This window comes from Perca fluviatilis, chromosome 8 (assembly GCF_010015445.1).
Source record: "Perca fluviatilis chromosome 8, GENO_Pfluv_1.0, whole genome shotgun sequence".
Taxonomy (NCBI): domain Eukaryota; kingdom Metazoa; phylum Chordata; class Actinopteri; order Perciformes; family Percidae; genus Perca; species Perca fluviatilis.
The window spans coordinates 6951198-7095376 of record NC_053119.1 but is presented as its reverse complement, the minus strand read 5'-3'; the positions used below and the strand labels follow the sequence as shown (position 1 = coordinate 7095376).

Genomic DNA, 144179 nt, shown 5'->3' with positions numbered 1-144179 from the left:
AACATCGTTCCACCTGCACATTTAAACCATAACGCAAAGCTACAAAGTCGGTTGAAGTTTCCTTTTAAAAATTGGCAGAGAAGCCAGTAACTTGTGAACAGTCAGATATAGTATTCATTCAAAACACCATTAAAATTAGCTTGATTACATTGTTAAAAAAGGATAAATTGAATGAGTGTAAAATACTAAAAAGTCATTGGGCCAGGTATGCACACACATGTAAACCTAAATGAAAACTTTAATATTTGCCGTTAAAGTTCAGGCTATTATTTTCACTGCTTTTGGTACATATACTTTATTTATCCCGAAGGAAATTAAGGTGTTCAATAGCTTATACACAACATACATACACATAGTCACACAGACCTATGACATCCACACACCTACTACAAAAATACAAAAAGGAAGAGAACAATAGTGTGCCTTTACAGTAAAGTTTGGTTGTAGCATGTTTAAAGGTGCAATGGTATCATAGTGCAAGATAGTGTCAGTGCAAATTATATATCTATTAAGTACAACAGGCAACACAATATATAACAAAATATAATAATTACCAACTATACATAGTAAAGACTTGAAGAAAAGTTTAAGTTAAAGTATTGTGGCATTTTGTAAAAAGAGAACAGTAGATTCAGGTTGGCCATGTCGCATGTGTTGTCTCTGTGCTGAACAATTAGTGGAACAACTCATCCAGCTGGTTTTGGTCTCCACCCCCCTCACCTGTTCCAGTCAGGGGACTCTGGCTTCCCGCTCCACAGTCTGTATCACAGCAGGAACAGGTTTGATCGCTGCCACTAGCCTCCGTCCATCTGTCAATCAAAAGCTCTGCCTCTAGCAGTTGATATAATCTTTACATCAGGAGACGTTTATCCCTCAGTTAGTGTTACTGATTGATGTTCCCTAAACTTTCTGGTTTCTAAGATGACAGGAATTTTGTTTTCCATCCGTCACAGATTTCATATCAATAAATGGTTCTGCATTCACCATGAATGATCTAAAATTGACTTGGAATATAAAACTGTCCCAAAATCAAGGTAAAAATTTTGCTTTCACTTTGCAATTAGTATTTCAGCATTAAAACACAACACGCCGACATTGTTGGCATTTGTAGTGTATGCAGCAGAAAGGACGATGGGAGTTGTAGTGTCTCACCCATTGGTGAATGAACAGGCCTTGTTGGTGGCATCAACAGCTGCAGTAGCCACTGTGGCTTTCACAGTGCAGGTGATGTAGATCTGAAGAGACAGAAAGAGAGTTAATTCAAGTTTGTCATCCTAGAAACCCAACAGCTGTCTGGAAACCTGTTAGAAATACTTCCAATCAAGCAGAAGATAGTCAGGAAGAGTTGTGTGATGTGTGTGTGTGTGTGTGTGTTTGAGGCTCACAATGCCGCTTTCTTCCTGGTGGAACCTGAATGCCTCCACTTCAAACTGCAGTTTGTCGTCCCGAGACCAAGGCAGGAACTGAGAGCTGGAGCCCGTCAGCTGACTGTCAAACAGGCACCTGAATGCAACACAGAGGACAGGCAGACAAGACGACTAATGCAACATAGAGACAGAGAAGAAAGATTTAAAGTAAGTTTTTCTGAGTGGAGGTGCATTATAAAAAAACAATACCAGAACAGTAAACCGACCCGCTGTTTCCCAGGAAGGAGCATCGAGGGACCCTGTCGACGGATGGAAACCCGGTGGCCACGCAGCGGTCCACCGCCACTCTGAGAGGGACGTGATGAAACCGTTTGACTGAAACTTCAAACTTCATCATGTCTCCCAGCAGGAACTCAGCAGATGGACGAGGTGACTGCCAATCATCTGAGAGACAAAAAAGAAAAACAGTGTTCAGGGCTAAGGAGATGGACCTCAAAATTGTACTTTGATAGTTAAACTACCAAAGTACAATTTCTTTCTTTCCACTTGTACTTTACAAGTCACTAAAATTTAGAAGAGATATATAGATAGATAGATAGATAGATAGATAGATAGATAGATAGATAGATAGATAGATAGATAGATAGATAGATAGATAGATATGCTAAAAGTTTGGACACACCTTCTCATTCAATGCGTTTCCTTTTTTATTTTCATGACTATTTACATTGTAGATTCTCACTGAAGGCATCACAACTATGAATGAACACATATGGAATTATGTACTTAACAAAAAAGTGTGAAAGAACTGAAAACATGTCTTATATTTTAGATTCTTCAAAGTAGCCACCCTTTGCTTTTTTATTAATGAGGGAAAAACTTCCACTAATTAACCCTGACAAAGCACACCTGTGAAGGTAAAACCATTTCAGGTGACTACCTCATGAAGCTCATTGAGAGAACACCAAGGGTTTGCAGAGTTATCAAAAAAAGCAAAGGGTGGCTACTTTGAGGAATCTAAAATATAAGACATGTTTTCAGTTATTTCACACTTTTTTGTTAAGTACATAATTCCGTATGTGTTCATTCATAGTTTTGATGCCTTCAGTGAGAATCTACAATGGAAATAGTCATGAAAATAAAGAAACATATTGAATGAGAAGGTGTGTCCAAACTTTTGGCCTGTACTGTATATACACACACTTTTCAAATTAGGATTTTACAAACACAATGTGATAATCTATAACAATGGATCATATTTTATAAATTAAAACCACCAAAAGTATTCTAAGCAGTCAAAATTAGCACTCTGTTACCCAACACCATGAAAGTATTGCTTAAATAATACGATTGGCAGTAGTCACTCTGCATTATGAGTGCTTTTGTACGTTTTGTTGCTACTTCTGTACTTGTACTTCAAGTAAACTTTGAAGCAGAGCTTATATTTTATACTGAGGTATTGTCATGAGTGTGATGGAGAAGTCGAGACTTTCCTCTGGATCTGTGGGGAATCTCACGGGACTACAGGTCGGATTCAGTAGCCCGGTGCTCACATCATACTTCCTAAAAACGATGAAAAAGAAAATCTAAAAACCCTCTTCTGTTTTCTAAAAGCCATGAGCGCTATAACTAAGTACATGTGTTCAACTAATGTACAATAAAAAAAATAAAATAAATAAATACAAAAGCAGTATAATTTGGAAATGCTCAAGTCAAATAGTTGGGTACTTCAGAGGCAAATTGTTTTACTCCACTATACATTTGACATCTGTTACTCGCAGTTACTTACAAAATATCAATCAACTAATATCAGGATACATATTCTGAAGTGTTACTCTCTGCATTAGTACTACTTTAATTTGTTGGTTCTTTAAATCGAATTTGATATGAACACGTGTACGTTCACTCAAGTAACATTTTGAATGCAGGACTTTTACCCAACAGCATGTCTACACTATGGTGTTGCTACTTTTACTCAGTAGAATATCCAAGTACTTATTCCTCCTTTGCTTAGCTGAATATGCTAGAGTTAACCCTTGTGTTGTCTTCCCATTAGCCAATGTCAAAAGTGACCTGGGGTCTCATTTATAAACACGGCATACGCACAAAACAGGGCTGAAAATGTGAGTACGCCACTTCCTATGCAAAGGTTGTGATTTATAAAAAAAAAAAAAAAACACAGGAGAATGTGCGGTCCTCCACGCAAACTCTGACCCATGCGTACGCACATTGGAGACAAAAATAGGAATTTGCGACGCAAATGGTGAGGTGGTGAACTGAAGTCAGACTGCAGAAAGTAAATGGGAATAACGATTACTCGTAATATAAAACCTGCATGAAGAAAAGTGGGTTTGCCTATTACACTACACAATGATATCTCGGGGTGGGGGATACCACTAGTTGATGCTGTGTTGGTAAGGTATTAACAATGACTATATATTGTAAACATAAATACTGCGGTGACCCCTGTGCATAATGCTGCATGATGGCACTGCTGGCCCTGCAGGAGGACTACGCTAAGAGAAGAATCAGGAGAAAAAATTAAAATAAAAAAGGGACTTCAGGGACCATGATGATTGACCAACAATAATAATAATACAGCAGATTTAGATTCCCTTAAGATGAGCTCTTGGATCTATGTACTGAATTGGGTCCAGTAGAGGGCAATGTGCCGCAACCGTGCCATCCCTGTCCAAATACAGGTCCTCGCCACTCTGGGGGAAACCGGTTGTTTCCAGAGGGAAATGTCAGACAGCTAAGTGTTTTTTTTTATATTATATATAATCTTCAACTTTATCACTAAGGCTTGTTTGGATATAGTATATAGTTCTGTTAAATCTTATTATATATGTCTGGTATATCGAAGCTGTCATGCCTGCTCCTGTGTCGAGTTATTGTGTTACGTTTTGTTCTCACTGTTGTAGGTTCTTTCCATGTCTGGTTTTATTTTGAAGGTTTCTGTTAGTGTTCTTGTTCCCTTCCTGTTTGTCTTTTTCCCTCCATTGTGATTACATGTCCCCGCCCTAATGTGCTGCACCTGTGTCTCATTGTCTCACCTGTTTTGTGTATTTAAGGTCAGTCTTTCCCTTACCCCAGTGCGAGATCGTCTGCTTCCTTTGTGTTCAGCCTGCGTTGTTCCTAGTGTCCTGTTTTGTAGTTTGTTGTTTCCCTGGATTTTGACAACTGCCTGTTTTTCGGATTACCCTGTTTGCCTGCCGATTTTGACACCTTTGCTTGTGAGTTTATTGAGTCTCCAATAAACTTTTTTTTGGCATTTTACGTACCTGAGTTGTCCATACATCTGTGTGCGTGATAGTACGATCTCGCCACAATATGGACACCGCCGACTCAAACAAGGTACAGAACGCGCTGCGATCTCAAGGACAGCGGCTTCACCAGTTTGAGGAAATGCTGTCCACCATTCAACAGGAGTTGAGTGGTATGGCGGAGCGTCAGCTGGGATTACAGAAAGCTGTTGGCGATCAAGTTTCTCTTCTGACTACGCAGTTCCAAGCCATCCAGTCTGCTTCTACGTCATCTGCTTCTCAAGGCTCCATGGGTCCGGCTTCTACCCCTGGGCCCACGGTGGTTGCTGGTTCTGCTGCTTCATCGGTTCAGCCGCCTGCCAGTTACTCTGATTTGCCTCATCTGTCCCGGCCGGAATGGTTCTCCGGTGAGTCCGGTGACTGTCGAGCCTTTTTAACGCAGTGTGGATTGCATTATGAGCTCCAGTCGGTCCATTATCCCACAGACAGAGCTAAAATAGCGTACCTGATTTCTCATCTGACTGGTCGGGCAGAGGCATGGGCTACGGCAGAGTGGAATAGGGATTCACACCTGTGCAACTCTTTTGCTGACTTTACCCAGGCATTTACACAGATCTTCCAGCATGTCACTCCGGGCAGAGAAGCGGCCCGGGTGCTGGTGAATCTCCGTCAAGGCAGGCGGAGGGTGGCGGACTACGCCATTGAATTCCGCACGGTGGCAGCTGAGAGTGGATGGAATCAGACTGCTCTTTTGGATGCCTTCCTGTGTGGCCTGTCTAGTGCTTTAAAGGATCACCTGGCGGCTTTGGATCTGCCAGAGGACCTCGACGCTCTCATTGCTCTGGCCATCAAAATTGACAAACGGTTGATGGAGCGTGAGAGAGAGAAGGGCGCCTTCAAGAGTTCATCGAGGGATTTTCCCGGTGGGGGGCTTCCGGGCAAGACAGGATCTCCTTCACCACCCCTCGACCCGGTGGCTTCTCTCCCACAGCCAACTGGGAGGGAGGAGCCCATGCAGCTGGGTAGAGCTCGTCTCACTCCTGAGGAGAGACAGAGGAGACTCGAGGGTGGAGCCTGCATCTATTGTGGGCAGCTGGGTCATTTCATCGGGCGGTGTCCAGTAAAAGGAGAGGCTCACCAGGGCGGGAGAGGATCCTGGTGAGCCATACTGTTGTTACTAACATTCCCTCTCGTCCATTGTTTTCTGTGACTGTTTCCTCCACGGAGAAGTCCAGGTCTCTGGAGGTTATGGTGGATTCCGGGGCAGATGCCAGTCTCATGGACATTTCCCTGGTGAAGGAGTTGAGACTGGTTTCGATTCCCCTACCCACACCATTGAAGGCTACAGCGCTGGACGGCCGGTTACTCTGGCAGGTAACTCATCGCACACCTCCTGTGGCTCTGGTTTTTCCTGACCTGCATTCGGAGACTCTTTCATTTTTGTTGGTTGATTCCTCTCTGTCCCCAGTTATTCTCGGGTTTCCCTGGCTCCGTGAACACAACCCTCACATCGACTGGACTTCGGGGGTTGTTACTGGGTGGGGGACGGAGTGTTCCAGTAGGTGTTTCCAGTCCAGACCAGCAGGTGCGTCGGTGGGGGTCGTTTCTGTGCCTACTCTGGCCAGGGTGGCTATGGACCCGGTACCCTCTCCGGCCGGCCCCGGGGAGGTGATTCCTGTTGTTCCCTCGGTGACCGCGGAGGTTGCTGCGGAGGGGGATTTTCCTGACCTATCCTCTGCTCCTTCCTGTTACATGGTTTTGAGGGAGGTATTCAATAAGTCTCGGGCTTCTGCCTTACCGCCACACAGACCATATGACTGTCCCATTGACTTGCTTCCTGGGTCCGTACCGCCGAAAGGACGTCTGTACTCCTTGTCTTCACCTGAGACACGGGCCATGAAGGATTATATCGACTCGGCTCTGGAGGCCGGTATCATTAGGCCCTCGTCTTCACCAGCCGGCGCTGGATTCTTCTTCGTGGGAAAGAAGGACGGGTCACTGCGCCCCTGCATTGACTATCGTGGACTCAATGACATTACAGTGAAGAACAGGTACCCCCTCCCATTGATTTCTTCTGCTTTTGAACTTTTGCAAGGTGCTGCTATCTTTACCAAGCTTGATTTGAGGAATGCTTATCACTTGGTTAGGATTAGGGAGGGGGACGAGTGGAAGACTGCCTTTAACACTCCTAGTGGACATTATGAATATTTAGTTATGCCTTTTGGTTTGACTAATGCTCCTGCTGTTTTTCAGGCTTTTGTTAACGACGTCCTCAGAGATATGCTGAATGTTTCTGTGTTTGTGTATCTGGATGACATTCTGATTTTCTCCCGTAACCCTGATGACCATGTCCAACATGTCCGTGCTGTTCTGCAGAGACTGCTTACCCATGACCTGTTTGTTAAGGCGGAGAAGTGTGAGTTCCATGTTTCCAGGGTGTCCTTTCTGGGATACGTTGTGGAAGAGGGGGTGATGCGCATGGATCCCGAGAAGGTCAAGGCAGTTAAGGAGTGGCCGGTCCCCGCTACTCGCAAGGAGGTTCAACGGTTTTTGGGGTTTGCTAATTTCTATCGGAAATTTGTGAGAAACTTCAGTTCTGTTGCTGCACCATTGCATAAACTGACCTCTTCCAAGACCAGTTTCGAGTGGACTCCTCGAGCCGACTCTGCCTTCCAGTCCCTGAAAGAACGTTTCGTGACGGCTCCTGTTCTGACCATGCCTGATCCCTGCCGACAGTTTGTGGTGGAGGTGGATGCTTCCAATGTTGGGCTGGGGGCGGTTCTCTCCCAACGCCTTCCCTCGGATGGTAAGCTACATCCCTGTGCTTTCCTGTCCCATAAACTGTCTCCTGCAGAGAGGAACTACGATGTTGGCAACCGGGAGTTGCTGGCTGTGAAAGTGGCGTTGGAGGAGTGGCGACATTGGTTGGAGGGGCGGAGCTCCCTTTCTTAGTCTGGACCGACCACAAGAACCTGGAGTATCTGCGGTCGCACAAACGGCTGAACTCCGGCAAGCCAGGTGGGCGTTGTTCTTCGCTAGATTCAACTTTACACTGTCTTATCGTCCTGGTTCCAAGAACGCCAAGCCTGATGCCTTGTCTCGTCTGTTTTACCCTGATTCCTTCCCCAAGTCGGAGGAGACCATTCTTCCTGCATCCTGCGTTATTGGTGCTGTTTCATGGGAGGTAGAAGAGAGAGTAAAGGGTGCTACTGTTAACTTACCTGTCCCGGTCGGCTGCCCACCGAACCGCTTGTTTGTCCCTCCTGAGCTCAGGTCTACAGTGGTCCATTGGGCCCACTCCAGTATGTTGTCGTGTCATCCTGGAGTGAAGAGAACAGTTCATGTGGTGCGTCAACGGTTCTGGTGGCCCGGGGTTGTGGATACTGTGAAGGAGTACGTGGCAGCTTGTCCAGTGTGTGCCCAGAACAAGTCTTCTCATCGACCCCCTGCTGGATTGCTCCATCCGCTTCCTGTTTCCTCTCGACCGTGGTCTCACTTATCGCTGGACTTCGTCACAGGTTTGCCTCTCTCTGAGGGTAACACCACTATCCTCACCATTGTAGATAGGTTCTCCAAGACGGTTCATTTTGTTCCGTTGCCCAAGTTACCTTCTGCCAAAGAGTTGGCAGAGATTATGCTGTCCAATGTGTTCAGGCTTCATGGACTTCCCAAGGACGTGGTGTCAGATCGGGGACCCCAGTTCATCTCACGATTCTGGAAGGCGTTCTGCAGTCTCATTGGGGCCACCGTGAGTCTGTCATCTGGCTATCATCCACAGTCCAACGGACAGACTGAACGGCTGAACCAGGAGTTGGAGGTGGGTCTTCGCTGCCTGTCCTCCAGGGATCCTGCTAGCTGGAGCAAGCAACTGATTTGGGTGGAATATGCCCACAACACCCTGCCCTGCTCCTCTACCGGTCTTACTCCGTTCCAGTGTGTCTACGGATACCAACCCCCCATCTTTGATGCGCTCGAACGTGAGGTGGGGGTTCCGGCAGCCCAAGCCTTGGTTCGCCGTTGTCGGAGGACGTGGACCAGGGCGCGTCAAGTTTTGCTTCATAAGTCTTCAGAGTACAAGAAAGCTGCGGATCGTCGGAGATCCAAGGCTCCTACCTACACTCAAGGACAGAAAGTTTGGCTTAGTACCCGGGACCTTCCCCTCCGCATCGAGAGCCGTAAGTTGGCACCCCGTTTTGTTGGTCCATTTCCTGTGAGGAAAGTCATTAATCCTGTTTCTGTGAGACTGACGCTTCCTAGGTCCATGAGAGTGCATCCTACCTTCCACGTGAGCAGAGTTAAGCCGGTTCTGGCGAGTCCGCTGGTTCCTGAGGCTCCGGCTCCTCCTCCTCCTCGCATCATCGATGGGGGTCCCGTGTATACGGTTAAGAACCTTCTGGCTGTCAGGAAGCGCGGCAGGGGTCGTCCGTACCTTGTGGACTGGGAAGGTTATGGACCGGAGGAGAGATCATGGGTGTCGTCCAGCAACATCTTGGATCCTGACCTCATTCGTGACTTTCATCGCCTCCATCCTGAGGGTCCTGGGCCGTCGGGTGTCGGCCCTTGAGGGAGGGGTACTGTCATGCCTGCTCCTGTGTCGAGTTATTGTGTTACGTTTTGTTCTCACTGTTGTAGGTTCTTTCCATGTCTGGTTTTATTTTGAAGGTTTCTGTTAGTGTTCTTGTTCCCTTCCTGTTTGTCTTTTTCCCTCCATTGTGATTACATGTCCCCGCCCTAATGTGCTGCACCTGTGTCTCATTGTCTCACCTGTTTTGTGTATTTAAGGTCAGTCTTTCCCCTTACCCCGTCGCGAGATCGTCTGCTTCCTTTGTGTTCAGCCTTCAAGCGTGTTCCTAGTGTCCTGTTTTGTAGTTTGTTGTTTCCCTGGATTTTGACAACTGCCTGTTTTTCGGATTACCCTGTTTGCCTGCCGATTTTGACACCTTTGCTTGTGAGTTTATTGAGTCTCCAATAAACTTTTTTTTGGCATTTTACGTACCTGAGTTGTGCATCTGTGTGTCCATACATCTGTGTGCGTGATAGAAGCGGTCACCGAGTGCCGTAATGCATGCCGTTTTGGACGTATTCTTAAAATATGTAGTCTATAGATCAGGGTTCCATACACTGTGCAAGAACAGGCCGAAATTATAATTCAATTTGCAGCAATCCCTGAACGTCTGAGAAGTTTTTAGCTTTTTCTCCGCCTGTCATCATGATTTGGTGTAACAACTGCCAGGGTCATTCATATACTGATCAGCATTCACGAGGTGCTTTGCATTGACTATTTTTGGTTAAAAATGGGCGTGTACAGGGCGGGATAAGAGGCTGATCCACGTATGCATCCAAGTACGCACGCTTGTAGGTAATCTGTGATTTATAAAAGGAAACCTTGCTTACAGTTGTGCGTACACACTGTTTTATAAATCTGACTTATTTTTGGCGTACGCCATTTTGGGCTTTTGGGCGTACGTACACTTATAGTAAGGATCCGACGCACAGTTTTATAAATGAGACCCCTGGTCTGTTGTGCCTGTTTTGAGCATAAATCCTCACCCAATTCTCTGTTCGGTCTTCTTAGCCAACTTCATTCCAACTTCTCACTGCTGATTTATTTTATTACTCATTTCTGGAATTAAGAAATTATGAATTATTTTAGTTAATAGTTAAGATCAGAGGAACGTATGGTGATGCATAATTACAGCATGTTTTATGTATGGAACTATTCATGTTATTTTTGGGCAATTTAGTTGAAAGAAACCCATATCTCTTTTTTCAAACTTTGAAAACGGGTCAAATTTGACCCGAGGACAACACAAGGGTTAAGACAAAAAGCTGCCACACAATACATAGAAAATGATACATACATGGTCATACAAGACATAACCTACATACAATGCAGTGTGCAACACAAGTACAAAACATCCAAGTACTTCTTCCAGGATTGCCAAAATGACAGAAATGAAAGAAAAAAATAAAATAGGGGAGGAGCAGTTGTTTGAAATCTGACCTCTGGTATTGACACTGGATGCTGACTTGGACGTCTCTTGTTCGGATGATTTGACTTCTCCCCCCCCAGAGGACTGGCAGTGTAGAGCAGTGTGAAGGCGTAGGTAAACAAGTCCTCGGACATCTGGAACACCGTTTACTGCAGCGTCAAGCCTGAACGCACACATGCTATGAGTCTGTACTTTTGACATTAACACTAATCACTCAACTAATTGTCACCAACTCATCTCTAAAACTTTTTAGCCTCTTTCAGCTCCTCGTTTTGTTTTTACAGCACATTTACTGTCAGGCTTGCTTTGATAAACCTGCTGAACACTACCTCTCAGCAGCAGGTACACAGACACAATTAAGAGACTAGCTGGTGAACATGGTTGAGCATTAAGCAGCTAAAGAGACAGATTATTTCTCTCTGGAGTTGGTGGAGACCAAAAGCAGAGCTAAAGAGAGATTAATGTTGGACTTACATTCATCAAGGGGACAAACACAAATCCTGATTCTTAATTCAACCAAATCTTACTGAACATTTTACTCTCATCTGGATGTTGGCAAATCATGTTTTTGTCGGATGCACAAACATGAAACCGACCTTCTGGTTTTAACTAAGAAATTATTAGTTCACATTAAACCCTCACCAACAGCTCGCTGCCACATCCGTGCAGCTCAGACTCAAAGACCAGGACCTGATCGTCTTCCCCTGTGGCAGGACATACTCCCAGCGTGACGTCTGCAGACCGCATGCAAGTCGCCTTTCTTTCTTCAAAAAGTTAGGAAAAGCCTCCCAAAGTGTAGAAAGAAAAAAAATACAAATACTACAGATACTTATTTTCCAGTTTAGTTTAACTGTTGCACAAATTTATGCTTTATCATCAGGTACTGAACATTTCAACAACATACACAATAAAACATGACATGCTTTATATTAACAGTTTGCGATCAGTAAATAATTACAATATTTAGTTATGGTATAATATTGTTAACAGTGCCTCTGCTCTTAGAAGACATTTCAACAGATTGGTTGAGGAACATTGTTGAGTCAGTTGTTTGAAAAAAAAAAAACAATATCACTGGTGAAGGCCACATGGCAAGAGAGATTTTTCTGCCTGTAACTAAAAAGGAGAGCAGCAGTGCACCCTGGGGATTTGTTTAAACCTAGCACTTCAACACTCACATTGTCTTTGAGAAACATTTCAGCATCAAACATTCATGTCATGCACAACGGGAAAGGGCACTGCAAAGTGCCACTTACTGTATTTCAGAGGGAATGTTGTCCTTTTTACTCCACTACAATTATCTGAGAGCAGTAACTACTTTACAAATTAAAACTTTTGCATACAAAGAGCTTTTAACCATTGGGTTGTTGCTTTTTTCAATGCTTTTGATGCTTTTTTAAACCCTTTTTTTCCATTAATGGTTAATAAACAGTGTATTGGACATTATACTTCATTCGAGTTAAATAAAGCCAAAATTATGAATTATTTTGCCTGATAGTTAAGATCAGAGGATGTTGAGTGGATCACAGACGTGTATTTTAAAGTTTAGTTAGGATACTGTTTAAGCAATTTAAGAAAATTATTTTTAAAACGCTATAAAATTGAATGAAACACCCAAAACTCAATTACAATAATAATTTTACCTGCAAAGATCATTGTATGGGATCCATACAAAAATACATCCATGCGTCATTGTTACTTTTGGGCAATTTGGTTTAAAGAAACACATTTCTGATATTAAAAAAACAGGTCAATTTGAACCGAGGACAACACAAGGGTTAATATGGGAATGTTTTGTCATGAATAAACTACCCTACAGTACATACAAGTAAAGCTGAAACAATCGTTGATTAATTGATTTAGACAGAACATTTCACAAGAGGCCATTTTTCTGCATTGAGGACTTTTAACACCTGATTGTACATGATTGTTCAGTTCAGGACTTTTACTTACAGTGAGTGTAGTATAAGTACTTTTACCTAAATTATGCTAATTTTCAAGTTCATAATTGTACTTAGGAGGTTGTACCATAATAGGTTTACATGGTTTAAAATAAATAAAATATACATCTCATTGCTGCAGCTCCTCTTTTCACCCTGTGTGTTGAGCTCTCTCTTTTAGCTACAGAGTGAGACCTCTCACTTCTGTTCCATCTTTGTTGGGAGTCGCACATATGTAGTAGCTAGGTAAGGACTACTAGCCAGTCAGAAGCAGAGTATGAGGGCGTGCCATGCTAGCAGCTAGGCGAGCATTATAACATGTGTTACAAAGTGACCCACGTTTGTCTCTGAAGTAAAGGCTGGACTACAGTAGAGCTGTTTGGAGCAGTTAGAGAACAGTGTTTTCTGTTGGAGATGGTAAGTCCCTTTGGGGTGGACTTTGGGCTTTTTCACTTTGTAAACCTATAAACGTGCACAAAAAGATATATAACACAATAAATGAAAGGGAAAAAGGCAAAAAGCATAATATGAGCACTTTAAGTAAAGGATCTGAATACTTCCTCCAACACTGCAACTCTTAATGTATCAATGAGCATGCTGGTTCAGTGTAGAAACATTGTTGAGTGTCAGTAATTTGTGCAGCAATCCCTGTCCCAGGAACAGAAACTAAATCATGTTTAGTGTTGATCTGATCAAAGGTAAAGGATAACTATCGCTTTTTTTCTACCTGGACCCCTACCTTCCTGTGTCTAAGTGACTGAATCTTTGACATTGGTCCAGTATTAAGCAAGATCGCTGCAGTCGGCAGCGGTGAAAACAAGCTGCAATGTAAGTTAATAGGGCAGTTGTTCAGCTTCTATTTACCTTCACAGACGTGCTTGTTTTGCTGCTGACAGGCTCAGATTAATATTCTAAGTGTCTGACAACATTATGGAAAGGATCCCTTCAGAGATAGACCTTTAAAACCTCTTTGAGACCTTTCTGCTTAACCAGAAACAGCTCTGAGGTCGCTAGCGCTAAACCCACCAGACTCCATTTAAAAAAAATACTTTTAGCGTGTATAGGGCAAACATATTTTTTTACATGCAAATCAGTAAACAGTGTTTATTTCAACCAAAACTAGAGTTGTGATGGTCGGAAAAGTGAAAAGACGACCCAAAACGGCTTTTCATAGTATTTCGTTTCTGTCGGCTTTAAATTAAGTGTATTTTATAATGCTAAAATGTGTGTGTTTATTTACATGGAGTCTGGTGGGTTTAGTGAACACATTTTCAGGGATGTTTTTATGGTTAAAAAATAAAAAAATAAATAAAAAGGATCTTACTCTTTAACAGAAAGGTCGACCTTCTTAGAAATTCTTTCCATAATGTTGTCGAAACTTACAATAATATTTCGAGCCGGTTAGCGGCAAAACAAGCACTTTTGTGAAGGTAAATACAAGCTGGACAATTGTCTTACATTGTAGCTTGTTTCACCGCTGCCGACTGCAGTGATCTCGCTTAATACTGGACCAATGTCAAAGATTGTTGTTCCCATCAGTCACTTAGACACAAAAACACAGGAAAATAGGTTTTAAAAAAAACAAACAGTAGTTACCCTTTAAATCAACTCATATTAATAAAACAATTCAGCTTCTTCATCAGGTATTAAAGTGATCAGTGTTGATGTGGTGTCAGGTCTACCTGCAGGTTCCTGGACTTTAGGCTGGTCCTGGTTCGGTCTCTAGTCTCCAAAACCGTAGGCTGCAGGCTGAAAGTTCCAGTTGATTCTGATCAAGAACTTCATGCTGAAGAGTTCACTCTGTGTCCCTCTCTGAAAAGTCACCCGTGTAGCTTTGTAGAGCTGAAATTTGGCTCTGCCCATTGTCTGATCAACATATTGGCTCTCCAGCTGGGCCTCGTTCACCTGCACCAACATGCTGAGACTCACCTGAGCTTCATTCAAAACACACAAAACTTTATTTTAATATCAGTTTCCAAAGAGGCCAAAATTATAAAGTACTTTTTTTTGTAGGTTACAAAGAAGAAAAAGAGCAGATAGAAACAAAAACAAATAAAAGTACAAAACTAACTGCTTACAACAATGAGCCTTGTCAGTATTATTAGTGAACCAGTCTCAGTGACAGAATGAAAAGGAGGAATCTTACATCAGTATTGGATATGAGTATCACTTTTTAATCAGCTTAACAAAATCCACAGAGTAGGATACAAGCACAACAGATCTGCAGTGAGAGTGACGAGGCTAATTGTGCGTTCTTTTTGTCTTGTAATCGCGACTAGTAGCTCGAGTGTGATGTCACATCCGTGTCGAAAAACGAATAACCGCGGGTAGGCTACTGCTCTGGCCAATTTCAGCTGCACAAGCTACAAAATAACTAATTAGGTGGTATTTAACTCCTAATAAGACTGTTTGACTTTTTGCAACTTGCAACTTGCGACTCGTAGATTGACTTCGGTGGACAAAAAGAATGCACCATAAGCGTTGTTGTATGCAAGTATAATGGCAATACAGTTGAATAGAATTTGAAGGAACCAAAAAAACCCCGGAAAAAACAACAACAATGTAAATGATATTTGCATTTATTTTAACCTTGTCTCGCATTGCCAGACCTTCCTCCACAGAGCTGCGGAGGAGGGACTGGCTAGTCCACACAGCATTCCTGGATGGGAGAAAAACTGGGCCCCGTTTTGTAAATTGAACACAATATAACCCTGCTGATGTTGCAGCACAAGTTCACCACTGATTTTTGGAGTTTGAAGCCCATTTCCAGTCATTTCATGGCATCTTTAACACATCAGCTTCCTTGTCAGTGCTGCTTACAACCGTCATGAAATGCCTCCAGACACGAGGGAGGCAGATCAAAGCGGGGGCACCGATGCAACATCCGGACTTATCATAGATCAGCTCGGCTCAGTGCGGATCAGCACCCTGAGATCCAGAAACAGACATGGAGGAAGCATTCAGATCCTTTACTGAAGTAAAAGCTCTAATACCACCCTGAAAATAACCCACTACAAGCAAAAGTCCATCATTCAAAACCTCACTCAAGTAAAAGGAAAAGTTTTATCCGCAAAATGTACTTGTGCTTTCCCCCTGACCAGCGTGAATACATTTTAGAAGAAAAAAAGGTCTATATAAAGAGGAACAATACAGCAGATGTCAGCGATAGATTTATTAAACAACAGCACCTTGTTCCTAGAAAACATTTAAATGCTAATGGGAAAAGGCGACAAAACGTTGGAAAAAGACAGTAGAAAGAAGGAAGTAAGACAAGAATAGGTCAAATAGTTTTAAAAAAATCGAAAAAATAACAGTAGAAAGAAGGAAGGCAACACTAGGGCGACAAAAGTGACAAAAAAATTCAAATAAGCGACAAACTTCGAAAAAAGTGACAAAAACTTTGAGGAAAGGCAGAAAAAAGACTTTGAAAAAAGAGACAAAAACTTTGAAGAAAAAGACAGTAGAAAAAAGTAAGGAAGAAAGGCAAAAATAGGTCAAAAACAGTGACAAAAACTTGGAAAAAAAATGACAAACTTGGAGAAAAAAAAAGACAGTAGAAGTAACTACAGCCTTGTAACTGAAAAACAGCTGTCATCTGAAAACTAAAGCTGAGTTTATTTCCTCTCCCTTCATGGAGAGCAGCTCGGGGTTAACACACACATCAGTGGCGTCTCATTAGCTCCGATTTTGCCTTAATAAAGTTGTATTCTGCTCAGCTGTTGTCAAACATCCATACAGATGTTAAATGGATAATGAAGTTGTTTGTGTTGTAACTCTAAAAACTCTAAACTCTCTTTAAAATTGACAGATTGTGCACTGGTTTCAAGTTACTGTAACTGATGTTTTATCAAATGTAACTAAATATATACACTTACACAGCTTTCAACCACATCTCACAGTCTTCCTCAGTCTTCCTGTCACAGTCTCAAAGGTGGTCTCTGGTGTCGGATGTGAACTCCCTCTTTGATGTTTCTCCGGTCTCACTGAAATATAATTTACATATATGGCTATATAACATATTTTTTTATGAACTGTGTGTGTGTGTGTGTGTGTGTCACAGACTAATTAAGGTCCTGATGGAGTTCATCTTGTTAAAATTGTTTATGAATCATTAGAGGCTGAAAAACGTGCTCTCCCTCTGTGTCCTCCATATAAATAATTAGTCCAGGCAAGGACACACACACACACACACTCACACACACACATGCACGCACGCACACACACGCACGCACGCACATACTCAAACACACACTCACACACACACACGCACGCACGCACGTACGCACGCATGCACACACACACACACACACACACACACACACACACATACTCAAACACACACACACACACACACATGCACGCACACACGCACACATGCACACACGCACGCACATACTCACACACACACTCACACACACACTCACGCATGCCTTGGATTTCCTGCTGATGGAGGTCCTGAGAGAGAAATAAGACGAGGATCAGGGGGAGAGAGGACGTGCAGACAAAACTTTTAAGTTACAAGTATGATATTTATGTAAATGTATACAGTATATAGCCAACATATATTCTAATGGACTAGTTTTTCTATCCAATGTATGTCCACAGACATAAATATATAGGTTTATATTTGTCACATATATATTTTTCTATAATATTTTGCAAACAGAAAATTGCATATGATTTAATATTACCTGGGCTACAATAGTCTTCATACACTAGTAATTAATGTTTTTCATAGGCTACATATGTTATATTATGTTTTTATAGAAATATGAAATTGTATATATTAAACTATATATATATACAGTATATTTACAGTATATATATATGTTCATATATATGAAAATTAATGAAAAGTCCCATTTCATTTTGTACTGTGGGTTACATAATATGATGTGAAAATATCTAAAAAGTTTTTTTAAATATTCTGTCGGGAAATTAAAAAAACCCAAATAAAATCTTCTTAGAATTCTTAGTTCAGTATGTGAACCTGATCCTAAAACGACTCAACAAAACCGTGAAATATTCTCGTGTACAAATGAAAAATAAATGTTGATGTGTTTAAGTTTAAAAAAAATAAAACTTTGTCTTCGAAGCCTGGACAAGAAGGTGGGATAAGCCTTTAAACATTTTGTCATTATTGTGATGTCTCCTGCACGTTTTAGATTTATGAAATTAGTTTTCTTTTTTTTGGCACTTAATGTAACATAATTTAAATATATATAGGAGAGAGGAAAAACCAGATAGATAGATAGATAGAGAGAGAGAGAGAGAGAGAGAGAGACAGAGAGAGAATGTGTGTGTGTGTGTGTGTGTGTGTGTGTGTATGTGTGTGTGTGTGTGTGTGTGTTAGCATTAGCGTTAGCTCTGGTTGTCTGTCTCCATTCTTTCATGCAGCAGCCTCCTTGGGGCTGTTAGCTGCTCACCTTCACTGATATTAATGAGCTCTCTCTCTGCTCATTTCCTTTATTTATTAACGCTAACAACCAGAGGAAAGTGTGTGTGTGTGTGTGTATGTGTGTGCGTGAGTGTGTGTGTGAGTGAGTGTGTGTGTGTTGTGTGTGTGTGTGTGTGTGTGTGTGTGAGTGTGTGTGAGGAATTCAGTTGTGTGTGTGAGTGTGTGTGTGTTGTGTGTGTGTGTGTGTGAGTGTGTGTGAGGAATTCAGTTGTTCAAGTTTAATGTCGTGTTATTTTTTCGCAGACGTGGCTGTTTTTTTTTCTTTCTTTTCTGGAAAACGAAGCAGTTTGTTAATGATGATGATGGCAGCAGGTTTTTGGGACGACCTTGATGAAGAAGAGTTTTTACATGACAACACTCTGCTGTGATGGTTCTGTTGTTTTTCTTTGTTTTTCAGGAATGCCACGTACAGTATAACACATATTATTGAATAATGTGTAGTCATTTCTGTACTTTGTACTGTGTGTAGGGGTTTGTGTGTGTGCAGGTTCGTGTGCAACGGGAGACAGTTTGGGGACGCTGTACGGACAGGTGAGGTCAGAGGTCGTCAGAAGACAAGCGAGCGCCGTTGTGGAATCTGCTGAGCGGCTCACTTCCGCTTTGACCTCTGACCTCCACCATCCATCCCATAATAACATTCCTGCTCCGTCCCCCTCTGCATTCTGACTCAAACACTGAATCACAAATACACTAGTCTCACTTTGCCAACCTTTCCTCCACAGCGCTGCGAAGGAAGGTCTGGCTAGCCCACACAGCATTCCTGAATGGGAGAAAAACGGTTTATTGACATTTCTTTAAACCAATCACAATGGTCTTGGGTGGCGCTAAGCGCCGGATGGAGCCACAGTGCAGCTGCAAAATAGCCTCGGGAAGGAACTTGTTTTGGTGTACGTTCAAAAGTTGTTTTAGGTCGGTTTCACACATACCTTATTTGGTCCGGACTTACCTTATTACAGGTGTGAAAACTCCCCCGGACCACGTTCAGGATCAAAAGACCAAATTTTGGTCCGATAAAAAGAGGTGGTCTCGGTCCGGACCAAACTGAACCATGGTCCGGTTTGTTTATAATGTGAAAGCATTTTTTGGATGGTTCAGACTTTTGGACCAAATAGAAGGAAAAGCTCGGTGCTTAGTGAGAGAGAGAGAGAGAGTGACAGTGAACACGCTCAGAGCAGACAGCTGTCGGCTATCAGAGCAGAGAATACATCAGCAGTTTATTAGTTAAGTGGTAGTAAATGTACAGGGTAGGTTTCTGTTTGTCTCTGAATAAATGCTCCAGAAAGAAAGTTCCCGTGTCTCGTTCTCAACATCACAACCTAACAAAAAGAGCCGCAGTCAGTGGGGGAGAGCAGCAGTCAGTAGGAGAGAGCAGCAGTCAGTAGGAGAGAGCAGCAGTCAGTAGGGGAGAGCAGCAGTCAGTAGGAGAGAGCAGCAGTCAGTAGGAGAGAGCAGCAGTCAGTAGGAGAGAGCAGCAGTCAGTAGGAGAGCAGCAGTCAGTAGGGGAGAGCAGCAGTCAGTAAGGGAGAGCAGCAGTCAGTAGGGGAGAGCAGCAGTCAGTAGGAGAGAGCAGCAGTCAGTGGGGAGAGCAGCAGTCAGTAGGAGAGAGCAGCAGTCAGAAGTAGGAGAGCAGCAGTCAGTAGGGGAGAGCAGCAGTCAGTAGGAGAGAGCAGCAGTCAGTGAGGAGAGAGCAGCAGTAGACAGTGGTAGGAGAGGAGAGCAGCAGTCAGTAGGAGAGAGCAGCAGTCAGTAGGAGAGAGCAGCAGTCAGTAGGAGAGCAGCAGTCAGTAGGGGAGAGCAGCAGTCAGTAGGAGAGAGAGCAGCAGTCAGTAGGGGGAGAGCAGCAGTCAGTGGAGAGACAGCAGTAGGGAGACAGCAGTAGTAGGAGAGGGGCAGTCAGTAGGGAGAGCAGCAGTCAGTAGGGAGGCAGCAGTCAGTAGGGGAGGGGGGGGAAGCACTCAGTAGGAGAGAGCCAGTAGGTAGGGAGAGCAGCAGTCAGTAGGAGAGCGCAGTAGTAGGGGAAGGCTAGTAGGAGAGCAGGAGGGTTAGGCGGGGTGGTGGGCTGTGGGAGAGCAGCAGTAGTAGGAGAGCAGCAGTCAGTGGGAGCAGCAGTTAGTAGGAGAGCAGCAGTCAGTAGGAGGCGCGTTAGGAGAGACCAGTCAGTAGGACACAGTAGTAGGGGAGGCAGCAGCAGTGGACGTGGGGAGAGCGCGTCGTGGGGAGAGCAGGTAGTAGGGGACCAGTAGTAAGCAGGGTTGGGGAGCAGCGTAGTGGGAGAGCGCGTAGTAGGAGGAGGCAGAGTGGAAGACGCGTAGTAGGGGAGAAGGATAGTAGGAGAGCAGCAGTAGTGAAGGCAGGTGGGAGACGGAAGAGGCAGTAGGGGAGAGCAGTAGTAGGAGAGAGAACAGTCAGTAGGAGAGAGCAGCAGTAGTAGGAGAGCCTAGTAGGATAGAGCGAGTAGGGGGGCTAGGAGGCAGCGAGTAGGGAAGGAGTAGAAGCAGCAGTCAGTAGGGGAGAGCAGGAGTAGGAGAGCAGCAGTCAGTGGGGGAGGCAGCAGTCAGTAGGAGACGGGTAGGAGAGAGCAGTCAGGGGAGAGGAGAGTAGGGGAATAGTAGGAGAGAGTAGTAGGGGAGGAGCAGTCAGTGGAGAGCGTGGGACAGCATCAGTAGGGGAGAGCAGAGTGGAGCACGGGAAGTGGGGGAGGCAGCAGTCAGTAGGAGAGGCAGCAGTCAGTAGGGGAGAGCACAGTCAGTAGGGGAGAGCAGCAGTCAGTGGGAGAGCAGCAGTCAGTGGGGGAGAGCAGCGTCGTAGGGGAGGCAGCAGTCAGTAGGAGAGAACAGCAGTCAGTAGGAGAGAGCAGCAGTCAGTGAGGCACAGTAGTAACACAGAGACAGAACAAGACACGGCACAGAGGACACACAGACAGAAACACAGACACAGACAGAACACAGACACAGACAGACACACAGACAGACACACAGACAGAAACACAGACACAGACAGAAACACAGACAGACACACAGACAGAAACACAGACACAGACAGAAACACAGACAGAAACACAGACAGAAACACAGACACACAGACAGAAACACAGACAGAAACACAGACAGACACACAGACAGATACACAGACACACACAGACAGAAACACAGACAGATACACAGACACAGACAGACACACAGACAGATACACAGACATACAGACAGAAACACAGACACAGACACACAGATAGATAGACAGACACACACAGATACACAGACACAACAAAAGAAACAGACCGACACCACACAGACAGATGTTTCTGTGTCTGAAAGCTTTCTAACATTAGATCCTCAGCGCTGCAGAGGGTGGACAAAGAGGAGCAGAACACAGACATGGCCGACATGACTGCGATAAACTGGAGAGCAGCTCAGGACGAGCAGATGGTAGGAAACAGGACGTCCAGGAGGAGCAGAAGAAGAAGAAGAGCAGGATGTTTAGCCACAGCTCTCTACTCTCCAACATCGACTCCCTCTGAGGAGTCAAAACATGTTTCAACTCAACTTTATTATTTATGTATAGAGATGAGATGCTGAGAGAAAGAACATGAGCCAACCTAGAGATTGGCATGGTTTTATTTCAGTTAGCTTAATAGCTGGTTTGATTTGCATTGAGAGATGATTTTATGGAAAGTACCCCATGCCAATCTCTAGGTATGGTTAAGGGTATGTGATGATGTGGGGGGGCTATTTTAATTCCAAAGGCCAAGGGAACTTTATCAGGATGCATAGTATCCTGGATCCATGATATAACTGGCCTTTAAAAATAAAAATCTGCCTGCCTCTATGGGAATTTAACATAGGGGTGTGTATACTTATGCCCCCTGTATTTTAAGGAAGAACATTTATTTATTTACGATACATTATTTATTCACAAAGACAGTTGGTGTCCTTAAAGGTTGGATTTTTCCTCATTGTTTTAATTAAGGCATTAAGATCAATTTCCAAAAGATGATTTTTTTTAATCCTCTCTTTAGTCAACTTTAGCATGGGTTCCTAAACGTACAAGCACCACTGTATGAATGCACACTCGACTCTTGCGATAGCGGCGCAGTCTTTTTCAGTTTCATGGCAACTTTATTACAGTTGTATAACTGCTATAAATCATCTGGTGCTTTGTGTGGGCTTAATTGACTCATGAGAGGCTAAGCTTTCAAACGTTGTGTCGCATGACCGTATATTTTGAAGGTTTAATGTTTAAAAGTTATTACAAAGTTTATGAGTGGAGGTTGCAGCGCTGCCTCCGTGAGGAAGTGTGCCGCCCCGGTACACTGTAACCAAATGTAATTAGGGTTAATTATGATTATTGGTATATTATATATTAATGCTTTAATATGCAGATTCTTTTGCAATTAATCAATTAGTCTGTAAAATGTCAGAATCAAAGTTAAAAATTACATATTATACATTATTTCCATAAGTCCAAGCCGACCAGACAAGATATTCAGTTTGCTTTTGTAAAATATGAAAAAACAAAACTCACATTTGAGAAGCTGGAACTGGCGAATTTTGAACAGTTTTGCTTTCAAAAAATGACTTAAATGATGATGAAAGTCATTGCCGATTCAATTTGCTGTCTAATTAATTGATTACCGATGAATCATTTCAGCCCAAAACCACGTTTAGTTCCCTTTAGCCCTCCTGTTGTCCTCGGGTCAAATTTGACCCATTTTCAAAAAGTTTCTATGTCAGAAATGTAGGTTTTTTTCAACCAATTTTTCTAAAAGAAATAACATGGATGGTTCCATACAACGCTCTTCACAAGTCAAATAAATGATCAGTTCACTACTTTCATTGAATTCTGGTTTTTTATTAAAGTTTATAGCATTTGAAGAAAATAAAATGACAAAAACGTGGAAAAAAATGATCAAAAACATTGAAAAAAAGTGACAAAAACGTTGAATTTGAAATTCTGACCCAGAAAAACGAAACGTTGTCGTTGTCATGGTCGACGTGGAAGACAACACAAGGGTTAAGAGAGTTCAGGGGTTTGGTCCAACGGTATTGGTCACCTTTGTAACAGAAACTTGCAGGTGTGTTTCTGTTCGCTGATCACAGGGAGACACTTGAATTTCTTCAGGCGAATCTTTAAACTTTAAACATTTTTCATCCTGCAGGCTGAGCTGTCCTCTTTCTCCCTCTGAGTCTCTGAATGAAATGATAGGAGGAGGAACATCAATTATATAATAAAACACGTTGTAATTGAGGGCGTAGCTCATTATGTCACATTAGTCTGATATAAATAGTGAGCTATTAGCACTAATTTATAAGAAATCTGCCTCTTATTAAAGAGCTTGAACCCTCATTATCTGCCGGGGCTCCTCGGTCCCAAACTGCTGAGAAACAATCTGAAATTCATATTGAGACACCTGTCTGTTGGAACGCCTCACTTCACCTGCTAACTGGTATCTAAATGGAGAGCATTTATACAGCGCTTAACTGTAATTCACCCATTCACACAAACACACACACACACACACACACACACACACACAGACACAGACACACACACCTTTGACCATCAGGAATAACTGGTGTAGTGTCTTGCTCAAGGATACGCCAGAAATTTGAAAGACAAAACCCTGCTGGAACAAAAAAGTTTTTACGCTTCTCTGAGGTGGAATATTTGGTTTATCAAAGCAAAATGTAAAAAAAAAAGGTTTGGTGGAAACTTTGTAAATAAATCATGATGCTTGTGGCTTATGAGAGACAAAAACTTTGGATCTGTGTGCCTCTCTCACTGGCACAGACAGGAGAGACAAGACACAAGCCTTTTCTCCTGTGCCCCCCCACCCCCCCACAGGAGGGACACATTTGGGAAAGGCCCACAGACACAGAACAAGTGGGGCAGGGAAAACAGAGGGAGAAAAAAAAAAAGGAAGAGCCAAAGCTGCAGATCCATGACACTAATGATCAAATCCGACGCAAGTCTCCCATGTCTCACAGCAAACCTCACAGAACAAAGGAACCGCTTTCAGATAAGAAAAAGAAAATGTTCTCGGAAGAGGCCGAAAATCATTTTGTGAGAAACTTTTTACATTAAAGGTGCTGTAGGTAGGATTGTGAAGGTCCAGGATCCCTTTCCGCTAAAGCCCAAAACTCCTAAGCCCCTCCCCCAACAAGGGAGAATGAATGTGTGTGCATGAGCAGTGATTAACACGCAGTTAGACACCCACGCCCCCCTGGCCCTGATTGGTGCATCTGAACAGGGAGCTGTGGGTTTTTGCAAATTGCACTCCAGGCTGTAGGTGGAGCCAGATTTTTTTTTTTTATGACATGACCTGCTTCATGTAGTTCTACTGGAACATAGGGTCAGTTTCAGCAAGTCTTACCTACCGCACCTTTCAAAAAAACACTTTCATGAGTTCTTCTACCAATGTTTTAAAGGGAAATACACCCTTTCCATTCTTTCTACAAGAGAGACAACACAAGAAAAAAGGATAAATTAATTTAAAAAGTGTAAATCCACGTTAAGGCAGCGGAGAATATTTAGAGAGGTAGGGAGATTCTCTGCAGATTTAATGTCAGACAGTTTCTCTGTTGTTGTTGTTGTTGTTGTTGATGAGGTTTCATGTTGTCTGACAGCAGACAGCTGTTCATCTCTGACATCCACACTCCAGTTTTTCATTTCTCCAGAGCTCGTTTCCCCCCCCCCCCCGTGGTCGTCTCTGAGCAGGACGTCTCATCCGTCACCGGCTCGCGCCTGCGTCAGAACAATAATATCCCTGCCAGGCGTGACGGACAGCCGAGGCGAGGCGCTGACAGCGGCGTGGCGCCGGACACAGATTGAAGGTGGATAGGCGGAGACGAACGTTGACATTTTCCATCAGAAGTCTTTTCCCGATGCCCGGAGACGCCGCGTCCTCCACCTGCAATAAAACACCTCGGCCCTCCGAACAGCTCTTCAAGGCCTCGGCTTTGATTGCAGGACGGCGTCGCTCGTTTTAAAACTCACCAGAAACACTTCAGCTCCGTCCACACTAAGATTGATGGGCTCAGTTTCTATTCCACTTTAAAAATGTACTGTCTCCGGATCGGAGAGTGACAGCCGAGGGGAGCAAACTTAGAAAACATGTTTTTCTGTTTTCTTAACTCCTAAAAGGGTTAGGGTTAACTCCTAGAGCAATCCAGTAAGGCAAAGAGAGGGTTGCAACCTACAGAACATATCGTCACCTTCCTAAAATAATAATAATAATTGAAAGTCATTTTTTAACAAAAATGATTTCTTTGCCTGAATCATCTCCTCATGGTGCAGGCCACCTCTGGTAAAATTGCCTACATCCTCAGTTGAACAGGTCATGTGATTCTACACCTTTAGTAAAATTGCCTATGTCAAGCATGTGACTTAGGCCGTTTTATTTTTTGTGTTTTCTGAAAAACCTGAAAAAATGACATAGGCAATTATTTTAGGAAGATGACGATATGGAGATTGGTTCTAAAAGAAGATATCTACAATTTAGGAAATGACAGCTCGACTGTGTCTTTGTTTTTTTTACATTGCGGGTAAATATTAATAATTACCTCCAGTTTAACCTCCTCTGTGGGAGGAAAAACTGATCCAAGATCGAGATGGTCAACGCTACGAATAAGTCTTTTGAATAAACTGCAAACGTATTGTCTCATTGGCGACTGTTATAACAACCTGAGAGCTGTTTCCCTTCTTCAATAACTCTCTACTGAATAAAATACAGTTTTAGGAACAAAATACCACATCAGCACAGACAAAATATAAATTAGGGTTCATTTTGGAAGAGCCCTGTCTCCTAAAAGCGTAGGGTGGATGTCGGGGTGGGTGGATGGAGAAAACAAATATGACTTTCACCCAGGAGACCTGGGGAGGTTTGTGTCCCGTGTGAAACCAAAAGTCATAGTTGAGGTTGTTGATGTAACATATTAAACCAACGTAACACATGTAACTTAAAATACGTAGCAAAATTACTTACTCAAACCTACTTATTTTAACCCAAACCATCATCTTTTTCTAAATCTTCAATTCCAACACATTCTCACTCCCATCGGGTAAAATTTGGACGCATGGTCAGGTGCCTTTGGCGTTGTTATTGGCACTAAAAGTCTCCTTTAGCGTCTTATCTAAACGCGCTTGGTTGGGAATATTGGCGTCACTTTTGGTGCAGTAAGGTTAAGGAAAAGATCGTGGGTGGGCTTATTGCATCTGACGCTGACAGACACTGCCCAAGCGGGTTACACTTTACTTGAAGGTACATAAGAGTGACATGACACTGTCATGAACGTGTCATAAACATTATAAACAAGTCATAAACGTTTATGACATAACGCTTCTTTTAGTAAGTGTCATTCTGTTTTGTCATGACAAGTTATGGTTATGGTTATGGTTAGGGTTCATGTGTCATGTCACTCTTATGTAGATACCTTCAAGTAAAGTGTTACCCCCAAGCGTTTGGAGTGAAAGCGGGTTGTCACTTCACATCATTAACCATCATGTGTTTCATTTCCCAACGTGCGCCCGTCACTGGAAAATACGTTTCCCTTCGAAAACGTTATTGAGAATGAAATTTTGTTGTATGTGAACGTAATTTTTTAGGAGACACGGTTGTTTGAAAAAACATATCTCAATTTTTATTAATTTTCCCAAATCTTTATTTTTTTTATTGTGCACTCAAACTCACTCACATCTTAATCAAAATGCTGTTTTTGTTTTTTATTTTTATTTTAAGAACGGCTTTCTATCTATTTTTGCAAATTGTAACTGACAGCCTGATAGCATTGTTAGTGTTAGACGGTGACAAGGTGAAGTAAATCGATTGAATCAGGAATTTCTTATCTGTGGGTGAACTTTATGAATATTACAAGCCATTACTGAGATGCTTAATATTCAGATCAGCTTCCTGTCCTTCATTAGAGTGACCACCCTGATGAAGGGCAGGTAGTCGAAAAACATTTTGAAAGCACGGTGTGATGGAGCGATGTCAGCGCTTAAATTTGGAAGTGTATTGAAGATCACACTGATCTTCACCCCGCTGAGTGTGTGTCCTCAAAGTCAGAAGTCAGACAGACAATGATCGGATGTCTCACCTCTGCTGAAGTAATGAGCTCATTCCAGTTGACAGACCGACCTGCAAACTTTCAGCAGAATTTCATTTCATAATAAATATCGATTCATCCGCTGAGAAATCTCAAACTCCTTCAGTCAGCTCAAAGTTCACCCGGAATTTTCCGAAACGTTGAGACGCTCGATGACACAACGAACTGCAGTTTTAAAAAAACATCTCCTGAGATTTCTTGATACTCTGATCAGAAGATGTGGAACATTTTAATCAAAAAAATCCACAGCAGCCAGCCAGGGATTCTGAAAGAAATTGTTTTAAACTAAGTCTAAGATGGCCTAAATCTATTGTGATCTAAACCCAACGACTCTGGTCTAAAGCCAGTCTAACATGGTTTGAATTTAGTCTGATCTGGTCCAAACCCAGTCTGAGGGCGTTTTCCCACCTGCCCCGTTAAGTTTGGTTTAATCGCACTAGAGTTCGTTTCCGCAGAGAGAGAATGCTGCAGTTGCACTCAGGTATGCACCAAAACCGGACCAAACAAGCGTACAGAGCCCTGCTTGATGAGGAGGTCTTGGTACGTTTTCAGTCCAACTCTGAAACGCTTCGTTTGTGCTGAAACGTGATCCGACCTCAAACTGCACCAACTATGTATACGCCGCAAGTCTACACTAAACGGCTCCTGGAGTCAGGTGTGCTTTGCAATCTGCAGCAAACTGTAGCAGCTTGCAGTGTTTCTCTGACAGAAATAGACTGGTCAGGTCAAGCGCGCTGTCTGTCACTTGTATCTCTGTGGTCAAACCAGCCGCTAAAGTTGGAGACAGACGCCGGCACGGCAGAGCGAAGTCTCGGTGACCAGAGCAGACGTAGCAATGTCGCTCGCGAAACAACGTCGGATTCTTTAAATGAAATGAGCCGGTTTGACCGTGGAGATATGCAAGAAATATGCACTAGTTCAGAACACAGGAACTTTCTTCCTGTATTTACTTTCTTGCTCCCGCCCCCAGACACATCCGACCAATAAGAGGAGTGAACGTTCTTGCGTGATTTGTAATGGCGCATTTTGGTTTCTCTTGGATTTTTCCAGGTGTGAAAAGAAACCAAACCAATGGGAAATCGCTCCGAGTTTACACACTCATCAACTGATTCGGACCAAAGCGAACAAACTGTAGGTGTGAAAACGCCCTAACCTGGCCTAAACACAGTCCAGTCTGGCCTAAATGCAGTCTTACCTGGCGCAAACGGAGTCTTTTCTGATCTCAACGAGTCTAATCTGGCCTAAACCCACTATTTTGTGATCTAAACAGTGTACTCTGGTCTGAGTTGAACTTGATTTTGGTTTGATTTTACTCTAACCTGGTCCAAACACAGTCACACAGTCAAGCCTGGCTTTAACCCAGTCTGACTGGGTCTTAACCCAGTCTAACCCAGTGTAAATTGAGTTTTATCTGGTCTAATACAAGGCTTATCTGACCTAAAACAAGAAACATGATTGAAACCCAGTCTACTCTGGGCTAAAGCCAGCTAAATAGTCTCAGACACAGTCTAGTTGGGTCAAACCCAATCTGGTATCAAACGTCCCATTTAAGTCTCAGCCATCAAGTGAATAAGTCTCGCTGATGAACTGATAAACAGATTTTCCATCACACCGGGTGGACAGACCTCCAATATTTGAATATTTACTTGTACTGAACTTCTAGTGATGTTACAGTATGATCAGTTTTTAAAGGGAAGCAATATGTTTTAAGACTCCTTCGCTCCGATGTTTAACACTCTGCTGTTGAACACCTTATGCTGGTTATTACACTGGGGCGCGTTTTACTGCCTGCTGGGACAAACGGCCGCTGCAGGACGGACTCATAAATTGCTTGTATTAATGCCCTCCTCCATAAAAGTGATGTGTTTCCTGCTGCTGACTGGATGACGAGGATCGTAAATATCAGCAGACGCTGTTCAGGCTGATGGCTTTATCCAGGTCGAGGACAACGCCCGCACATACACAGAGCTGCAGTCGGGATATTAGATTCGCCGACATTTTAAACAACTTTTTTGTGTAATTTGGTGCTTGCACTGAAACTTAAGGTAAAGATAAATAATAGTGTTGTGTTTCCATTGTGTCTTTTGTCTTCAATCTCTTTGGTTTTTCAGCCATATGGAAAACTTTTATAATATATATAAAATATTCTTGGGGCGGCCTCTAGTTCACCCAGTAAGAGCGTTCACCCCATGTTGGCTGAGTCCTGCAGCGGTGCAGGGTTTGAATCCGACCTGCTGCCCTTTGCTGCTTGTCATCCCCCATCTCTCTCCCCTTTTCAAGTCTATCCACTTACAAATAAAGGGAAAAGCCCCAAAACATATTTCCAAATATTTTTTTTTTGTCACACACCCATAGTTCTTTCTGGAACATTTAGGAACTACATTTATTGATTGTGGTTAATACACAATATCACCTTTATTAATCTTAAAGCTCAAAGACTGGTATACGTTCAGTTTGTTGCTAGTTCAAGCTGTCACATTCACTTCAGTAGAAAACCATTACAGATGTCCCGTTACCTTCCTCTTGTGAAATATAAAGTCTACTTGTGTTTTTTTGGGGGGGTTTTGGAACACGACAGGACGTCACACAAACTGGCCGTTTGATTGTCATCAACATCAAGTTGACTAGAAACTCTGTGGCAGATAACGTTTCTGCTCTTTCTGGAGTGCTTTAATGGTCTGGCCCACTTGAGATCAAATAAGGGGTATGTGGCCCATGAACTAAAATGAGTTTGACACCCCTGCACTATAAACTTTAAAGTGCCCATGTTATGCTCATTTTCAGCTTCATAATTGTATTTAGAGGTTGTACCAGAATAGGTTTACATGGTTTAATTTTCAAAAAACACCATATTTTTGTTGTACTGCACATTGCTGCAGCTCCTCTTTTCACCCTGTGTGTTGAGCTCTCTGTTTTAGCTACAGAGTGAGGCATCTCACTTCTGTTCCATCTTTGTTGGGATTCACACATGCTCAGTAGCTAGGTAAGGACTACTAGCCAGTCAGAAGCAGAGTATGGGGGAGTGCCACGCTAGCAGCTAGGTGAGCATTATAACGTGTGTTACAAAGTGACCTCGTTTGTCTCTGAAGTAAAGGCTGGACTACAACAGAGCTGTTTGGAGCAGTTGGTGAACAGTGTTTTCTGTTGGAGATGGTAAGTCCCTTTGGGGGGGACTTTGGGCTTTTTTACTTTGTAAACCTATAACGTGCACAAAAAAGATATATAACACAATAAAGACAAAAAGACTAATATGAGCACTTTAACATCACACTTTGCATCGTTACATCGTTCATATAGCTGGAAGTCATTTTTCTGTTAAGTGTTTTGTATGAGATTCTTATCCTTCATGGGTAACACACAGCCTTAATTTCTCTCTAAAGGCAGAAAACAACAATAAACTAAAGACTTTCTCTGGATTCTGATAGTTGGTTAAATGTGATGTTTAGCTCTGGTTATAACAGGTCATAATTCAATAAATAATAATGATCTTTTTTTCCGTCATTAAGTGACAACCAGCTCTGTGTTTCTCTCTCTGCAGCGGTCCCGCCATTATCTCGTCCTCCTCGCTGCTGTGTCATCGTCCTCAGGTCTTGACTTTGCCCGAGGGCGACTCGGCGTCCGTCTGTCCGTGCTGACGTCTCCCACTGTGGCGGCGGCAGGTGGCGCTTCCTGCCGTCTGACGCCATGATGACGGCTGACGACCTGTCAGCAGGACGTCCGTGATTGGCTGAGACGTAGGAGCGTGCAGCTCCTGCTGGCGACATTAACCTCTGAGTCAGCGACGAGTGACGGACACAGGATGTGATCTCATGTTGGTGCTGAATGTTTTTTGTAAATGCCTCCTGTTGATCAAAGATCACCTGACTGGTGTCAGCTGAGGACGCCGTCAGCACATCACCGTCCCGTTACTTCATCCCGCCGCCATTACACGCTCCGTCTGTTTCCCATCATCCCCTGTGTCTCATCTGTGTTTTATGTGGCATTAACAGGCATACACACTGACACAGACATGACAAACACATCATCTCTCTGACACTGTCCCCCTAGGGCGCCAGAGGCCTGTACTACAAAGCAAAAACAAACCGGTGTTAAAGCCCCGCCTACTGACCAATCAATACTCGATTGATAATGGCGTCACTGTTCGGAGAGAGACACGCGGAGAGAGAGAGAGAGAGAGAGAGAGAGAGAGAGAAGAGAGAGAGTTTTGAATGATGTTTTTAGATTTTTTATTTCCTCTCACGATCCCTTCCCACTGCCAGGGTTGTAACTGATAATATAAGCTAAAGCAATGACAGTTTATGGAAAGCGAAAGTGTAATTATGGTCAGATCTTGGGCCTGACTGATGAGGAAGTGATATTGATAAGCGTTGTGATTTACGCATTTACAGCTCCTGCTCTTTTTGCCATCTTTCCTTCCTGCTTTTTGCCTGTAAAACCGTGTCTGTGTTCTTTATATTGATGTAGAATTATAGTTTGCTCTTCTTATGTAAAACATGCGGCTCTGGTAGATGTTTGCGATTGGTCGTGCTGTGCAAACACCGCCTCTTTTATGTGAACGCACGCATCGCTGGGTTGGGAAACCCTGAGTTGATTGAACTAGTTGATAACCACCGTCGTGACACAGCTTATGCGGGACAGCGGTTGTTAGGGTTAGTGAAGCCGGGGAACTGAAAGAAATCCAGGGCATGTTGATCTCGATTCGTAGTACAGGCCTCTGGTTTCCCTAACGAGCGAACGAACATGAGCCACCTCCGCAAACCACATGCTTCATTAACTGTCTTCCGGCAGAGCATGAATCAAACAGCGCTCCCTTTTTTTTTTTAAATGCACAAATTGATTAGCACATAAAAATAATCTCCTGAAAACTCTGAAAACTTTTCTATTTAACTATTTTTATGATGTTACAGCTGTCGAAGAAGAAGGGTGTTATGCTGCAGCTACACTAAATAAACTGCCCTGAATCTTTTCTCAAAATCCCCAAATCGTTGAGGTTTTTATAAAGCCTCTGAACACCTACACAGATGATTTCAGTTGATCTGGCTGATTAAACCTCTGGTCAGGTTGGAGGTGGGCCGGAGCTATGATGGGAATTTATTCGGTTACAAATAATGATAAAGCAGTCATTTGTCCTGCCCTAACAGGTGCAGCAAAGCTAACAGGAGACTCAGGAAGATGTCAATAAATCAGTCTAGACACAGCCACACAGTCCTGGGAAGAGGTCACAATCAGCCAGATTAACTGAAAACACCTGTGTGGGTGTTCAGGGCCTCTAAAATAACTTCAACTTGGCCCTCAGTCTCTGGACCGGCAAATCAATGGAGCAAAAGTCCTATAAGGCTCCCGGGGATATATCGCCAAGTAGGTTTCAAGATTAGTAATGCTGTTTACGCCAAATTCCTACCCTATGATGTGCAACTGAATAGATAATAACATCAGACAATGTTTGCCTCTTTTAAGGTGGCAGAAGTGAAAATGAGTCGTCCTCAACATTTGTCTCCTGGTTTCAGAGCGATGAAGACATTTGGAGAACAATTAGACACAAAACAGGATGTCGCCTCTGTTGCCTTCTTTTCCTTGGCAACTATTATGGTTTTTCCAAATGATGTGCCGATTTTTTGGCATTCTTTGATCAAATGGAAGGAAAAATAGTGCATGGGATCACCGTCAAGCGAAAACCATGTATGTCCAAAACCGAAAAAAAATTATCTAGCTATTTACCTTTGACAAAGTCAGACGAAATCTCCTTGTCACTGTTTAAATATTTGTACAACACAAAGAAAGACGTAAAGGGTGACCAATAGCACTGATTTATGAAAAAAATGATTCTTTTTTGGAGTTTTTCCCTTTATTTTGAAAGTGGAGAGACATGGGGGATGACACACAGCAAAGGGGAGCAGGTCGGATTTGAACTCTGCGCCGCTGCAGGGGCGAGCGCTCTTACTGGGTGAGCTAGAGGTCGCCCCATATTACAGAATTTTTGAGTTTTCAGCTCGACAGCGACAATCATGCCCCCAGATTCCCTCCCCCCCCCCCAGATTTGGGCTAAGCCCCAAAGGTTTACAACTACTGGCTCTGCCCCTGCTGCTAAAATCTTAAAATGACCTGCTGCTGCTGCTGATTGACTGAGTGGTCTGAACTTTACTGGTTTGATATCAGAGGAAGCCACAGCTGACGAGAGGAAACACTGGGTGCAGATCAATAATTCAGAGGCTTGTTGGAGTTTGTACAGGCTGTTAGCAGAGTTGACTCAGGCACATCGGCAGATTACAGAGGAAGAGCCTTTTTGCATCAAACAGGAGCCGCTGTGTCATCGGAATGTGATAAATGATGAATGCCATGAGTGAAGAGATGAAAACTGTGAGCCAGATTAAGAACATTTACAGTAATAATGAATGTAATTGGCCCGAGGGCGCAGAGGGCCTCTGGGCTTCACCGGCAAAATGTCACTGAGAGAAACAAAACAACTACAAAGACACACAAAATGCCTGCAAAGATGTCACGGTGTCCTTCTCCCTGTCCTTAAATTGCATCCCCGGCTCCTTCACTTGCTTCCCTTCCTCGCGTCTTAGTGCGTCCCACCGAGGAAGCATGGGAGGGACGCGAGGAAATCACGCGAGGAGAGAAGCGTCATGTGAATTTGTCAGCTGCATTGGCGGAGTTAGCAACTCCTTCAGCTGCAAGGCTTCCGGGAAGGCTGCTCTCATGTGTCCTCGGTCCTAGCTCCTCAGAGATCCCTCCTCGATGCTCGCTCCTCGCTCATCGGGCCAGGATAAAGAGACCGCCTTCACAAAGGAGGGACAGAATGACTTCCGGTTCATCCTAGGAGCGAGGAGCGAGGAGCTATCAAATATTTAGCAAAAAAAACTGCAATATCTGTTCTCGTGACAAATGCAATATCCCCCGCAGTTGTCACAGACCCATTAAACTTAGGATAATGTTTCTAACCTGTATATATTTATTACTTTTACTCCTCCTGGTTTACAGTAATACTCATACTCCAGTTACAGGATTCATAATGTATTATATTTTTTGCACTCTATTGTATAGTGTCTAACTTTTTTGTCTTATTTTATTTTAATTTACTTACCTTGTATAATCTTTTTCTATCTTAGTCGATGTGCTTTTCTTTGCCCTTAACTCTTTTTACTCGACTCAAAGAGCCTGCACAAGAATTCCTGTGTGCCCGGGCTGTTTTGGTGTGTGCACAAATGGCAAATCAAAAATCTTGAATCTTGAACCTTGAAATAAGGAGAGTGCCTATAGTCTGCGCTGTTGTGCTAGGCAGTTTTCTGTTTTCTCTTATGTTTCCCCTCCCTCTTGAACGTCCGTACCAACCCGTTCTCACTCCGAACTCGGAAAAACGGACACTTGGGCAGTGGCTGTCAGCGTCAGATACGACGCAAAAAGCACCCTTCGCTTGAAGATGACGTAGCATTAGGAGCAACAACAGTAGCGATTAGTATGAAAGCCCGAATAGGCGCATAGGGAGGTTGGTTGGGGGGGTGGATGGGTCAAACAACACAGGACTTTCACCTAGGAGACCGGGGGTTCCTGTCCCACTTGTCACGTTTCCTAAACCCAACTGTCCCGTTCTTCTTTTCCTGAACCCCACTGTCCCATTCTTGTCCCGCATGTCATGGAAACGTACCTTTTTATAAGCCCACCCACAACCTTTTTCTTAACCTAACTGCGTCAAAAGTGACGCCAATAGTCCCGACCAAGCGGGTTTAGATAAAGCGCGTTTAAAGGAGACTTTTAGCGTCAATAACAACGCCAAAGGCACCTGACCAAGCGTCCGTGTTGTCCGTACTTGTTTGTCTGTTTGTGGGCGGCACCTTTGTCCTGGGCTTCTGGCAGAGTGACACACCTGACGATCATTGCCAATCAACACACCTGACAGTCTTTTCCAATCAACACACCTGACAGTCTTTTCCAATCAACACACCTGACGGTCTTTTCCAATCAACACACCTGACAGTCTTTTCCAATCAACACACCTGACAGTCTTTTCCAATCAACACACCTGACGGTCTTTTCCAATCAACACACCTGACAGTCTTTTCCAATCAACACACCTGACAGTCTTTTCCAATCAACACACCTGACGGTCTTTTCCAATCAACACACCTGACAGTCTTTTCCAATCAACACACCTGACAGTCTTTTCCAATCAACACACCTGACAGTCTTTTCCAATCAACACACCTGACGGTTCTTTTCCAATCAACACACCTGACAGTCTTTTCCAATCAACACACCTGACGGTATTTTCCAATCAACACACCTGACGGTCTTTTCCAATCAACACACCTGACGGTATTTTCCAATCAACACACCTGACGGTCTTTTCCAATCAACACACCTGACAGTCTTTTCCAATCAGCACACCTGACGGTCTTTTCCAATCAACACACCTGACAGTCTTTTCCAATCAACACACCTGACGGTCTTTTCCAATCAACACACCTGCTAAAAGACCCCTTAGCTGCATCTCATGTCGCTTATTTGACAGCTCCTCGACTCCTCGGTCCTCTGCTGAACCGGAAGTCGTTCTATCCCTCCTCCGTGAAGGCCGTCTCAAAGCTCTCATTTCTGCACCGAGGACAGAGGAGCGAGCATCGAGGAGGGATCATCGAGGAGCGATAGGCGAGGATACACGAGAGCAGCCTTCCCGGAAGCCGTGCAGCTGAAGGAGTTGCTACCTCCGCTCCAAACAGCTGACGTATTCATGTGACGCTTCAGAGGAAAGGACGTCTCATCCCCCAACAACACATTTTGCTCGCTGCCTCTCTCCTCGCATAATTTCCTCGCGTCTCTCCCGTGCCTCCTCTGTGGGAGGGACTAAGATGCGAGGAAGGGAGGCAAGGGGAGGACTCGAGGAGGCAATTTAAGCAACATAGTTCATGGTCTTTGCTTCAAATAAAAGCCTGTTTGTCTTTTCTGTGTCGTAGAATTTCAACCACACCATCGGTAACCTGGATCTCAACACCAGTTCGCCTGCCTGCCCCTCCCTCCATCCTGTTAGTCCTGAACCTTCAGTTCTGGACTAAACTTCACCTCTGTAAAATTAAATAAAAACATTTACCTTTAATCATCCGTCTGTTGTGAGCAGTATCCGCCTTTGACTCCAACTACAAAACGTAACAAAAAGACCACAAAGAGACACAAAATGGGCCGCAAAGAGATAAAAAAGAGCCGTTTGAGGCTCTATAATGTTGTTACAATACATCCACAGAAAAGCAGTTCAGCTCAGCGTGACATGAAACAAAGTTGAGACTCAAACTGCTGATACTGACAGGCAGAACAGGACCTGAACACATTGAACCTCCTCTTCTCTCCATCAGGCCGTAATCTTCTTGATAAAGTTGTTTTTTTTCTCTCTCAGTGGATTTCCCTTATCTCCTGATGCAGCTGATGTTGCTCTGATAGGCCTCGTCATTATTCTCAGCATCGCCCTGCCTGCAAAGCGTCACCGGGGCAACAGTGACCTTGCCAACAGGACTCCTGTACGAAGCACTAATGAGAGTTTGGGAGGAAGAGAAAAGGCTGCAGAGACGAACTGATTCACTGAAACCCTTCACTGATACAGTTTATAGCCACCGAGAGTTACAATGACGCAAGTACATGCCCTGAGTCTGCCTGATTAAAACTCAAAATCAAATAGTAAAACAAGTCGATTTCAACCGTCGAACATTTATTATCTTCTCATTTGCAAAATTCCACACATTTTCACTCCCAGCGCGTACTATAGGTTTAGGAAAAGATCGTGGGTGAGGTTACAAAATGTACGTTTCAGTGCGACGCGGCACAATAACGGGACACGAACCCCAGTCTCATGGGTGAAAGTCCTGCGTTGTTTGTTTTCGGTATTTCATACTACACACTACCATAGTTGCTCTTAAAGCGCCCATATTATGCTCATTTTCAGGTTCATAACTGTATTTTAAGGTTGTACCAGAATAGGTTTACATGGTTTAATTTTCAAAAAACACCATATTGTTGTTGTACTGCACAGCTCTCTCTCACTGCTGCAGATCCTCTTTTCACCTGGTTTCTGTTTTAGCTACAGAGTGAGACCTCTTTTCATCTTCTTCTTCTGCACTATCTTTGATTGCACTCGCACATGCTCAGTAGCTCAGATGTAGAGCATGTCAGCTAGCTAACTCTAGAGACAGTAAAAGAAAGCTGTTTCTCCAACTTTGGTCAGTTACAAGGCAGGATTAGCTGGGAGACTTCTAAATGAGGGCGCACATGTAAGTAGTTCTTTTGTAGATTATGGTGAACTTGTGTGTGTTGTAGCAGTGCTTTGCTATTGAGAACGACGTAGCATGCTAGCGTTAGCGTTAGCCTGCTAACGCTACAAGCTAACGGTTGTGGTTAGCCAGCTCATTTCGGACTGTGACGTCACAGTCCGAGCCGATTTTGAACAGCTCACTAGGAGACTGAAGGCAGGACACATTCAGAAACCGTATCTCACTCAAAACAGCATGGATGGATTTTTTTCAAAGTTTGTATGCGTGTGGAAGCACGCATACAAGCATTTTTCATAATATGGGCACTTTAATATTACGTCATCTTACAGCGCCGTGGCTGTGCTGCTGTTATGCCCGGTGCGTTTCGTACGGACACTGCAGGGTGATTTTTGCGTCTCTATCTGATGCTGAGAGCCACTGACCAAGCGTCAGTATTGGACTGAGTCGGGAATGAGAACAGGTTGAAAATTCAGACACTTCTTGGGCTGTGAGAAAAAGCTCAGCTCTGTCTTTCTGTTAGGACGCAGACACACACTTAAAAATAAAATAAAGGACCGACACAGTGTCCTCTGCCAATACACCTAAAATGAAAACACTGTGGTTTAAAATGAGGCTTAATTCAGTGCAACATCACTTACCATCTTTAGATATTGATCACAGAGACTGGACTTGGAGAGGTGATTCCGGCCAAACTGAGCAGTTATTGACATTGTTGGGTTCATTTGTCTCCAGAGACAAACAATCCGATGTGTTTCGGTGTTTTCTCCATCTGTATTTTTACAGCCAATCGAAATCACAACCGTTAATCTGACAAACTGATACTGCTGATCGGCCCCTGACCACATTAACCTTTTGACCTTGCTGAGTCATATCTGAGTTGGAGCTGTTGATGTTTGCTGGGGCCAGAGAATATTTCAAACTCTTAGTCAAGACAAAATTAAATTGACGAGGTCTTACAGAGGTCAAGTGCTGTAAATTAAGAATGGGCAGAGAGAGGGGGATGGGGGAGATATTGATCAATGGGTGGACAGAGGAAGCAGAGTCACTGTGTTTTTCTGTGAGCTGGGGATGTTCACGGCTACAAAAACAGGAAATATTGGAGAATAACCAAGGCCACAAAAAGACTATAAGAATATTAAACAAAACCAGGACTAAAGCACCAAAACAGTGCCTGTACATACCTGTAGTAATTGACACTCATATAGACACATATCTATATATTTATATCTGATTTCATACTTTGCACTCTGTATATACTATAGCATATGCTATTAAAAGTCCCATGACATGGTGCTCTTTGGATGCTTTTATAAAGACCTTAGTGGTCCCCTAATACTGTATCTGAAGTCTCTTTTATATAGACCTTAGTGGTCCCCTAATACCGTATCTGAAGTCTCTTTTATATAGGCCTTAGTGGTCCCCTAATACTGTATCTGAAGTTTCTTTTATAAAGACCTTAGTGGTCCCCTAATACTGTATCTGAAGTTTCTTTTATAAAGACCTTAGAGGTCCCCTAATACTGTATCTAAAGTCGCCTTAGTGGTCCCCTAATACTGTATCTGAAGTCTCTTTCCCGAAATTCAGCCTTGGTGCAGAATTACAGCCACTAGAGCCAGTCCCACAATGAGCTTTCACTAGGGGAAAAAAAACTAGGGAAGAGGATTAGGGCCACATGTGAAATATGAGTTCTGAGATTAAAGTCAGAATTCTGAGAACAAAGTCAGAATTCAGATTTTTCTCAGAATTCAGACCAGAATTCAGACCAGAATTCAGACATAATTCTGACGGTGGCTAAAACACCAGAGAATATTGGAAGAACTCAGGGCTTAAAAATATAGAAAATTGGACAAAACAGGACTAAAACACCCGGAAATAGAGTACAAAATGGGCTAATAAAACAGAATATTGGACAAAGTCAACAGAATAAATCATGAAGCATTCTCAAACTGCTGTGCATCAGACTACTTCAGAGTTAAAACATGCATCATTTGCTGCCCTTTTTTAAATTGAAGCCTGGTGGCGGTATCAGTTTTGTAAAGGATAACCTCTGCATGTAGTCTCTTCATCTTGTACTCTATGTCACGCAGACAGAGAGGGTCAAAGGTCAAAGCAGCTGGAGTGCTTTTGAAAGGATTACATGTATGTATTCAGTACCAGGTTGTCACTTATGACCTCCAACAGATTTTTCCCTTTTTTTCCCCTCCCTGACCTGAATAACCGTGTCAGAGCTCTTCACCGCCGCCTCACCTTGACGACAGAAACCTTCCCCGACTGCTGCCGCCTGGAGAAAAGGCCGCCGCTCGCCCACAGAGAGCATTCAGCGCTGGTGGTAATTGGATCCTGGTCTTGCTCGGCCCTCCCATCGCTCCTCTCTGTTCTCTCTGCTGGAGGTGTCATCATCAGCGCTCTAATAAGGGGAAGGCCACGAGCGCCTTCAGCGAGTCATTATTCACAGTAATGACTTCTCACTCGGCTCCTCGGTTACAGGACAAGCTGTATGTGAACGCTGTGAGTCGCAGTTTCAAGACTCAGGTCAGCAGATGCTAACAGTGGTTGGATCTAACTAATTAAATATTCAAGGTACTTACTGTATATGTTGCTAGAGTATTTTCCCTTTCATGCATCTTAAAACTTTACTCCACTACATCTCAGAGGTAAATCTTGTACTTTTGCACCCCACTACATTTGTCTGACAGCTTTAGTGACTTTTCAGACAGTTTTTCCTCCCTTTCATGTCCAGTGAAAACCATGTATCTCCAGATGTGTTGATGTTGAATGTATGTGATAAACGGAAGGGTGAAGTGTGTCTTTATGTGTTGAGAAAATGTGTCTACTTCTTAAGCTGAATGAAGTCTTTAAAAAGCCTCTTGGATCAGCTGGAAAATGCATCGTCACTGGAAACAGGGCTGTTTTTCTGACACCGTGAAAAGTTTTAAAACGTTTTAGAGCTACGTGGTTCTCACAGGACAGCGACGCTACAAACATATGATGATCTCCTAGAATATGATGCATCGCTGTAGATTAAACTACCCAATAGTATATTAAGGAGTTGACAGGGAACATTTTACTGCACAATATCTAATATTGTCCACCTCTCTGCAGACTGTATTGCTAAAACCAAGAGAACAAATCCTCCATGGAATAAAAAAAAATTACGTTTCCACTGGATATGTCTTTTTTACATTTACATTAACCCTTGTGCTGTCCTCCCAGCTAAAAAAATAAATAATGTTTCAACATTTCTTTAAATTTTTTTCTAGGCTTCCGGCACTTTTTAGTCCTTTTTGTCGCTTTTTGTTTAATTGCAGTTGTTCTTTTTCTGATGATTTTGTCGCTTTTTTGATATTTCTGTTCCTTTTTTGTTGCTTTGTTTGTCTGATTGTCACTTTTTGTCACACCAAATTATACGTAAACACCAGTTTTACCACTTATTCTTGGAATTCGTGGTCAATAAACCTAATTTTTATGAAATCATACATCATTTTTTAGTTTAAAAAGCAGAAATATGCCATAATATTGAATAAAACTCCCAAAATGTAATGAAAGAAACTGAAACTGATTTTTAACTTTACTTGTGAAGAATGTTGTATGGAACCATCCATGTTATTTTTCGGCAATTTTGTTGAAAGAAACCTATATTTCTGATATAGAAATATTGAAAATGAGCCAAATTTGACCCGAGGCGAGGACAACAGGAGGGTTAACCCAGTACTGTGCTTAAGTAAAGTACTTAGATCTCAAAATTGTGCTTGGGTATTTGCATTTCTGTTACTTTTCACTTTACTACATTTATTACAGCTATATGGTTACTTTTCAAGTTAAGATGAAAAAAAAGTCAGTTTAAAAATGAAATCAAAATATGATCCATTGTTACAGACTTCAAAAAATTTAAAGTACTTGGCTGTAAATTAAACACTGTAACGAACTTAACTGCAAACAAAATATTGAACTTTTACTTGTCTGACAGCTGAAAAGCCTCTTGTATCGGCTGGAAAATGCATCGTCACAAAGCTGGAAACAGGGCTGTTTTTCTGACAGGGAACATTTTACTCAACAATGACTACTCTATTAAAGAGAAGCAGGAAAAGACAGAGAAACAGGCTGAAGGCTGAAGAGCTGGAACAGGAAGAAGAGAAGCGCTGAGGTGGAGCAGCTCTCACAGTCTGAAGACCACTTCCACCTCCTCCGCTTGAACGCTGCTCCACCCACCAAGGACTGCACAGAAGTCAGCGTCCGTCCACCGTCATATGAGGGGACTGTGGTGAGAGCTGTTAATCAGCTGGACGAGACACTCAGTAAACAGATGAAGAAGCTGCTCGCTGAGGTCGAGCTGAAGAGGGTCCAGCAGTCTGCATTGGATGTGACACTCGATCCTGATACAGCACATCCATTTCTCATCCTGTCTGATGATGGAAAAAATGTAAACATGGTGATGTAAAGAACAATCTCCCAGGCTATGCAGAGCGATTTTATCCTTGCTGTTGCATCTTAGCAAAGCAGAGTTTCTCTTCAGGAAGATTTTACTTTGAGGTTCAAGTTAAAGACTGACTGGGATTTAGGAGTGGCCAGAGAGTCGATCAACAGGAAGGGAGACATCACAGCAACTCCTCAAAATGGTTACTGGACAATATGTTCAAGGAATAAAAAGAAGTACATAGCTTTTGTTAACCCTCCAGTCTCTTTCTCTCTGAAGTCTCGTCCTGAGAAGGTGGGGGTGTTTGTGGATTATGAGGAGGGTCTGGTCTCCTTTTATGACTTTGATGCTGCAGCTCTTATCTACTCCTTTACTGGCTGCTCCTTCACTGAGAAACTCTACTCATTCTTCAGTCCTTTTGTTAATCATAGTGGAAAAAAAACTCTTCCTCTCTGATCATCTCTCCTGTAAATTGCACTGTGTAGAACAACCGTTTAATTTTCTACAGAAATATTCACTTTAATTTAATGCAGTAAGTGCATACAGGGGTATAGTTATGATTCATTCTTGATTAAACTTGTTTGAGTCATGATTCTTTAAATTGACTCATGAAGTCTCTAGTATCATTAACTCGGATCAGTTGAGTCCTACTACAACTCAATCTAAAATGATAACAGCGCCACACACAAACCTCTTGCAACATTAGCTACTAGTCCTAGCCATCTTAGCTGCCAAAAGCTTTATAACTTACAATTTCATAGGCAACGACAACGCCACAAGTCAACTCAAGTGACCGAGTGAGCAGAGAGACAGTCCGAGACACAACTTCCCGACCCGCAGACTCAGAGCCGGAAACATTGGAAGCTCGCAGACGATGGGACTAACTCATGAGTCCTCGATGACTCATGAGTTGTCGATGACTCGTGAGTTCTCGTTAAGCGGTGTAAAGTGTGACTGCATTTCCCTGTAGAGGATTCCAACACCTGGACGTAACCGTCTGACCGCAGCTGCCGTTGTCAGAAAAAAACACAGATGGTGCGTTCACTTGAAACTCGCCAGCCTTGTGGTGCATTCAAAGTTATTGTTAAATACCCTTTTCCCATCTGGTGCTTGTTGTTGTCGTTTACCAGCAATTTACTGGTGAAATAAGTCATTGTAAGTTATTGTTATTACATTATTAATAAATAATTTAATTGTGACCATATGCAATAAACAAGCCATTCTTTAATGCCGCCAACAGTCGTTTCATGCTCCTTTTTTATATTTTATATTACATACATTATAAATATATATATATATAATATATTTATAATGTATATATATATATATATATTCTATACGTTTTAAAAGTATCGTTTTAGCACCGGTATCTGAAAAACCCAAACGATACCCAATCTGTGTGAGTCGATAAGGGGGACCTTCCTCACATTAATACATGAAACAAACTTTTTTTGACTTTATTTAATTACATAATATCGCTGTGCCCTCTTCTTCTGCAGTGGTTTAATGGCACCAAGTGGAGAATTACATTCTCCAGCTGTAGCTCGATGAACCATCCCTTAATGTTCACGTGACAGTAGTGGATGAAAACGTGCGTTTTCGTTTTGATTTTCTGAAAATACGGTTATGATTTACACTACACTTGGATGGGAACCTGACTTTATTTAATGCTACTTTAATACCCTTAATGCTAAGCTCTGAAAAAAGTTTTGTCCTGTTTATAGAGGCGTTCAAAGGTCAGAAACCTGACGCCATCTGTGTCTTTATTGGTTATCTTCACCTCCTGTGTCTCCTCCTCCTCTGACATTTTAATAAACTTTCACCTCAGCTGCACAGCATTCAGGTTTCAGTATTTATGAAGCTAAACCTGAACCTGCAGGACAATAAACATTTCACAGGCTGACGATTCTTCCATTCATTTCATCCTTGGCAGCAATGGAAGCCGGTTTTCAAAACAGTTTACTTACTTACTTTGTTACTGAAAATGTTGATTTAGAAGGTAATAATTGTAACAATAAACCTACTTTTTCCAGATACTTGGACTTTAAAAATGAATATTTTTAATTAGAAAGTAAAGACTCATTCAGAGTCAGAAACAGGTTTATAGCACATTTCAAACTAAAGACCAGTTAATTAGGGACGGACCAACTCCACGTCCCCGATTGGGAAAAAGCTAATTTTTGGGTCACTGGTTATGACTAGAGTAGGTCTTCAGGAAATTAATGTAACTCTATGGAAAATAAACCGTGTGTGTGTGTGTGTGTGTGTGTGTGTGTGTGTGTGTGTGTGTGTGTGTGTGTTTGACAGTCCTGTGCATCAAGTTAAGCTCCTTTGCCTTCCTGAAATTTGTCTCTCTTTTTACTTTAATTAAAAGTCAGACTGATTGTTTGTTTGTCTCAGAGAGCTCCACTCCTTCTGCCAACATTTCATTTTTCACCAAACTGTTGGCCAGGAGGGGGAAGGAGGAGGAGGAGGAGGAGGAGGAGGAGGATGAATGTTTTGGCGCTGAGCATGAAGAATCCATTTACCTCGGCCTGCTGCTGCTGCTGCTGCAGCGGTGGTTGCGGTTGCGGCGGCGAGCGAGCGACAGCAGCGAAGGGAGATTAGGAGCTGATATCCTGCCTCCTCATCCGTCGCCTGATAACACACAGCAGGATAATGGCTCTGCTATTTCTGCTGCTGCTGCTGTGACCATGACGGTTGTTATCTGACTGCAAGAAGCTGCCGTTTAGAGCTCCAGGAGGCGACACGGCACACCAATCCATCAGTTTCAGCGATGGATTCATGCAGCTCCTGCTGGTTAACACCAGCGTCGGTGCAGCTGCAGTCAGACGGGCACATCTGTCCGTTTCCATCAAATTTGTTACATTGTGAAAACGGAGGAAACTACAGATACTGACGTCTTTTGCTTTAACATGTTAATATGTATTCCTTTGCTCTATTTGTAATTGTTTACATTTTGCAGGAACACTTGTACATGGACTTTGTATGTTGTTTTTGTATATATATTTTTTTTTTTTCACCTAGTTCTGTTTATTTTTGTTATTTAAACTTTTCTTTACAGGACTCATCAAAATAATATCTTATAATGTCTCTTTTATGTAGAGTAGTCTTTCTGGATTGAGAGACTCCTTCATGTACAGCAGCTTTATGTAACGGTGGTTCGTGTTGGTTATTAAAGACTGGAGCTATTTAAGTCTTGCGCAGCAGATGTGCACGGATCCTAATATCTGCTCGTTACAGTCACTTCACTCTATTTTTGAAACAAAACATTTTTCACTCTTTTAATATTTCGTCTGTAATCTGATTCAAACACTTTCAGACAATTTCTTCTTGATGATGATCCTTCCTCTTCTCTTTGTTCCTTATCCTCCTCCTCTTTGTATTTTCCAATCTGCCTTTTCATTTTTTGGTTTGACATAACTTTCTTTGATTTTTAATCAAAGTCCTGTTACCTTGATAACAAGCAAGTTTGTCACACAGAGGTTTTAGGTTCAATTCCTGTCTTGAAATTTAAAATATATTTTTTGTTTTTAAAGAAAAAAGACACATCAGCCTCCAACCATTAAAAAAAACATTTTTCGCTAGAATTTTTTTTTCTTTCGGCAAATTTTTAGTTACTTTGTTACAGATTTCCACCTCTACTGTATAATCCAACACATCTTCGCCCAAACGACATTATAAGTTGATTTCTATTCTCTCTGACTCCCAGAACACATACATCTACGCCGGTGGCTTAATTATGTGACCGTAATCATGTCTTTGGTGCACTTTTAACCATGTAGAAAAAAACCTTGTGAAACAGAACTATTTAAAGTGTAATTGTGTATATATTGTGCTCATTTTCAGGTTCATAATTGTATTTAGAGGTTGTACCAGAATAGGTTTACATGGTTTAATTTTCAAAAAACACCATATATTTGTTGTACTGCACATTGCTGCAGCTCCTCTTTTCACCCTGTGTGTTGAGCTCTCTGTTTTAGCTACAGAGTGAGACATCTCACTTCTGTTCCATCTTTGTTGGGAGTCGCAAATGCGTAGTAGCTAGGTAAGGACTACTAGCCAGTCAGAAGCAGAGTATGAGGGCGTGCCACGGTAGCAGCTAGGTGAGCATTATAACGTGTGTTACAAAGTGACCACGTCTGTCTCTGAAGTAAAGGCTGGACTACAATAGAGCTGTTTGGAGCCGTTAGAGAACAGTGTTTTCTGTTGGAGATGGTAAGTTCCTTTGGGGGGGACTTTGGGCTTTTTCAATTTTTAAACCTATAACGTCCACAAAAAAGATATATAACACAATAAAGGAAAGGGGAAAAGCCAAAAAGCATAATATGAGCACTTTAAGTTTAGGCAACAAAAATACTTAGTTAGGGTTAGTAAGACATCAGAGATTGGCTTAAAATTTGTCACGTAAAACTACTAAAATGAGGATGTAATGTGGCGTCAGTGTATCACAGACTAAGGTCTGAAAAACTGTTTCAATTTCAAAATGCCAGTTGACTTTTAGTTTTACACGGGAGACAAACTATGGTCTCCTGAGTGAAAGTCGTGTGTTTGTTTCACCCGTCCACCACCACACCAACCTAGCTCCACACATAGAATTTGACGCTCTCATACTTTGCCACCTCACTTCCTCATTTGCTCTCGCCGCTAAACAAGAAGCGTAATTGTGGGTCGTTATGAGCTGCTTGCATAATCAACCTATATGGTCGTTTTCTGGGTGAGGACGGGCTGGTGTAATCAGACTCAAGCTAACATATTCCTTACTTAAGACACATATAACCTTCCGCCGTAGGGTTTTATTTTCCACCTGTAGTGGCGGTTCCTCTGCAGGATGTTTGATGACGCTCGCCGGCACCTCGTTCGTCCAAGGATGAGCAGTAAACAAAAGAGCGATAAGAGCTCTTCTCCGATAAGACTTTGATTCATCCTGTTCTCTTATCACCTTCTTCTCATATTCACCTGCAGGCCTTATTTCCACCGGAACACCGAGCCTTCCTCCACCGCCATTTATCAGAGGGGTTTACATACAAGGCAGGCTGATATCTGGGCAAATTCAAGACCCAAAAACATATACTTTGAAATGACATCGCACCTGCTGCATGGAGGACGTAAACAAACAACAGACTGGTGAGGTAATGTCAAAATGTCTTTTAGGGCCTCCTACTTGATCAATCTAGATAATGAATCAAATCATAATCAAATCTCTGAGTGTGAAAGAAAGTAAAGTAAATACACAGATGTAAACACTTTTAGACATCTTTTTTTACATTGCTTTCTAAGCAATGATGACTCACAAGTCACAAATTGCAAGACTACAACTAGATTTGTTTTGAAAAATGTAACCAAGCTAGCTAGCTGGCGTTAGCTGGTAACTTGAGGGAAAGTTTGCAGGTTTTCTGTTCTGCCGTACATGCAGAGGAGTGGCGGCATTACCCGGAGGTCTGTGTTTATCTGAGTTTTGTGACCATCTTACACCAAGCGATTGAGATGACAGGACCGAGCCCGAACTCTAGCCAGACTCTCATGATTTCATTCTGATATTGGAAAAAAAAACATCTGCGACAATGGAATCGCTTCAAAAGTAATTTGGTGTTTGGTCGGCATTAGATGTTCCTCAACGAATGAAGTTAGGAAGATGATGATGATGATGATGATGATGATGATGATGAGAAAAAAAGACGGCGTTGAAGCACGCTTGTCGCTTGGGGCTGAAGCCAGTGTCTCGGTCCACATTCAGCAGCATGGAGCTGATCACAACAGTGGCCTGACTGTATTTGAACCTGCTCAGCAGAGACTCATCTCTTTAATTTAATCAGCTGCAGCTTCATATTTCTCCAGCAGAGAAACTGTAGCAGCGGCTCATTACACAAATTAATTCATGGGACGGTTACAAATTGGCTTAACTTTCTTATTTCTAAATGGAGTTACCCATCTTAAAAAAGCATCGGACCCAGCAGAGCTCCTGGAAATTAAAAACCTGACAGAGACACTGAAGTAAAACTGACTCTGCCCTTTAGAACGAGAGTTTGTAATCTAGAAATCTAGACACACCCTAGCGGCAGCAAATGTAATTTGCAGCTAGGGTCGTCTCCCAACTCTCCGTTGGCTTGCGAGCTGGAAAAACCAAACTCTGGCCGGGCCAATCACATTATTTATAGAGTCCGTGGGCGGGCTCATGGCTGCTGCTGCTGGTGAACAGCCGTCTTTGGAATCGGCTTTGGCCGCGACTCTGGAAGACTTGGAGTTAAGCTTTTCTTTGAGAAAAGAACAAAGAACGGCACTGAAGTCATTCTTAAAAAAGGAAGATGTGTTCGGAGTTTTGCCGACCGGATACGGCAAAAGTTTAATCTATCAACTAGCTCTGCTACCTTCTTCGTTGCTCTGGTTGGTTGTAGCGCTATCCTATTGCGTGCAGATGGAATCTGAAAGACAACCGTTTATCCCGCAACTCGGATTGAGCCCTGCCAATGGTGAGTTCCCAGACCCAACATCTGGATGTGGGTCTGGCTTGTCAGGCTAAGAGTTTGGTCATTTTGGAGACAACAGAGCATTTTTACTGAATGTAAAGATACAACAGTGAAAACAGGTCGTAGTTTGATTAGGTTTAGGCTCCAACGCTTATTAGTTAAGTTCAGAAAAAGATTGGGGTTTTGGGTTAAAGTCAGACGCTACTTCACTTCCGGTAACGCACGTGACACTGACGTGACATAGCTCCATTTCTTCCGTAAAGTAAAAAAAAAAAGCTAGAGAATTTTCAGGCCTTGAACCCCAGTCTCCTGGGTGACAGTCCTGTGTTTGTTTGACTTATCCACCACCCCAACCTACCTCTTTACAAGGTGCTCTTATACTTCGTCACATCAAAAACGTCAAAGAATGTTGACTAAAACGACATAAAAGTGACAAAAACGCCAAAAACATTGAAAAAAACGACTAAAGGCATTGAAAGCCTAGAAAACAGTGGAATAAAGCTTTGAAAAAAAGTGTCAAACAAGGCACTAACAATGTTTTAAAAAGCGACAAAAACGTAAAAAAAATTAAAAAAATGTTGAAAAAAGCATAGAAAAATGTGAAAAAAAGTGTTGATTTTCAGTTTTGACCCGGGAGGACAACACGAGGGTTAAACCACGGTGTTTCCGTGAGTCCAGACTGCTAAACAAAAACAAAATGGCCGTGGTGTGGTATTTCATGACAGTATGGTGTCATGTGGAGGTCGTCTCTGTGTGAATCTGATCCAGGGGAGCTGTCTGTGCTGAAACGTGCTCTGTTCGGAGGGAAGTGGATTAACTAAATAAAAGAAAAGTTTCCTCCAAACTTTCTCCCTGAACTCCGATTCCTGCTGTAATAAGATATCAGGATAAATGTCAGCGTGGATTAACTTGTTTCTGTTCTAAACAAAGCTACGTTTATTTTTTAGGGGTTTTTCCTTTATTTGACAGTGAGTAGACAGGAAAGGTGGGAGAGAGATGGGGGATGGCACCCAGCAAAGTGCTGTAGGTTGGACTCGAACCCCAGACCACGCAAAGGATTCAGCCTACATGGGGTGAATGCTCTTACTGGGTGAGCTAGAGGTCGCCACCTATTTTTACATTTTATCCTTTTTTTCTCTCCTATGTCGAGGTGTCTTCCGTCAGCCTCTGAGCAAGGCACTAACCATTGAACTGCCTCCAGCAGGTCAGCTCCAGCTGTGAAAGTATGGAAGCAAATTCAGCAATAACTTAACACTGTTGTCCTCGTTCAAAAAAGTTTCTATGTCGGAAGTTTTGATTTCTTGCAACCATGTCAAAAATATTACGTGGATGGTTCCATACAACGCTCTTCTTTAGTCAAGTAAAATAAATGATCAGTTCACTACTTTAATTGAAATTGGGTATTTTATTCAATTTTATAGCATTCGGAAAAAAAATTGAGAAAAGAACGTTGAAAAAACAACAAAAACACAGTTGAAAAAATGTGACAAAAACGCCGGGAATTGCGACAAAAGGGTCGAAAAATAGACGACCAAGAAGTTGCGTGGTCGACGGGAAGACCACACAAGGGTTAAAAAAATAATCAAATCTTTGTACCTTTATTTGCTGGATATTATTTAATTGTGTTGCTCCATTTAGTTTTTCCTGTGTAGAGCACTCATAACATTACAAAAACAGTAGAAAAAAGAAAACGCATTTATTAAAAGGTCCACACAAGTTTTGAACCCACTTCCATTTGTGCTACAAGCCTGTTTGTTATCAAGGTGAGCTAACACTCTTACAAGCAGAGCGACATCTGGTGTTCAGGTGAAAACATCATAAAAAGAGAATGTTATGGTGCTCGGATGGTCCAATCTCTAAAACTAGAACTATATTCTCTCATCAAATGAACCCTCAATAATTGGATAGAAATCTTTCTTGGTTGGACTCAAATGCAGAAAAAGGTTTTGTGAAAGAGAAAGCTACAAAAGGGATTGGAATTTAAAACTTCTGAGTTACAAAGCAGTTCATTAACCAGCTGCAACACATTGTCACTCCCATCGGGTAAAATATGGACGCTTGGTCAGGTGCCTTTGGCGTTGTTATCGACGCTAAAAGTAAACGTGCTTTATCTAAACGCCCCTGGTCGGGACTATTGGCGTCACTTTTGACGCAGTTAGGTTAAGAAAAAGGTCGTGGGTGGGCTTATAAAAAGGTATGTTTTTGTGACACGCAGGACATGAACAGGACAGTTGGGTTTAGGAAAAGAAGAATGGGATGGTTGGGTTTAGGAAAAGAAGAACGGGACAGTTGGGTTTAGGAAAAGAAGAACGGACAGTTGGGTTTAGGAAAAGAAGAACGGGACAGTTGGGTTTAGGAAAAGAAGAACGGGACAGTTGGGTTTAGGAAAAGAAGAACGGACAGTTGGGTTTAGGAAAAGAAGAACGGACAGTTGGGTTTAGGAAAAGAAGAACGGACAGTTGGGTTTAGGAAAAGAAGAACGGGACAGTTGGGTTTAGGTAAAGAAGAACGGACAGTTGGGTTTAGGAAAAGAAGAACGGACAGTTGGGTTTAGGAAAAGAAGAACGGGACAGTTGGGTTTAGGAAAAGAAGAACGGACAGTTGGGTTTAGGAAAAGAAGAACGGACAGTTGGGTTTAGGAAACGTGACACGTGGGACACGATCCCCGGTCTCCTGGGTGACAGTCCTGTGTTGTTTGACCCATCCACCCCCCCAACCAACCTCCCTATCGCGTTGTTTCTGACGCTGACAGCCACTGCCCAAACGTCCATATTTTACGAGTTTGGAGTGAGAACGGGTTGCCAGCCGAGCTACAAGAACTCTGACTCCAACATGAGATCTGATTCAAAGTGACAGGTTCGACTGGACTTGAGTTTGTCAGTTTGTGAACATCAGTTTGGTGTCAGTTTGAATCTCTGTTGTAGTTTGTTGAGTTTTTTTTCCTCTGCTGATTCATGAAGGTGAATTTCCTGCGGATCCCCCCCATCAGTCTGATCTTTCTCTGGTTGGTCAGGTTCATCAGCGCTGAAGATGGTCTAGTGGTTAAGGATGCCAACTGGAGACGTGGGATCGAACCCCCGACTGGGACACACTAAGGTAGGTAACCGAGTGTGATTTTGATGAGCGTGTGTGTGTGTGATGTTTAACCCTTGTTTGTCTTCCCATCAACTTTTTTTGTTTGTTTTTTTACTGTAATTACATTTGTGTTTTTTTCCAACATTTTTATTGCTTTTTCTGATGTTTAGTCACATTTTGCCGACGTGTCGCTTTTACAATGTTTTGGGCGCTCTTTTTGACGTTTTAGTGCTTCGTTTTCTTCCCGTGTTTTTGTCGCTTTCCAAACGTTTTGTCATTTATTTATTTATAACGTTTTCTGCGCTTATTTCGACGTCCCATATTGTCTGATATAAAAAAACTTTTTTTTGACCCGATGACTTGAGGGTTAAAAAAAATCCTAATTCGCTCGCTTGCGTTTGACTCGTGAATTTCCTTCGTGCATCAGTTTCATACCGTCAGGACAACGCTGAGCTACGATGGAACTTAAGGTTGAGAAAGTAAAAGCTACCTTAGCCAGCTAGCTATAACTTGACTGGCTTTTGTTTAGTTTTTATTTGTTTCTATTGCATTACAGAACAACCCTCAGCTCTGCTTTGGCCTCTGTGGCTGCCTAGCACACGCTAGCATGTTAGCAATTAGCTTCCCAACTAGCCCCACAAGGCTCCAGTACCACCTGTTTCACAAGATAGCATGAATACATTTTTGTGGTGTTGTCAAACCAGCAACTATTACGATAATTCATGGATTGTTTAAGGAAAAATATAAAATATTTGTCGGTTCCAGCATCTTAAATGTGAATATGTGATTATGAACTGAATATTTTTGGGTGTTTTGGGCTGTTGGTCTGGCAAAATAAAGACTAAAAATAATCAAATTTAGGCTTTGGTAGATTCTTATTGGCTATGTTTTAAAAACATTCAAGGGCTCAATTGAGAAAATAATCAACAAAAATAATCAATAATGATAATAATTGTTGGTTACAGCTTTAGTTGTGACATTGCGGGCTATATAACATGAACTCTCTGACATCAACATGGTTTCTGATACTAATGTTTTAGCCTGACGCTAATAGGAAATTCTACTTAAGTGTATCATTTTATTAAGTAGCTTATTTCCAACTCTGTGTGCATGAAAGTATAAATCCTGTCTAATATATGTCACGAAGGCATCAGGACAGCATCCAAATATGAAACCCTATCTTTAAAAGCTTGTTGTACTGCAATGAAGATGACTCTTTGTTATACTTTATATACTGCTGATACTCAGTGCAGCAGCCTCACACACTGTATGTGTGTGTGTGTGTGTGAGTGCGTCCGCAGTGAGCAATGCAGTGACGACCTCGCGATGTATCACCGCTGTGTTTCCTTTAATTAATCCTCCTCCTGTGCAGTAAAGTGAGCGTAATAATTCCACACAGGCTGCTCTGATCTGCCTAATGTGCTGCTCTACCTCTGACTTAAAGCCGGACCATAAATCCAGAAGAGCCTTTAGAGACGCCGGCTGAATAATGTGGCCATTAGATGATAAGGAGGGACGCAGCAGGGGGGTGGGGAGTGGGGGGGGGCTTCCTCTCAGCTCTGAGGTTTACCTGCGAGAGAATAAACTCACCTGAAATACAGCCGGCGACCTCTCGGGGAACATATGTTCCTCAAAGATCTCCACAGAATCACGCCACGGCAGATTTCTAAAGCAAGACATCTGCAGTGATGGAGGAAGTATTCACTTCCATTTCTTAACCCTCCTGTTGTCCTCGGGTCAAATTTGACCCATTGTTTAAGTTTCTATATCAGAACTTTGGGTGTCTGTCATCCAAATTTTCAAAAGAAAAATAATGTGGATGGTTCCTGTTACGACCCTATAAATCAGAGAGTAACCACTGATGTAAAAAATAACTGAAGGAAGGATGGGAGGCGCTTTTCACACAAAAGGATCTGCTGCCAGCCAGCACAACAAAAACATTGAGGGCCCTATTTTAACGATCCAAAGCGGCTGGCGCAGGTGTGTTTAGGGCGTGTCCAAATCCACTTTTGCTAGTTTGACGGCAGAAAAAAGGGTCTGTGCGCCGGGCGCATGGTTCACAAGGGTTGTAATTAGCGTCTTTATTAATTCATAGTTGAGTTTTGGGCGTAATATGCAATAAACCAATCAGAGATCATCTCCCATTCCCTTTAAAAGCCAGGCGCCTTTGTACCCTGGCGCATTGATATTATGATGGAGGATTTGCACCTTAATATTTTTATCTGTAATCTTTTACTTCCCTGTGTGTGTAACAAGCATAGTGTTCGGCGCCGTGCATATAGGCACATTTTACTAATTTGCTGTTTAAATAACAATAAAACACTGCGTTATAGACGTTAGACCAGATTTTTGTTGTGACAAAAGGGTTGGGGGAAAAGGGACGTTTCGAAAAAGACAACCAAAACATTGAAAAATAAGTTTTAATTTAAATTTGGAACCAGAAAAACAAGAAGTCGCATAGTCGACGGGAAGACAACACAAGGGTTAAAGGTTTTATTTTCAACCTGATCTGCTCCGAACGCTTCATCACAAGGCGGTCATAATCAATGAAAGCCAGGGGGAAACTGGACATAACCTCTCAGGAATATTAGATAATAATAAAATATTCCTGGCAACAACAACAAAATTCTACCTACCTTTTTGATAGATCAGTGATGTCATCAATCAGAGGGTAACTTAATTTATTTTTTCCACCTGGACCCTATTTTCCTATGTTGTTGTGTCTTATGACTGAAGGGGAACATCAAATTTGGAAATTGGTCAAATATTAAGTGAGATCGCTGCAGTCGGCAGCAGCGAAACAAGCTGCAATGTAGCGTTAACGGGCACTTACGCACCTTCAATTTATGTCCACAAAAAGTGCCGTTTTGCCACTGACAGGCTCAGATTATTATATGTAGTGTTTTCCCACATTCCTGATATCATAAAGAGAATATATTCTGCGGCTCATCTATCAGCTGCTGAAATATTACATCACTGCTGGAGGAATTTACTTCGTCTTGAAGTGCAAATGTTTGCTAATAACCAACAAAAGAGATTACACTTTTGATTGCTGCACATATTCCCTATGAACTTCTGCAGAGAAACACCGAGATGAAGAAAGAAGTTCATATTTAGTCCAGTTCTCTCACATATTCTCTTATCTTCACGTGTTGCCTTAGAAACGGTGTGCTCTGCATAGCAATGACACGAAGCAGGATGTAAATTTCAGATTGAATTTGGATGGAATGTGCTCACTGCTGACCTGAGGCCAGTTTCATTCACTCCATTCCTCGTCTTTTTATGGCAACATTAAACTGATTTCAGCGCTCTCTCTCTCTGTATCTATCTCTCTCTCTCTCTCCCCCCCCCCACCAGCTGAAGAACCCGTCTTCACTCTCAGACGATGTTTAAGTTGTTTTACTGCTGCAATATCTGCAGGAGAGATGGCTCTTTGAATTGTCTCTGCTTGTTTTTAAGACGGTTTGTTAAAAAATCCATCGCTCATCTTTACCGCCGGCAGAAGATGGAGACGCATCATTTCACGCACGGTTACGTTTCTCTGCAAATACGAAGCTGTACAGGAAACAGAAAGGTCAGGAGAATGAAAAAGCTTAAAGGCATTTTTTGTCGGTTTATTACAGCTTCAATAGATACAAAGAATGATAGAATGACACAACAAATGTTAATTTTAAAAGAGTAAAAAGTACCATATCTCCCTCTGAATTATGGTGGAGTATAAAGAAGTAGACAATGAAAATAGGTAAAGTAGAAAAACATTTCAAAATACCTCAAAATTGTACTTAAAGCAACACTAGGTAACTTTCCCTGCTTCGGTCCCCCTACAAGTTAGTGGAATGTCCATTACATTACATTGTCCAGTTCATTCGAACTACAGATCCACCACCCGATCTGGCAACCTTGCATAATGTAATGTAATGGACAATTCTGCTTCCAACCTGTAGGGGGACCGAAGCGGGAAAAGTTACTACTTAGTGTTGCTTTAAAGGTCCCATGGCATGAAAGTGTCACTTTATGAGGTTTTTTAACATTAATATGAGTTCCCCCAGCCTGCCTATGGTCCCCCAGTGGCTAGAAATGGTGATAGGTGTAAACCGAGCCCTGGGTATCCTGCTCTGCCTTTGAGAAAATGAAAGCTCAGATGAGCCGTTTTGGAATCTTCTCCTTATGAGGTCATAAGGAGCAAGGTTACCTCCCCTTTCTCTGCTTTGCCCGCCCAGAGAATTTGGCCAACCCATGAGAGAGAGACATCATGGCTTTCAAACGAGAAAAGTGGCAGTTGGTCAAGGCAACACCCCCACCCTCCACCTTGCCCCCCCCCCACTCCTCCTCAATAGCTACAGACACAGAAATGGCACAAGCTAAGGAAAGCTCATTGTGGGACTGGCTCTAGTGGCTGGAATTCTGCACCAAGGCTGAATTTCGGGAAAGAGACTTCAGATACAGTATTAGGGGACCACTAAGGTCTATATAAAAGAGACTTCAGATACAGTATTAGGGGACCACTAAGGTCTATATAAAAGAGACTTCAGATACAGTATTAGGGGACCACTAAGGTCTATATAAAAGAGACTTCAGATACAGTATTAGGGGACCACTAAGGTCTATATAAAAGAGACTTCAGATACAGTATTAGGGGACCACTAAGGTCTATATAAAAGAGACTTCAGATACAGTATTAGGGGACCACTAAGGTCTATATAAAAGCATCCAAAGACCACCATGTCATAGGACCTTTAAGCACAGTTTTTAAAGTGCTCATATTATGATCATTTTCAGATTCATAATTGTATTAAGAGGTTGTACCAGAATAGGTTTAATTTTCAAAAAACACTATATTTTTGTTGTACTGCACATTGCTGCAGCTCCTCTTTTCACCCTGTGTGTTGAGCTCTCTGTTTTAGCTACAGAGTGAGGCATCGCACTTCTGTTCCATCTTTGTTGGGAGTCGCACATGTGCAGTAGCTAGGTAAGGACTACTAGCCAGTCAGAAGCAGAGTATGAGGGCGTGCCCTGACCGTAGCTAGGTAAGGACTACTAGCCAGTCAGAAGCAGAGTATGAGGGCGTGCCCTGACAGTAGCTAGGTAAGGACTACTAGCCAGTCAGAAGCAGAGTATGAGGGCGTGCCCTGACAGTAGCTAGGTAAGGACTACTAGCCAGTCAGAAGCAGAGTATGAGGGCGTGACCTGACAGTAGCTAGGTAAGGACTACTAGCCAGTCAGAAGCAGAGTATGAGGGCGTGCCCTGACAGTAGCTAGGTAAGGACTACTAGCCAGTCAGAAGCAGAGTATGAGGGCGTGCCCTGACAGTAGCTAGGTAAGGACTACTAGCCAGTCAGAAGCAGAGTATGAGGGCGTGCCCTAACAGTAGCTAGGTAAGGACTACTAGCCAGTCAGAAGCAGAGTATGAGGGAGTGCCACGCTAGCAGCTAGGTGAGCATTATAACATGTGTTACAAAGTGACCACGTCTGTCTCTGAAGTAAAGGCTGGACTACAATAGAGCTGTTTGGAGCAGTTGGTGAACAGTGTTTTCTGTTGGAGATGGTAAGTTCCTTTTATATGTGTGTGTGTGTGTGTGTGTGTGTGTGTGTGTGTGTGTGTATGTGTATTTGTATGTGTTTCTCTTTGTGTGCATGTTTCTGTGTGTTTCTGTGTGTTTGAAATATGAGTCTCCGACAGGAGCAGCCTGGTTTCAAACAGCAGCGATAAAAACACGAGTACCAGTGATTAAACACGACACATTTTTATCACCATGTGAGTTAGTGAATCACAGCGGACTGAGACTTACAGAACACTGATCATGTGCAACGCTCAGATGAAATGTAATCTGCAAATACTTAATAAACTTTTGCAAAGAAACTATAAATATAACAAGTCCTTCAAACCATACGACGATATATATTCCTTACCCTCTAATATTATCCACAGGAATGTTCCGTAAATTAGCGTCCCTAGCGGTGGCTTTTTCTGTCCTCAAATCTAAACCAGAGAACATTACGGGTTTAAACATGTTAACGTTGGTAAACGATCGAAGTATAGGCACCAAAACTACTCAGTAAAGTTTAGAAAAAGATCGTGGTTTGGGTTCAAATCATCTGTTATGTTCCATAACTTCCGGTTATGGACGTGACACTGACTGTGACCTAACTGCGTTTGTTCAAAAAAACTTGCCTTTTACTTTGGTGTGAAGGCCTTGACTCTTTGAGAATATTTCTTATTCTGAACCTTGTATTAGATCAGGCTCGATAATGTCCTGATGGCACAATAATCAGAAACCAGACTTTATCTTCTCTAACAAAATGAAGCTCAAAACATCTTAACAAGACAGAAATTAAAACGGGGATGAAAAGCAACAATTTTTTATTTCAACAATTTTGCATTCATTAGTTGCAGGTGACATCTCTCTGCTGGCTCTACATACTTTCTGCGGAGTTAATTTTTCTCCTGGAGGAACAAATTAAAACTCTAAAGAAACAAAGAAACTGATATGCGGCTCTAAATTACAGAAGAAGATGCTCCATCCCAAAGGAATTATCAGCAGAAACGCTTCTCGTGTTGAAGCCAGCTGCCTCGCTCTCCTTGATTGTGTGCAGTTTGTTTTGTGAATTTGCATTTTATTATTTATTATTTGTTTCATGCCGACTGAAGTGTTTCCTCTGCTTCCCTTCATGCCTGCTGTAAATCCCTGTAACACAGTCTGGGGGAGTTTTGAAGGCGAAGCACACATGGAGCTGATTGCCATGAAAGAACGCCCCGCGAGGCTTTTTAGAGGGGTTTACACTTTATTCTTCACGAAAGAATGACAATTACACTTTTCTCCGTTCATGCAAACAGCCATGAAACATTTAATAGTGTTAACTTTGTTACAGTTAGACTCATACTAGTACAGTGCCTGTTCAAAATGTGCCTGTTTGGAACGGGCCAATTGCTTGGCCTGTGGTATTGCTGCATGTAGCATTCGCCAGAACCAAATTGTACCCCAAAATGACTTACAGAAGGACCCCAAACCACTTAACATACAACTCCACTGTATAGCCTACCACTGACTTGTACCGCAGTCACAGTCTGTAAACACCCCCCCCCCCCAGTTTGCTCCAAAATCCAAACCCCAAGTTCATTGGGTAATCAGGAAACCAAGTGTGAAGTAGATTGGATGAACGGTTCATGACATATTTCAAAGATAGACCACACACACACACATACAAACAAACAAACATATAGAGGCTTCCCGATTTATTAGATAGATGTACTTATGTATAATACAGGCGGCCATCATATGTTATTGACGTCATTCACATTGTCGAAATCAGAGCCACAGCACTGACATTTTTTAGATAACACAAGCCTATAATCTCTGTACTCCAAAACAACAAACACCCACACAACGCTGTCTTCGGACAAGAAGTCACCTCGCAAGATCGATAATGTTGTCAGATACTTTTAATAACAATCTGAGCCTGTCACGAGCAAAAACAATCACTTTTAGTGGACAAAAATCGAAGGTGCACAATTATATAGTTATAGTGCGTTCCATATGTACTCGGAAGTGAGATTTTCCGAGGTCAAAGTCGGAAACACGTCCCCTGACCTCGGATTTCCAAGCTCGGAACTCGGGCAACCACCGAGTACCCCGAGCTAAAAATCCATCATAGCTGCTCCGTGTATCAACAGCTGTTGTAACATACAGTTATAAGCACTTCTGTCTCATTTGTGTCTCACTAAATCAGACAGTTGTACAGACAGTGCTGTCCATCTTCTATCTGTGGACATGTTACGTTGTTTGAATGCACAAAAAACAGCGGAATGCGTAAGGGATAATGTAAAGCGAGGCGGTCGTTATAGCGAATACACAACCTAGTCTCACGGCAGTTTGTGAAATAGTCCTATAATTTAATCTATTTAATTTGTGTACACGAACACGTTTATCTAATTTTTAAACTAATGTATTTCAATGGGAAGCATCTTTCGTGATCACAGCAATGAGAAGATGACGTAGCATTAGGAGCGACTACGGTAGCGAGTAGTATGAAAGCCCGAAAATCCGCTTATGGAGGTTGATTGGGGGGGTGGATGGGTCAAACAACACAGGACTTTCACCCAGGAGACCGGGGATCGTGTCCCGCGTGTCACGTTTCCTAAACCCAACCGTCCCGTTGTATACAGCAATGCAATTGTTGGTATTATAAAACATGTGCTGACTATCACGAAAAAAACAAGTTAAACGTGTTCGTGTACACTAATCAGATTAAATTACGTGACCGTTTCACGAACTGCGGTGAGACTGTGTTGGAATATGTCCCCGACAGGGTGATCAGGGCAGGTCTTGAATCAGCCTGGCTCTACATTATCCCTATACATTACTACTGTACTCTGCTTTTTGGGTTTTCCATTATGAAAAGTCCCAGGTACTTTTTTTAGCATCACCTCCGTCGAGGTTCCAAGCGAGCTGAGGCGATACCAAAAGGTGACGTGAAAACCTGCAGACTACTGATTGGTCGGTGAGAATCGTCACTAAACACACTTGCTAGGGACAGACGGGGGTGTCCTGAAAAAACCCCGCCCATTTTTAAATAGTTTAGCCAGCGGTAGGTTTTTTTTTTTGGAACTAAATTTGTCTTCTGGCTGTGGCAAATAGCAACATGCCGAGAATGAGAAACAACACCCCTTCGACGTTCTGTGTGTGTGTCGCGCTAGGTCACGGCAGTTTTCCAGCCGCGCTCGCCTCACGCATGAGGCGGTACTAAATCTGCAATGGAAAAAGGAGGACGGGGCACCGCGGCCGAGCAGAGCTGGTACTAGCAATGGATAAGTGTTAGAAAAGTTATGCTTACTTTTCTTTTAGTTCTTTTACTATTTGCATGAAGTTTGTGTGCAAACTATTTCTGCCTCTCATGAGATATCGTGAGAGCCACTGACCTTGTGAAAAGCACAGAATGCTCCTGAGGGCAGAACCGGGCCTGACCAGCGATAAAGACAGTATCTCTTTTAACGTGCTATACTCCCTGATTGTTATAAAAAGACACTGCTGTGAACAGATAGTCAGTCAGTTTTCTGTGCTTGCTCTGAAGTGTTGTAAAACTGACTCTACTTGCAAGTAGAAACGAACTTCCAGAGAACTCCAGTGGTTGTTGTCCATTCTTTGATGAATAATTATCGCTACAGTAAGCGCCCGGTTCGCGGCGGCCAGTCGTGCATTGCACAAAATCCTTAACCCTGTAGAAAGTCATTCTCTATGGGTCCCTCCCTACATCCACAGCTATTCATTATAGCATCTTTTTGGGACCTCCTACCCTGGTGGCCCGTCACTGCGTCTCGCTCAATACTGGACCAATTTCAAAGAGTTTTGTTCACATCAATCTATTAAACTCAAATGCATGGGGAAATGGGGTCCAGGTTGGGGGGAAAAAACGCCCCTTTAAAAGGTCCAATGGCATGAAAATGTCACTTTATGAGGTTTTTTAACATGAATATGCGTTGCCCCAGCCTGTCTATGGTCCCCCAGTGGCTAGAAATGGTGATAGGTGTAAACCGAGCCCTGGGTATCCTGCTCTGCCTTTGAGAAAATGAAAGCTCAGATGGGCCGATCTGGAATCTTCTCCTTATGAGGTCATAAGGAGCAAGGTTACCTCCCCTTTCTCTGCTTTGCCCGCCCAGAGAATTTGGCCAACCCATGAGAGAGACAGACATCATGGCTTTCAAACGACCAAATTGGCAGTTGGTCAAGGCCCCACCCCCACCCTCCACCTTGCCCCCCCCCCTCCTCAATAGCTACAGACACAGAAATGGCACATCCTAAGGAAAGCTCATTGTGGGACTGGCTCTAGTGGCTGTAATTCTGCACCAAGGCTGAATTTCGGGAAAGAGACTTCAGATACAGTATTAGGGGACCACTAAGGCCTATATAAAAGAGACTTCAGATACAGTATTAGGGGACCACTAAGGTCTATATAAAAGATACTTCAGATAGAGTATTAGGGGACCACTAAGGTCTATATAAAAGATACTTCAGATACAGTATTAGGGGACCACTAAGGTCTATATAAAAGATACTTCAGATACAGTATTAGGGGACCACTAAGGTCTATATAAAAGATACTTCAGATACAGTATTAGGGGACCACTAAGGCCTATATAAAAGAGACTTCAGATACAGTATTAGGGGACCACTAAGGTCTATATAAAAGAGACTTCAGATAGGGGACCACTAAGGTCTATATAAAAGAGACTTCAGATACAGTATTAGGGGACCACTAAGGTCTATATAAAAGCATCCAAAGAGCACCATGTCATGGCACCTTTAAGAACAGTGCTTGAGTAAATGTACTTTACTTTCCGCCACTGAGTCACAGTTATGTGTCAGGTGTTCATTTCATTTCAGACCGTGTAAAACAGACAGATTTCATTTCCTGTTACAGACACGACACGAGTCCTGACAGCGTTTGCGTTGATGTCTCTCTACAGACTCGCCTCATACCGACGCCTGACTGACGGCTCGGTGGAAAGCTAATCAATGGGGGGAAAACATCAGCAATAATCACTGCCGCCAGAGGCCCATAGGGCGCGACCTGAAGGAGACTGATCCCCGTCAGAGCAGGAGGGCAGTGGTGATGGAGTCCGTCTGACAGACGAGAGCTGCTGAGAGCTCCGATAAGAGTCTCAGCGTAACCTCAACCATCAATCGGCTGGATGGATTCATTCCGAGAGGAGAGACACTCTTCATCAACCGTCTTCATCAACAACCGACTGTTTCATCCATAAACAGGAAGGACAAAAACGCTGCTGCCTGAGAAAAAAAAAGTACTGTGTGCTTAAAACAATGAAAATGATTTGGTAAATGAAATGAATGTTTCTTGCTTTAAAGTTTATACAAGACATTCTTTATACTGATAAGGTAAACAATATATTATACATAGCCAGTTGTGGGGAAGTATCCAGATCCTTTACTTGACCCTCATGTTGTCCTCGGGTCAAATTTTGCTCTTTTTCAAAGTTTCTCTATTAGAAATATGGCTTTCTTTTCCACCAGATCTCCCAAAAATAACATGGACAGTTCCATATGCTAATTGAATATCACTAATTTCACGGTCTACCCGGGTGAAAATCTGTGATCATCCATAAACATGTTTCTCCGATCTTAACGATCGGTCAAGATAATTCATAATTTCTGCTTATTTTACTCAAAAATTAGGCATAATTTTCTGTAAATGAGTTTGTGGTGTTTATTCACCATCAATTCCAAAAAGGTGTAAAACTAGTAGTAGTAAGTTATGAAGTTGGCTAAGAAGATGTAACACAGAAGTGGGTGATCATTTATTGGCAACTTTATGCTTTATAAACGTGCAAACCAAAGCGGAGGACAACCAGTGCATTGGTGGAGGGGAAGACAATACAAGGGTTAAGTAAGCTAAACATACTAATGTAGAACGTACACTGTAGAATACAAGTACAAGTTATTTACGAAGAAAATGTACTCCTCGACGCAGCTGGCCCAGGTTTGACTCCGACCTGTGGCCCTTTGCTGCATGTCATTCCCCCTCTCTCTCCCTTTTCATGGCTTCTGCTGTCTTATCAAAATAAAGGCTGAAAATGCCCAAAAAATAATCTTAAAAAAAAGAAAAGAAGGAAAAATACTCTTGCCGAAGGACCAGAGGGGCTTCTTTAATAAACGGCAATGGTGGAAGAAGTATTCAGATCCTTTACTCAAGTAAAAGTACTAATACCACACTGTAGAAACACTTTGTTACAAGTAAAAGTCCTGCGTTGCTTTATTGTTGCGTTGTTAGTTAAGTGAAAGCATTTAAGAATCATCATGGAAACGATCGAAACACTCAGTGTTCAATCGTTTGATCATTTCAGCTTCACTTGAAGGCCGTTATAATGTTGGGTAGTTTAATTCATAATAAAACATCAGATTTTATAAACTACGTGTGTTCTGTGTGCAAAAATCTGAATTTGTACAGTAACTAGTAACTAAAGCTGTCAGATTAATGTATAGTGGAGTAAAAAGTACAATATTTCTCTGTGAAATGTAGCGGAGTAGAAGTAGAAAGTGTCATGAAAAGAAAAGACTCGAGTAAAGTACAAATACCTCACATTTGAACTTGAGTACAGTACTTGAGTAAATGTACATATGCTATACTATTATAAATGATATCATTAGATTATTACTATTATTTCCGTTGGTTGAGGTGGAGCTCATTTTGAACTATTAACTAATGATTATTTTCTGTTAGTGTTATGACAAGTGGATCATTATAGACTGTGTGTGCAGCTTCAGTTGTTATAGAAACTCTGAATAATGTATTCCTTTATGGAAAAATCAGTAATTAGAGCAGAATGTAAAGAGCAGCAGATTGCAGAGTTGGATCACGGCAACGTCTTTCCGTTCAGGGAAAACTAAAATAGTTGTTGGCTGGTGGATTACCGCAATAATTCATGTTGCCATTGGCTGCTCGCCAACAACTGAGGATCTATAGTGTCTTTCAATAACAACAGACTATTGTGAACAGTAACCTTTCTTATGAAGGATTATATCTGACAATACTCCTCTGGCTTCAATCCAGACGCTCATGATGGAAGAAGCAGCAGGACGGCCGAGTCTACAAGTTAATAAAAGTGACATGAAGCGAGTTTATATTTTCATACATTTTTTTTTTTTAACTTGTGCCTTTAAGATAAGAACGTTCACACACACACACACACACACACACACACACACACACACACACACACACACACACACACACACACACACAAACACACACATTATCAGTGGTGGTCCTGTTTTATTTTGTTAATTTATTCGCTGTGTGATGATGTTTTCTTGCCGTTTTCCTCTTTGTTCACCGTTTCCTGTTTTGGTCTATTGTTCTGGTTGGTTATTTCTCGTTTTGTTTTCCTAGCTTTGTGCTGCGTTCCAGGCAACCCTGGAACGGCAGTCAAACCCCTAACTTACTCCCCGTGAACTAGTACCAGATGGTTGTACTCCCAATTACAGTTTTTGACGTCACACACACATAAACAACAATGGCGACCACTATGCTGCACAGACGCCGGTGATTAACGGTGAGAAATAGAAATAAATAGACATAAATAGGCAACGTAAAGTAATTCCGCATATTGAAAATATTAAATACATTACATTAAATACAGCTCATAGACACTTTAAAAAAGAGGTACTGAAAAGCCACACACATTCCGGGTGCCCCTGTTAATGACCCTCAGATTTTGGGTTTCCTCCCCTGCAGTAGAACAATACCGGTGTCTTACAGCATGTGGATGGATTTGACACGCGTTTGTGTTTGTGTGACGTCAGTTCGTGATGAGACAGAGAGAGAGAGAGAAAGAGAGAGAGAAAGAGAGAGAGAGAGAGAGAGAGAGAGAGAGAGAGAGAGAGAGAGAGAGAGAGAGAGAGTTTGTCTGTCTTGTGTGGATGCTGCAGATCGCCGCGGATCTTCAGACCCGGAGGCAGCAACTCCATCTCATCCTCTTCCTCCTCCTCACTCTTCAACACCGGGCAGCCGGGCACCGACAAGCCGGTCCGCAGGGCGACATACCCGGCGGGGAAACGTGCAACATGCCCGCTGAGCAGCTCCAGCCGGGCCCGGTGTCGTTTTTTCCACTTCTGGGGGGATTTACGTGGTCAAGCGGACGGAGACTCCCCATGGATCCGAAGCGCAGAGAGCTGTAAGTTGGAGGCGGGAAAACTGGAAAACTTCTTCTCCCGAGCAGATTTTTGTATTTTGATGAACATGCTGTGGCGGAGGGAATCACCCCGGGCATCTGCTGCTGCTGCTGCTGCCGCCGGCCGCAGCTGCGGACCGTGACCCGCAGGGGAGCGCGGCGAGGACCCCGGCAGCTTCACCCGGAGAGTCCCGGGAAGGGAAAACCAAACGTCTTAGCTGCTGCCTTTAAAATCTTCTCCACTGTGGATTTGTCACTTCAGGCTCGTGCGTGATTTCATATCCCGGAGATGCCAGCCGTGTCTGGTCTCCGTCCTCCTGTGGATCGGATCGGGATGGATGTGGCGCAGTAAGGAGGCACCAGCCTGCGGATAATCACAGTTTGGACTTTTTTGGTTCCCCCGTGTGCGGCTCGCGGCTCTCCCTCATGCAGCTCCTCCGGCTGGCCTGGGCTCTGACTGCCGCTGCGGTCTGCTTCCTGCTCCTCCTGATCCTCCACAACCACATCCTGAGAGAAGGTAGTGTGCGTGTGTGCGCGCTGTGTGCGTGTGTGTGTGTGTGTCTGTGTGTCTTTCTGTGTGTGATCAGTTATTATTCAGGTGATTATGATTATGGTGATTATGTGGACATACAGGGTTAAAATCTGAACGTGTGCGCGCACTCGTATGGTTTTGCGCACTTGTAGCAGCAGCAGCAGCAGCAAAAGCAGTAACAAGAGTACCAGGCTTGGTTCGGACCGTGCCGGACCGTGCCGAGCTCCATAGATCCGCTCTTCGTTTTTGTTGTTCTGGAAGAATCCAGAAACAGAGACAGATGTTGGAGAGAGAGAAAACAAAGTGACTCTTCCTCTCTCTACCTAACTCTCTCTCTCACAGTGCCACCCAGCCCCCCCCCACACACACACACACACACACACGCTGCAAATTAATTATAATGTAGGCCTATTGCATAAATTTGAAACTTGATTGACACATGATGCATTTCTATTTTCAGACCATTTGACTAGAAACAAAAGTGGGGCTGCAAATAGTGATCATTTCATTAGATAAGATTAATACATAGATATTTTCTGTCAATCAATCAATTGTTTATTGTATAAAATGTCAGACAGCAGTGAAAAATATCCACCTCAGTCTTCAGATGAAGGCTATTGGCTGTTTTTACAACCATACAAAACGTCGAGGAGAAGTTGACACCAGAGGGAAAAAAAAGGACACAAGGGATCATTTTTCAAAACAGTTGGTTATTCCTTTTCTGTAAATTAATGAATCCATTAATCAACTAATTGTTTCAGCTCTAAAAGGCAAAACAGTCTCGTAGCACTTCACAGAACGAGTGAGAACCGACCTGATAGTTAGTAGAGATGCATCGATTACAATTTTCTAGGCCGATTCCGATTTCCAATTTTTCATTGAGTTTGACCAGTCGATACAGATTTTAGCCGATTCCGATTTTCTTTTTTCTAACCACTTTACAGCATAGACAACTATTTATTTTCTATATTTCCTTTAATAGAACATTTTACATTTTGCACAGAACATAGAAATTTTTTCCAACAGATAATCGATCACTGTGAAATAGAACTATATAAATTACTCCTGGTGTGGGAAATTCACACACATTTAAAGTTCAATGTGGAAGAACCATTTCCTTCTTTTCACATCCAATATCCAACAAAAAAAATGAGTATAGTGTCCTTTTTTTTAGCAAGTTTGCTTTATTTGTCAATACTGACCGTATTATGACATTTCATAAACCGCTGATGGAGCGGAGGTGCGCCGCTGTTACATGCATATAGTGCATGTGCACGCGTGATGCTGATGTTGCGCGATGTTAATCATGTGGAGCCAAGGGGGTAAGCTTCGCTTCAGAACTCGAACCTCCTATGGCGCCATTTTGACACTACAAAGAGATCACCTCCCGTTAGCATTCCACTGAATAGCATACATTTTGGCGCCACTTTGACAGCGAATAACTTTACATCAGAAATGTTTAAAGACTTTATTTGTCCATTGTTTATTTCTAAAGAAACACGACAATGTATAAAAGGCTCCATTACCTTGTACCTCACGTTATGGCTCCGTAGCAGACGTTTTTGTAAAAATAGGCTAACGATTGTGTCATAACCACGCGACTTACTGTCGCACAGTAGAGGAATTACCGTATAGTACAGGAGAAGCTCGCAGGCAGTTTCAACTTACGTTAGCTGTTTAGGTTTAATTACTAATGTTAACTAGCATGTTAGTTAGCAATAATTAGCCTGTGTCTGTTATCTCCTTACATATACCTACGCTCTCCATCTCTGTAAGATTGGGAATGATTGAGATTTCTCTTGGCACAGCTACCAGAAGACTTATAACTTTCAGACATGTTGCTCACGTCACATTTACGTTGTCTCTCTCAGTTGGAGGCTGCTCAGTAAAGCAAGAGATCACCGGAAAAGTGCTTCTAATATCCTTCACTGGTCTCCGTCCAGAGCAACGGGGTCTATTGGTCCATTATATATATGTCAATGTGTGGAGCCCAAGTGCATTTGACCGGCATAAAATCGGCATATGTCATTTGGCCAGATCACGTGAAAATTGGCCAATTCTGGTCACCAGCCAGTTAATCGATGCATCTCTAATAATTCATGAAAGCCCCACACTAATTCATTCAATTCACTAGATTCATAGGCTAACATGCCATCACCTCCCGTTAGCATTCCATTGACTCCATTCATTTTGGTGTAACTTTACATCTGAAGCGTTTAAAGACTCTATTTGTCCATTGTTTATTCCTAAAAAAACACGACAATGTATATAAGGCTCCATTATCTTGTATCTCACGTTATGGCCCCGTAGCAGCAGTTTTTGTAAAAATAGGCAAACGATTGTGTCATAACCACGCAATTTTCTGTCGCACAGTAGAGAAATTACCGTATAGTACCGGAGAAGCTCACAGGCAATCAGGGGGACGTGGAGGCATACAGTCAAGGGAGAAGCCCAATGAGAGTCCATGAAAGCATCGGAACAAAATATTTCAGCAACATTTTAATGGATTGAATTCAAGTGAATTCATAGGAAGTAACATTTATCCACGAACAGATTTCTCTGGGCTACCAGAAGACTTACAAATTTCAGACAGCTCACGTCACATCTATGTCGTCAAGCTCAGTTTGAGGCTGCGCAGTAACGCTCAGCCATCACCGGAAAAGTGCTTCTAATGGACTTCACTGGTCTCCGTCGAAGTCTATGGCGTCACTGTGTCCATTTGTTTCACTGTCTATGGTTGTTACTCACTACAGTGCAAGAGTAACTGTAATAAGAACTATTTAAATGCAAACATGTAAAAAAGTCTTGTTAACCAGCACTATTTTGGCTGTGTCTGCCATTGCATGGAAATGTGGCGTCTTTTTGTAACGCCTCACAAAGGAGATAAAGGCGCACACTCTGACATCACAAGAAAACTCTCACTGTGTTCCAAATTGCATACTTTATCTTTTTACTTTACGCACTGCTGCTGCCCTTACAAAGTGTTGCATGCAGTATGTATACAACTGTGACATACTACTTATTCTTTATAACATTTCACTTTGAACTTTTGACCCTCTTGCACATATATCAGTCGCAATCTTCTGTCAATGAGCTGTCGTCTGTGCAGTGGAAGACTGAGCTGCCCGAGAGATCACAGACAGAGGATTGTGGGTCAGAATAAGTCAGGAAAGCATGCAGGGTTACATACTGCAAAATGCAACGGGATGCAGTAGGACATTGTGGTATTTTTGGCATACTGCATTTGACATAACATGTTTTGGGACATTAAATCTTTTCCTGGCATACTAAAGATTTTGGTGCACAAGGAGTCTGACTGTCGCCGGGTTCAGACAGGACGCCCAAACTATCGCTGCAGAACGGGAGCCAGCCACAGAGTTTTGTGACGTCTGTCTCCGTCGCTCTGATTGGTTGTAGGTCTATCTGTTGCTCTGATTGGTTGTAGGTCTATCCAATTGAGTGCAGAGGCATTTTCCCGGGTTCGGTTGAAACACGCCCCATAATCACAGCCCAATGGAGCAGCATCAGACTCACATTCTGACTAGAATCAGAGTATGACGACGTCACAGGCTACAACACTGCCTCTGTTCGAATGAAAAGCCGGAGAGCTTCTTTGAACTAGTCTTTGTGGAAAGAAGCCGTTGATCTTTGGAAAGGGGGCCTGAACAAATCTTAATCATTTTTCTTGATACTGCCTCTGTTGTAGTTCCAGTTCCAGTTCCAGTCGGTGTCTCCAGAATCACATTTTGCCATGATGACACACAGTGAAAACAGTACCTAACAGTTTTTCTAATGTCTGGAGGGAGACACTTATAATAACAATCTAAGCACGTCAGTGGCTTAAACAAGCACTTTTAGCGCACGTGCATTGGCGGTGCGTAATTGCACCATTGGATTAAATTTCCGGCCCGCGTCGCGACTGCCGGCTGCAAGGCTCTCGCTGCACTAATGCTGAACCAGTTTCAAAAATGATTGTGCCCATTTGCCAATTAGGCAAAACAAACATGGGGGAATTGGGTCTAGGCTAAAAGATTTCAAAAGTTTGCCAGTGTTGTCACATCATAAAAAGATTTTTTTTCAACAGTGATTGCCCTTCAAGAGTCTGAAACAGAAACTCTGCAAATTTTGTCCAACAGCTGCTTCTCCTCCTCCTCCTCCTCATATGCAGATGTTTCAGATCATCAGTGATGCTGCAGAAAAAGGGAAATCATGACATCCAACAGCTGCTCATTGAAATCCAAAAGTCTCGGAGCTCGAACAGACTCTGCTGAGCAGTTTTAAGGTTTCCTGTCACGCTGCAAAGACTCTTATTTTGAAGAGAAATGAGGTCTGTCAGGTGAAATATCAGATCAGTATGTAGACGTTTTCTCTATTTATTAAACCGGATTAGTGGTTTATCATGTTTCTGTTAATGTTACACACACTGACATCTGCACTGAGATATACAATTGAAGTCCCTTTCAAAGAACGTAAAGAATTTGAGGGGAGGGGGTGTCTGCTGTCGTCTTTTCTTCATTGATCATCTCAGTGTGAAAAGTTTTAATGAGCACAAACCGCAGCCTGAATTAAATTCCCTCCCTGCTCTCTGTTAACTGACTTTCTCTATTCTTTTTTCTCTGCCTGCTCATAAAGCTCATTTAGATCTTGGAAACAAGCCTATTATGCAGCAGATACACTGTCGTGCCTGCGGTGTGGAAAGCTTACCTAAGGAGCCTTCAGAGTCCAAATTAATTCTCAATGCTCCATTAAGTCGAGCATATATTCATGGGAATTATGAACACACTGAATGAAAGGGAAAATCAGCAGCCGAGAAGGAAAAAACAAAACACAAACAGAAATTAACGGAGCAAAAAGCTGCAGAGGGTGTAATTGGATTTGAATAAATTCATCTGGAGGAACGTCAGCGAGCGATTCAACAGGGAGCATGAAGCTGAAGTTCTTTTTAAAATTTAAATCACGGCGTCCCCTCGAGACAAAGACAAGATGATCAACAGAGACTGTCCTCCCTCCCCTGAAAAACGCCCACATATAACTTGTTTGTTCAAGCAGCAATTATGACTTATATCTACGTTTCTAGTGGCGCCCTCTCGTGGCAGTAGTTATTATGATGGAAGCAAAACAGGAAGTAAGGTGACGAAATATAAGCGAGTTACCTGGAAAGCAGCCGCAGTCTGATCTTTGAACTTTCGTGTTTTTCAGCGTCACTTCCCGTCTGAAAGCTGTTCTCAGTCATCCTGTGAAACGCACCCATAACAGTAACGAGCTAGAGTCGTGTTAAAAGTCCTCGGCGACGGTTTCTGTTTCCAAACAGCTTCAGAGACTTTGTGTTGGATTTGTCTCCTGCTGCAGAGACTCATTACAAGTCACCAGAGGATCAGCAAACAGCCTCCGCGTCGCGTCAAAACAAATTTCCGCCTCATCATTCTTCCCCTGTCTTCACTCTCAGGACAAACACAGTGACTGCAGTTTTCCTGCTCTGTGACTGTTATTCTGATTTTCAATTTGCAGAGGATTTAAAATATAGATGACGCGTAATAAAAGCTCATCTCATCCAGATGTCAGTTTATCTTCCTTCCTCATTCTGGAATAGATTACACGTCAGCTGTGATACGAGCAGAGAAAACAACGCACTGTCGTTTCATTATTCTGCCGTGACGGGAGTCGAGCTGTTTCATCTGTGATTCATTTAGCCGAGTCACAGAGTCCAAAATATGTTCAGGAGTTTTACTGCAGGGATCAATGCCTGCAGGGAGGAAGTCATCACAGCAAGTTCACTGCTGTCAAAAAGAAACTAGAATGATAACAATAAAATTAAATTATTAATATAAATGAAACTGTCCTGCATTTTCCAAACTGAACTTTAGGAAGCTGATCAGATGAGTTTTAGTCGAACAATATGAAATATCTTCCTTTTTTTTTAACACGTTTAGAAGCATTTTAAATGTAAAGTGGCTATATGTAACTTTCAGTTTGTGTTGATTCTAGCGGCCACTTTGGACAAAAGTGGTAGAGTTTTTACCACGCCTGCTGTCGTAAAGGTCTTTTCTTTCCGGCGCTGTATTACCGAGTTAGCATTACCAGGAGCATTACCATAGAGATGATTAATTTGCTCAGACAGAAAATCATTCAGATGCATCGTTGCATTTCAAGTGTTGCATACGGTAACTTAGCCTACTTTGGATGTGAGCTAAACCGGTATCACTGTCACTGTGTCACCAGCCAAAGCCTTAAGAGTTTGTTGTAGCAACCAATGTAGTAATAACTTAGATTAATATAGCACATTTCATGAAACCCAGGGACTCTTTACACTAGTAACGTTACAGGAGGACAAGGGGAAAGAAAATAGTAAGCCAACACAAACACGGAGTAAAAGGAATTACACGTCCTCGTTAAATGGAAGGGGGACCTAATTTAACGTTGGCTACTGACGTACAATAGAGTGCGGATCGGGCCGAGCAGAGCAGTAACCGAACCCGGCCCGAGGCCGACAGGCATTAAGATATTTATGTCCGAGCCCGACCCGAGCCCGACACAGTTAAAATCTCATTTGTTTGTGTGGAAAGCCCGCTTTTATTACGCAACTCTAGGAAGACATTCGGAAATGTCAACAGATGAGCGCATCAGCGCATACGGGGCAACAAGCGCACGTTAACACAGGCGCACACCTACATAATAAGCTTTTTTAAATTTAAAATGTTCAATGCCTTATCGCGCTGATGTGACCGAGCCCGACACAAACCTGAACATCATTTCTAAATATCTGTCCAAACCCGGCCCGGCTCGGTTCGGGTATCCATCCACTGTAAAGTTATTTAATGAATGAAATAGACATATTACATACCTGAGGGCCAATTCAGGGTTTTGAATATTTTACAATACCGTAATTGTCTCCATCTGTTGATAGCCCGACTGAGCGTGACGATATCGCCCGTCGTCTTTCACTTTCATGGTCCTGCACCAGTATCAGTCATAACTATTACAGACAACTACTAAAATAACTAAATAAAGAAATCTCCTGCTTCCTTTTACCTCAAAATCCCCAAAAGGATGGATACACTAAGACAGGCTTTCCGGTGTTACAAAGAACTCTTTGACCCATCACAATGTGTTACTGTAGCGCCCTCTACCTGCTGTAAATCATTCTGTGACTTCGCAAAAATCAAACCCGGGAAGAGGCCTTACTAAAAACTATATAAAAATAGCGTTCTTTTCACTGTTAGTCTCATTTGCTGTTACAGTTCATTTAAGACCATAGTATGAAAAATGACAGAGCTTCAGAAACATTAAAAAGTTACATATAGTCAATTTAAAGTTAATTTGCAAAAAACACAGATGAAAGCCATTCAACACCAGTTTGACTCATATTCTCTGGATTGCACAAAGACAAATTGATGATTTAGGAAAATAAATAAAAACAGAGATATCTGTTTTTTGCAAATGAACCCTTCGTTTTCCATCATAAGTCGCTGAAACGCTTGAACATTTAACCTTGGGAACCTCGGCTAGTTTTCACACAATAATCCAAGTTCACTCACTAGCTTTTTCTCTGAGCTGTCAGCTGAATCATACAATCATCATCAGAGGATTGAGTTTTTCACATGCAACATATGTATAGAAGTTGGGACTCCAGGGCACTTTCACACCTGTAGTTCTGTGGACTCGGTGTGATTCGGGGGTGAAGTTGCAACAGTTGTTTTCAGTTGGTTTGGGTTGCTTTCACACAGAACAGTTTCTGGATCTGAAAGTTATCACCCCTAAATCATATATAAGTCCGTATATTGTGTGCAAGGTGGAAATTGCTTTTGGTTCACTTCCTGTATTTGGTCCGGATCGTGTTCTTGCCTGAAGTGAACTCTAGAGCACTTGGAAGTGAACCGAGACCCCCGTTTTTTAAGCGGACCAGAGTTTGTTTGTTTGATCCGCACCAGAGTTCGGATGAGCTTTCACACCGCCCCAAACCAACTGGACTATCAGACCAAACGCTCCTGGGTTGGTTTTAAATGGACCAAACGAGGCAGGTGTGAAAGGCGTTTTTCCATTACATGGTACCTGCTTGACTCGCCTCGACTCTACTCGCCTTTTTTGGTTTTCCATTATGAAAAAAAGTCCCTGGTACCTGCTAACAGGTACTTTTTTTTAGCATCACCTCCGTCGAGGTTCCAAGTGAGCTGATGCAATACCAAAAGGTGACGTGAAAACCTGCAGACTGCTGATTGGTCGCAGAGAATCGTCACTAGTCACTGCGTCATCATTGCTAGCGACGAACCCGCCATTTTTACATAGTTTAACCAGCGGTGTTTTTTTTGCCGTCTCCAGCTTCTTTTGAAACTAAATTTGTCAAACTAGCCTGGTCCTACCAGACTCTGGTCCACTAGCCTGGTCCTACCAGACTCTGGTCCACTAGCCTGGTCCTACCAGACTCTGGTCCACTAGCCTGGTCCTACCAGACTCTGGTCCACTAGCCTGGTCCTACCAGACTCTGGTACACTAGCCTGGTCCTACCAGACTCTGGTCCACTAGCCTGGTCCTACCAGACTCTGGTACACTAGCCTGGTCCTACCAGACTCTGGTACATTAAGCCTGGTTCAGACGGCAGGATAATTAGGCCGATTTTAGCCCCGATTCACCCCTCCCGACAATCTTAAGGATGCTCCGATTATCGTAAAATAATCTGATCAGATATTCCTGCCGTGTGTGGTGTGTTAAGACTGCTCTCGTCTGCTCGGAAGGACATCGGGACCGCTCCGATCTCAAATCGGTGATATCCAACATGTTGGATTTTTTTGGCCCGATTTCTCCTCGTGTGTGGTGTCCCCTGGGGACAAACAAGCACGCAGCCTGTGGACTGTGGCATACAATAAAGTCGATGGGCATAACTACATCCACAACTGCAGTCCACCAGAGTACATGGAAACGAATATATGAACGTGTATTTCAACGGTGATTAATCTGTGTAGTACGTAACGACATTTCTATGAGAAAAAACAACAACTCACCTCCATATCACGATGTAGCTGAGTATAGTCCATGCTCGCGTTGTCTTCTTTGACCATCGCCTTTTCTTCTGCTAATGTTTTTTTTTGGTTAAAAACAAACTACAAACTATCGCCACTGCATCCGCCATGATTGTTTACTCTGAAGTCGCGTTTGATCTCGAGGGATTTTGCGAGATTTCCCGTCTGACCTGGGAATGCTCGGGAGTCAAATCGGTTCGTGTGTGATGTGTTGATTTTGCCGTGTGCTGCGCACCACACACTGTACGACCAAAACTGTTAGACCCGTGTTTTTTTATCGCCGTGTGTGGGGTCTCTCAGGATTGGAAAATCAGCCGACAATTTTAAAATCATCCCGTGTGAACCAGGCTTTAGCCTGGTCCTACCAGACTCTGGTACACTAGCCTGGTCCTACCAGACTCTGGTACATTTCATTTGTACAGAGTCTGGCCACTCTCCATTGACAAGTGTTTACTTCCTTGAAGGCAGGTACTTTGTTGGATCTATTATACTACTATTGGATCTGCCCAGAGCCACTCTGGATCTGCCATGACCAATCGCTAACGTCATATGTCATGCAAATGTGCAACAAGAGGGGAGACCATCAAGGCTATTAGCATTAGCATTGCTAGTGTTAGCCTTAGCCAACTCCTTCACCACTAACAGAGCGAGCTGGAAAATCAAACTTTTCCCGAACCCCGTGGGGAGGAGGGCCACGACATCACGGCCACCAACACAACTCAGCAAAGATTGTTCTTGCTCGGGCTTTAACTTCTGGATATTCGGCGGCGTTGACACAACGGATCCAATGGCTTCGCTTGCATCTTTCTACGCCGCAATTCTAGCACACGGCCTCAATGTCATCGTTCTCAGCCACTCCCTCTGTTCACTGATTGGACCGCCAAAAATTTTGAAGGAGAAATCCCAAGACTATACCGCGAACCCAGACTTAGTACTGAAGGGAAATTAAAATTGAGCGTAAGTACGTAGGAGGGCGGAGACAGGCTAGTGTCAAACAGCCATATGCCGAGAATCAAAAACAACACGACTTCGACGTTCTGTGTGTGTGTCGCATTAGGTCACGGCAGTTTCCTGCGGCGTCGCTATGGCGACCAGCCACGCTCGCCTCATGCATGAGGCGGTACTATTAATCTGCAATGGAACGGGGCACTGCGGTCGAGTAGATCCGAGGCGAGTAGAGCTGGTACTAGCACTGGGTAAGCGCCATAAGCGGATCTTCATATCAAAATCTGAAAACTCGTCTAATGTGGCTCACATGTAAATGAGAAACAATTCTGGAAGTAGAAACTCACGGTAGACCAAGTTGAATTAAAAAAAAGTAATGTAGGAATTAGGGCTGTGCAAGAAAGTTTAAGTAAAAGCAGTATGTGCTAGTATTCTGTATTTGTTCTGTTCAGATGAGTTTTACAGAAGCAGAAGATAGAACAAGTTCATTTTTAAGAAAAGTTTGACGTTCATGACTCATGACACATTTATGTCCTCACAACCTTCAGTACAATCATAAAATTTTAAGTGCTGCTCGATACATCACATTACTTTTTATTACACCTTTTTATTTTTTATGTGCTGCGCATCCTGTTCAGGGACTTTGGCTGCAAAGGAGCTCAAAGCTAACTGCGATGCCACTGGATTTATATTACATGAACAGTAAACTAAGCACAGAACACACTGAGGTGCAGAACAATGTGAGCTTCAGTTCAAGTCCAGTTGAAAACACATCGAACTGAACATAACTAAAACATTTTTGTCACATTCATTACACTCAACTACACATTTGTGCAGCCTCATTGAGAAATTTAGTGAGAGCTCTAAAATATCATAATTTTTGGTGCCACTGGTTGTTATTCTGTATACATTTATGATATCCTGTATATTTAGGTTCTGGAAAAAGATAGTAGGATAATAGTAAAGCACTTGTCAAAGTGCACGGTTTTTCGTGCAAAACAATTTCCGATGATTTTTCTAATGCTGTCTATTCCTGCACTCCATACGGGCGTGCACTCAATGCACGTCACGTCCTGTACACTGACAACATTTGCAGCTGTGGTTCATAATTATCATGGGATGCAGCCTCGTTTTGGTCTGTTTAACAAATTAACACAAACCATCACCTGTCCACTGTGCGTTGGCATTTTTATTGTTCCTCTGAGGAGACCAATTTAAAAAAACTTGCACCGGTCAATAATATCTTCTGTTTCAATGTATTTGTCGTCCCAGGCTAGATAATCTCTGTTTGAATTGAAAGTATGTTTCTGCAAGTTGGCCGGTGCATTCATGCATATGTACAGTACCCTCAAAACCCCCACCCTTGAAAAATAGGGCTCCCCAGAAAGCCACGGTGTATCGAGGACAGACTGAAAATCTCTGTTATGCAGACAAATCAAACGTGCTTGAAACTGATGCTGAAAGAAATCTGAAAGTCAGCTGTAATCCTGTGAAGTTTTTTAGTCTGAACGAGAGTCTGGAGCAACTGCCAGACCTTCCTCCACAGCGCTGCGGAGGACGGTCTGGCTAGTCCACACAACATTCCTGGATGGGAGAAAAATGTGCTCCGGTTTATTGGCATTTCTTTAAACCAGTCACAATCATCTATGCGCCGAACGCAGTGATGGGAAGGAACTTGTTTTGGTGGAACGTGTGTACGTTCAAAAGTAGTTTTAGTTGCGCAACAGAAAACTCGGATTGGACAGATAGTCTAGCTAGCTGTCTGGATTTACCCTGCAGAGATCTGAGGAGCAGTTAACCATAGTCCTCAGAAATCCACCGGAGTTCAGAACGCCAACACAAAGAAAGGGGAAGGTGACGGACATCCGGCGAAGTTTTCGGTGGCACCTGAACCATCCCGGAAATGAAACGTCGTTGATATAGACTACTCCGGAGTTCACTTGTTCCTCTTTAAGATTCAATCAAAAAGAATGATTTGTTCGCGAATCTATCAGCAATGACAGATTCTTACAGCATCCTCGCTCAGTCACACGCAGACGAGACACAATAATAACTGTTTCCTCCTGGTGTGCTGCAGCAGATGAGGACTAAGAAATGCTGGTGATGAGCTGCTGCCAACGAGCAAACAGAGACCTGCCGCCGCTGTCTCTGGTTACCATTGGAGACCTGTTAGCGAGCAGCGTCTCTTACATCATCTAAATGCCGATTGAATCCAAATTACTGCAGAAAGCTCCGGGGCTTCTAGGCCCTAAGCAGCTCCGACGGTTCAGGATCTTTGACAAAGAAAAGACGACCTGTGAACCTGATCCTTTTGATTTGAACTTTTATCTTTCTCTGATTTTAATCATCACTCTGACTTCAGTTCAGGAGACGTCCCTGTTCACTGCCCCGCCACCAGGAGATGTTCTGGGCTAAGGGGCGAAACGTCAATGAGCGGTGGTCCCCAGCTGAAGACCCTGCAGCAAAAACTTTGCGGTATGCGGTCAGGTTTAGGGCTGCCTCAGGGAAGAGGACGCCCCTGCCATGCATAGTCCACCACAGGCACCGTTGGAGGTGCGACAGGCCAAAAGCCCAGCAGAAAGAACACCTTGCTGTAATGAATGATGCAGTTCAAAGGCCCGGTCACACTAGAATATTTGGTTCTGGATGTTTGGTGACGTAAAGTGGTGGAACGCATGCGAGACATGAGAGAGGTATCGATCTTCTCATCTAACTCTTCAGGAGAGAGTGATAAAGGAAACATTTCTCAAAACGTACAACTTAGCGTTTTACAATTCTTTAATAAAGTAAGAACGTCTCAAGCTTTAAGTCACTGTTGACGTTTTTAATTTGTAATCAAGAAGACCATTTTTCATAAATCAGGCTTTACACTTTATTATTTGTCATTCCACATAATTTACACAAGGCAACTGGTAGTTGAAATGCCTTTCTCAAATCCTCATTTTACAGCCCACGCAAGTATTATAAGGGTGTAGGGCAGGGGTCAGACATGATACAGCCTCCCTGGAGCTGTTTGGGGATGCCAGTTGCCCAGGAGACGAACTGGCACCCTTTCAAGCTGTTAGTTGGAGTCCGCCCTCTACACTCGCTCTGTATGGCGACTTGAACCGGCGAGCCTCCGGTTTCCAAGCTACAGACTGAGCGACTGCTGCTCTGCAATGAGCAGAAATTGTGGGGAAAATAATGAACATTTTCCAGATCCAAGTTAATTAAAAACATTTTGACACAGTATTTGCTGTTGCAGAATATTCTGTAATTTCTAGTAGACAGAGTTGAACAAAAACGTTAATCTAATTCAAATACTCTCATCCTTTACTCACTGTGAAGGTTAGCCTCTCAGTCTCTGGTTATGTGTGTGTGTTATGCCTACCATACACTAGAAGACTGAAAAAGACTGTAAAAAGACTAAAGTCTGACACAATCTCACATCTAAAGACTATTTGTCATAATATGTAAAGACTGGAAATCTTGCAGGGTCACAATTTGCAAGACTAAAAAATAAGACAAAGTATAACCAAACTAGCTAGCTACTGCTAGCATTGGCTGGTAACCTGCGAGAAAGTTTGCAGATTTTCTGTTCTGCCGTAAATGCAGACCCTAACCCTAACAATAAACAAACCTGTCAGTAAATCTCCACTGGATGACTTGCTTCAGAAGGGTTGAAAATCTGCAACTTTCCCTCTTTAGGGTTTAGCGCAAAATCATAACAACCATAAACACCACTGGCTCTAGCCGGTTGCTAATTCCTTTGGTGCTGGAGGGAGCGCACCCATTGGTTGTTGTCAATGTTGACTTCATTAAATTTCACTACCAGGACTTAAATCTGTGAGATCGCTGGGACTGAGTCTCATGACCATCTTACACCAAACAATTGAGACGGCGGGTGCGGGTACGGGAAGACTTTCATTTCATTCTGATATTGGAAATTAGTCTGTGACAGTGAAATCGCTTGGAAAGTCGTTTGGCGTAATGTCGGCATTAGCTTCCATCCTCTTCCATCGGCTTTCAGTAATTCGATACACTAGTTTCTTAACTATTAATCCTTCTATTTTAAGATTTTAATGTCGATTTTATTATTTATTTTAGAATATATTTTTTTATAAAAATTTAAATAGATTTGTCTTGTTGTAACTGTGCTTTGTTTCTTGAATGTGTGTTGATTGTTTATGTTTACAATGGATTTATATGCCTCTGTAAAGCACTTTTAGTTGCCTTGTGTGTGAATTGTGCTTTAAAAAAGCTTGCCTTGTCTTGCCTTGCTTCTGACTTTTGACCTTTGAGTCAGAGATGATGAAACTCAGGAATTAAGATTAAATGGTTCTCTCCTCTGTATGTTTTGCGTCTCTGGCCGTCATATATGAAGCTCCAACACCTCCACTGTGACCTTTGACTCTTTAAACATGACGTGCTGAGCTCCCAGCGGTCTACATTCCCCCAGAGAGGAGGAGGAGATAACCGTCATCATCAGCAGCTCTCAGACAGAGATGAGATAGTTCATTTGCTCTCCTGTAGCCTCGAGGCTAACAGCATGGGGGGGGGGAACACATCAGACAGTAAGCAGAAGTCGTGTTGATGCAGGCTGTCAGATGGTATTATGAGCTTCATTTAAACTGCAGAGAGTCTCAACAGGCAGATCTGAACACTGTTAGTGTTTTAAAGAGCAATGGTGGAAGAAGTATTCAGATCATCCACTGAAGTAAAAGTACTAACAGTAATAAAAAAGTTATACAACACTGAAAATACTCTAACAGAAGTAAAATATGAAACCTTAAGTAAAAGTGTGTAACTATTATCAGCTAAATGCCAAATGCTTTATCTACCTAAAGTATGAAAAGTAAAAGCAAATTTTTCCAGCAGTACGGGAGTCAGTTTCACTGTTGGTGACGTGATAAGGACGTAATAGAGCATAGAAATCAACGGGCAGGAGCGGGACGAAGCCGGAGATTAAATAAAAAAATGATGCTGCAATGCGGTGAGTGCGCCCAAAGATTGCAAGGCATTTCGTTTTAGAAAAGTGAACCACTTACAACTCACAATACGTTTGTTGATAGGCTACTCTGCGGCTAGCAGTAGCCAATCAGAGCAAGACAAAGCAGCCGTCCTGTTCACAAGCCAATCAGTCAGCATCAGCGACTACACCGATAGTCCCAAGGGGGTAAGCTTCGCTTCAGAACTCGAGCCATCTATGGCGCCATTTTGTTGCTACCTGGCCATCACCTCCTGTTAGCATTCCGCTGACCGCCATTTTTTTTTTTACGTCACTTGACAGCGAATAACTTTACATCTGAAGCGTTTAAAGACTCTATTTTTCCATTGTTTATTTCTAAAGAAACACGACAATGTATAAAAGGCTCCATTACCTTGTACCTCACGTTATTGCTCTGTAGCAGACGCTTTTATAAAAATAGGCTAACGATTGCGTCATAACCACAAGACTTACTGTCGCACAGTAGAGGAATTACCGTATAGTACAGGAGAAGCTCGCAGGCAGTTTCGACTTACGTTAGCTGTTTAGGTTTAATTACTAATGTTAACTAGCATGTTAGTTAGCAATAATTAGCCTGTGCTTATGTTATCTCCTTACATATACCTACGCTCTCCGTCTCTGTAAGATTGGGAATGATTGAGATTTCTCTTGGCACAGCTACCAGAAGACTTCCAACTTTCAGACAGGTTGCTCACGTCACATTTACGTTGTCTCTCTCAGTTGGAGGCTGCGCAGTAAAGCTGGCCATCACTGGAAAAGTGCTTCTAATAGCCTTCACTGGTCTCCGTCCAGAGCAAGGGGGGCTATTGGTCCATTTTATATATGTCAATGGATAGTCCGCAAAATGGATTCTGGAAAGAAGCTGCTGCAATTGAAAGTGTCATCGAAGGACCCGTCAATCCATTTTCAGGAGCTGTGAGACGATCTCCGTTAAGAATTACGCAATGAAATCGCCTAGGCCTGCAGGTAATGCACGTATAGTATAGCCTAAATTTCCGAGGCAACCTCAGTGATTTGACCACGATTAACCAAACATGGAACAGGGGGGCAACAGAGTCTGATAACTTTAGACAACATAGGGAACGAGACAGGATTAGGGGGTCTTTCTCTCGGGATTTTTCAGGACAAGATTTTTTTTTTTTGAACAAAGGTCTCGTTTTTGTTTTGTATAATGTCCTAATGGGTTTACGTGTTGAAGATCAACAGTGGCTCATATCAATGCGGTGCTGGACTGGAAGTAACATTAACTTGTCAAAATAAAAAGTGTGTGAAAACTAAAGGCTTAACTGCAAGAAGAAACAGGCATTTTAATTAATTAACTATAATTAATCACAATTAATTAATTAATCGCATGTTTTATCACATGATCAAAATTCTATTATTTTGCATTTCAGAACTGTTTTTAAGTACATATTAACAATGGAAATCAATTCTTACCTGTGTATCTTGATTGGGAATCAAATGAATGCAAAGAAAGTGACTTTATGAACTTGATTTTAAGATTTGTATTTGTTTATTATTTATTTATTTACTGTAAACAAAAGAAAAATGAATCTAGAGTCAATATTAGGGTTGGGTATTGTTTGGTTTGGATACTGGTGCTAAAGCGTTGTTTTTTTTTAAAACGGTACCGGTGCCTTAACGGTGCCTGGACCGATAAAAGAAGGGTACTAACAGTTGGCGACATTAAAGAACGGCTTGTGTATTGCTAAGGCTATATGGTCAAAATGAAATGATTTAATAATAACGTAATAACTATAACAATAACTTATTTCACAAGTAAATAGCTGTTGAACGACAAAAACAACCACCAGATGGGAAAAGGGCATTTAACAATAACTTTGAATGCACCACGACGCTGTAGGTTACCAGTTTCTTTGAACGCACCATCAGTGTTTTTCCGACAATGGCAGCTGCAGATTGTTACATCCCGGTGTCGGAATCCTGTACAGTGAAATACAGACAATCTTTACACCGTTTAGCGTTAGCTGTCAGCATTGTAACCGTGTATAATCCATCTACTAGCTAGCGGTAGGCTAACGTTAGCTGCTGTGGAGTGTAGTGTTAATTAGCGTCACATGCAGCGATGTTTGTGTTGCCTGTAATGTCTGTTTCAGAGCATCAGAGAGAAGCGCAGGCATATCAGTGGAACTGGAATGAGGCACCGAAATCCGCGTTGCTATTCCTGCAGCAGCAGGATGTGTTACGAGGAAGTATGGCAAAGTGCGGCAAAGGGTCAAAATAGTGAAAATAAATTAATAAATGGCGGCATGCGATTAAAAAAATGTAAGCGTTATGCTCGGCCCTTAATCGCATCACGATTAACGCGTTAATGCTGACAGCCCTAATATAAAGTAATTCACTGGATTAAATTACTTATTTGTTGCCACGCTCTGAAATTAACTTTCACTGGAAATGTTTGGATCAGCTGTGCCTGTGACTTGGTGCTATGTAAAAAGCTGCTACATGTGAATTTTGCGGACAGTACAAGGGCTAAATCTGTCAATGGAAACATTTATTTTTTTCAGCAGATATCTTAGTTATAACAAGATTGAGCTAGCAAAGCAGTTTAGTGTTAGGTGTGTTGTAGTTATTCAGTTTGGGAATCCCACGATCTCTACAACGCTAACGTTAGCTCAAGTTGACTCGAGGGTTTGATTTAACGTCATACTATTGGCACTTCAGTGATGCTTACGGACCTTGTTTCATACCACGTTAATGCCGTTAAATCAAACCCTCTCGTCTAATATTTGTATACATTTTAATATGGTAGATAATATCAATTAGTGTTATATAATATGTGTGTTGTAGTTGCAATGTGGCATATTGAAGAAAAACATGGAAATAAGACACATTGATCAGAATTTGAAACAATATTACATTAAATGAGTGAATATTTCTGTAGAAAGTCATATCATTCTACTCAGTGAGAATGACAGGAGAGATGATCAGAGGGGCAGAGTTTTTACCACCATAGTTAGGACATGGACCAAAGTATGGGTAGAGTTTCTCTTTGAAGGAGCAGCCAGTAAAGGAGTAGATGAGAGCTGCAGCATCAACGTCATAAAAGGAGACCAGACCCTCCTCATAATCCACAAACACCCCCACCTTCTCAGGACGAGACTTCAGAGAGAGATCAATTAGAGTGTCAGCACAAGCTTCAAACTCATGTTCATTCATCAAACATATCGTCCAGTAACCATTGTGAGGATTCAGTGTGATCTCTCCCTTCCTGTTGATCGACTCTCTGGCCACTCCAAAATCCCAGTCAGTCTTCCCTTTAACCTGAACCTCATAATAAAATCTTCCTGAAGAGAAACTCTGCTTTGCTAAGACATTAGCACAAGCATCAAATCGCTCTGGGTTATCTGGGAGATCATTCCCTACATCACCATATTTACCTACTTTTCCATCATCAGACAGGATGAGCCAGGGATTTGCTGTATCAGGATCGAGTGTCACATCCACTGCAAACTGCTGAACCCTCTTCAGCTCAACATCCAACAGCTTCTTCATCTGTTTACTGAGCGTCTCGTCCAGCTGATTGACAGCTCTGACCACAGTCCCCTCATATGACGGTGGACGGACGCTGACTTGTGTCCAGTCCTTAGTGGGCGGAGCAGCGTTCAGGGACGTGAAGCTCTGGAGGACGTGGAAGTGGTCTTCAGACTGTGAGAGCTGCTCCACCTCAGTGCTTCTCTTCTTCAGCTCAGAGATTTCCTGTTCCAGCTCCTTGATGAAGCCTTCAGCCTGTTTCTCCATCTTTCTCTGCTTCTCTTTGATCGTGTCCATGAGCTCGGCCTGGCTTCTCTCAATCAGAGCGGTGAAAACGTGAACACCTTCTGCTATCTCTCTGTCTGCATCTTCCTCACTGAGCTCCACTGAGTGTTTGATCTCCTGAATCTTCAGTCGTCTCTTCTGGATCATCTGCTGAATTTCAGCCTCTGTCTTCCCCAGCTCGGCCTTCTTTTCTTCATATTCTTGTTTCAGAGGAACAACATCATGTATCTTGTGGTCTAAAACAGTGCAGAGCATGCAGACACACGTCTGGTCAGTCTTACAGAACAGCTCCAGCAGTTTATCATGCTTCGTACACATCCTGCCTTCCAGGTTCTCCACAGGGTCGATCAGCTGATGTTTTTTCAGGCCTGATCTTGTCAGATGAGGCTCCAGGTGAGTCTCACAGTAGGAGTCCAGACACACCAGGCAGGACTTCAGGGCCTTCAGTTTGGTTCCAGTGCAGATGTCACAGGGAACTTCTCTTGGTTTGGACACGTGTTTCTCTGAGCTGCTGCTGCTGCTGGCTTTCTGCTGTGCTGACTGTCTGAACTGAGCAGCCATCTCAGAGATGAAAGTATTGACCCGCAGCTCAGGTCTGGAGTTGAAAGCTTCTTTACAGTTGGGACACTGACACCGGACATTAATATTCCAGTGTTCAGTGATGCAGGTTTTACAGAAGTTGTGTCCACATGGTATGGTGACTGGATCAGTGAACACATCCAGACAGATGGAGCACAGAAACTGATCTTCAGTCAGCAGACAGCTGGCAGCAGACATATCGACACTCTGAGGACAAAAAAATGTAAAAAAACAAACAAAAACTGTAATTACATATCTTGATTATGTTTAATAAAATCAAAGAAGAAATGCCAGCAGAAAAGCACAACAATTGTTGTTGTTGTTTATAATTTGCACATTTTTGATTCGATCAAAACTCTTGATATATTTTGTTGTCATGTCATCATGTGATGCAGTGATCCAGCTTCATTCAAGGAACTTGAACATGTGATATTTTCAAATGTGCAATATGTAATGTAAAGTTATAGGCCAAAATGCATCTATCCTAATTATTGCGCCACCTGGTGGTCCACATGCCTTGCATGACGCATTTCCCAGCCGCCGCAGGCTTGGACCCCTAATTAGTGGAATATAAAAGAATGCAAGATGAATTCTGTTGTTATATTATGAGTTTGCTACGAGTAAAGGAGAGCTCCGATGTGCAGTTCAGTGGTGGTCTTTCTGTGAAATCAGTAATCTCAGAAAATAAGTGCAAAAAGGGGATGTTTATTACTAAACATTTACTTTGGCTGCCTAAAAAAATACAATTTCTTGAAAAGTTACTTGAAAAAGCATTCTATAATCTATAAATCTTATTATCAATAAATTAGCAAACATTGGCAGAAAAATGATTCTTTTCTAAATCTCTCTTGTGTTTAGCACTTACCATGGGAAGTGAGGTTCCTCAAAACAAAATGTCCTAAACTGATGGCACAGGTTTTTTCAGGATAATTTCTTTAAAGCTTTTTTTATTCATCAGACATACTGACACTTGAGGACAAAAAGTGTGACAAAAAACAAACTGTAATTCTATATATCTTTTCATTATTTGTTTAAAAAAATTCAAATTAGTTGATTAGTGGAGTATAAGGAGTGTCATCGTGAATTCTGAGCTTGATCACTCTACCTTCTTTTCTCTGTGTCTTACATCATTTCTGAAGGCTGCCTCTGGAATCTGGTTTGAACTAAACCTTGACCAAATATTTAGTGTATTTAGAGTGCATTTTCATTTTGTCTCTGTCATCTTTTGTCTTGATTAATGAAACCTGTAGGGAAACCACTGACTGGTCTGCAGTGTAGAGGCTTAGCTAGTGTTGTTTCACAGATAAAAGAGAGTTCACCGTTAAAGTTGATGTGGAAAACCTTTCATTGAGTTCAGCTGAAGACAGAATAGTATGTTAATGAGCACTCTAACCAACTGAGCGTCCTGTTCATGCCACCATTTGAGACTATTTCTAAATATCAGAGTGTTTGTTTTCAATGTGGTTTGACATCATTTCTGAAGGCTGCCTGCTTCTAGTCACTTACTTAGCCATTAGCTTCTAGATAGTTATTCAAATAATAGTAAAAGATATACAGAGAGTTGAGGGTCAGACACATTAAATGTGCAGAAGAAACGATAAAAAGCTAGTTAAATGGTTTTGAGAATATACAGGAAACAGTCCTGTATATTAGCTTATGCTAATGCTAGCTGTGACTGTATTCTGTCTAACCCCACCTAGCCGGGGTTCAGTCGCTGTGGTTTGGTTTTTACATTTTGCCTCTGTAGGGCAGGGTACTCACCAGTTTTTGGCAGAGATCCTGCTGTTATTGAGAAAAAACGCTGCTGGATTCAGTTGAATGTTTCTTTAGAGAGAAACAGAGACACTTGACTCGACTGCAGCTCAGCTGTGACTCAGACAAACTTTCACTTTCAATTCAGGAAATGTGATGTTGCAGCTCTCCTCTTCCAGTGCTGCTCCACCTCTCAGTGGTCCATCGCCAAGAGGGAGTGGTGAGATGTAGAGGAGTAAGGCAAGGCAAGGCAAGGCAGCTTCATTTCTATAGCACATTTCAGCAACAGGACAATTCAAAGTGCTTTACATAAAGAGCAGTTGAAGACAATTACAAAATTAAAAACGAGAATAAAAGTTACAGTGCAGTATAAGAAATTAACAATTATTTAAAGAAAGACAGCATCAAAAAGAAAGGTCTTCAGCCTTGATTTAAAAGAACTGAGAGTTGTGGCGGACCTGCAGTTTTCTGGGAGTTTGTTCCAGATATGTGGACCATAGAAACTGAACGCTGCTTCTCCCTGTTTAGTTCTGACTCTGGGGACAGCAAGCAGACCTGTCCCAGACAACCTTAGAGGTCTGGGTGGTTCATAGTGTAGCAGCAGATCAGAAATATATTTTGGCCCTAAACCGTTTATATATAAATGTATATATGGAGCGTCTTTTTTCTCTGATTTCAAAGCGGATTTAAGGGCATTTATTTGTGTTGGACATCGGGGGATATTGGTATTGGTATCCTTAAAAAGAATAAGTCACACTGGATCTAAAAATATGTGTGTCGTGTCTGTGTGTTCAGATTTTACTGTAGACTCCATGAAAAACAAGTGTGATTTATTTTAGACTCAAACTGTGTCACGCTTGATTAGCAGGACATTAGTGAAATTACTTAGAACTTGGGGGCTTTTTGGACCCCCCAGTGTCTTGGGAAAGTTGCCTGCTTTACCCAGTTGGGTTTCAAAGGTGACATATAGCAGGGACGGACTGGGGCTAAAAAACAGCCTCGGACTTTCTCCCAAATCGGCCCATCATCCGGCCATTCGCCCCTAGCCTTGAGCGACAGACACTAGCCAGGATGTCCTGATACTATGCCACAATACTGTAGCCTATCAGACAAGGTATTCACAGCAAGTAACATCTCAACACCAATTATGATAATTGGGGTTGTGTTTATTAATGAAGCCTCAGCCTTCAAATAAAAACTACACTTTCAGTGATAAAATAGGCTACTTGCTGTACCTGAACATGGGGATTAGATATTCTGTAGGCCTATACCAAAACTACACTGAGAGTGTTAGTTACTATATACTATAACTATTCAAATATAAATGTATATAACATGTGCTGCTTTGTGTTAAAGAATTAGCATTGAATAACTGACTTAATATTTTGTCAATGTCATATTACACTTTTGATTCATATTAAGGCTGTGAAATGATGAAAATGACAAGGCCCTATCAATGTTGCCTGTGAAGCTTTCACAAACAACCCCCAGGTCTTTGCCAGTTCCACAATATTAAACGCAAATATGAAAGACGAGGAAAAACTGCACTCTGATGGAAGACAGACAGAAAGTGCAAGCTAGGATTTTTTGGTTAAACTTTTGGTTACATTTGGTGAATTACTTAGCCCCCTTCCCAGTTTGTTAGCACGTTTAGAGTGGTACCAATGCATTCCTGATGTTTTCCTGTTTAATTTAATACCATAGTCTTCATCCTAGCAGCAAAAGTGAGCTCACTACGACCTCTCATATACAACCATGTGAAATCGCGGTCAACCCGCGATTAATTTCAAACGCGTTTAATGTTTCAAATTAACCTAACAGAAATTATTAAACAGGTTAAGTTTGACAGCACTACATGGCACGATCATTTTTATAATCATGATTCACACCCATGTTGATAGCTGACTATGCAATTCGCTAAGATAGGGATAAAGGCAGCCTATAATAAATAAATTTCCTGCTGGCACTTACCAGTACTTGCTGATGTGAAATTAACTCACGTCTAATGATGTAGGCTTACTCTTCTTTTTCAGTTTTATTTTTACACGTAGCATATAAGTGATTGTATTTGCGCCCCCTGCTGTTAATATCGCTTTATTAGACTTTTCTTTGGACTTTTCCAGAACGTACAGATTGTCAGTCCGTCCCTGCCTGACGGTGGCCCTACAGGAGAGCTCAAGCTTAACTGGCAGTAGTACAGTAAGCTATAGGCTAAACTCTGCTGATATGTTATTTAAATAAACTTGAGGAGGTTCAGTGTTTACCGTGTCAAATTGATGATATCTGAATCACATTTAAAGGTTTTGCTTTGAACATAAAACGTAATTAGAGGTAAACGAGGAAAGAAAGTTGTCTGGTTTTGAGGACAGTTGTCTGCTGTTTCTCCAATGAATACATAGATGTTTGTTTAAAAGGTGATGATAGTAAAGCCATCGGCTGCCTCCAGTCTTCATGTGACCCTCACCGTGCAGTCGGTATCCACATCACTGCTTCATGGGAGTCTCAGTCTGTTATAGGACTGTCCTCGATTCAAGAAATTCTTTGTGTTAACTAACACTCATACAATTTAATCAGCAGATACGTTTTTCACAAAGAATCATGCAGAAGCATAATTTTAAATCTTTACATCTTAGATGGTGTTTTGTATTTTGAAATAAAATAGTCAACATGATAAAATTATGAAAAAGCGACTAATCGACTAAAGAAACAACAGTTTACTTGACTAATCGACTAGGAGGGGGCAGCCCTAGCCTGTTGAACCTTCTCAGAAAGACTAAATGAGCTGCCGCTGCTGTTGATGATGTTGTTGTCATTAATCCCGCTCTGACCCCGCTGCCCTCCGTCTTTCTGAAGAACTGTTCACTCTGTCCTCCTTACTCTGAGGTCCTGGTATTTTCTGAGAGCGGGACGGTCCATGGCTCTATTGATGACAGTTCATCAGCATGCAGGGGGGGCCTCTGCCGTCGCCACAGCGACCAAATGCAGCTTCTGTCCCCTCTGATTCACCCAAACATTCATCCCTCCATCATCTAGCCTCACTGAGCACTGAGCTCAGTAAGGATTTGTATTATTTATATACATCTGTTATTCATTCCATTAATTTAATGAATGTTTTAGTTGATAAACAGACTTCTATCTTTTAGAATATTTTAGTTTTTTCAATTCTTCCGATGTATTGGTCTGTCGGTCCGGTCCAGCACTTTGGCCCACACTTAAATAACTCAACAGCTATTGAATCAATTGATTCGACATTACGTACAGACATGTATGGCCCCAAGAGGATAAACCCGATTTTGGTAATCCCCTGACTTTTCATCTATCGTCATCATAAGGTTCACATCATAGACTGTATTTGAAGATGGACGACGCATCTCCACTCCCTCCCACTGTAGAAAAGTGAAGCCAAAATGTCCCAGATACGGGTGCTGCCGGGTGCTGTCTTGTAATTTTGGAGCCAGAGTCTGCGCAGTAGCGATTGGGGGGCAGAGCCACTGTATTGCAGTCCCACCAATACCTCCGCCCAATCAATCGCAAGTCAACCGCTCACACACCCGCCTGAACAATCACGAAAAAGATCACAGCTGTCAATCATGACGTTTCACCCCGTTTTCATAGCTTCAAATAAAAACCAAACTGATCAGAATAATAAACACTTGAACAAACATCAGCGTGATCAGAACTTCCTAAAATTACAGAAACCATCTTAAGTATTTTTGTTTGGGGGCAGGATTTATAAGCTGTACTGCAGCCAGCCACCAGGGGGCGATCAAGATGTTTTAGCTTCACTTATACAGTCAATGCCATGTTTTTTAAAGCTATAGTGCGTAGTTTCTGTCGCCCCCATGAGGAATTCTAAGTAATGACAACAACACTGTCGGCGCGTCCACATGATACAAGCCTTGCGTGATCGCACACAATAACGTGGGTGGCCTAAAGCCTTCATGCATACCTTTTTAGTGCATTGAATACCAGGCTATTATAATAATGACTGTTGGCTGAGTTTATAAATCATGTTTTAACGTTAAACATGTGGCACAGTGAACCCTTAGGATGAACTGTATCTGTGGATGGCTACCTTATCAATGTGTTTTTTTTTCACAAATAGGCTGATTTATATTTGCTAATAATATGTTGGACTCATGTTATGACATTTTTTTTTAAACTTTTCACTTTCCCACTGTAACTCTGAGGACCCCCTAGGGGTCCCAGACCCCCTGTTGAAGATCTCTGGTCTATGCTTTTTTCAAAGTTTTCTTTTATGAGAAATATGGGTTTCTTACAACCAAATTGCCCTGAAATAACTTGTATACAATACAATGTACTTGATGTACATTGTATGGAACCCATACAACGTTCTTCGCAGGTAAAATGAATGATTACTTCCATTGAATTTTGGGTGTTTTTTCAATTTAATAGCATTTAAAAAAAAAAAAAAAGTTTGAATGGTTTAAAAACAGTATCCTGACCGAACTTTGACATAAACCAGTCTGTGATTCACTCAACATCCTCTGATCTTAACTATTTGTCAAAATAATTCATAGTTTCTGCTTTTTTTCAAACTCAAAAATGAGGCATAATGTCATTTAAATTAGGTTTATTGACCATGAATATAAAACAAAAGCATTGAAAAAAGTGGAAAAAGGTTCATTTTCAATTTTCACCGGGAAGGACAACAAGTTCATGGTCTACGGGAAGACAACATGAGGGTTAAGTGACATTTTCCAAGGTGATCTTGGGGAGGTTGTAGATGTCCCTGAGGAGGTTTTAGCTGTTGTTGAGGAATTTTAAGAAGTCTTGAAAAGATCGCAGGGGTCCTTAAAAAGGTTCAAGAGGTTCTTGAGAAGGTATTAGAGTTCATTGAAAAACAATTAAGCTGTTTTTTAAAGAGGTTCTTGAGGCTGTTCCAGGTGTTCTTGAAGAGGATGTCGAGGTTATTGAGGTGGTTTCAGAGGAGTTAATGTGTGCACTCAGTGTAATCTCTACTGTTGCTATGTTTACCTGCAGTTTAATCAAACCTGACCACTGATTTTGAGAACACTGAGTACCTATACATGCAACCCAATAGTCCACTATTATTCAGAATATGACAATATTCTGAGTTTGATACAGGTCATGTAAACAGCACATTCTGGTAGGATATTCTGAAAAAGGCCTTTTTTCCGGATATAGCATGTGGGATATTTTGGTATTATTCAGGTTTTAGAAGCATTCTTTGGACACATATACAGCGCATTCGGAATATGCATCTCAGTCGGGGTTTTCACCGCAGTTTACGGCCTCTTGCCTGTTCACGGCTTATGGTCAGCTCTGTGCGTCTCTATGGTTGCTGTTCACAAACCAACTAGCCAACAATTTGCAGGGCTGCAGACCCGATAAGAAAGAGAAACTCAGCTACAGTATCTCACAAAAATGAGTACACCCCCTCACATTTTTGTAAATATTTCATTATATCTTTTAATGGGACAACACTATGACACGTTGCTACAATGTAAAGTAGTGAGTGTGCAGCTTGTATAACAGTGTAAATGTGCTGTCCCCTCAACATAACCCAACACACCGCCATTAATGTCTAAATCTCAGGCGACAAAAGGGAGTACACCCCCAAGTGAAAATGTCCAAATTGGGCCCAATTAGCCATTTTCCTTCCCCGGTGTCGTGTGAGCTGTTAGTGTTACAAGGTCTCAGGTGTGAATGGAGAGCAGGTGTGTTAAATTTGGTGTTATCGCTCTCACACTCTCTCATACTGGTCACTGGAAGTTCAACATGGCGCCTCATGGCAAAGAACTCTCTGAGGATCTGAAACAAAATCGATTGTTGCTCTACATAAAGATGGCCTAGGTTTTAAGAAGATTGCCAACACCCTGAAACTGAGCTGCAGCACGGTGGCCAAGACCGTACGGTGGTTTAACAGGACAGAACTCTCCACTCAGAACAGGCCTCGCCATGGTCGACCAAAGAAGTTGAGTGCGCGTGCTCAGCGTCGTCTTTGGGAAATAGACGTACGAGTGCTGCCAGCATTGCTGCTGAGGTTGTAGGGGTGGGGGGGGGGGTCAGCCTGTCAGTGCTCAGACAACACTGCATGAAATTGGTCTACATGGCTGTCATCCCAGAAGGAAGCCTCTTCTAAAGATGATAAGATAAGATGAGATAGACTTTATTAATCCCACACTGGGGAGATTCCTGTGCTGCAGCAGCTCAAAAGATTTTTTTTTTTTACACACATCAGAATAACACAAATGCACATTAAGTAGCCATAGGAGAAAAATATACATAAAGTATAAGAAATAGAAGAAATATAATTAGTTATAATAATAATAATAGTAATAAAACACGCATTTACACTATAAACACCCTTATATAAACAGACAGAATATAAACACAGATATACATATGAATAGAAATGACATATTTCACAGTTGTAGGTAACAAAGAGTGATAAATAAATAAATATGCATAGTGCAGAATATTGTCCAGTGTTGGCTCATATTGCAGAAACAGCTAGCAGTGCTACATCGTGATGTTGCATTAAAGAGTCTGACTGCTGCTGGAATGAAGGATGATGCACGAGAAAGCCCTCAAACAGTTTGCTGAAGACACGCAGACTAAGGGACATGGATTACTGGAACCATGTCCTGTGGTCTGACGAGACCAAGATCAACTTATTTGGTTCAGATGGTGTCAAGCGTGTCTGGCGGCAACCAGGTGAGGAGCACAAAGACAAGTTTGTCTCTCGCCTACAGTCAAGCGTGGTGGTGGGATGTCACGGTCTGGGGCTGCATGAGAGCTGCCGGTACTGGGGACTTTTTCGGAATAATGGCAAAAAACTGAATATTATGTGCATGTTTGAGGTAAACATACAGTGACGATTGACGCCTGTCAGCCAATCGGAGAGCAACGTTCTGTTTCTATGGTTACTGTGCTATCATTTCTGTAAAGTGTTGGAGGTATATGGATGGGGTCAGCTGACTGACAGGAAACATTTAGTTGGGCAGCCGTCAGTCACAACACTGATCTGTTATTTTAAAGCTGGTTCAGCGTTGCAGAGTGAAGAGAAACCTGATCCTATAGGTTTAATCACAGGAGAGTTTCAGCCATTAGGGGTCATGTTTCGGTGGAAGCTGAGACTAAAGACAGTGTTTATTAATTTACCCAAACTCCGAATCAACCACTCTCATCAGTAACCATTCTGGAAAGTGAATCTGATTCTGCCTTTTCCGAATAAATTGAACAAACATTTGTTTGACAACAATGAGAGAAATAACAAAATAAAAGACTTTGCCTCAGAGAGAAAACAGCATGAAAACAGTTTCTTTCACACACCCGTCACTGGGAAGATATGCCTTTATTTTGTAAATTCATTCATTGGTAGAAAATAAATCCAAGTGAGTGGAAACGCAGTCAGAAAATTCAGCTGGTTTGAAAGTTGATACATCCCAGAGATCCTCATCTACAGCCTGTATTAATCACCACCTGTAACTGTGAGTTCAACAGCAGCTGAACAGAAAAATAAATAACAAGAGAACCTAGCAAAATTCACAAAATGGTTTCTGTGAGAATAAAAAAAAACGTATGACATCAAAATTAAAACCTTTTGTTGATTACATGATTTTCTTTTCGTTGGTTCCTCAGGTCAGCTGGCGGCGGGGACCTGTGAGGTCGTCACTCTGGACCGGGACAGCAGCCAGCCGAGGAGGACCATCGCCCGACAGACGGCCCGCTGCGCCTGCAGGAAGGGACAGATCGCCGGGACGACCCGAGCCAGACCGGCCTGCGTCGACGGTAAGACGCTCGCCGTCCTCTGCCGGCTGCTGCCAGCAACAACAAGTCCTCTAAAATAACGACAGTGTCTGTGCATTAGGGATCGGCTCACACTGGGTTTGAAAGGCCCATAAAGATCCCGATTATTAGTAGGTAATGAAACGTAAAGAACATTTCCAACCAATATGCATTTACAGTGAAAATTAAAATCTTTAAGTCAACATTAAGGTTTTGGAATGTTATAAACTCCAACACTAGGGGCCCTATCTTGCACCCAGCGCAGCGCGATGCAAATCCTGACGCAAGTGTCTTTGCTAGTTTAAGACTGACGCCGTTGTCAGTTTCCCGTCCAGCGCCCACGTCGTTTAAATAGCAAATGCACCTGCGCCCATCTTTGCGCCCATGGGCGTGCTGGTCTTACAGAGAGGTGTTCAGGTGTGTTCAGGTGCATTCTGGGCGTATTGCTAAGGCTAAACTTTCTGTTTATGAAGGATACAAACTCAGAGATATCTGCAGCTTTCCCTCTCAATCCTCCACATCTCCTCATCTGGACCGCGAGGTTCAGAAAGTCAAAGCCCAGATGGGAACGTAGCCCAGAGTTGCATGGCATTTCATCACCGGATGTCTCCTCCTTTTCTCTTTCTCTTTCTGCCATCTGGTGAGGGTGACAACAGCTGGAGGGACTGGTTCTGCTCTGCAGGGAGTTTACAGGCTCTCCTGGTGATTTTTAGAGGACAGTTGTTTAGCTGAGTTAAAGAACCGCTGCAGTGTCTCCTGCTGCCTTCTCCCTTTTCAAACCTTCAGTTGAATAGAACTGAAGAACTTCAGAGAATTCCTCCTCCATATGTGTCTTCAGAATATTGTTTTGCCTCACATCAGCATTTCCTTCAGGACTATTACAATTAGGACAAAACGATTGTACAAAGGTTGTTTTCACCTGATCAGCGGAAAAACTAAATGCACCCTCGAGGACTGTTTGCTACCTCCAGCGGTGCATAAGAATGCAAGTTAAGTACATTCAGTCATTGGCGTTTGCATACTTGTGGGGACCATGTTTCTGCCCTTAGTTACAGCGAATCCACTATTCGACTGCTGCTCATTCCTCAGCTAACACTGTGATTTTCATATCATTTAGTGATGTATCTGTGGGAGACTGTCCTCCCTCGAAATACGAAATGCAGCAATTACGACCTATATTTTTTGTATGTATATATATATATATATATGATTAAACATATAATAATATATAGTATTCCATAGGGGTTCAAGTCCCATTAAATAGGAAACGTCATGTTCAGCGTCACGTGCGTAACCTTCGGGAAGTGAAGTCTGATTTTAACTCATACTACGATCTTTTCTAAACTTAACTTTGTAGTTTTTGTGGCTAAACGTAACCAAACTGCCACCGTGGCGAGTTTTTATTTTTTTATTTTCATGAACGTCACGTTTATCGTCACGTGCGTTACCGGAAGGGAAATAACATCAGATTTTTAACCCAAACCTTTTTAACTTCTTCTAAACTTAACCAAGTCATTTTTGTGCCTAAACAAACCAAACTGCAACCGCTCCGCAACGTTAAAGACATGTTTAAAATCGCTACTTTTACATTCAAAACCGCGACCGACGTTCTCTGGTGTAGATATGAGGTCGTAATTCCCGCCACCGCTTGGGGTGTTACTTTATGAAACGCTCCTGTGGGTCGTATTAGAGAGTAGGTTGTCGTGCATTGCCAGACCTTCCTCCACAGCGCTGCGGAGGAGGGTCTGGCTAGTCCACAGAGCATTCCGGGATGGAAGAAAAACATGCTTTGGTTTATCCGGTTTCCTTTGTGTTGTTGAATGACGAATAAATTACTGCCGCCTGCTGGTATGGGGAGTTATTTTATTGCACACATGCAATAAACATATGTGGTACTTGGCAGTCGGCGGTAGTCTTTGCGGTGTGTTCCAGTGCTAATTTTTGGCACAGAAAAAGGCGACGAGGGCGGACGAGAGGCGACGCGACAGGTGGCCGTCGTCGGCGATAGTCAGCCTGGTGTGTCAGGGCCTTCATACTCCGGACAGGGATATGGTGCCTCTGCAAAATAGCCCCGGGAAGGAACTTGTTTTGGTGGAACGTGTACGTTCAAAGTTGTTTTAGTCGTGCAACAGAAAACTCCGATTGGACAGATAGTCTAGCTAGCTGTCTGGATTTACCCTGCAGAGATCTGAGGAACAGTTAACCATAGTCCTCAGAAATCCACCGGAGGTTAGAACGCCAACACAAAGAAAGTGGAAGGTAACGGACATCCGGCCGAAAATGAGGGACATCCGGTGGAATATCCGGCGGCACTGGAGCAATCCCGGGAATGAAATTTTGTTGATATAGACAATAACAAGCGATATCGTTGTATGGTTTGGAGGACTTGTTGATCTGCTGAGACTGTTTGTGTCTGCAGCTGCTCCACGCTGCTGATACCCCCCGGCGTTGCAGGCAGTGTTTGAGCTGAACAGGTTAAAGTTTGTGCTTCCAAAGATGATCAGAGCGGTTTTAACGTGCTCAGCTGCTCTGGGAGGATATTTTCAGCAGCAGCCTCGATGCTGCTGATTGCTGCAACTTGTTTTCTGAGCTCAGAGACTCATCAGCAGCTTCCTGTTTTTCCCTCTCTGAATTTCTCTCTAAAAAAAAAAAAAAAGAATCAAAAACCAAATCTGCTCAAACCCTTAGTGACCTTTTCATTGCGGTGGATGTGTTGGAGCTGCTGCTGCTGGGTGTTAGATAGGAGGCGTTGACTGATCGAGTAAAATGAAACTTCTCGCTTTATCTTTCAACAGCGGAAAAGGAAAAAACTAGGGTTACACGATATGAGGGAAGTATCTAATTGCGATTATTTTGACTGATATTGCCATATGATTCACGATATTGGAGGGATTGATAATTTTTGTATCATTATTGTCATTGTCATTGAAAAATGTTAAAATTAAAATGGGATTTCAACGAGGATCTGTACCAAACAAAGATTTTTTCTTAAGTCTGTAGGATACAATGTGTAGGCCGGGTCATCTCTGCAGCACCACAATACTTAATTCAGAATGTGTGTTGTGCATGTTCACATATTTTGCCTTTAACAAATATTGCGCCCCCCCCCCACTTCTGCGATTTGGATATTCCACTAGTCCATATTGCGATTTTGATAAAAAATTAGTTTGCGATTAGTTGTGCAGCCCTTGAAAAAACATTCACATTTACATTCAGACGTTTTCTTTAAAGCTTTAGTGCGTAACTTTTTGATATTAATGGACGTCCGTTACATTCAAGCCATTGCCAAGTGAGTTGCTACAAAGCTAATTAAGACTATCAGCTCCACACAACTCTCTATATTTCTCAGTATGGCCGTGTTCAGAAGATTGTGGCGTGGTGACTTTTGCGCATGTTTTTTTAATCCTCCGTGTCCTCCTCGGCTACTAGCAATTGCGTGGAGGAGGGGTGTGGGTGGTGGCTGATCACGGAAGGCTTGTATCATGTGGACACGCCGACAGTTTTGTTGTCATTATTTAAATTATTTAAATAAACTAATAACTGATAAACATGAACCCTCTGAGGACGAAAGACACAACGATCACAAAAAAGAAGCGATGTTACAAAATCTACTATTTTTTATAATTTATTACACTACTTTGTGAACCTAAATACTTTGGTAAACTCATTTCATGCACCAAAACAATTCGTACAACACATCATAATTTAAGGCTTATTATCAAAAGAGATTTGAAGACTTTCAAAAAGTGAAAATCAACGTTTCAGCTTTAGCTCCAAATTATCTCTTTACACATTGCTCTTTTTATGCTCCACATATCTGGAACAAACTCCCAGAAAACTGCAGGTCCGCTGCAACTCTCAGTTCTTTTAAATCAAGGCTGAAGACCTTTCTTTTTGACGTTGCCTTTCTTTAAATAATTGTTCATTTCTTATACTGAAGTTGCATTGCTGAAATTGTATGACAATCTATATAAGCATGGCAAGGATTGGATTGGATTGGTGGATTACGTGTATAGAGCAATGGCTTATACATTGCCCCATACTAGCAGCCTAAATTCTCGTATTTTATTTTATTTACTTTTTATTTAGTTTTTAACTGCTCTTTAATGTTTAATTTCCTATACTGCACTGTAACGTTTATTCTTGTATTTATCTGTTATCGCTTTTATGTAAAGCACTTTGAATTGCCCTGTTGCTGAAATGTGCTATACAAATAAAGCTGCCTTGCCTTGGTCAGACTTGGGGCTCACTATACAGAAAGCTGAGTTTGTTCAGAATATTTTGATATGAAACACATGGGGATAATTTTTTAATGCAAATCCCCTAAAAAGGGGAATTTAAGAAGATACTGTATGTGAAAATGCCCTTAGACCTCAGAGGGTTGAAGTACTGCACGGACTGCAAGTGTTTGTGCAATAGGCAGATTGGTTTCATGGTTTGGGCTCTCTGCTCTTCACCAAATCGTTGCAACTATCCAGCAGAAAGAGTTATATTTCAGCGCAAACTTCAGCCTTCACCCGAGTCTCTGTGACCTTTTACTGAGCGTGCGTGTTGGTATTTATGTCAGTTTGTGTTTTTCTGTTGTAATCTCAGGTAACATTAACTCTAAAGTCTCTTCAGTGTTTGCACGAGAAAACTGGTGTAGTTCAGATTAGGAATCGACCGATACTGTTTTTTCAAGGCCGATACCAATACCGATTATTGCCCTTAACATGCATATTACAGTGAAAATGAAAATCTTCAGTCAAAATTATGAGTTTTGAATGCTACAAACTCCAACACAAAATGTTGTTAAATGCTTTGAACAATTATTTAATAAATCAGAAACTTTCAACATAATACCAAGTAAAATTTAATTCATTTCAATTTTATTTATAGTATCAAATCATAACAAGAGTTATCTCGAGACACTTTACAGATAGAGTAGGTCTAGACCACACTATAATTTATAAAGTCCCAACAATTCTAGTAATTCTCCCAAGAGCAAGCATTTAGTGCGACAGTGGCGAGGAAAAACTCCCTTTTAGGGAGAAACCTCAGACAGACCCAGGCTCTTGGTAGGCGGTGTCTGACGGGGCCGGTTAAAAGAGAGTCAGATAGTGTTGTGGGCGGGACATTAAGTCAGACTCAGTGGTGAGTGAAACCGAAGCAGAGGGACAGACACAGAGCTGTAGCCGAGCCAAAGTAGCGCACTTTTTAATTAACTTCATCGGTTATCAGGCAAATAAAACGCCAATACAGATAATCTGCAAACTGCCAAAAAAAAAACAGCCCTATAATCAGCCAGGGCCGATAATCGGTCTAGTTTTAGATAAAACAAAAACCGTATTCAACCCAAGGGATGTAAAAAGAAACAAAACAAGTGTCTGTGAAAACAGATTAAACATTTCTCACTAGAAGGGCACTCAGAGAGCATGCCCTATCTCGCAATTTTAACGTTCACGTGAAACTTTCCAGACGAGAACTTATTTTTCAGATTCTGACACCAGATGATTGCAGAACATCTATCTCGCAATGTTATTAAAATTGCAAAATAATTTGTGTATCTGCCCCGCGAGTCCGATCCGCGCGAAAATTGAGTAGGTTTTTCCTTTGCCCATGCCACACTCTTCCATCGCGTTTCATGAAAATCGGGCCAGTAGTTTTTCCGTAATCCAGACAAACCGAGCTGAAAACATGACCTTCTTGGCGGAAGAAAAAAAACCAGCTCTATTCTTGAAGTGTGTGAGTTCAGAAAGTCAGACCCGTGCAGCAGCTCTGTTTGGATCTCAGTGACCTTTCAGCAGCGTGTTGGTATTTATGTCAGATTGTATCTGAGACGGCCGCTCTGCCGCTCTGCTTTTTGTTGTTGTTCTGCTGCTGAAATCCAGCAGGACGAGACTGCAGTCAGCTCTCATCCGTCCTCTCACATCTCAAATCCCCGGCTCGAATACCTCGGCTGACTTAAACCTGCTAGTCTGAGCCCTGGTTCTTTGTGTAAAGGGATAATCCCAGCATGCATCACCGGAGGTCACACCGAGAGGAATCCAACATGTTTACAGATCCAGAAACTTCACCAGGATGGCAAACGTCCTGTTGACTCTGATATAGAAAAATGTCAAAGTTTGATTAATAAAGACTCTAAAGCTGCTGCTGTTCACACGTGTCTATGTCAGTGTTTCTCAAACTTTTTTCAATATTGTACCCCCTTTGATTTGCTTTTCTAAGCCATGTACCCCCTGACCAGCGCAAAACATTTTCGATAGAAAAAAAAAAGTCTGTATAAAGCGGTACAATACAGCGCCGGCAGTGATAGATTCACTAAACAACAACCTTTTTTAAACAAAAACATTTAAATGTGACATTTCAAATGTTTAGAATCCATAACTTAATTCATTCATTATTATAGCATAATTATTTTAGGAATTATGCATGACATATTTCTAAATTAGCATTTTTGCTACACGTACCCCTATTTGAGAAACATTGGTCTATATCGACGATGCTACATTTCTGGGATTGTTCAGGTGCCGCCGGAAATTCCGCCAGATGTCCCTAATTTTTTTGTGTGTTGGCGTTCTAACCTCCGGTGGATTTGTGAGGACTATGGTTAACTGCTCCTCAGATCTCTGCAGGGTAAATCCAGACAGCTAGCTAGACTATCTGTCCAATCTGAGTATCCTGTTGCACGACTAAAACAGCCTTTGATCGTACACATGTTCCACCAAAACAAGTTCCTTCCCGAGGCTATTTTGCAGCCGCTCTGTTGCTCCGTGCGGCGTTTAGCACCGCCCAAGGCAATTGTGATTGGTTTAAAGAAATGTCAATACACCAGAGCATGTTTTTCTCCCATCTGCTGGACTAGCCAGACCCTCCTCCGCCGCGCTGTGGAGGAAGGCCTGGCAAAGCGAGACTACCTACATGACTCATTCAGAATAATCGAAATCCTGAAAAAAATGACCGCAGATGTTTTTTTGTTTTTTTTAACCCATTCCTATGAGCAGTAAAATGAAAAGAAGTCAGAATATGACCTGCTGCTCTTAAGTTTTAGATAATATTGCAGATAGACGGCATGGCTCTAAGTCTGTCTGCAACAAACAGACAAACTAACAAGAGATGAGACCTTTACGTTTCTCATCAGGTGGAGACAGACTGAAAAGGGTAGAGAGGTGGTGGTGTGTTCAGGGACTCTGAGGCATTTAGGGGGATGCCTGCTCTGACCTCAGACAGAAGAGAGGAAAAGAAAATAAGGAAGGAAATGGCATCTGTGTCACATAATTAGGCCTACATGAGCTTTTATTTTGTAATAGTACAATCTGTGTCTTGTAATGATGGGGGAAACTATATAGGAATTATGAGAACATGAGCCCATAAATTCAATTCAATTTTATTTATAGTATAGAATCATAACAGGAGTTATCTCAAGACACTTTACAGATAAAGGAGGTCTAGACCACACTCTATAATTTACAAAGACCCAGTAATTCCCCCAAGAGCAAGCATTTAGTGTGACAGTGGCGAGGAAAAACTCCTTTTAGGAAGAAACCTGGGACAGACTCAGGCTCTTTCATATTTATGAGATCTTTATTGCGTCAATTATAAAGTCTGTATTTTATAATCAAGAGAAAACATGTCTTTTTTTTTCCTCTGTTGAATGAAGTGCACTTCTGCAGAAACTAAAGCAGGTAAAACAGTCCCATAAGGAAAGGAAATGTAAAGATGGAGAAAAATAGGACAAGTAAAAGATGAAAACATCAAAGTAAAAGTGTAAAAAAATGGATTAAAAGAAGGGAAGGAAAAAGAAAAGGGGAGTGAGCAAGAAAACAAAAGTGGAGATAAGAAAAGAACAAAATTAGTTGTTTTTTTCTCATCCGTCTGTTTTTTAAAAGAGGATGAATGGTTTCTGTAGGCCTACTCACTTCCTGTTCAGACTGTAGCGCCGTTCTTTATTTTCTCCCATCTGTTTGTCCTTCGCCTCGTTTCCTTTTCACTCGTTCCTCTCATCCTCGGGGGAACGAGGCAGCGCCCCTCCTTCTGGACGACGTCTTTGATGAATGAAGCGATTACAAAATGGCCGCCTCTCTCTTTTCGGATAAATGAACAGCGCTGAGCGGGCAACGGCGGCCGTCGGATCTGCGCCCGCGGCCGTTCATTCATCAACGCTGTGATGCGGCGCGCGCAGGTGTTCAGGTGTTCACTGATACCGGAGATTAATCCACTGCGTCTCCATTACACACCGTTAACGTGAACGTTCCTGACTGGTTTCTATATTTAACACCTTGTTGTTTAGATCTTTCATGGATCCTTACAAACAGAAAACACTGTTTTTCTTCTTACCCTCAATATTAACTACTTCAACAGAGATAAAAATCAAAAGAAAAAACTATAATTCAGACACCAAATGTTTTATTTACATCTGAAATAGTTTTGAAAAATGTAATGATTCAAGCTTACATTTTGTCGATGTCCCCACAGTGTTGCATGATGGGAGAATCCTGTTTGAAACTTGGATGTTGAATTAGTTTTCCAGTCCAGAAAAGCGTCAGTGACCCTCGATCATAACTGAAGCCCATCAGTTCGATGTGTAAATATTGATTGTGTGTTTCTTTGGGCCCTCTGCACTCTACTTAGTCTATATCCACAACGTTCCACTTCTGGGATTGCTCCGGTTCCGCCAGAACATTTTCGTTCGGATGTCCGTCACCTTCCTCTTTCTTTGTGTTGGCGTTCTAAACTCCGGTGGATTTGTGAGGACTGTGGTTAACTGCTCCTCAGATCTCTGCAGGGTAAATCCAGACAGCTAGCTAGACTATCTGTCCAATCTGAGTTTTCTGTTGCACAACTAAAACTACTTTTGAACGTACACAGGTTCCACCAAAACAAGTTCCTTCCCGAGGCTATTTTGCAGAGGCACCGTGGCTCCGTACGGCGCTTAGCGCCGCCCAAGACGATTGTGATTGGTTTAAAGAAATGCCAATAAACCAGAGCACGTTTTTCTCCCATCCCGGAATGTTGTGTGGACTCACCAGACCTTCCTCCGCAGCGCTGTGGAGGAAGGTCTGGCAATGCCTGACGTCATAGTTTAAACCGTGATTTGTCCGTCCATAGTACGTTCAGCTGATTTTCCAACAGTGCTAACCCCAGACTAACCTTCTGTTAGTTTCTGTTATCCCATCTTATTATAGGCTTCATTATTATTATTATTATTATTATTATTATTATTATTATTAATAATAATAATAATAATAATAATAATATATACATTGTATATAGCACTTGTATACATGGTACTCAAAGACACTTTACAATTAAACCAGCACATTAAGCACATGAGCATAAGGCATGGGCCAGTATAACATTCTGATGGTGTGATAACCTTCAGCAAAAATATTATATATATATATATATATATATATATATATATATATATATATATATATAGTTTCACGGTATTGCGGTATTGCTATTACAGCTTTAAAATGTATTATTTTGAAATGTCTGGGTAAAAAAACAAAACCTTTTTTTTTCTCCATTGAACATGATGTATTTTATTTTTGAACACACTGTGCACTGGCAGGGAGAGGGGTTTCCAAACTGCACTTTCTGTCAGCAGGAACGGTATGACGAAAAAAGTTAGTGGTTTTGAAACAGTGACTTTTTTAAACCACGGTATACCTTGAAACTGCTAACCGGCCCATGCCTAAAAGGCATTATTGTGCACATGACACTGACCGGAAGCTGTTCCTTTTAAAATCTGCACACATTTTGATGATTCCAGTTTCTTTCACCAATGACTGCTGATTTTTGTTTTTCTCTACTTATTCAAATGTTGCTCAGAGGCGATCTTTGTCTCTTTCCACCCTTTTTAGTTGTCAGTCTGGTTGAAGCATTGTACAGCTTTTTTTCTCTCCATGTACAAAAAAAAGTTTATTTCTATAGCACATTTAAAAACAGCTCACGCTGCCCAAAGTGCTGTACATAGCGGATTAGCCACAGGGTGATAAAATAAAAATAAAAAATAAAACACACGTACAAATCAGTGATTTAGGCTAAAAAGGACATCGAAAGACAAACACTTAATTACAAACATAGCAGGATAAGACAATTAAGATGCCGGGAAGGCCAATGTAAAAAGATGAGTTTTGAGCCTGGCTTTGAATATCACAATTGAAGGGGCATTTCTGATGTCAGGTGGCAGTCGCTTCCACAGCTGAGGACCAGCAACCGAAAAGGCTCTGTCACCTTTTTGCTTAAGCCGGGACCGTGGGACATGGAGGAGGCCTTGGCTAGAGGATCTTCGTAAGGAAGACTAATGTACTTGCACTTACTACTTGTTGTCTGGAGTTTGCACCTTCAAGGTTGAAAGCACTTAATTGGAAGTCACTTCGGATAAAAGCGTCAGCTAAATGACATGTAATGTAATTTAAAGACTTCAGCATCAAATACCATTCAAACGTATATAGCAGTCCTCTCAGACATCTAACTGGACACCAGCTTTTGTAGCAGGCCTGTAGTGTATTGTACCTGCAATTTATATGAAAATGCTAGAAACGTTTAGTCTGAAATAGCTGATTTTAGGAAAACGGCAGCATTTACAGCCTCAACGTGAGGTATCTGACAAAGCGCTGCTGAGGTAATGGAGGCGTTATGGAGGGAAGCGTGTGGCGTGCTCAGCGGTGGTGTCCTGGGAGGCCGGAAAAAAAAAGAGACAAACTCCAGCGCTGTCGGCCTCCATCCTCGTCCACAGCAGGAAATCAGAGGAGCTGTGATTACCCAGAAACAAACGGGGCGCTGCTGTTTCCTGTCGCTCTGCTCTCCCGACACCTTTCTTTGCGCCTCAGGGGGGGAATCTGAGCGCGCTCAGTGCTGCACCACTGAGGTGTTTCCATACAAGTCAGAGCACGACGACACTGAGCAGGAGAAACGTTAACGGGCTTATCAGCAATGTTGAGTGAAGATAACATCAGCAGATGTTCAATCAGCATTCACTATCCCTGCTCGGTCTTTACATGACAGATTTTAAATTGCGATTAACGATTTAGTTGTCTTTTTCTGTTAGTTTCATGCCACACAGCGGTGCTGTTATGTTGGGCTCTTCGACCCCAACTCAAATCCATGTTGTTCATTTTAACGTCTGTCTTGGTTGGGGTGCATGATATATCGACTCAATATCGTTATCGCGATATCACGTTGCGCAATAATATATCGAAAGTGTCGCGATAAGTATGCAATATTTTGTTTATTTTGTGGAGCGCTGCGTCCCGTCCGATGGCTGTGTGGCTTAGTTGTGTTTGATTTAGAGCTTGAAATGTTATAATGATCATCATTTCATTGGCCAGTTACCGTGCCACTTGCACGTTAGTGCACGTCAGCGCACGGGTCCACTATGTGACAAACCCTATGGAGCGTACCACGTGTGTGCATATTTCGACAGAGTGACGGTATAAGTGAAGAGATGGATAGAGACAACAAAACGGAACGAATCAGAGAAGTGAAAGAAAAGTTGTGTCCTGTTCTCTTTATTTATAAATTTTATACCGTCCAACCAATAGAACCTGTTCTGTAGACATGGTCCTTATTTATTTATTTATTTATTCATGTTGGACCAGTCCAATATGACCGTCAGTTGAAATAAACCTTGTGTTGTATTTGTTGTGAATCTATTTTGATGCGTTTTCCCATAACTTTTGTAATTTTACATATGCTTAAAAATATCGAAATTAATATCGATATCGCAATATTCATAATCGATATCGCAATATCCCATTTTGTCAATATCGTGCAACCCTACTTCTTGGGTGATCAGATCACAGGTGGACAGCGCTAAACGACCACCAATATGCATTGTGATCTGATCCTAAAACCACTTGCCGAGTTGGTCAGGAATACATTTGACCACTTATCTTTTGTAGTGTAAACGCTAATGCGTCCTGACTTGTTCCAGTCTAGACTGTAACAGGAAAATACACCATCAATGCAGGATGTGTCGTTGATGGGTTGTTTTGATGACAGCGCGCCAAAATGCTCTAAAACTTTCGCATTTTACAACCAGTTGGACAAAGTGTTGCGTGAGCTAGTGCTAGCTAGCTAATTTTGACAAAGGAGTTGTCAACACTGGTCCAGTTAGCTTAGGGTTAGCTCCTCTGGTCAACAGGCTGGATTGGTGACAAGCTTGTTATCTAATATGATACAGCATGTCATAGAGACAGACTTGAAGTTGTTGAAAAGTAAAACAATTTTGATGGAGCGAGACTAGCTCCAGTCTGTGTGCTAAGCTAGGCTAAACATTCCCTGGACTTATGGCTGTACTGAACACACTGAGACGAAACTGATCTCCATCAACGACAGAACAAGAAGATTTACCTCAATGTTGGAATTTTCCTTTAACACAACCTTTGTGTAATTTGTAATTTCAAATCTTAAAACCTCATTTCTAAAAAACAATAACCTTTACACAAACGGAGCAGTTGAAGTATTTCCTCGCCCCGGAGGATCTATCTCCCTCCATCATGATAGAGGTGTGAGGAATGTGAGGATTTAATCAAGTGCCACGGCTGAGAGGAACTGCTGCTGTTCAATAGGAAATTGGTTTGATAATTGGGGGCTAACGGGCTATCACAATCACACCGCTGCGCTGCTGCTCCAAAGGGAGAACTGATTACCTGGTTATGTATTACAGGTCTGTACAGACCCTCATTTTCTTCATTGTTCCCCGGGCTCACAGAGTGTAATTTAGTGTCGGGAATGAGAGCGAGGCGCGACTGGTGGGAATGATTGGGTCAGTAAAGTATCGCCCAAACAGCAGGAAATCCCTCCGAGTGAAGAATTAATTTCCAAATGAAAGAGAGAGGCGAGACACAAGATCAGCTGAATCTGTGTGTGTGTGTGTGTGTGTGTGTGCAGCTTTTCCACAGAGGATGCCTGCTGTGGTGATACTTTGGGTAAAAAGAAAACACAATAATATAATTTGTTTTATTTACATTATGTTATGTCATGTCACGTTATGAACACTTTTAAAAGTACAAAAACATGAAATGCACATTAAAACCATCTTTATAGGTTAACTGCACTTAACTGCATCAGTTGATGTGCATATCTGTTCTGCAATTGTCTGATTGTATTGTGATTCCACTGTAATTGTACTGTTACTTAATGTAAAGCACATTTTGTTGCCCTGTGTATAAAACATGAACATACAGTTAAAACGGGACTCAAAACCTCAATCTCCTGTGAAAGTCTTGTGCTTGATTGCCTCCTTACACAGACATTTGGAGCTCTTTTACTTCATCACCTTTCTTCCTGCTTGGCTAACTGTCATAATTACTACAGCCACTAGTGGGCGCCATCACTATAACCCCTTGACGCCTGAATTTATTCACAATTATATAAACAAAATATTATGTGTGTTTCTGGCTCCAAGCTGATGCTAAATTAAGTTGAGATTGTTAATTTGTCTATAGCATATGGAATAGATATAAATTTAGGTATGATGCAAATTAGCGACAACAGGCATTATGGTAAAATTCTTTACAAAATGGTAAAATTAATAAAACACATAGTAGATTTCATTCATGTCACAAAGTTGTTAGAACTTCTAAACTGTAATTGACAAATACATGGATCTTGACAACGGCAAGAAAGAAAACACTCTCCTACTCCCTAACATTGACAGTAGTTTCTTTAGGGTTAGGGGTAGGGTTAGGTGTAGGGGCAGGGTTAGGGTTAGGGTTAGGGGTAGGGTTAGGTTTAATTTCGCTTCCGTGAACCGGATGTATCTCCCACTCCGACCGGTCCTACGAGAAACCAGTGCATGTAAAAGGTTCCGAGGTATGTATCGCATGTAAACAAACCGGCATTGGAGGGAATACACACGCTATCTCGCCTGCAGTCGGAATGGAAGGGGTTTGATGCAAATTAGCGACAGTCGGCGTTAAGGGGATAAACATTTTAAATATGGGTTGCAATTGCAGTCTGGAAAGTGCTTTGAACCTGTATTCTTTCTAATGGCCAGCAGGGGACAACTCGGTTGCTTTGAGTTGCAATGTCTTATGATGCCTTGTAGTGAGATGTGTTTGTTGCCTTGTGTTAAATCGCCTTACCTTGCATGGTGTTTCGTCACGTCAGGCTATGTTACATTGCGTTGCATCATGGTACGTTTCGTTATGATGTGTTATGTATTGTGTTACATTCATTACCTATTACCACTGCATTGTGTCATTCCGTGCTATACTATGCTACGTTGTGTTGCGTTATGTTGCATCATGTAAAATATGATTGCATTTGCATATTTAAAGCTATAGTGCGTAGTTTCTGTCTCCCCCATGAGGAATTCTAAGTATTGACAACAAAACTGTTGGTGCATCCACATGATACGATATGCCCAACGCAGTTGCTAGTAGCCGAGGAGGACACGGAGGATTAAAAAAACATGATGGACTCTTCAGAAGAGGTCATTATCTTCACTCGCGTCACCGGACGCCACAATCTTCTTGAACGTAGTCATACTGAGAAATCCAGAGAGAGTTGTGTGGAGCTGATAGTCTTAATTAGCTTTGTAGCAACTCATTTGGCAACGGCTTAAATGTAACGGACGTTCATTAATATTAAAGTTATGCACTAAAGCTTTAATGACATATTCCTGAAAAATACTTGGCATCTCTTCCTGCAGCTTTCATGGTACAACAAGGATTCATGTCAAATGTGTTGAAATCTTTTACAAAGCCTTTAAGACTTTTCCTTTAGATAACTAATTACTGTTTGAGTCGATTAGTTTTAAAATCAATCGCATAGACACTCATTGTATTTATATCTCATTATATAGACAGTCTGTTCTGTGCAATGGTCATTTATTATCAGTTATTGTGAGTTACGTAATGCATTAAATGTTATAAATGTTACAAAGTATAATAATACTGTTGAGGGCAGCGAGTTATCATATCATTATAATGTCAATCATGATAATATTATGAGAAGACCTTAGTATCTTCATTCATCTCGAGAATTAGTTTCAGGAAATGCGTCTCTGATTTATGTTATTTTGTTTGAAGCTTCCTCCCCTGAGGAACATCCTTTCTGTTCTCCCTGGTGGGTTTTTCCCCCCTTCAGGGACCGGCGGCCATCTTTAATGAGATGCACATACTGTTAATGCTGACAGATGTTTGTTCCATATTCTGTGGAATACATAACATTATACTTTACAGTACAATCTAACATATGGCTAACTGATGATGGTCAAAGGAAGAGACATGTTGCATTATGGGAAATGTAGGATCCATTGTTTTTAGAGCTTGGAACTGAGGCGACATTTACATTGCTATGTTTTGGTTTTTAAGCAAGAGTTTTGAACCAAAGGCGATCTACGTGCACACAAGTGTGTTAAACTAACACACCCAAACCGCATATTTCATTAACACTCTCGTATACCGGGCATGCGTGTGCCGGGGTAAACCACAGGCAGCATGTATACTCCTCCCATTACTGGTAGTTGCCATAGCCTTAGGCTACATTTACAGTGCTACATTTTGGTTTATAAACGAATATTTTTGGCTACGTTTACACCTCGTATTCACACTGCTCTGGCGTTTCAGAGTCCCTAAAAACGGAGACATTTGGAAACACTTCTGACCCCGTTTTGGCTTAGAATCTGCAGGGTTGTGTTGTAGTCTCAACGGCCGCAAACGGAGACCCTTGACACCGACACCGTCGCCAACGTTTCGTCGCCTGATTGGGTCATGACGTCTCGTTTTCTGAGATTATTGGCGTTTTTCCATTATGTGGTACCTGCTCAACTCGCCTCGACTCTACTCGCCTTTTTGGATTTTCCATTACGAAAAAAAGTCCCTGGTACCTGCTAACAGGTACTTTTTTTAGTACCAGCTCCGTCGAGGTTCCAAGCGAGCTGAGGAGATACCAAAAGGTGACGGGAAAACCTGCAGACTACTGATTGGTCACTAATCACTGCGTCATCATTGCTAGCGACAGACGGGGGTGTCCTGAACAAACTCCCCATTTTTAAATAGTTTAGTCAGTGGTGTTTTTTTTTTTTGCTGCCTCCAGCTTCCTTTGAAACAAGAGTAGCCGTAGCCTAGCAAGTGGCCTGATGTGTATACTTGTGCGCTGGTGTGTGCGTCGAGCCGGCATGTGCGTGTGTATATGTGTGTGTGTGTGCGTGCGTGTGGTGAAGCGAGGGAGAAGTGAGAGAGTGACGGTGATTAACTTCGGAGCGAGTAACGACTAGAGTCATAGTGAGAGAAAACCAAGTGTCTCCTCTGTTCTTTATGACCACGGTGGGAAATCTGGAGCAGGTAAAGTTAACCCTCTCCTTGATTTAAAGTTGTTTATGGAGAAGGAGAACCAGGAAATGAGTCGGGGGGAAATGCAACGCTACCAAGCCACGGCAGTTTCCTGCGGCATCGCTATGACGACCCGCCACGCTCGCCTCAGGATGAGGCGGTACTAAATCTGCAATGGAAAATGGAGGACGGGGCACCGCGGTCGAGCCGAGTAGCGTAGAGTCGAGCAGGTTCCATGTAATGGAAAAACGCCATAAGCTACAAACGTTACCATGGCAACTACCAGCAACAGGTGGAGTATACATGCTGCCTCCTGTTTACCCCGGCAAGCGCATGCCCAGTATACGAGAATGTTGATGAGATATGCGGTTTGGGCGTGTTAGTTTAAATTAGTTCTTCTACTGGAGATAAAAACACTTTTGGCTTAAAAACCAAAATGTAGCAATGTAAATGTAGCCTAAAAGTCAGGATATCTCTGACCCCACTGAACGTCCTGTGATTCTGTTCATTTCTTGTTAGCGGTTTCCTGCTCAATTAAACTCCTCAAAACACTCCTCCTCCTCCTCTTCATCACCCCTCCTTTCTCTCTGTGGGCCAATCAGGGTGCCACAAAATGCAAATGTGGTTGTGTGAATGTCCTATTTCTTTATAAATAGCTGAGTGTGATGAACAGGAGGTGTGTACAGTAAACAGAATCATTCCTCTGATGTTGGACTGAGTTTAGTTTGGTTTTTTGATTTGTGAGTTCACTCCTCTCCATTTCCTTTGTAGATTTAAAGAATAGAGATGGAATATTTTAACCAAAGTAAAATCATATTTTTAGGAAAAGAGTCACAATCTGAAGAGAATAAAACTAATAGAGAAAGTCATACATTTTTGAGAATAAAGTGTGGTTTTCAAGAAAAAGTCATGAAGGTAATATAATTAGAATAGTAATTTTAAGCAAAATGTTATGTTAAGTGATACTTGACTTAAACCCTTTTGCTCTTTGGGGAGCATAGGTCATTCATGAACTTCCTCCAGCTGGTTCGGTGTTGGGCGACCTTCTCTGCTTCCTTCCACGATGTTGCTGCTTTCTTGGGTTCTGCCTCGACAGACCTTTTCCAGCTGTTTCTTGGTCTTCCTGGCTTTCTTTTTCGTGTGGGTTCCATGTTAAGGCCTGTCTGGTTGTGTTGGAGGGTGGTTTTCTTAAGGTGTGCCCGATCCAGCCCCATTTCCTGCGTTTTGATTTGGGGTTCAATGTGTTCTTTGTGTGGTTTGCCAGAGCCCTTCATTTGTAATTGTGTTAGGCCAGTTAATTTCCAGGAAGTGTCGTAAGCATCTGTTAATGAATGTTTGGAGCTGATGCTTTTGTAGTTCTCCAAGTTTCTGCCACATATAATAAAACTGATTTAACATTGGAGTTGAAGGTGCAGAGTTTCGTATTTGTGGATATGTATTTTGCGTTCCATATTGGCCTCAGTATTAGAAAGGCTGTTCTTGCCTTCCCTACTCTTGCTTGTATGTCTTTGTCACTACCTCCATCTTTCCAGACAACGCTTCCCAGGTATGCATATGTGTCCACCTCTTCTAGTGCCTCTCCATTCAGTTTAATGGCATCTATTTTGTGGTTTATGGTCATCAACCTGTGGTAGCTGCAATTCTGGCAAGTTTTGTGAGTTTGGTCTGCATTTGTGTTCCGGTGTGTGACAGGACTAAGTTAAGCGATAGGCGTATTTTTTATGAGAACCCTTTTTTCTCATTCTGTAAAAATTACTTCTAAAGTTGTATTATTTAAGAACACAAAGTCGTAACATTGTAATTATAAAAGAAGTAATATCTTAAGTTGTATTTTTGCAAGAAACGGTGAACATGAAGTTATACTTTTTCAAGAATACTATGAATGTTTACTAGAAAGAAAATGGACTATTGAACACACTCTTAATTTTTAGAATCATTGCAACTACTAAATATTACAACTTTTTTTTTTAAATAGTTCAGTCTCATTAACGTTTTCTTCCAAACAGCCACCCTGCAATACTCTGTGATACTATCAGTAAAAAATATTAACATTAATGTGTCCATTTTAGGCTTTTTGGCTTTTCCCCTTCCCCTTATTGTGTTATATATCTTTTTCTGTGCACGTTATAGGTTTACAAAGTGAAAAAGCCCAAAGTCCTCCCCAAAGGGACTTACCATCTCCAACAGAAAACACTGTTCACAAACTGCTCCAAACAGCTCTGTTGTAGTCCAGCCTTTACTTCAGAGACTAACGTCCGTCACTTTTTAACACGTTATAATGCTCGCCTAGCTGCTAGCGTGGCACACCCTCATACTCTGCTTCTGACTGGCTAGTAGTCCTTATCTAGGTACTAAACCTGTAGCTAAAACAGAGAGCTCAACACACAGGGTGAAAAGAGGAGCTGCAGCAAAGTGCAGTACAACAAAAATATGGTGTTTTTTGAAAATTAAACCATGTAAACCTATTCTGGTACAACCTCTTAATACAATTATGAACCTGAAAATGAGCACAATATGAGGTCTTTAAAATGAAATCATAATTTATGGAGGATGTAGTGAAAGTTTGACAACACTCAGGAGGAACTGGGTCAGACAACAGTGAGTCATTGAGAGATGTAAACAAATAATGCAAACATAATTAAATGAAGATGAAACCAATAAACTCCTCTGTCTCTCCTCCTCTTCCTCCTCAGTTGGTATCGTGTGGACTCGACAGTGGTGCGAGATGTCTCCGTGTTTGGACGATGAAGGCTGCGGTCTCCTGGTCAATCAGTCGGGCTGGACCTGCACGCAACCAGGAGGCCGAGTCAAGACCACCACGGTGAGAGCACACCCCGACCGGGCTGAACCTGAACCTGTGACTGATATCCTGTTGGTATACACATAGTCTTGCATTGCCAGATCTTCCTCCATAGCGCTGCAGAGGAGGGTCTGGCTAGTCCACACAGCATTCCTGGATGGTTTATTGGCATTTCTTTAAGCCAATCACAATCGTCTTGGGCGGCGCTAAGCACCGGACACAATGACGGTGCCGCTGCAAAATAGCCTCGGGAAGGAACTTGTTTTGGTGGAGCATGTGTACGTTCAAAAGTAGTTTTAGTCGTGCAACAGAAAACTCAGATTGGACAGATAGTCTAGCTAGCTGTCTGGATTTACCCTGCAGAGAGCTGAGGAGCAGTTAACCATAGTCCTCAGAAATCCACCGGAGTTTAAAATTACAACACAAAGAAAGAGGAAGGTGATGGACATCGAAATGAGGGACATCCGGCGGAATTTCTGGCGACAATGGAGCATTCCTGGAAGTGGAACGTCATCGATATAGACTAGTTTACACTTTACAGACAGGCCCCTCATTATTGTTTTAAGACCAGTGGAGGAATGTAAGTAAGTCAGTTTACTCAAGTACAAATTCAAGGTACTTTACTTGAGTTGTTCATGTTTCTTCTCCTTTCTACTTGTACTCCACTACATCTCAGACAGAGGCGATTTCTTTAAGACTGCAAGGGAAGCTTGGCTTCCCCTAAAATGTCAACAAATTTATGGTCAAATATGTACTATTGTGTACTAAAAATGCGTTAGAACACGTTCATCTCGAAGACGAGTTCGTTCAGAATCAGCTAAATAGAGCAGGTCGACTGACTCGATTTCCTTCTCATACATTCCCGTAGCGTCTCAGTGCATTACAGTTTTTTTCAGTGCTTCGAAACTAGACCGTTAATTGATAAATGCTTGGCGAAATTGCTAGCCAATTTTCATCATACATTTCATACACCACATTTCTTGTTTCAGTTTAACCTTATTCCCACATTTCCTCCTTCGAGTTTAATATCGTTTCATTAGATTGTTCGTTCGTTCGTACGTTCGTTCATTCATTCATGCAATAGACTAGGCTAGTGTTGTAGGGGTGAACTAGCCACCTAGCAAACTGCACATGATGGCAGACAATGCTAATATCAGCCGCCACTGATCTCAGAGGAATATATTGTAGATTTGACATTATACTGCATAATGAGCAGTTTTACTTTTCATACTTTAAGTACCTTTTACTGATAACTACATACATACATGAATACTTCATCCAACATGTTTTTTAAACAGACAAAATTTAAGGTGAACCTTTTTACTAACTTAACAGAAAGACCGGTTTTAGATTTAAATTAAAGATTTCCAGGCAGAGTAAAATTGGTGCGAGGTCACTGTGAGGAAGGCAGGTGTGCAGATACACACTGTTGGATTTTATTTTTATCATCCACCTCTCCACATCGCTCCCACAGACATAGATATATTACTTTCCTCTGTGGTGTGACTCTTTATTACAGCAGTGGGTGTAAAGGACACACACACACACACACACACACACTATGTTTTTATAGTTCACACAGTCAGAAATATTAACGTTAATATTATTAAAGGGAACTGTTACAAAATTAGAATAAAACTGCTTCTAGAGGTGGCCGGTTTGCTCAGTTGGTAGAGCTGGCGCACATATGCAGAGTTTATTCCTCGACGGAGAAGGTCCAGGGTTCGAGTCCGACCTGTGACGGTTTTCCTGCATGTCGTCGCCCCTCTCTCTCCCCTTTCATATCTCAGCTTTCCTATCCAATAAAGGCAGAAATGCCCAAAAATAAATTAAAAAAACTGGTTCTAGAGTTGGCGTGTTTTACTCCCTCCGTGTGTTTAATTTCAATCAAGAATCTGATTTTAACATCAGCATCTGAATAACATAATAACATCTAACGAGGATGCTGCTGGCCCTTATTAAAATCACAGTGTGTGTGTGTCTGTGTGTGCACGTTGATTGAATAATTGCTACCCATGAGTCCTCTCCGTCTGTCGTCACTCTTCACAGCGGCTGATTAACTGGAGTAGTTTCAAAAGCCTCTTCACGGAGCAGACAGCCTCATCGCACCAACCTATCCTCATTCAAGATTTGTTGATTTTTAAAACGCAGATCTTTATCTTCTTTCACTTCCATGTCAATGTCTGTTTAGCTGAAGACTGTCTTATTGAGGTTGATTATCTGATTATGTTTCATTACGGCCTATTGAAAAACCTGCAGGTGGATCAGTTGCGAGAGTTCCTGGTTTCTGCTTTGTGATTCTGCAGCAGCCTGCACTCTGATCAAAACTCACCTGTAAACTGTGCTGTGGTAGTTCGCCTGCTAGTTCACGTGTTTAACTGAGCTTGAAAGTTCATCTTTGAACTAGGGGTGTAACGATAGATTGATCTGGATCGATATATCGATACAATCCTCAACGATCTAATATCATCAAAGTGAAATTGATAGGCTACATATCGTCATCTTTAAGATGCGCCTTTATTTTGAAACTCCCACTTTATTTTATTCTTTCTCTTACAAATATAGAGTAGTATATAGAGTAGTTTGTTTTTCATTGAAAATATCAGGAAGAGCTTACTAATAGTAATATTTTCGTTGCTTTTTGTAAATATATATATAAATGTAACTGATTGTGTTAAATGGGCCTACGTACCGGTATGTATCTTATCGGTTGCAGGCCCCTGAATTGAATCAAATAGAAATCGTATCGTGGCAGACTTTCTAATATCAGTAAATATTGTATCGTTGTCCAAAGAATCAATACGGTATCGTATCTTGATGAAAAGTGTGATTTGCACCCCTACTTTGAACTTGGAAACAGCGATTGACAATAACAATTTCCACCCAAAGATCCACTTAATGGGGAGATGAGATAAAATCGGATTTCTTTACTCCCTAACTTTTATTACAGAAACCAGGGCTAAGTTTACATGATGTTTAAGAAATCAGACCACTGCAGGAAGCCGACTGTAACTGGTTGTCTGTACGTCAGAGCTGAGATTTTTCCTCTCAAAGCTGACGGGCATCGTCCTGCATCAACAACACCGAACCCTTCCGCTCACTCCTCCTGTCCGGCGTTCTGGTTGGTCGGTTTGAGACGAGATGGTCCGCTCTCTGAATAATGAAGGCTGTCAAACCGCCGCTGACTTTCACAAAAAGCTTCCTCCTCTCTGCCCTGTCTGAGGAGCTTCTCCTCCTGTGGGAACTTGTTGTTTGAAAAATGGATAGCAGAGCGAGGAGCTGCTCACCGTCATGCAAGTCGGAGGTGGAGCGTTGGATCGTCGCCTCTCGGCCTCCTGAGGAAACCCACACACACACTGCTGCAACACTTCAGGACATCTGCAAAATGGAACTGAAAATTTTTCATTTAAAAGCGCTCCGCTCTCCGGCTTGAAAGCGCTGTGAGGCCTTTAACTCACACGAGCAAAAGAGCGCACATCGCACCTGTTTCAGCATCACTTCACTGGTTACCATTTCATTTTAGAATTCATTTTAAAATCTGGTCCTTACTTTTAGAGCCTTGCACGGACAAGCTTCTTCTTACAGTATACGTCTGACCTGATGCAGCGTCACACTTCTTCCCGGAGTCTGAGGTCATCAGGGCAGATGTTAGTGGTCATTTTAAACCCAGGCTGTGGATGCACTGTGGCTCCCTTTACAGTATTCAAACTCTTTTGATTCTTTTAAAGAGCAGTTGAAGGCTTTTAGTTAGACAATGCCTTTTATGGCTGTCTGATTTTATGTGTCTCTGTTTTCTTATCTCTTCTATTTATTGTATTTCAATTTATTGTGAAGCACTTTGTGATTTTTTTTTCCTGCAAAAACTGCTAAATAAATAGACTTCACTTATTTTTATGTTGACACCACGTTGAGCTATTTCATTGTGAGATTATTTTCCATTGGATATTTAAGGGTTCGGGCACGGCTGGGTGATATGGCACAATATCCAAGGTATTAAAAGGGGGATTTAATTCTTGCATGTTTTCTTGAAATGAAACATAATCAGATAATCAGCCTCATTATGACATTAAAAACAGTCTTCAGTTAAACAGACAATGACAGGGAACTGAAGAAAGATAGCTGCGTTTTAAAAAATCAACAAATCTTTAAAAGGTAAAAAAGGTTTGGTTGGTGTAAAAAGTATTCAGTACCTTGGAAGTTTTCACGTTTTACAACACTGAATTGACGAGTTAATAGAGGCCTTTTTATTAAGTAACAATAAAGGGCAACACATTCTCACGTCCGAACTCGTCACATGCGGACTCCTGGTCAGGACCATTTTTCAACGGTCCAGTTAGGTTGAGGCACTAAAACTACTTGTTTATGTTTAGGATAACATCTTAGTTTGGATTTAAATAACTATGTTTTTTTTTCATAACTTACGTACCTGACGTTAGTTTAGTATGTTAAACTTAGGTCAACATTAACTTTTGGTTTCACACGCAGTGGCGTAGTCTACATGATACGCAGGTATACGCGGTATACCCACTAAAAAAGCTCCAGGATTTCCATATACCCACTTTAAAATGCAACAACATACTTACTTATATTTTTGATATATATATATATATTTTTTTTTTTAAAGCTTATTTTTTGGGGGCTTTTCCCCTTTATTATGAAGTGACAGTGGATAGACTTGAAAGGGGGAGAGAGATGGGAGATGACACGCAGCAAAGGGCAGCAGGTCGGATTCAAACCCGTGCCGCTGCAGGACTCAGCCAACATGGGGCGATCGCTCTTACTGGGTGAGGTAGAGGTTGCTCCTTTTTGATAATTCTGTAAACTAGACACTAAAGGCAACAGAAAAACAGCCTTAATTAATAGAGCCCCCATGCTTTGTGCACCCATGCATTAATTCCTTCTTTATAACTGTTTTTAGATTGAACTTTATTCATCCTGAGGGGAAATTGTTGTGCAGCAGCTGCAGGACAAGGTAGGAAAGAGTGCACATCAGCACTGGCAGCAATGCCTAGCAGGTATTCAATCTACCTGTACATTTCACTGACATTAAATACATCATTAATCTTTATTTTAATGCTGATATTGAGAACATTTCAGCTAAATAACAGCATGATGGACTCAACCGGGAAGCAGAGGATGCTGGGAGAAGATGTTTGATCCTCTGAGCTTCAGCTGATGAACGTCTCTGACACACTGAAACTCTCTCAACTCTCATCTTCATTTGGTGGGTGGATGGCGGCGAGTTATTGCGTCTGCCGCCTCCGGCTTGAGAAAATCTTTTTTTTTTTAAAAGGGATCTTCACACACCCAAGCCAATCTGCTAATGAAGGACAGCAGATGTGATTGCTTTGCTGTGAGGCAAATTAAATTACAGAGACGCAGCGCCAAGTGGGTGGACCGACGCGAAACGCCGCTGTGTTTACACGAGGAGAGCGGCGAGCGTTCATTAAAGCTCAGAAAGCAGGATCAGAGGAACAAATGACGTTCAAATTAGTCCCGAGGAGGTTTTACAGGCTTACAATGACGTACAGAAAGTGCAGAGGATTTAATTAGAGATGTATATAATGAGTCTGGGCGATGCTCCTTCACACAGTCTGATGTCTAAACCCTGATGGATGGAGAGGCTTTTTTAAACGAATGCCAGTTGTCCTCTCTCTCAAGATTTATCCATGCTCCCTTTACGTAACAAAATACATACGTTCAGGGGGAGATTTGTGAAAAAAGCAGTGTTTTTTAGATCATGCACAACAAAACACAACATGCAAAAATTGAATCACCCTTTTAATACCGAGGATTATAGTTGTGGCATGCCAAAACACTTATTTATGCACTTCAATATTCAATGGAAAGTCATCTCAAAATGAAATAGCTCAACGTGGTGTCAACATAAAACGCAGCACTTTCAAATCGGAGCGCAGAGTTCATTTCGCGGCAAAAACGAAATACTTTCACCGAGGAAACGCTAGTTCGTTCCTCGGGAGTGTTTTAATCCAAACGCCCCATCTTTTTCCTGAACTTAACTAGTCGTTTTGGTGTATGAGTCTGGGTGATGCTCCTTCACACAGTCTGTCTTCACCCTGATGGATGGAGAGGCTTTCTAAAGACCTTCATGGTCTGATGAAAGCCAGTTGTCCTTTCTCTCTAGGTTTATTTATGCTCCTTTTACGTACCAAAATGGATGCTATTTCCATTTCACCGTCAAAATAAAGCTGTGGTATGCACTTTATTTTTGGTGTCGTTGGGGGCGAAAAAAAGAGTGACATGACACTGTCATGAACGTGTCATAAACATTATAAACAGTCATAAACGTTTATGACATAACGCTTCTTTTAGTAAGTGTCATTCGGTTTTGTCATGACAAGTTATGGTTAAGGTTAGGGTTAGGGTTCATGTGTCATGTGAGTGTGATGTATTAATGACAGTGTCATGTCTCTCTTATGTAGAAAACTTAAAGTAAAGTGTTACCCAATCTTTCAGCATGTTATAATTCAATTGGTCTGAGCGAAAAATAGACTTCTGTATCTCATCTTGGCTGTTTTCAGGCTTTAGGGCGCTTTCACGCCAGCGTTGTGTAGTTCGGTTAAATCGCACCAAAAGCGGACCAAACATGCGTACCGAGACCTGCTTGATGAGGTGGTCTTGGTACGCTTTCAAACAAACTCTGGAGCGGTTCGTTTGCGGTGAAACGTGATCCGACAACGAACTGCACCAACTACTGTATGTGTGCTTCTAACACATTCTCACTCCCATCGCGTAAAATACGGATGCTTGATCAGGTGCCTTTGGCGTTGTTATTGGCGCTAAAAGTCTCCTTTAGCGTCCTATCTAAACACGCTTTATCTAAACACCAAGGGTGTGATGAGACGAGACACAAGATTGGGTTCACGAGCACGAGATGAGATTTCAATGCTATTTTAAAGAAAAGTTCAATTAAGAAATAGGACTGGAAAAAATAGTCTTTACTCAGAGAAACAAGGTTACAACGTAACCAAGCGTTTCATTGCAGCAGTAAACAAGCAGGAAGGCTGCTCTTGTACAGTGTTCGAACTATACCATGGCCTTCGGGGGAGCCCACTTTTTTTCCAAGCCGGGGAGGTCGTGCACTTGCGACTTACAATGACTTACAAAGATACAGAACAGCTACAAGTGTATGCACTATACAGGATTTACCCTATCATACTTTATCGACAGGAGTAGATAGGTCAGCCAACAGCCAGCCACAAATAGTCTATAAACTCAGGCTACCGAAGAATACCATAACTCCTCCGTTCAATTACACCTTAGCGACGCACCCCAAGCTTCCATCCTTAACAAACAGCCATGTGGATGGATTTCAAGGACTTTGTGCGCCGATTAATGGCCTCCAACATTTATATTTTTTCTACGAATCTTTGAGTTAACATCATGGTTAACGCGTACTAAACATGAGTTGAATTTGCGCCGCCACGCCTTGATGCTCATAACAAGAATAGCATGTATAGTTATCTTTATTGAAGTGAATTAGGTTCAAATCGCCGACATGCATGAATGATATTTTTGCAGTTTTACACATAATAATCCACGATGATCACATTACACAAAACTGAAATTGCACGTCAAAATGACACATTGTCAATATTTTTAGAGACCCCCCAAAATTTCACAAATCACGTTTTCAGGGGAGCCCATGTCTTATTAAGGGGAGCCGAGCTCCCCCTAGCTCCCCCGTAGTTCGCACCCTGCTCTTGTATTGATTTATTACCATTTAAAGACGAAGGGAGAACATTTCTCTTTGTTCAATATCATTAAAAGTAAAGTTAGGTTTTGCTTTCTGCTTCCGACTCATTTAAAGAAAAGACCGAGTAAGAGAGTGATCTGCGCGAGTCAGCGCCACACTGAACTGCACACTGCAGTCCGTGTGTGTGTGTTGGGTGAGAGAGAGAGAGAGAGAGAGAGAGAGAGAGAGAGAGAGCGAGAGAGAGAGAGAGAGACCGTAACCCGGTAACGTTGCTGGGTTTTACCGGCAGCTTTGTACAATTGCAACTCCGCTACCGCTCTGCAAAAGTGAACTCGGAGTCAACTTTGGGGAACGGGCGGGGGATCTTCTATGCTAATTAAGAGGTCCAAGCCAGACTCATCTTCAAAGCCAGATGTATTATCCAGTCCTTACAGAAAAACGCAGAGTTTTTTTGTGATTGTTGCGGGCAAAAATCTTGATTATGCGGCACGTTTTCTTAAAAAATGCAATGGAATATGCTATATGATATTTATGCAATTTTATGCGATGAAATTGTGGGAACTTGCAAAAACTGCGGTTTGATGAAAAAGAGAAGAAAAAGTTATTCCCCCAACACCCTGCTTTTTTTAAACTTCATTTCCAAAAATAGTTTACAGATATTCAGTCATTGCAATAAGTAAACAAATAAGATACAAAAATATACAAATAATATAATATTAAAGTAAAAATAAAAGTAAAAGTCTAAACAGAGGGAAATAAAAGATACAAAAGACTTTCAAAAATTGTTAATAATATATAATAATATAACATATATAAAATAATAATAATAATATAATAATATTTGGCTGATTATGCATTGAATTATGCGATCGCATAATCGCATTTTTCTGGAGGGACTGATTATCAGACCAACCAGGTTAGACTTGCGGCTGCTCTGCACTTGTGACCAATATCGCAAGACAATTCTTACCTCGACGAGAAGTCTCGTCATATTTTAATCTCGCGTGAGACGAGATCTCGTCACACCTCTACTAAACTCACTTGGTCGGGACTATTGGCATCACTTTTGACGCAGTTAGGTTAAGGAAAACATCGTGGGTGGGCTTATAAAATGTACGTTTCTGTGACACACGGGACACGGACCCCGGTCTCCTAGATGAAAGTCCTGTGTTGTTTGACCCGTCCACCACCCCAACCAATCCCTCCACGCGGAATTTCATACTACTCGCTACCTTTGTCCCTCTTAATACTACGTCATCAGAGCTGCTGCTCCGCCCGGGGAGTTTAATACATATGCTGAGGGGTGCTTATTGCATCGTATCTGATGCTGAGAGACACTGACCAAGCGTCCGTATTTAACGAGTTGGGAGTAAGAGTACTCCGCAAGTCTGAGCTAATGTCTCCTGTAGTCAGGTGTGTTTAGCAATCTGCGATGCGGCAGAACACGCAAACTGTAGCAGCTTGCAGTGTTTCTCTCACAGAAATAGACTGCGGTCAAGCTCGCTGTCCGTCACTCGCATCTTCGGGGTCAAACCAGCCGCCGCTAAAGTTGGAGACAAACACCGGCAGAGCAGAGCGAAGTCTCGGTGACCAGAGCAGACGTAGTAAGGTCGCTCGCGAAACAATGTCGGATTATTTAAATGAAATGAGCCGGTTTGACCGTGGAGATATGCAAGAAATATGCACTATTTCAGAACACAGGAACTTTCTTCCTGTATTTACTTTCTTGCTCCCGCCCCCAGACACATCCGACCAATAAGAGAAGTGGACGTTCTTGCGTGATTTGTAATGACGCATATTTATGCAATATGATGTCATTGACAGTGTTTCTCTGCTTGTCTGTATGCCTGATTAAGTGTTGTCTTGTCTTGTTTATACGACTGGTAGGCTAAAAACAGAATTGCCCTACGGCGATAAATAAAGTTGTTTTGAATTTGAATTTTGGTTTCTCTTGGATTTTTCCAGGTGTGAAAAGAAACCAAACCAATGGGAAATTGCTCAGAGTTTACAAACTCATCAACTGATTCGGACCAAAGCGAACGAACTCTAGGTGTGAAAACTCCCTAAGATAATATAGCCGTGACGGGAGACTTTGGCCAATCCCAGGTCATTTCAGAGAGAGAGCGTTCCTGTTGGCTGTTCTGCACTTGCATTGCCGTGCGTCAGAGAGGGATTTTCAGCCATAACTGTAACGTTTAAAGATATATAGTTATAGATGTCTCTGCTCTGCTTGTTTTCTGTACTGTCTTGCTGTGCTAGCGTCTTTGATAAACCAAATCTGACGTTACGGACAGAAACATCTCACCGCCGGTCAGACTGACTGCTAAAAACTCACCTGTGTATTTCAGAGCCTGTAACTGTAATTTTTCAGGAGGACTTTTAAACATCTGTCGGCTCTGGGAATCTTAAAAATGAATTTATAGTTCGATTTAATATTTTAAGAAGCTTTGGAATATTAATGAGACGATTTCTGGCTTGTTTTTTTTGTATTTTTGCTTTGGAAGTGAAATAAATAGTAACGCGGCTCATTGTTTCTCTTCACCAGCCGCAATTCATCATGAAGCAATTATGTCGGAAACAAGGCCGCCTGCTTTCCAGTTTACTGCCAGCTGCAGTATTTATCATGGGAACAGCAGATAAAACACACACACACCCACACACAGACACACAGACACACAGACACACATACACACAGACACACACACAGACACACACACACACAGACAAACACACATACACACACAGAGACACACACACACTGATATCTAAAGGCTGTTGTAAAGCAGTAATGTGATTTAAACTGATGTAACTAACAACAAGATGATGATCTAATCCAACCCCCCAATAATAAAAACTGGCCTTCATCTGAAGTTTTTGTTGCTCTTTTGGATGTTTTTTTTTTTTGCTTATTTTTGATAAAGTAGACATTTTTTTCAACGTTTTTGTCACCTCTCTGGAGGTTTTTTGTGTGTGACTTTTTTAAAGGTTTAAAGGTTAAAAAGGTATAAACCTTCCTGGATAGTTGGAGACCTCAACAACCCCCCCCTGATGTTGAACTCAAAGTTAAGCCCTCGTCAAGGCAATTTGCTGAGGAGTAATGAACTTAATGAAAAGTCTTTCGGCAGATTTGGTATGTTTGGACACTTTGTGATCTTCACCAGGATATAAAATAAAGTTGTGTGAGTTTGATGGAGCCGCAGTAGCTTCTAGGTTGGAGTTGAAGAGGTTAAACCCTGCTGCTGTTGTTTTTTTCAGCTTTTCAGCTGAAAGCGTTGAACATTTCATTTCTCACATTCATACATGATCATTACAGTCTGCGGAGCGAGTGTGTAATTTGCCGTTGCAAAGGTGTAATCAGACGTTGCAGCAGCAAGCAGAACTCATTTGTGTCTCGCTGCATCGGCTCGCCTGGAGTTCTTTCTGTTTTTTTTTTCTCAACATAACCGTCCTTGAACAGAGTGTGTGACTTTACCTGTCTGCATGTTTCTGTATGTTGGTGTGTGTGTGTGTGTGTGTGTGTGTGTTTGTGTGTTGAAGCCTCCTCTCTAGCTGGTTGAAACCTGCCGAGGTACTTTGAATTTATTGGTACGGTCACACCGGGAGAGCAAAAGACAGAGGAACAAATCACAGTCTGCTCAATCAGAAAGAAATCCAATTCTCCTTGGAGAGAAGGACACCTATTTACTTTGAACGTGAACACGGCGCGATGCAAATTCAGAGACCAAATGTCCTGTAACCGTTTTTTAGAACAAAAAGGATTGCAGCTGCTTGTTTTCACCTTGTTTTCTGCTCAGATAGAAACTCTGTTTGACTGAAACTTGAAAACAGTCAACGGTACATATTTTAGTTTTCCATTCACTTCACTTCACTACATTAACTCAACACAAAAAACGGTACAACGCATGTCCATTTTTGTTCCCTAAGGTACAAACATAGCAAATGTTCCCTTAAAAAAAATCACAATGTTCCTTGAAGGTACAATACATTTTATCTTTGGATGTTACATTGCATGTTTGTGATAGCGTGTGATTACAATTTATGACTATTTTAAGGGCTCAAATAAATTGCTAAAATTCAATTTGAAGTTGTCTTTTATTTCTTTCACTAAAGGAAGAAAGGATTTTTTTTTTCACTTATAGGTACAAAATGGCGTTGTCACTAGGGTGGTACCTTTATGGGCAGCCTGTTCTCTCCCCTTCGTTCAAAAAGCTACGAAAACGTAAGCACTGTAATTCGTAAGCATTCCATGTTTTTTTGTTGTTGCTGTATTCACCACATTGACGGCCGCTGTATAAGAACATGGCTGGCCACGTAGGGAGGAGGTCTGGGTGGATGGGGGGGCGTTAACATACAGGACTTTAAAGCCAGAGAGCGGAGTTCCCTTTCCGGGGAAAACTAAAGCCTTTCTCCCAGGAAAGGCGTGTTCCTTAGGAGTGTTTTAATACAAACCACCATCGTTTTCCTAATATTAACTAATCATTTTGGTGCCTAGTGTTAACTTTCGTCGGGGCAAAATGCTCATATTTTGTGGACTAAATTTAAACGACCGGCAGCTTGCGGTGCTTTGTACCCGGCTCAAAGTCACCTGTTTTCGGGTAGTCTCGCTTTGCCAGACCATCCACACGCTGCGGAGCGGAGGAGGGTCTGGCTACTCCACATAGCATATTGGGATGGGAGAAAAACTTGCTCTGGTTTATTGCTCTGGTGGAAGAAGGTCTGGCAATGCGAGACTAGTGTTCATTGGACATTTTGAGTCTTAGTTCTGTCAAAATAAATGTATTGATGATGTTTAGCAAGAAAAAAGCACATTTTGATGGATTTTCTCACTCGTATTAAAATTGTTTATTTCATTTGCACAACTTCTTTCGTACTGAAACATGACGTCATCAGGCTCGTGTAGCTGATTTGTTATGACGGATTGTTATTTGTGTCCTCCAGGTCTCCTGACAGCGGCGGCGAGGACACACACTCCGCAGAGAGAGAGACTGGTTCCCATCGTCCATCGCCCATCCGTCATCACCAAGCGCACCAATCATCAGCCGCTAACAGAGCCGAGGGCCGGGGCGTCGTCACTTCCTGCCTCATGCTTGGGCGAACTGTGCAAACTCCAGCCTGAAGTTCTTCTTCTTTCTGGAGGAAAAAAAACTGTGTTTATTTTCCAGGAGATTTGAAAAAAAAAGAGGGAATATTATGACGAGCTGCTGTATGGATTTTTTTTTCGTTTGGCAACAAACTCTGTTTCTTTTTACAGACCAAAGATGAACAGAGCCGACGATGAGACATTTAAAAAAAAAATAAACATATCTCTGTAAAGAAACAAACACATTGTGATATTACACAGTAAGTGACTTAACTGAGCAAAGTAAAATTGTACATGAGTTAATGATAAAAACATGTATCGGTGTGAGGAGAGCTGTCGATGTTTCTGTCGGGACAGTTCAGATGTTCATGTGCCAAACATCAGTCGGGTGGAGAAGGTGAAAAAACTAATGAGGCATTTTTATGATGACAACATTAAACATTGTGCATTTTTATCAGAAACTGAAGACACATTTTCAAGATTAGAGTCAACCAGGGCAGGAAAAAAAAATCAGTGGTGGAATGTAACTTTACTTTTACTCAAGTACTGTACCTAAGTAAAAAGTTTAGAGTAGTGGTACTTCACTATATTTTCATGCTACTTTACAGAATATCCTACTTCTACTCCACTACATTTCAGAGGGAATATTGTACTTTTTACTTCACTACATGTATTTGACAACTGTGGTTACTTTACAAATCAAGATGTTTGCACACAAAACATCAAAAAAAGGTAAAGGTATAGCTGAAATGATTAGTTGATTAATCGATCGACAGAAAATGAAATACGGCGCCTCCTAGAGGACGTATGCTATGTCCACGTCCAACAAAAACCATCCCGGTCTCCGAGAAGATTATGTCCACATACAACGAAACTGCATTCTCAATTACGTTAACGTATTTTCCAAAAGGCCGGCGCACGTGTTGAAACAGTCGCTGTTTTAAGTGGTTAAAATTGTGAATTGAAACAAAACAATTTGGTTAGGTTTAGAAAAAGCTTATGGTTTGGGTTAAAAATTTGCCTATATCCTCGACGTTACACTTCCGGGATTGCTCAGTTGCCGACGGGAATTCCGCCAGATTTCACTCATTTAGGCCAGATATCCATTGCCTTGGGCTTTCTTTGTGTTGGCATTTCAAACTCTGGTGGATTTCTGAGGATTATGGTTAACTGCTCCTCAGATCTCTGCAGGGTAAATCCAGACAGCTAGCTAGACTATCTGTCCAATCTGAGTTTTCTGTTGCACGACTAAAACAACTTTTGAACGTACACGTTCCACCAAAACAAGTTCCTTCCCGAGGCTATTTTGCAGAGGCACCGTTGCTCCGTCCATCACTTAGCGCCGCCCAAGACGATTGTGATTGGTTTAAAGAAATGCCAATAAACCAGAGCACGTTTTTCTCCCATCCCGGAATGCTGTTGGGACTAGCCAGACCCTCCTCTGCAGCGCCGCGGTGGAGGAAGGTCTGGCAATGCGAGACTAAGTTAAAATAGGTATGTCTGTAAGTTAATTTAGGAACGTATACATAGGTAAAGTCAATTACGTTACGTAAAAAAGTCGATCTTGACTCCTGGTTTCACATGGGACACGAACAGCGGTCTCCTGGGTGAAATGGTGTTTTTTTGACACATCCATTCACCCTGACCTGCTGTCTACGTTAACATTGATTAGAAACCTATTTGTGATACGCCAAAAATATAACAGAAAGTAGCCGGTACAGCTCCAAATCTTAGACGGTGTTTCAGGTGCACATCAGTGACAAAGATCAAAGAAAAGAAAAGCTATGGCAGTCACAGGAATCTTCTTATTTAATGTCGGCAAAATCTCGTAAAATAAATCCACATTAAATAAGAAGATTACTTATCTGTGAGAGCCGGAGTTTTTGTTTTCTTTGATACGTCCAAAACCAATGTAATCCTGGACGAGATACGTATCCCTCGAAACGCAATTGGCAATGCAATTTCGTTGTACGGGAAGTAAATTTTTAGGAGACAGGGCTGACTTTAATATTGGAACTAGTTTTTTGTGAAAATAAGACATTGTTCTTTGGTAGGAGGGCATGAATAAATCCAGTGTGCAACAAGAAAAAATTCAAGGCACTCGTCTACAACAAAGGTAAAATGCCTTTATTACATCTGGCACATTCTAGATTTGTTAGAATGTGCCAGATGTAATAAAAGCATTTTACCTTTTTCGAAAGGCTTTCTCTTGATGCTCACTGGATATTTTCCAAGATGTTAGATTTCAGTGAGCAAAGTTTCCACGTTTTCATCATAAAAGCTGCAGGATTCTGAGTGATCTGTGGCTCTTCTCCACCGGACTACATTATGCATTCAGTCAGATTTTACATTCTCCGGTGCCACATGTGGACAACATGCAGTCATGGTAGGTTTTAATGAAACAACCGGCAAACCATTTCACACTAGAAGCTAAGCTGTCATGTCTGTTTGGGGGGGGGGGGAAGGAGCATTAAATGTATTTTGAGAAGCCTAAAGTTCTATATTTAACAATTTTTATATGTTGTATCTTTGTAGAAACCCTTTATTTAACGCATCGCTGCTGTTCAAAGCTTTTTTACACCACTTACTCATAATTCATCCTTTATAAAGCATTTATAAGTTGTAACTAACGGTGACATTACTTGTTAATGAATAATGTACTAATAATTGCTAAACTTTTGGTTTGCTGGATAGTGAAAAGAATCCTTTGGCTGGTTATTTATGCAATTAAATATTAGTATTGTTTCTTACAATAATCCCTCATGTCTGCAGCTAAAAATGTTTAGTATTAATTAGTCCATATCTACGACGTTCCACTTCCGGGATTGCTCCGTTTGCCGCCGAAAATTTCGGCCGGATGTCCTTTACCTTCCGCTTTCTTTGTGTTGGTGTTCTGAACTCCGGTGGATTTGTGAGGACTATGGTTAACTGCTCCTCAGATCTCTGCAGGGTAAATCCAGACAGCTAGCTAGACTATCTGTCCAATCGGAGTTTTCTGTTGCACGACTAAAACAACTTTTGAACGTACACACGTTCCACCAAAACAAGTTCCTTCCCGGGGCTATTTTGCAGAGGCACCGTGGCTCCGTCCGGTGCTTTGTACCACCCCAGACGATTGTGATTGGTTTAAAGAAATGCCAATAAACCAGAGCACGTTGTTCTTCCATCCCGGAATGCTGTGTGGACTAGCTAGACCCTCCTCCGCAGTGCTGTGGAGGAAGGTCTGGCAATGCGAGACTAATTATTAATAATCAGAATGTCAGATAGCTGAATAAAAGAGCTAAAAAAAAAGACTCATCAAGTGCCATGGCGGATTAGCATTAAGAAACAACAATAGAGTCATTAGTTACAACTTATAAATCTTTTTTTATGAGAAAGTGGCGTTGAATTTTCCTTCAGTTATTGTAGGTTATGTACACAAAATCCCAGAATGCATTGTGTCTGTAAGTCATTGCCTTATTTCATCTCAGTCTCCATCAGCCGGAGGAGATAAACTCACCAACCGTCTCTGTTTTCTCTGCCAGTATGATCCATATTTTTCATTAAAAGAGAACACAAGTTCATCTGTGTTTCATCTCAAAGGTTTTCTTCTAACAACAAATTAAAGAGTTTTGTGTGGAAACCTAACTGTCCCGTTCTTGTGCCGCATCTCAGTCAGTACGTCCCGACCCAGAGCATCAAAAAGGAAGTCAACCGTCCGGACGCTAAAGGAGACTTTTAGCGTGAATAACAAACGCCGAAGGCACATGACCAAGCCTCCGTATTTTACGCGATGGGAGAGTGAGAATGTGTTTACTGCATTCATGAAATCAACATGAGACATTGTTAATTGGAGGACTGGATCACTCGAAGTTCACAATTTTTACAATTTACTATTTTTGGAGAGGTAAATCTGCAGCAATTGTTAGTGCTTCATTGTTACAGTAGGTCTAAAAATAAAGATGTCCTGTATGTGTTGCTGCAGTTTTGGCCTCTTCAGGCCTTGAACTTTCTCATGCACCTTGGAAATTGGTGAAGTTCAATAATTAACATTTTTATGGAAAAGGAACAAGGCAACGTCCATTTTTTGTAGCCATCTTCTAACCGTATATAAACTGGGAACTATATTCTCAGAAAGGCGAAGCAGTGCTACTTCTGCTACTTGGACGGAGTGATATGCTTGCAGCACCTGAGAAGCAGAGAGTAGCAGTGCTTCGCCTTTCTGAGAATATAGTTCCCAGTATGTATACGGTTAGAAGATGGCTGTGTCTCATGTGACCTTGTTATTTGTAACTAACTAACTAGTTGTTTTGGTGCTTGAACTTACCTTTCCGTTACCTTGCAGTGCTCTGTACCCGATTCACAGTGACCTTTTCTCGGCTAAAGTTAACTGTAAAGACCGCTAAACTGTCATGTGACCGGTTGTCATGTGACCGGCCCATGGCCGCCGTAATTTCGTAGGATATCATACGAATTGTTGTGCGTTAGTTGGTAACACTTTATAATAATGGTACATGAATTATCATCAATTCACGCATGACTTCTTGCATGAAAAATCATGCATGTATTCACGTAGTACTTCATGAACTATGAGTACAAGGATTAATAGTATATCATGCATGACTTAATGCAGGAACAATACCCTAATGAATTCATCAATTAAGGTATTTTATCATCATGACTTCTGATTTATTAATGAAAAACTGACCTGTCCCAGCAGTTGACATATATTCTTTAAAAAATTGAATTGTTATTATCATTGTTAACTAAACATTACTTCTTCCTAACTTCATTATGTTTGTGGCCCCAAATAAAGTGTTGAACTGGTCCATCTTTAACATTGATAAATAAGATATGATTAGTGGTGGCCTAAAATTAAATGCATTAAGAATTAAAGGAGTGGGTTGGCAAAATGATACTGAGGTCACGACATTGACACAAAATACAGATGCATTTCTATAGTTGCTTTACTCACAACATACATAAGGCACTTAAACACTAATGCCTGAGAACAATGCTCACACATAGTTATGAATTTTACTTTTTACTAACTTCTAAGTGTCTGAACACAAGAAATGTCTTGACATTTTTTTATTTATTTGAGTGGTCACAAAGATTGGGGCATATGCCACCATTAATCGTATCTTATTTATCGATGTTAAAGATGGACCAGGACAGCACTTTATTTGAAGGGCCACAAACGTGATGAAGTAATGAAGAAGTAATGTGTAGTTAATCATGATTACAACACTACAATTCAGTTCCTTTAGCCTGTCACTTTAACTACTGAGTTACCTATGAAGAAGACATTAACATTAATAATACATCAGATGTCATGATGATTCAAATACCTTAATTGATGCATTAATTAGCATATTGTTCCTGCATTAAGTCATGAATGAGATACGATTAATCATGGTACATTACTGATTCATGAAGTACTACATGAATGAATGCATGCTTTTTCATGCATGAAGTCATGCATGAATTCATGATCATTCAAGTACCATTATTATAAAGTGTTACCCATAAGTTTTCATAAGAACCCGTTCATGAGAATGCATATGCCCTGGCATTTCTACTTTTACTAATTAAGTAAAGGATCTAAGCACTTCTTCCACCTCTGTCAAGCCCCTACCTTTAGATAAGCACACAAAAATAATGATTATTCATGTTGTTTTTGCATTGTATAGAAGTGGTTTACTGTGTGCTGTACACATAAACACACTCTGGTACATGTCTGTAACCAGGTGATTTACACCCACAGCTGGTTCCTCAGACTGACAGGTGTGACAGATTCTGTCGTCTCCCTGTCAATCAGAAACCTTCAGAGGTTTTTTTATTGCTGAATTCAGCGACTGAATGTGTCCGTTTCCAGGCCTCAGATGAACTAAAAAATACTGAGCAGAATGTAGGCTGAGCTCTCTGAGGCTTCACTGCTCTTACATTATCCTTTTTTATTTATTAACTTTATATTCTGGCCTACTTCTTTCCCCCTCAGCACTATTAGCCCACTTTTACACACAGAACAGGAAATCACCAGAACTCTGCGCCTCAGGATCAGCGAGAGCTGACAGGAAGTCATCACTGTGGCTTTAAGGTTCAGTTAGAGCAGCAGCTGAACCGTGTCTTGTCCTTTATAGGAATTTTGTGAAACCAAATGTCCAATGTCCGGACTTCCCCCGCACCTGCAGACTCGCAATCTATATCGCCTCATTAAGTCCACAAGGAGCCTCAAGACCACTTTCTGCAGACTTCCAGCAGGCTGTTGTCATGAACCAATTGTACAAACAGCTACGAAAAGTAATGCATTGCAATCCATATGTATTCCACATATTTATTATTGCTGTATTCACTGCTGTATAGAGCTACATTTACATTGCTACATTGCGAAGTTTTAAAATAGTATGGACGTTCTCGTATACTGGGCATGTGTGTGCCGGGGTACACAGGAGGCATCAAACACGAAACGTCATGACCCAATCAGGCGGCGAAACATTGTCGTCAGTGTCGGCGTTGCCAAAGGTCTCCGTTTGCAGCCGTTGAGACTGCAACACAAAACCCGCAGATTCCAAACCAAATCGGGGTCAGAAGTGTTTTCAAATTCCTCCCGTTTAGGGACTTGGAAATGCCAGAGCAGTGTGAATGTGAGGTGTAAATGTAGCAAAAGACATTCGTTTTTTTAAACCAAAACATAGTGATGTAAATGTAGCAAAAGACATTCGTTTTTTTAAACCAAAACATAGTGATGTAAATGTAGCCTAAGAGCGTCCTGAATCGTCATAGGAAGGAGGTTTGGCGGATGGTTGAGTCCTAAATCCCAGGGCTTTCACGCTGGGGAGTGGAGTTTTTGTCCCAGTAAAAACACAAGACTTTTACCCAGGAAACAGGTGTTCGTTTCCCTAGCAGTACTACTTAAGGGGGGCCGGTGTTTCAATCCACACCACAATCATTTTTCTAATCCTAACTAGTCGTTTTGATGTCTTAATTTAGCTCTCGTCGCCGCAGGACAGACTCAACTGCAACGTACGGTGGCCTACAGGGGCAAACGCACCGCAGCTTAAGAAAACATGCAAATAGACAAAACACAAGCAAATTAGGAAAACATCTTCATTAATTTGACAAACTGTGCGCAGCATTTAGCAAACATGCTGCAAATACACACAACGTTACATGGTCTCACAGCCACAAGGTCTGGTTGTTAATATGAGACGTTCAGAGAGAAGTCACCTGGGAGATGGAGGAAGGAAGAGGGGAGAGACGATAGCGAGGAAGTCTTTTTGTTGCTTGTTGGACACTGAATCCTAACCATCATCCCTGAAATATTTTGGTTTAGTTTCTGTCCATTTGTGAGCCTTAATGAACTGAAACCAACACCGAGCTCGGTGCACGGTTGGTGAAAAGATGAGGACCGGAGGCGACTGCATCCTTTTATTGTTGTGATTGCCTGTTGGTGAGTTTCTGCAGCCATAAAGCTGTGTGAAACACCTTGAGCATTCAGATCATTGTCTTACTGTACCAGCTGTACAGCTATCTGTGTGTGTTCAGCTCAGTCCCTGATGTGAATGTGTGTGTGTTATGAAGCAGATTGAAAAATCCTGGGGTAAGCACAATTTTTTTTTAGCTCAAGTTGAAACATTTTCTACTCTCACAGATGCATCTTTGAATCCAGTTGCGCTGCCTTTGATCGCTTCTTTCCATTGACGTGCTTATTTTGGGGAGGCCCTTGCTCAGTCTGTGGGGACGAGGCTTGGAAACCTAAGAGTCGCCTGTTCAAGCCCCCCCGTCTACCGTTTACAACTCTGGAGGATCAACATTTAGATTGAATCTGTGCTTCCTTTTCAGAAACCAGCGAGAGATAATTAGAAACAATAAGTCTATTTAGTTGATCCAAAAAAAATGTATCATGAATTCATTTCTGTTTGCAGCTTCTCCAATGTGAGGATTTGCTGATTTTCCTACATTTTTAGATATCAACAAGGAGTCTGGAGAATGGAGACGGTGATTTGTCAATATTTTTGGATGTTTTCTGTCGACGAAACAGTTCATCAATGATAAAAATAATCGTCAGTTGCACCCTAATAGGCGACCAAGTGACGTGTAAAAAGTCACACCTTTTTTTAAGGGTTTCTTGACATCACGCTCTATCATTTGGTGTCAATATACTGTGTTAATAACAATATCTGATGAAACGTAACAGTAACATCCATCAGTAACCTCTGTCGTCATGGCTGCAGGGAGTTGAGCTGATGTCAGCCAGCTGCAGGCTCCATTTAACATCTTCTATTACACCTCTGCTGCCGGGACTTTGTGTGTGTGTGTGTGTGTGTGTGTGTGTGTGTGTGTGTGTGTGTGTGTGTGTGTGTGTTCCCTTCATGGAGCAGACATCCTCATCGCACCAACCAAACCTCATTCAAGATTTGTTGATTTTAAAAGAGCAGCTCTTTACCTTCTAGTTCCCTGTCATTGTCTGTTTAGCTGAATGAGGCTGATTATCTGATAATGTTTCATTACTGTCTATTGAAAAATCTGCAGCAGTGTCTCTCTCTCTCGCTCTGTGTGTGTGTGTGTGTGTGTGTGTGTGTGTGTGTGTGTGTGTGTGTGCATGTGCGTGTGTGTCTCTATGTTCAACCGAGGAAATCTCCAGCAGATGAATTGATAATGAAAAAAACCATGAGCTACACTCGTCTGACCCACGTGTTTCAGAAACAGAAAAGGACTTATTGCCACAGTAAGTTACACCTACGTGGAATTTGCCTTATTAGCAAATGCTGCATACATCCACAAACAAACTAATAAATATATAAACAGAAATAAGAAATAAACAAGAAATACAGAAATAGATATAGAAAATAACTTTTTAGCATAACAAAAATAGGCTGAATGGGTTGAGTGCAGAATGCAAGAAATATATAGTAAGTGCAATGGGCAGATGTATAGTCCAGGACGAAGGTTAGTGCAAAGTGTAGTGACTAGTGACAGTTTCAGAAACATTCAAAAGTTACACATAGTCACTATAAATAGTAAAATCCACAAAAAGATGTAAAGGTCGACCAATAGCATAGATTTATGAAGAAAAACTAAAATTGTGAAACATGGAGTTACAAGGTTTCTGCCCAAAAGCGGCGATAAGTAAGAATAATAAAATTAAAATAATGTAGAGCGAGCCAGACATGATTGCGAGTTAAAACCCCAACAGGGAGATGTAGGACCCCGACGTGAAGGATAACATGATTGCATACCACCACGAAATGACTTTTGTTATCAAATTCATCATCATCGTGAAAAAAGTTTGTTTTTCTTTTCTTTTCCCTTGAAGTGTTCAGAAAAACAAAAATCTTTTCAAATGTAAATGTCATATACATATCCATGTACATGCGCATATCATCTGCATAAACACAAACACACGTAGTTTACAGTAACTTTGTGTCCTTGAGAACCTTGAAAAATGCTGCGCTGGAATCATTAAGAGCTCAAGATTGTTTGAGGGCCGAAGTTGAAACTGAAGTTCAAACATTAGACTGAGCTTTAGCTGGAGTTGCTGGTTTTGCTCCTGTGTGTTGTGTGTTACAGGGTAAGCAATGGGTGAGTCATGGCAAGCATGTATGACTCTATCATCGCAGCGAATAAATATCCTGTAGGCTGATCATAATGGAAGAAGGTCAATAAAAGTTAACAGAAAGAGAGCGAAAAAAAAACCAATTTTATTTATTCCATTTCTATTTAATCCATGTTAAAAAATGTGACTACATATCTGTGTTGGTAAATCTTTAAAACACAAAAAAACTGTTGTGGAAAAAAATGTGTGGCCTTAGAGTGGAGATCTGTAATGGAAAAAGCAGGAGGCATAAAAAATGCAGCAGTTTCCCCCTAAAACTCCTCATCCTACGTGTAACATTAGCATGATGGGATACACACGCACACACATGCACACACACACATACAACATACAGATGTACTGTGTTGCACGTATAACATCATTCAAAATAATGACATCAAGCTGCTGTGAGAAGGCTGTGTGTGTGTGTGTGTGTGTTTGTGTGTGTTTTCAGTTTAAATAATTGAAGCTCAGGAGATTCATGTTTCATGTTTGCAGGATGTGATGCATAATGTTTTTATATTTCCACACACACATACACATATGTACATATATATATATATATATATATCCAGTAATCAAATATATCCATGACTGTACTTTTGATTGTCAACCCCCGTACAAAACTGATTTAATGGATGTGTATTTATGTTATTTATGTTAATGTTATGCTTATGTATTTAAAGGTGCTGTACTTAATCCCAAAAGAAATTTGTGGTTTAAAGCAACCAGGTTTTGTAACATTATTTTTTCTTTCAACAATATCTGTGCATGATAATTAAAGTATGCTTTACCCATTTTCCTCCCGGGGATCATCAAGTATTTCTGATTTTAAAGGATATAAAAACAATTGTAGTTAGTACAAACTTTTAATTGTAATCTGTGACAGCATGTGAACTCCATCCTCCGCTCCGAAGCCCTGACGTCAAGTTACTCACAGAATTAGTGTTAATGAGCGACAGCTTATACAATCCGTTTGTAGCTGCTGCCTGAGAGTTTTAGCCGAGTCCGTATTTTACGCAATGGGAGTGAGAATGTGTTTTTTGGTCATATGCATCAGAGTCAGTACAGTTTGTTGTCCGTCTCAGATATGGAGACAGTAGTCGTGTTCCCATCAATGTATTTCTTTTGCGCATTTTGAAGTATCGCATTAGAAAATGTTGATGGAACGGCAAAATTCGAAAAAACTTCCTTTACAATTACAATTAAAAGTAAAAACGTTTTTACAATACATTTTTTTTATTGTAAGCGTTTTCTCGCTTGAGGTGTTTTTTTGCCTTTTTCGAAAACAAGTTAATGTGCAAAATGGAAGATGGAAACAGCTTTGCCGAATAAGTTGCGACATAGCGAACATGTAACTCATGACTATACATGACTATAGTCCCGGTATCGGATGGGGGAAGGATTGGGATATGGGTCCCATCCAGTGCACCGTACACTTGTGGAACAAGGTTCGTCGTGGAGTTATAAGATAAGATATACTTTATTGTCCCCAAAGGGAACAATGTTTTTGTTTTGGACTCTGTCCATTCTGCAGCTTTACAAAGACAACACAAAATACAGAAAATAAGCATCTCTCAACACATACTCTCATGCAACACAAAACATGCTTTCATATACATTAGACAGGTAAATGGACTGTTTTTATATCGCACTTTTCTACATTCTAGTCTTTCTAGTCTGCTCATCAGATAAACATTCACACACATTTACACTCTGATGGCGCAGCATCGGGAGCAACTCAGGGTCAAGGACACTTCGGCATGGAACTGCAGGGCCAAGGATCGAACCACCAACCTTCCAATTGGTAGGCGACCTCTCTACCACTAAGCCACAGCCACCCACTATATGTACCTATATAGTAAGCACATTAACTACTCCCTTCATTGGCATTTTTTAATTGAACAACTGTCGGCTGCATTCTCCACAATAAGTGTAGCACAGCCCTAGCACAATGAGATATTGCACAACTAACATATTGCCCAACCCCAATAGCCTACGTATTGCACGAATGACACAATGCACTGACATAACGCACAATCCAAATAGCCTACGTACTGTAGTTGCGGTGCGCCATTGCCTGTGCCTCAGCCACGTCGGGTAAATTGGCGTATACACAGCGGTGAACGGTTGTCTCGCTGACACCAAATGTCTCTGCCAAAACCCTGTATTCTGCACAGGTGGCCAACTTGTACAATGCTACCTCTCTCCATTTAGCTGAAAGACTTAGCTTCTAAACGCTTTGATTTAGCGACATTTTAAAAGTTTGCTTAAAATTTGCTTGACAATTAGATGGAAACATGACGAGTGGCACAAATGGAAATTGTATTATGCCTCTGTGATTATTTATGCATCAAGTGTGGTGGAAAATAACAATTATAATTACAGTTACTCACGTTGTTGTGAGTAGTCATTTTGTGTACTTTTACTGTTTTAAGTAGTTTTTAAAATCTGTAATTTTAATTTTACTCAAGTATGTTTTGTTTAAAATCAAGTTGTTACTGAGTAAAAAAAAAAACTAAAGCTCTCTAATGTTTTGTACTGTTGCTTTGGCAAAGTATCTGTCGACAAACTAAAATCGAATGTCTTTGTGCCCTTATCAAATTGCAAAAGACTGCAATTTAATTAAATAAGTATAATACGTATAAATAAGATATTAAATATGTATACATGTAAAATAGTATAAATAAGAATGTCCCCCAGCCATTAAAAAGTAACATAAGTAACTTTTACTCTAAGTAAATTTTAAATTAGCTACTTTTTACTTGAGTAGATTTTTATACCGGTAATTTTTGTACTTCAGTAAATGTTCATCAAAGTAATAGTACTCTGAGACCCTGTTTACACGTACATGGTTATTTTTACAAACGGAGACATTTCCCTTCGTTTGTACCCTTCGCTTACACGCAAACGGAGAATTCGCCTCTGAACTGCAAGATGTTATTTTTGAAAACGGAGAGGTTGAAATGTCCGTTTATGAAAATAGCCGGCCACATGTAAACGTAGCATTACTTAAGAAGAATATGTTTGGACTCTTTCCACCTCTGCCTATATAGATACAAATAAAACAGATGAGAGAGGCTTTCTTCAAAGATCTCACGGAAGTAAATGTAACATATTCCCAACGCTGTCGGTTTCTCTGACGTCCAGTGAAGCAGACAGGAAGGTGACATTCACGAGTCTCCACTCAGGGTTGGGAATCAATCAGTTTTGCTCTCTGGAACGTTCTGGAACAACCAGCCGGCTCACAACAAAAGACCTCTGCTTCCTGCCTCCTGTAATCCTGTTACTACACCTCCACTGCACCCATCCCTCTATCACCCGGGGGTGGGGGGGGGGGTTACTATCCAACATGCAGGATGGAAGGTCACAGAGACTTTTCTTATTCACGACAAGATGAACTATCGCACGCATATCTAATACTTCACTGTGAAAATACTCTTAAAGTCGGTCAAATTTGACCCGTTTTCCATTTTTTTTCAGAAATATGGGTTTCTTTCATCCAAATTGCCCAAAAATAACGCTCAATGGTGTTTTTTGCCCCCAACTGCTCCTTCCAGGCAGCGCTGCAACCGCTGCCTTCAAGGCACCTAACCCTAACCTTAAAGGGGTGATAGAATGCAAAACCGATTTTAACTTGTCATAGTTGAATAATGACAGTTTAGTGGGTAACTAGGACATACATAGAACCTCTAAATCCCATCAACACCTCTTTTCTCTGCAAATTTCACTATTTGAAACTGCCTCTGAAAACGGGCGAATCTCAACAAGCCCCATAGTTGACGTCAACTATTGCGACTCCTCCTCATTTGGCTCTAGTCTTTCTCTTTGTCACGCCCCAACATTTACATAGGCTATACAACTGACCTGAGATCAGGTAGTCTTCTGAATCTAGGTCGTGCAGATCTCAGAAATTGTATACATTGTTCATATGCTATTTTACCATTAAATTCACTTCTGAGACTTTTTTATGCGAGAAATCAACTATGTAGAGGTCAAATATGGGCAGTTTTACGAAAATGTATGTCTAATTGCAAATTTTGTCAGACTGTGTGTCGGACTTCAGAGGCTGGTGCTGCCTGTGTTGCTGCCTCGCCGCCTGGCCTGCCTCCCTTCACAGACCCCGGTCTGCTGTGAGCCCGATTGAGCTCCGTTACGGCCGGCAGTCCACAGCACTCCATACCCGCGCAAAGTCACCGTTTTGGGCTAATGAACTACGAAACGCCGCGGCTCTGACAGAGCTCCAGGGCCTCCAACTCCCCTCTTCCTGCTAGCTAAATGCCCGGTGTATGTGAGTGAGAGCGCGGTCAGCGAGCGTGTTACGCCTGCAATCTGTTACCACAGGTTCCAGTTACTCTTTTAATGTGTGTAATTATAATGTGTTGAGTTATTTAAACAAACGATTGGGGAAATAAATGCCGCTTGTCCGTGAGTCTCATTAAGAGAGCCTGCGCCTGGATGGAGCTCTATCAATGAGAGCTCGCTTGCCTCCTCTTAGAATTCCTCTGGAATTCACAAATATTCATCAACTTGAAATCGGACACGTTGTTAGCTTAATAAGACATTTAGTAAGATGTTGTATAAGTGGCGTGACAAAATTCAAACTGTAAATATACTCGAATTACGACCAAAAATGAAGCTAACTAGCCGCAATCTGTACACATAGGATTGAAGGGACAGTCGCAGCTAATGGAACCCTTACAGCTCACAAATATTCATTAACTTGAAATCGGGCACCGTTGTTAGCTTTATAAAACATTTAGTTAGATGTTGTATAAGTAGCGTGCCGAAATTCAAACTGTAAATATACTCGAATTACGCCGAAAATGAAGCTAACTAGCCATGATTTGTAGATACATACAGCTAGGATTGAAGGGACAGTCGCAGCTAACGAAACCCTTACAGTTCACACATATTCATTAACTTGAAATCGGACACCGTTGTTAGCTTTATAAGACATTTAGGTATATATTGTATAGCTAAGTGGCGTGACATGTGTGTAACATGTGGTAAGAGGTTGCCGGTGTAACAAGCTCGCTGACCGCGCTCTCACTCTCACACACGGGCCATTTAGCTAGCAGGAAAGAGGAGATGCAGGCCCTGGAGCTCTGTCAGGGCAGCGGCGTTTGGTAGTAGTCCATTAGCCCAAACGGTGAGGTGCTGTGGGCTGCAGCAGTCGTGCCGGAGCTCAATCGAGCTCACAGCAGGCCGGGGTCTGTGGAAGAAGGCAGGCCGGGCGGCGAGGCAGCAACACAGGCAGCTGAACTCCGACACACAGTTTTACCAAATTTGCAATTAGCCATCCATTTTCGTAAAACGGGCCATATTTGAGCTTTATATAGTAGATTTCTCAGATAAAAAAGTCTCAGAAGTGAATTTGGTAAGGAAACATTGCAGTGTCTGGAATATGAGATTCTGTCGCGTTTCTAATGTGTGTGTATTGGGGATTCGCTCAACCAATCAGCGCGCGTCTCTACGTGTGTGTACGGGGATAAGGCTCAACCAAGCAGCACGCAGCTCATCTAAATATTCATGACCATACCATATTTGGAAGAAAAGCTCTTGTTACAAATAGGGCCAAAACACAGGGATGCATAAGGGCCAATAAAATATCAACCAGGCCATTTTCAGCCCAACCAATGTTACATACCCCATTAGGAGACCATAAGGAACAGTGTGAAATACCCTATATAATCATTCTATCACCCCTTTAACCTTAACCCTAACCCTTACCATAACCAGTGCCTCCCAACGGTGCCTTCCAGGCAGCGCTGCCTGGGTGTGCTAGGTGTGCTAGCTGGCTAAATTAGCATTAGATTAATCGTCTATCTATACAGCTAACGTTAACGTTACTAGTGACGTTATTCGTGGGTTAGCCCAGTCCTGTTAACTGTGGTCGAAACAGTCATACTAAAAATAACTTTATTAGCGTGTTGAACGATGTTGTAACCTCATAATGTTACCCACAAAGCATTAGCATCAACGTTAGCTACTTGCCAACCAGCACATTGTATTAACGTTAAGCTGGTATCGATATTGAACTTTCAAAATAAATAAGGTCTCTGTTGTATTACTGTGATAAAAAGTGGGATGTTATTAATCACAAAATGATGTTGTATGGCAAAAAAGCAGTACGGTTACAAGTATTTTTTTTCTGTGACATTTTATGATTTACAATTACTCCTGAACGTATTATCTTGGTGCCAGTGTTCTGACGGAAAGTAGAATAGCTAACTGGAGGGTGAAAGGTTATATGTTATAAAAAAAAAAAAAAAAAAAAAAATATATATATTTATATATATATATATATATATATATATATATATATATATATATATATATATATTTGGGATAGTGTAAGAACACAACTCATAAAAATATATAACATAGGTATGGTCGTTTTTAGACATTTTATAGCAGAAATGTTACATATTGTACCTTTAAATTAGGTTCATTGACCATGAATTTTAAAAAAGTGTTGAAAAAAAAATCACAAAAACGTTTTAAAAAGTGTCAAAAGCACCGAAAAAAAAATAAAAAACCTTGGAAAAAGCGCCAACAAAAGTTCATTTTCAATTTTGACCCAGAAGGACAAAAGGTTCATGGTCTATGGGAAGACAACACAAGGGTTAATGTACTGAAAGTAAATGTTCCCTGTCAGAGTTTTCCTCTTCTATCTGATGGTTCTGGATTAATATTCCTGCTGCAGTAATGTGTATGTTGCATTTTACTGCTGCAGATGTGTAAGGTTGTTCTCATTTTAACTCCTTTATGTACTGTTGGCTAATCTACATCCATGCATCATATTCTATAACAGGTGTGTCAAACTCAACTTCACTAAGGGCCACACTGGAAAATAAGAATCACATCAAGGGCCAGACATGTTTACTTTATTGATAGGCTTTTATTTAATCAAAAAAGTCAAATATCTTTTATTGCATGTGTCATATAGTCTTCTCACTTACAGTTTGGTCAACATAATGTCCTAAAGAAGTCACGAAAAAGTTCCTCAGCCATCATAGAAAAAAAACATCGGAAAAAGTGACAAAAACTTCGGCAAAAGTGACAACAACGTCAGAAAAAGCGACAAAAACTAGGTGGGCCAAAATGTATTGTGAACCTAAGTGACATGCGGGCCGGATCATAATCTACGAGGGGCCGGATTTGGCCCGCGGGCCTTGACACATGTTTGACACGTGTTCTATAAGATCATCGTATGTTTCTAGCGCCGCTGTCCTGTGAGAACCACGTATCTCTGAAACAGTTTTAAAACTCTTCATGGTGTCAGAAAAACAGCCCTGTTTTCAGCTTTGTGACGATACATTTTCCAGCTGATCCAAGAGGCATTTTAAAGACTGTTTTTAGGTTAAGAAGTAGGAGAATTTACTCAATACATAAAGCAACACTTCATCCTTCAGTTTATCACAAACATTCAACATCAACACATCTGGAGATACGGGGTTTTCACTGGACAGGAAGGGGATGAAAAACTGTCATCTGAAAAGTAGACTGTAAAACATACTGTTTTTAAAGTTTAAGGTATTTTATTGTAAATAGACATACAGTTTCTAAGTGTATTATGTGGATTTACAGTAATATACTGGCTGCAGTGTAATTCCCGCCTTTTCCCAAATGCATTGGTATTAAATGTAAACACCTGTAGTCTGTAACATTCGCGTTTATCGGTGTTTTAAGCACCCAACGTCTCACATGTCGTTCCCCCTCTCTGTCCCCTTTCACATCATCAGCTGTCCTGCATGATAAAGGCCTAAAATGCCCAAAAAAACATCTTAATGAAAAAAAGAGAGACAGGACAGGTGAGGTCACGAGGACGGGAGACATCACGGAGTACTGAAGAAGGACGAGGAGCGACAGCGTTAAAAGGCAAATGAGGCGAGCTCCCGGGAGGAAAAGGAGAGGTACGACAGGTACGAGAGGTACGACAGGTACGAGAGGTAAGACGGGTACAACGTGTCGGTCCCTCTGAGGCGCGTCGAGGGAGCAGAGAGACGGTGCTGCCTGCCGATGATTAATGTTGGGTCAGAGCGGTTCGTTGAAGGGTAGATGAGGCAGGTGAGGGCCGAGGCGCCAGTCCCAGCTCGCCGCCACGACACCTGCGGACAGGACAGGTACGGGGGCGATTCACTGGAAGGACTCCCAGCAGGCCGCAGAGGAAGCCTCACTCGTCTCCCCTGAGCTCCCCCCCCCATCTCCCCTGGCCTCAGTTTTTCCTCCGCGTGCGAAATTACATCCTAGAGACATTCATCATCTGAAAATGTAAAATGTCTTGTTTTCCTAATTAAGCCTACTTTGACATCACTGGATTTAGAAGAAAAAAAATGCTGGGGGCC

At 41.8% G+C, this 144179-nt stretch overlaps 3 protein-coding genes across 5 annotated transcripts; 1 reads left to right on the top strand and 2 right to left on the bottom strand.

Annotated features, from left to right (window-relative positions):
• Positions 1–330: 330 nt before the first annotated feature.
• On the bottom strand, positions 331–11373 carry LOC120563389 (zona pellucida sperm-binding protein 3-like). The gene is given in 8 exon segments (XM_039807527.1): positions 331–809; positions 1153–1235; positions 1386–1503; positions 1634–1814; positions 2830–2930; positions 10638–10696; positions 10698–10760; positions 11269–11373. Coding segments are annotated over 8 exon segments (846 nt in total). The 3' UTR covers positions 331–673.
• A 53381-nt stretch (positions 11374–64754) lies between these two features.
• Positions 64755–126453, top strand: LOC120564807 (chemokine-like protein TAFA-5). 3 transcript variants are annotated; one of them, XM_039810073.1, is made up of 4 exons: positions 64755–65535; positions 94237–94386; positions 113348–113475; positions 126110–126453. In XM_039810073.1, exons 1-4 carry the CDS (start codon positions 65445–65447, stop codon positions 126116–126118), a joined length of 378 nt encoding a protein of 125 aa, XP_039666007.1. In that variant the 5' UTR covers positions 64755–65444; the 3' UTR covers positions 126119–126453. The 3 variants fall into 3 exon arrangements, with proteins under 3 accessions (XP_039666007.1, XP_039666006.1, XP_039666008.1); XM_039810072.1 differs by lacking the exon at positions 113348–113475; XM_039810074.1 differs by lacking the exons at positions 113348–113475; positions 126110–126453 and adding an exon at positions 100254–100346.
• On the bottom strand, positions 82825–86874 carry LOC120564806 (E3 ubiquitin-protein ligase TRIM21-like). The gene is made up of 2 exons (XM_039810071.1): positions 86617–86874; positions 82825–85062 (listed from the first exon to the last, which is right to left on the bottom strand). The coding sequence occupies exon 2, from the start codon at positions 85051–85053 to the stop codon at positions 83416–83418; it is 1638 nt and encodes a 545-aa protein (XP_039666005.1). The 5' UTR covers positions 85054–85062; positions 86617–86874; the 3' UTR covers positions 82825–83415.
• Positions 126454–144179: the final 17726 nt, after the last annotated feature.

What these genes read in the sequence shown, in the direction of transcription:
- LOC120564807 (XM_039810072.1), top strand. Translation starts at nt 65,445, where the DNA reads ATGCAGCTCCTCCGGCTGGCCTGGGCTCTGACTGCCGCTGCGGTCTGC. An exon ending in CAACCACATCCTGAGAGAAG is followed by an intron (nt 65,536 to 94,236) that starts GTAGTGTGCGTG and finishes TTGGTTCCTCAG; the next exon opens with GTCAGCTGGCGGCGGGGACC. An exon ending in CAGACCGGCCTGCGTCGACG is followed by an intron (nt 94,387 to 126,109) that starts GTAAGACGCTCG and finishes TGTGTCCTCCAG; the next exon opens with GTCTCCTGACAGCGGCGGCG.
- LOC120564806 (XM_039810071.1), bottom strand. Translation starts at nt 85,053, where the DNA reads ATGTCTGCTGCCAGCTGTCTGCTGACTGAAGATCAGTTTCTGTGCTCC.